The sequence below is a fragment of the Hakea prostrata genome, chromosome 3, assembly GCF_041222555.1.
Source record: "Hakea prostrata isolate BN-2017 chromosome 3, UWA_Hpros_2, whole genome shotgun sequence".
NCBI classification, from domain to species: Eukaryota; Viridiplantae; Streptophyta; class Magnoliopsida; order Proteales; family Proteaceae; genus Hakea; species Hakea prostrata.
Genome location: NC_142602.1, coordinates 70,892,388 through 71,036,566, shown reverse-complemented (window position 1 = coordinate 71,036,566; position 144,179 = coordinate 70,892,388). Strand labels below are relative to the sequence as shown.

Genomic DNA, 144,179 nt, shown 5'->3' with positions numbered 1-144,179 from the left:
TGTGAGAGAGCGGTGACCGATCCCCTTACCATGGTTTTTGATGACTTTGCCGATCTTCCCGGGCATTCCCAAGATATGGAAATGGGAGAGTGACCGACGACCCAAAGAAGTACGGTGCTATGACTTAAAGCATGTCTACCTTAGAGACCAGCATTCATAGAGTTAGGCTCATATCTGCATCATATGTTCCATATCACATTGCATTATTATATGTTCCGAATGTGTATGATTTCTAATTATGGAATAACTTCCTTCTTTGAGTTCTTCGAACTCATTCCTTTTGTGCAAATGTTTTAGATTACATTCAGTGCCGAAGATTACGATGGCACCTCCTATGAGGCGGACTATGATTCCACATACTACCCTCCGGGTAGTGGCGTCGGTGAGGATCGGTATATTGGAGCCGAGGAGGATTACTATCCGCACCGGGGTTAGCCCCACGGTTGTGCGGGAGCGGCAGTTGGGTTTACTTCATCCGTCTTTGTTGAGGAGACTACCATTAGTATAGAAGAAACCCTAGCATAGTGCCCCATTCCCCTGGTGTATTTGTGGAACCTTGGATATTGTAATTAACTTGTTTTTGAATTATTCTGGTGATATTCGGATATGTAACTAACTTGATTTACTTCTTTTCCGCTGCTCTGAGAGGGTGACTACCACACCTTCTCACCCTTTATGATTTTAATCACACTTTATTATTATCTATATTCCGTACTTTGATTTAGTTACTCTTATCTTATTCATGATACTTGGTATTAGCTGTTTTTACCATTGATTATTACTGTTCATGATTGTGTTACCGTGTATGTGGGAGGCATGGACCTCAGATCATTGATCCTTGGACTGTGGATCACATCCCGGGTATTCCAAATGGGGTACAGGCTGGGTGGATGTGACAAGTAGTACCTGCAGGAAAGTCTAACAAAAGATGTTGCAAAAAGGAGTGAGTTCAAAAGAAATCAACAAGTATTCAATCACAATAAATATCTTCACACACATTACAAGGCAAACATAAATGCAAATACATTAAACAATATGTGCAAGCATTCTTCTAACTCTATGTATGTTGGTTTCTATTGGCAGACATGCTTTAAGTCATAGCACCATACTCCCATGGGTAGGGTCCAAAATAGTCTCCCTCAACCATCTTGGTATCTTGGGTTCTCCGGTTGGCAATGGATAATGAAACCTTCTCAGACAACCTTGGCTGGGGTTTAGGTCAACACTCTCTCACATCACTGTTTGGTCTAGGTACTGACGAATGTTAGGGTTAAGCCTAGCCAAATGCAAGTCTTCTACTTAGTCATATCAAATTATATCCAGATACTTCCATTCCTCCCATCCTATAATCCTTTCCGGTATCCTTCTCCCTAGAGTCAGCGTATCTTTATGATAGCCATTAAGTCGGACTACGGACTCATCAACCCTATTGGTCAATTACATCAAGCTAACATGTAGTTCTCGTTTCCTCTCACAGATCAATTCACTGGTCTTGATTTCAGGGGCCCACGTTCCACTTCTACAACCGTACCAATGAATGGCCTCTCACTGATATTACGCACCGATATTGATTGTCCACAATGTGATTTATGTCCTCCTCACGGATATTACAGTCCACTATTAAGTATCCACAAATCACCATTGCAACCACGGGTTGCTCGGACTCAATTCCCTTCCGGTCGGGTCTGATATAACAGGGACATCATAGCCAAACACTTCTAGACATGCTCTAAGTATGTCAACCAATAATCAAGGAAAGCGCCAAGGGGCACCATAGGAAAATGTCCCATACCACCTCCACTGGTGCCCAAAGGCAGGAACCCCACAAGGGCATTCCCCATTCCCCAATCACAACCTATGCATTCACATCACATCACAATCGTGATTCCATACATGTCACATCATAGTAATCACATTCAACATCATTCATAATTCATTCCAATATGTAAATCACAATATGAATAACCTATTGTAATTACAGAGGTAACATAATATAAAGAAGGTAAATCAGCAGTAGCTAAATCATGCATTCGAATCATATCATAAGAAGGTATGTAAATATGCATATTGTGAGTGGAATACTCACATCGTATTCGACTTCGTAAACTTCGAGAAATAGATCAATGGGTAAGTCCAAGATCACCAAAATAACCCTAAACAAACACGTATTGAACATAAGAAACAAACCCTAATGATCGGAGACGAAATGGAAGCAAAACAGAGCAAAACTGAGGCTGTAACAACCCCGTTTTTCTAACCCGGAATCCGTATTGCAGGTCCGAGAACCCGAATGTCTAGTTGGATTATTTTTTTTGAGTGTCTAGATAGAAGTCCATGATCCATATCCAAAACCCATGGATCTGGATTTTCTTGTTGAAGAATCTGCCTTACTAGGAAATTGGATCTCTGGTAGAAGGCATGCGGTGTTTGGAGATGTCCGGAATGAAGGTAAGACATCCCCCATGTGTTGTTTAGGGCTAGGTTGTCACATCACGCCCTAAATCCACGAAGGGGATACCCTATCTGGATTACCCGAGGAGTGAATTACAGTCCCGCCGAACAAGTTTAGGAACGATCATAGTCACTTAGCACAATAATATAATCAAAAGCAAGAACAATTCCTTGTATCCAAATAATTTAATAATAAAAGTCGAGAAAGTACCTCGGAAGGATTCACAAATAACATCAGAGTGCGGAAAGGATTTCATTAGTATAAACAATCAAGTGTGAAAAGGAGGGAGGAAACCCATCCTATAATATTAGCTGAAGATGAAACGACTAAAAGTAAAGGTTACAACCGATTCACCAAATAACAAGTGAAACAACTAAGCTATAGTCCCGACAATTCAAATAAAAGGTTAAAAAGGGAATGAGGCGACATCCCATCCCTAACACACAAATATAAGACTGAACTGCTACAAACAAGTCCCGATCTCGGTCTACTCGTCTTTATCAACTGGTTCATCACCACCAATATGATACAAGTCTTCAACTCGGCCTCCAGAGGGTTGACTGCCACGATCCAACGGTGGTAGTACCTGTAGAAAAGTCTAACAAAAATTGTTGCAAAAAGGAGTGAGTTCAAAAGAACTCAGCAAGGTAGTCATTCCATAAAAATATAAACCATATGATACAAGCCATAATATGATGCAATATGATATGGAACACATGATGCAAGTATGGTTCTAACTCTATGAATGCTGGTCTCTAAGGTAGACATGCTTTAAGTCATAGCACCGTACTTCTCTGGGTCGTCAGTCACTCTCCCATTTCCATATCTTGGGAATGCCCGGGGAAGATCTGTAAAGTCATCAAAAAAGCCGTGGTAAGGGGATCGGTCACCGCTCTCTCACATCACCATTTGGTCAAATGCTGGCGCATGTCACAGTAAAGCCTAGCCCAATGCAAGTCATCTACTCAGTCGGTCAAGTTAGATTCAGATACGTCCATTCCTCGCCCCCGGCGATCCTTTCCGGTATCCTTCACACTAGAGTCAGCGAGATCCCGGATTTCAGACTCATCAACCCTATTGGTCATCCACATATAGTAAACGGGAAGCTCTCACGTCCTCTCACGGATTGGTTACCGGTCTTGAGCGCCCGTGAGCCCAAGTCTATCCATATGCAACTCTACCAATAAATGGCCCCTTTCAGGTATTCGTAGCATGGTTTATGTCCCCTACCGGATTGGCTACCGGCCTAGAGCGCCCATCCAACCATACACTACCACGGGTTGTTCGGTCTCAATGCCCTTCCGATTTGGGTCTGACACGACAAGGATGAACCTAGCCACACAACTAGACAATCCTATGTATGTCATCCAATAACTCGGAAGAGTGTCGATAGGCACCATCGGAGAACATCCCATACTATTCCCTCCGATTATATAAGGATAGAAGTGTCAGTAGGACACCCTCCAATCCCAAGTCATACGTAAGCAATCACATATCAAATCTCATCATTTCTCATGCATCCAATGCATATTCATAATAGTAATCAAATCATGATATTGAAACGAATCATTATAAACATAAGCAAATCAAAATGATAAAGTAACACAACAAGAGTATAAAGATTTAAATGTTACTGTTCTAACACATATGTAACAGTCTCATAATGATGAAAGAAAATCAAGAGATTTCATTCTTTAAATAAAACACAATTCAATATTTGATGACTTATATGTTTATGGAGATAACCATCCTTACCTTAGGTTGAGTTGATGATGAATTGAGAATACCAAGAATTAGTCCAAAAGAATTGTTAAGACCCTAAACAAACATCAATAATAAGTTAGAGAAGAAGTCGGGAAGATCGGATGCTAATTGGATCAAAACTAGCCAAGGTTGCTGTCAGCTACTGTCAGCAACAAGTTTGGTCGATGGTCTTGGTCGATGGTATCGACCAAAAGGATCGACCAAAATTGTCTCGGGACCAGAATAGTGGATTTTGGGAATTTTGGTCCGAAATGGGTCTTCCAGGGTTTGGATCGATCCGAAACTTGGAGGGATGATTAATAACAATGTAAGAACACTACCTAGCAAGTATTATCACAATCCAATGGTCCAAATGAAAACCCCCAAATTGAGGTCCTATGTTCTAAAGACAGGAATCCTAGCATTCATGAGAAATTGATGAAATTGAAAGGGAAGCTAGAGAATTAGTTGGGGAATAGGTTAGGAACATGATTACAATCATTTGCAAGCCAGAGATTAGACTAATCATACTCCACATCTCAGTTTAGTATAAGAAATCAAGTTGTTAAGCAAGGAATCATGGTAATGTATATGTAAGGATCAAGATGCAAGTGAGGCATAGCAAGAATGAAGGAAAAGCAAGTATAAATGGGAAGAGACGTTAATGGCAAGGTGTTTGCAAGGTTGCAGCACATTGGCCATGGTCTCATCAGTAAAAGAAGAAGGGAAGTGAGTAGAATAGAGAGCAAGAGAGAGAATCATACCTTGGAAGATGATAGTTGGAGAAAAAAGACAATGATTATTGTAGAAGATCATCACCCAAGCCAAAGAGGAGCCTAAGAGGAGCCTTCCCACGTTCTCAGGTGTTGAAATGAGTAAAATATCGTTCTAGGTTCGAGGTTTCACTTAAATAGATGAAGGAATATCCAAAAGCATCTTTTTCTCGATTCGGGTAACTTTGGTCGTTGGTTTTGGTTGATGGCATCGACCAAAAGGATCGACCAAAATGTAACCGTGTTTCAAAGAAAATCCAGAAATAGTTCAGCAACTTCGAACAGGGATTCGGAGGGCTATACAAGGTCAAATTGAGTGAGGTTTTCTCCTACAAGTCAATCAAGAAGTCTAGTTTCCATAAATACTTTTGGATCAAGCATGGGAGGTCATTAGGTTCACCAACTAAGCTCACCTTCTTCGATGCGCAAGCAGGATTTGCCAGACATAGTTCAGCAACTTCGGACAGGGATTTGGAGGGCTATATGGGGTCAAATTGAGTAGGGTTTTCTCCTACAAGTCCATCAAGAAGTCTAGTTTTGGGAAATATAATCGGGGGCACAGGAGTTCATTTGGTATTTCAAATAATTCACCCCTCTTCGGTGCGCAGATTCAAAACTAACACTGACAATGCTCTCAAGTGAGGGGCATCATCGTCAATGTCCAAGGGCTTGGGCTCTGACCCCAAATCAACAATCAAAAGGGTCCACAAGTCTAATTTCCCCCCACTTTGGGTTTTCGGACCTACAAACATAATAGGTCCCAGGCCGGGCCAAGGTAGGATAAGGCCAAACATTACAGATCTACCCTAAGGGAAAGGTCTGACATGGCTTCCTAAGGTTTTCAAAGATAATAATATTGAAATTAAAGTCCAACTTTTAAGGTCTAACATTGAACAAGTCTTTCTTTATCCCAAAATAAATAGGGTGTTCGGGCTAGGTTTGGGCTGGATGTTACATAGGTTGTGTTTGGGTTTCAACCCCCTGAGCAAAGCACCCTTGTATAGCAATATACTTGGGGGCGGTTGCTAGTGGCGGTTGATTAAATCAAGCGACCGCCCGATTCTGCTTGCAGGAAAATGCCCTATTTTGCCCCCTGTTCGTTATAAATAGCATCCCTCGCCCTATTAATGCATTATTATGTTCGGGATTGCTATTTTGGGCGATTAGGCGGCAGTGGGAACGTGCTGGAAGGTGGGCGAAGTACTGTTAATGATATGGAACATTTTCTCTTCTATTCTTGGTGATTCTGATTAAGGTAATGAATCTCCATCTGCTATTCTCTTCTTTTTAACCTCTGATTGATATGAACCCATCCCCATTTTGTTAGTGGTTACCTAATTGATTAGTTGTATCTCCCTTTTCAATGTTCTTGATGAGATCCTGTCCAGAAACGAATCCCCGCATTTGTTTAATGGATAGATCCCATCAAGGGGAATGATTTGGGAAATAAATCTTTGTTAATTTTAGGGTTTCTTGTTACCCCTTTGTTCTAGACATATTAAGCTTGAAATTCGAACTAAGATCATCCCAAAACGGATTGAAATCGGATGATCAAAAGTCTGAATTTTGGAGTTGGAAACTGTCTGAAACATGAGCGGTCGCTTGTGGAGGTCGCTCAACTTAAGCGATTGGCACAAGCAACCGGCTGGTTTCCAGTGACTGTGTAGGTTTGATTTTTGAACTCTTCACTCTTGACATTTATACATTCTTGTAACCCTATGCCTAGGTGTTCTCTGTTTCAAATAAAAGTCTTATAATAGTTTTTGGATTGCAAGTTAGAGGAATTCTACTAAATTACAGGTAAGGACATGCATTCTTATTTATATGCAATTACATGTACATGATGATTCAGTTGTTCTATTTACTATTCTTTGATCATCTAACTTGCTATAATTGTATAAAGCATGTGAATCTTATTGTACACTTGCTGTTTGTGGTGTTCCTTAATGTACTTCATCTTTTATGATATTGCACAATTGTTCATGGTATGATAAAGAGTGATGTAGTGTAGTTGTGATGGAAGAGGTATTCCATTGGGATATCTTGGCTGGAGATATTGGTATGGGACACATGCTCACTGATGCCTCTAGCACTATCATGATTACTTCATGACATACCTAAGAAAATATAGAATTGCATGACTAGGTACCTAACATGCTATTACCCTTTCGGCAGGGGAATTGAAGTCGGGTGACCCGTGACAATGGTGACGTGACTATGTTTCATCCTACAACGGTAACCAGTCCGTGCGGAGATTCAGTGGTCCACTGTTGGTCATGCAATGGTAGGGTTGCATATGTTAGGGTTGAGCTCTTGGACGTCCAAGGAACGGACCTGGTGTCATGAGGAGTCATGAGAGCATCCGCCCCAATAATATGTGGATGACCATAGGGTTAAGGAGTGGAGTCCAATAGCGATAGCCAGTTCGTGAGGATTTTCATTCCTAGGTTGCGAAGGATACTGAACAGAGTTGGTTGGTGCCATAGGGGAAGTATCTAGACTTCATATAGTATGTTACCATTATGACTTGCATTGGATTAGATCCCCGACATGCGCTAGTACTCATTGCCAATGGTCGTGGTGAGAGAGTGTTGACTTATCCCCAGCCATGGTTTGAGAGCCAGTGTGGACTTACCCATTTGCCCAGGGTCCCTACAGAGGTAACCAGTCCTTGCCGGATCATAGTGATTAGACCTACCTAGAGGAGGGCTAGAGTATATCTTAAAGAATGTCAACTGTTAGAGACTTGCATAGTTAGATCTTAGTAGCATCCATATTTCTGCATATCATCCATATCATTTCATATGTGCATTCGTGGATTGTATTGACATATATAAGAGAATTGATGTTCCTTACTGAGTTCGTTAGAACTCACTCCTTTCATTGTATATATTATATGAGTTGTACAGATGGTGGCTCAACGTCGGAAGTTGGAGATGATTCATATGAAAGAGCCTTCTCGTATGAAGCTGATGTGAGACAGATAGTGGTACATGGACTTGCAGAGCATAAAGCCTCCTGAAGATGCTTGTGTGCACTTTTAGCACCCATTGATGGACGAAGGAGGCAGATTGCCAGGATATTTGAGGAGTGTATAGATGAAGACTGGAGGATCCCCCTTTCCTTATTATTCATGAGGAAAATTATTTAGTTTATTTATTTTGCTTCCGTTGAACTCGATATTACATTTGATTCTTGATTCTTTCCTTTGACTATTTCTAGGATATTTATTGGAGTATTTGGACTCCTGTAACCTTTTTATTAATTATTGCACTATTCTTGCTCTTGATTACATGTATTTGTATTTATTATTATTGATAGACTAAAACCGTGGATCCTGTGACGGATTGCACCCACGGGTTGTCAGGTGGGGTGTGACAGAGGCTACTAGCTTGGTTGGTTGATTGGTTGGTCTACTAGCCCAATCAACCAACCGGCCAACTAGCCCAATCAACCAACCGGTCGACCAATGGAACAGCACGGGGCTGCAAACCCTAATTTGGTCATAACTTTTTCGTTTGAAGTCCGATTGGTCCGAAATTCGAAGGGGAGCTTCCTATAACATATTAAGACTATTAAGGAGGTCAAAGCATCAAGTCATGATCAAAAGATAGGATCTTGATTGAATCATAAGAATTAGGATTTCATCACATATAGTCCAAGGCTCTAATGGAGAGCCTAGGGAGAATAAAGATTCATCCTAGGGGAATAAAGAATAAGAAATCATAATTAAGAAAGGCTTTGGGGATGATTCAATAATTAATAAAAGATTAGGGTTCTCAATTGAATATCATCTCATGAAGGTTCTCCTAGATTGGTTCTCAAAATAACCCAAGGTAGGTTCACAACGGGTAAAGGAAACATATGTTTAGTAATTCAAAATCAAGAATGGCATTGGGGAGGATTAGGAATATTAGGGTTCCACATGCACAAGGTAGCTCACAAAAGAATAAAGGGAAAGATAGGGATCTACCCCATAATCATGGGAACACAAGGGAAGGTCATGGTAATGGTATGAGACATTCCCTACAATCACCAACTTTGGTAGGAAAAACAATAACAAGGGAATAATCAAGAATTCTGGTAAAATCAAGAAATAAGAACATCAATAAATAGGAACGTCACCATATGGTTTCAAGAACTCCAAGAACATAGTGTGAATTGGGGAATTCATTATAAGAAAGAAAAATTAGTATTTTAAAATCAAGAAAGGTATTGGGTAGAGCAATGAGAGAAGATAAGGTTTTACATAAAAGTGAAAGGAAACAAATTCTAATCATAAAATTAGGGTTTTACTAACAAGAATCCGTGTATCCCACGAAAAGACTAGGGAGAATAAAGATTCACCATAGGGAAAACAATAGTAGAAATATATAATCTAAAAAGGTGTTGGGGAGGATCCAATGATTCAAATAAAACTAGGGTTACCCAAATTGGATATTCTCTAATGAGGGTTATCCAAGGGTTCCCTCCCAAAATCAACCACTTTGGTTTCACATGATAAAAAGGAAAACCGAGGATTAACTCAACAATCATGGGGATAGAAGGAAAGATTGTAACACTATTGTGAGACCTTTCCCACAATCACCAAGATCATTAGAATAATAATGAGGGAGTAATCAAGGTTTTAGGTAAAGTCAATTTCAAGAATCATCGCCATATGGCTTCAAGAACATAGAGTGAATTGGGGAATTCACTCTAGGGCTAATAGAATTAGAGAAGATGCTATTACAGTAGTGTAATACCTTTCTCATAGTCAGAAGATCAAAAGTATAGAAGAAAGAATAAATTAAAGAATTGATGAAGAAACTCGAACGGATGCTTGAGGATCATCATTGGCTTTTGAGGAGAGGTTCTAGGGTTCTTCCCACGCTTTCTAGAGGCTAAGAATGGATTGTGAGTGAAAAACATGGAGTTCCACCCTTTAAATAGCATAAAAAGTCCAAAAAATATAAGGATTTCCAAAATTGACCATTATAACCTTGTTGGTCGATTGGTTGGTCAACTGGCCATGTCAGTAAGCCCAAAACAGGGATTTAATGGGCCTAACTTTAATATCTTTGGATGGGCTTCTTTTAACACATCATACTTCTTACCTAGCATTGAGGGAAGCCTTCAACCCATGTCCAAAAAGACTCCAACAACCAGGCTCTCCTTCACAAATGAGTAGTCCAACTCCAAATCAAGTAACGTTTCAATAAGGAAGCATCATCATCAATATCCATGGGTTTCAGGCCAAACACCATGTCTTCTACTGAGATGGACCACAAAGACTTCTTCCTTCATTTTGGGTATTTGGATATACACTGAGGGAGAGGTCTGACTTGACTTCCTAGGACCTTCCAAGGATAACAACACAGTACTTAAGGTCCAACTTCAAGGTCAAACATTAAACAAGCCCTTCTTCTCCCATAACATATAGGGTGTCTAGGTTAAGTTTGGGTTGGATTTCACATTCTCCCCCCTTAAAATAATTTCGTCCTCGAAATTGGGAGAGTACTTGGCTTCTAAAGAGATGGAGATACTTCGCTTTTATTTTGACTTCTTTCTCCCAAAATTTACGGGGAACAAATAATGATAAGTCTTTTGAAAGAAGAAAAACAAATGAGTAAATCTGACATGCTTTAAAATCATAAACAATTAGAAGGGTTAACAAATCATGAAGATCATACTTGAATTCCCTTAAAAAACATCATGTGAAGAATTCACAAGGTTATAGAGTGTATGGAGATCCATTATAGAACAGCAGGGATAGAAGGATCAGTCATGGGAATGACTTAATATCACCTTCCTATTAAAGGGAATAGAATACACTAGAAGAAATAGTAGAGAGAATAGATTAGCTTCGGGGGTAAACTTCTACCAAATGAAACTAGACAACTCATACGATAGAATAATTCAAACAATGCATATGGTATGTATGCATTTGGTACAACAACAAAGTTAGGGTTAGGTGAGATTTCACAATAAATCTAAGGGTTATTTTGGAGTTTTTGAAAAAACTACAAAGATGTCATGTCAATACATCATTAGTTAACTAATCGAGATTAATGGCGTACAACAACAAAGTTAGGGTTAGGTGAGATTTCACAATAAATCTAAGGGTTATTTTGGAGTTTTTGAAAAAACTACAAAGATGTCATGTCAATACATCATTAGTTAACTAATCGAGCTTAATGGCAAGGGACCTCAATAATTATGGGTAAAGTACAAATTTAGATTAAGAATTTTAAATAGTACGGGAGATAAGATAGTAATTAAGTTACAATACAATGGGACATTAGTAATGCTCTCTTATTATGTTATGAATGTTCCATATAGCTAACTCTGTTAGTTTTAAATAGAAATATATAGATTAACATTGCTAAATACATCACAAAAAAAAATCTTCTTATAAGTGAGAAAAGAAAATGAAAAAAAAAAAAATAAAAAATCAGTTATATTGCTCTTCACTATGGATATTATTTGCGCCTTCGCGGAACGTAATAATATGACATATGTTCAACAAAATAAACAACGATTGAGATTTATTCATTTAGTTATTATATTTAACAAGTTTTGAATATTCCAATTTCCTACTCAAGGAATACTACTTTCTTCAAAGGCAACCACTTCCCTCCATCACAGTCTAACATGCTTTTTTGAGTGTCTTGCAGATATCCAACCAACATAATTGGGAACAACAACTATAGAAGACTTCCCCATTGCCAGGCTTCCTCCTCCAACATTAACTAATATAAGATCTTCACTGCAACATTTGACAACAAATCTAGGAAGGCAAGAAGGGGGTGTACAATATAGGACCCAAATGATGCATTTGTGGCCACATAAGCTTTTCAGTTGCTGCTTTTGATCTCGAAGCCATCAAAGAATTCTCACCTCATAAACGAATTGTTTATGCTAGTGGGAGGCTGAGAGCATGGGAAAGGAGAATAACTTGAAATTTGGGTAGATTCTTGCACGTGAGGGGGTGCTGAAGCGCGATTTGTGAGGGAAATCGCATGTGAAGGTAGTAAGACCTTGAAACCATTAATTCCAACTACTTTTTATAGTAATTATGATGATAGTTGTAGAAGTTGGGTTGAGTTGAATGTTCATTATTGTTTGCTATTGTGTTTTCCAACGTTTTTGAGTGATGATTGGTTTCATTTCAACCATTTGAGACCGAACGACACTCTTTAAGATGCCCCAAAGAGATAAATACTAATTTTAGATTTTGTTTTTCTATTTATTTTCACACTTATAGGAAGATTTTTTGATGAAGGACTTATAAGAAAATTTAGTAAGGTTAATATGTAATTTAGGAAGGTTATATGTAGTTTAGTAAGGTTAATATGTCTATTTATGGTGTTAGCTATAGGAAACATTCATAATACAATAAGAGATAATTACTAATGTCCCCTTGTATTGTAGCTTAATTACTATCTTATCTCCCGCACTATTTGAAATTTCAAATCTAACATTAGTATATTGATGCCCTTTGCCGTTTATTTGCATTAGTTAGATGACAATGTATTGACATGACATCTATGTATTTTTTTGAAAACTCCCAAATAACCCTTAGATTTTATATTATTTATTTATCTCATCAAGACTTGGCTATTTGAAATCCAAAATGACAAGAGTATAAGGGTAAAAAATGAGGATGATAGCATCTTTTGGCTTCTTAATCATCACAAACGGCAAAATGGACACCGTACATTGAACCATAACACTCAACAGTTCCTTAGCACTAGTAATTTCATTAGGAATTGGGTTCAAGTAATCAAAGCTATAGTAATTGGGCAGCAATTATTATCCCTATAAATAAATTATAATAGTTGTAAACATAATAGTTTGTAAATCGGGAACCCTTCCACCGAAAAGCCATACAGCATATTGTTATATTGTTCGATTTTTCATTTGCTCATGCGTTATTTTTCTTACGACCATGCAAGCATGTTGGAAATTCCTTCCATTGAGGATCGATGTATGCTCATGTAGTTCGAATACAATAATGGATGACGATGTTTATAAGTAAACTTACATATGAGATTGCGATTATGCCATGTGTCCCTCCCCTTGCCAAGTGTCTTCTAGAAAAATAATATGACGATGTATAATAAACTTACATGGATGCGTATGTGAAGATATCTTTTTCTTTTGACATTCAAGTATTTAATATTTGAAAAGTTTACAAAATAAAACCCCTACTGTATTCGATCCTAAACCACCCTAACTCAAAAAACCCTTAATAAAATTAAATAAAAAGATCAAATTGCATTGGCACCCCAGAATGGAGACTTTAATCCATTTTATGTTTGAAAAATATAAACACCCCAAAATTAGATTTCCAGTGATAAATTTAATTAATGTGTTCAATAAAAAATTAATTTTAAAGAATTATATTTTTTAAATATAAAGTAGGGTATTGTATTTTCGAGTGCCAAATGCCAATGCAATTTGCCCTAATTAAAAATGCCATCTCCTTCCATTCATTTCCTGCCTGTTATTCTTTTTATTTTTTTGTTCTCTCTCTTTTTATTTTATTTTATTTATTTATTTATTTCGGTTCCGGCATCTAGATCCACCCAACTTGCAGGAGGTCACGTTTCTTCACTAGAAACGCATAAATTCAAATATAAACAGTTTCATGCTTGAACTCTTCCTTCTCTTTCTCTTCGCTGAGTATACTTCTCACTTTGTTGTTATATTTTTCATCTTCTGCGGAAAAACCCAAATCATCAGATGTGAAAGGCATTTTTGCAATCTGCAACTCCCGGCCTGCATTAATCAAAATTGACTCCTTCCACACCTCATTTGCTTCAGTGCCTGCATTGAGAGGGGTGGCGAAACTAACACGAACTCCAGAGAATGAGTGATCTAGTACCAGTCACCGACCCTCCTGCAGCGGAACTGAAGAGTGGTTTTAATGCTGCTCGAATTGCAGAAGTTAAAGCTTGGCTCGCTTCTCAATTTGGTGCAGTAGGCAAAGAAGTGCCTGACTTCGAATACACGCCTCAAAGTGTTGCTCATTTGCATAACATCGCCACTACCTCGCAGGCCAAGAGCCAGGCTGCTAGTATTGTAGCTTCTGATCTGCGCCAGAAAGCTTCAGAGTACCGTTCCCAAGGTTAGTTAGGTTTTCCTTTATTTCTACGAACAAATGAAGGGAAACAACTTTGATATTTTTCTTTTCCCGTTTAAATCTACAATGAATTCTGTTAAAAATTTATAAATTGCAGCTGCAAGAATCAGAGAGATACTGGAGCATGCAGGTTTGGCACAAGAAGGCTTACCCGCTAACGTCATTTCATCAGCACAGGTTCTTGCAAACGTGGCCAATCTGTTGAATATAAGAGATACTGAGATGAGTAGGTGTGTGTCTCTCTCTCTTTTATTCCCCCTCCCCTGCCTCCCAAATTCCCATTTTTATGATGTGACGAACTTATCTCAAAAATAATTTTAGTTTTCTAGTTGCAATGGGGGATATCTCTTTGAGGAAAACTGGAGTGGAGGAGAAGAGAGCTAAAGTGCAGAAGGAGTTCGGAGTGCTTCTTGACTATACCCGCAAGGCAATTGCAAGGCATGCATACTTGAAAAGGTAGTTTTATTCGTAGATGATAGAACAACTTCTTGTTTGCCCTTTTTTTCTTTACTTTTTTGGTCTGGGAGTGGGATGTGGGATGGGGGAGGGGTGGTGGATGGGATTCTGTGCAGGTACAGTTCTGTAAATTAATATCTTATCTTGAGGGTTATTTGAAGTAACAGCTAAGTATTAAGGAATTTTTGTTCTCTTTTTGCTTGTAGGATCCTTGGTGAGTTGGAAGATGAGGTACAAGCTCGTAAGGGTCAAATGCATCAATGGGAGACAAATTTGAACCTTATGATAAAAAAAGAACAACAATATCTTCAGCAATATTCTAATTATAAGGTACCATTGTAGTGATCTTCTGTTTGTTGTTCATTGTGTTATTTTTCTCCATGGTGATATAGAGTTTGGGAAACAGAGTTTCAATATATTCAAGCTGTAACAACTTTTGGCATTAATGTTAAGGTTGATTGAAAAGGGCTTGCCATTACTCGATCAAACTCATTCCTGTAGATGAGTATATTTATTTATACGAGGAATAGCAGTTCTTTTTTCCGTTTATCTTGATAAATTGGCAATGGTCACTTACCAGACCTCATTGAAATGTGAACTGCATTACGAATCAAGTGGTCACTTAACCAGTTCTTTACGTAATGTTTGCAACATTTCATGATACACATTTATGAATGGTGATTCTTCATTGATGGTAGCCTTGAAAATGGAGAGAGGAGGAGAGACTGGCTGCTTTAAGTATGGAAAAAAGGTAAAGCACCATTTGAAGCTGCAGACTGGCCTGGAGAGATTTAAACTTTCTGCATGAGACATTGGCATTGTGGGAGTACATTGTTGAATGAGATCAAGACTGGTGTAGGAAAAAATGGGAAGGATAAAAGTGCTACATGTAGAATTGTGGAAGTAATTCATCTTTTGAAGAGGATTGCTCCATGTACGCAAGGAAGGGAGCAGCAGCATGAGGGAGCTTATCACAACCCACCATTGACCACCTTTAGAATTCATTTTGAGCCCTTTTGGTGATACCTCTGAGAGACCCAAATAACCATTTCAAAATTACCTGCTACTACTGGAAACAACAGAGGTAAAAGGCACCACAGGTATACCTTTGATCTAGGGAAATATAGAACAATCAATGCTGATAAGGTAGCTGATGGTTGGAATGGAAGTGGTGATGTTTATAGTAATCTGCTAACAACAATTTTGTTATAATAGTCTATTGCAGTAAATGAACTGTTATCCTTGGTCTACCCATACTTAAATTTTGTGTTTTGAAGTTATTAGGAAAACCCAACTGTGTATGAGAGAGGGAAATTGGACAAAGAGAGTTCAACAACAACAACAACAGGAACAAGCCTTGTGCCAACAAGCAATGCCTTTTGCAAAGAGAGTTCTGCCCCCCCAAAAAAAAAAAAAAAAAAAAAGGTAAAAAAAAAGAAAGAAAGAAAAAAAAAGAGTGCTGGGAGACATGTGTTCAAGGATTCCCATCCATTAATGTCATAGAAAGCAGGAGAGGAGGGGACAATAATCTCTTTTTTATCTGTTTATAGTCACAGAGGATCCACGGGAACACCGCTGGGGGGAAGGGTTGGTAGTTTGCATTTGAAACTGTGTGCCTTTGTTCATTTGAGTCCTGCAGGGATGACTAATAGGCTTCATGAGAAAGGGAGGAAAAGTGAGGAGAGTACACATGACACGATGCCACTGGAAATGATTCTCAATCGGCAACCTCTGGTGGACTATTATTTGTGATATATACTTCCTTAGCTGACCTATAACGGTGTATAATGCCTCCTTAGACCCAGCTTTTGAAGGCCATTTTGTACGAACAGGGGAGGCTTTATATGGCCTGCAAAAATATTATCCTCTTATGACGTTCCAGTTGACACAAGGCAATAATACTTATAAGGACCTCTGAAGATGGAAATGGCTTTTCTTAAAATTAATCAAGCATGTCCCAGAGAATTTATTTTATTTTATTGGAATTTTTATGGGGGTGAAGGCGGGTGTTTGGGCTGGTGCATCTTGGAAACTTTCTTATTTTCTATTACTAGGTTTACTATACCTGGCAGTGGCATAACATTCATGGGATTGCATCTGCACGGGAGCACAGACAACAAACATGGTAATAATAATAATAATACAGAAGTGATAAATAACAATGATTGTTTTTCAATGTTGGGTATTAAGTGTTGCAGCCACTGAACCATACCTGGCATTTTTGTTACTCTTTGTTCAGTATATATATGTGTTATATCGTTAATTCCTGATTTGGGTTACACTTCTTCTGTTTGTAAGAAGTTTTTTGATGTTTGGTCGTTGTGGTTTGAGAATCTTTCATGTTCTTTGGGTGAAAAAAACTCAAGTTGATGAATCTTGTTACAGCCATTCTAAGCAATGTTTTTCTAATCCTTTATAATGGTTTAAATAGGCAATTTTGAATCGTGTGGGCTACAGTCCAGATATTAGCCATGGTGTTCTGGTTGAGATGGCTGAACACAGGAAAGAGTTGGAGAAGAAAACTAAGCCAATCCTGGATACATTGAGAAGCTACCAAGATTTGCCTCCTGTACTTCCTGAACTCAATCAAGTTGAAGTCTTGTTGGATATGATACATTGTACGACTTTCAGAATATTAAAGCCTTATTATTTTTGCAGGATAAAGCTCTGGCTGCTCTAGCTATTGAGGAAAAAAGAAGGCAGTTTGATGAGGCAGAGAAGTATCTTGAGGAAATATTGCGATCAGCTATCGCCACTACAGAATAATGTCCTAGTCCATGTAAGTTTCATCTAAGAATGTTTTGATACCTCGGTTCCATCTATGCTGCTATTTATTTGGGTCCCTTAATTTTCTTTAATGAAAGGGAAAACTATGTCTATGCCCATGGGTTTGCAGACAACTAGATATGGTACCCCTGGATTCTAACAATTACATCGGTACCCTAAGGAACTAACAGTTTTCGTTATGAAAGTAAATTACAACTTTACCCCACTTACGCCGTCTTATATCTTATAACAAAATGGTACAAAGGTTTCAAGGCTTGTAACAATTGCAGCACAGCTGCAGATCCTCTGGCGAAGTCTGGTGGTCACCTACTTCCTTGACAATCCCCACTTTTCCATTATTGTGCTTCTTCTGCTCTTTTTCATGTTTTTTTTCTTATTTTCTTTCTTCTCCTCTCTTATTCTCTCTTTTCACCTGTGTGTTTTTCCCTGACTTCTTTTTCTTATCCCTTGCTTCCCCCCCCTCCAATTTTTTTCTTGCCTCCCTAACTTCCTCTATTTATTTTCCATTTATTTTTTCTCCCCTCCCCTATTACCGGGGAGCTCACATGGCTCACATGTGTTGACATCAAGGAAAAATTTTCGATCGATATGGTAATTTCGACCTTGAAAAAGGTCGAAATTTCGACCAAACCTGGATACTTTTCATCTGACTCTTGAAAAGTCAATTTCGAGCCTCAAATGCACTCAAATTGATTTAGATTTTTTCATACTACCTATTTCAAGCATAATAAACTCTATAGAACTACTAGTTTACTAAAAAACTACTAAAAATGTAACATCCAAGTATCCAACATTCCAAGTATATAGTACATGAATTAGAGAAGAAGCGGGATTGTTATTACTTACAAGTTAGTGAGTTACAAATCTATTCTATTCAAGCCTCAAGGTCTCCCTCTTCCGTCTGCACCCCATACAAATGACAGTACAACTCCCATGATGTATGCCCCATATAGTTTTGGACATAGTCAACAACTGCATCTCTGTACGTGGCCTTATCCACATGCATAAGATTTCCTGACGGTGGGAAGTTGTGAATCTCCAAAGGAACTGGTGGTGGTGGGCCTTGTGGCTGTGGAATAGTGTGGAAGATTTGCTCAACAAATGAAAGAGCACCCTGACTCTTAGGACTAGGAGAAGGATAAGGATACTAATAAGGTCCCAGTGGCTGACTCCGATAATCGACAGTGGGAGGGACAACATAAATAGTAGGAAGAATAAAAAAATAATTTTGACACTACAAATTCATAGATCAACACTCTAAAGTAAACATACATAAGTTTGAAAGCAATCTAACATGATTTAAGGCACAAATGAAACAAAAATAAAAAAATGAGGAAGTTGGTTACTCACCTTGCAAGATTTGAGAAAATGCACAAATGGAGGAGCAAATCAAGTGTTTGAAGGAAATAGAATACTAGAAATTAAGTGTAGAAGGGGATGAAAGCAAGAGAAATTAGCAAAAATTTCCAAAGGAGGTCGAAATGCAGAGGGCGATATCGCTCGATAGGTCGAAATAGCGTCAATAGGTCGAAAAGTGGCTCGGTTTGGACACTTTATAAGCTGCACAGGAAACATTTCGGCCCGATACCATATCGGGCCGATATTTCGACTCGTAATATCGGTCGATACAAAACGATATGGATACTTTCTGTTCCTACTGCTACATTTTGTTTCGAATTCAAAAAATGCAGACATATCGATCGATATTTTGACCATATCAATCGATTTTTGTTCCATGGTTGACATCAACCTCAGCCATGGCTCTGCTTGACAACCTTCTTAACAAGACAGAAAATGAAAGCAAAAGGCCAATTGTAGAAAACAAGGGAAGCATACTGGGAACTTGGTGTGGGAGAGGGGCTCAACTCAAATGCACAGCACTGAGCTGCATATGGCCACGATCGAACCAAGTTGTCAAGGTCGGAATCTCGACCACTCATTTTGCATATATATATATATGGTATAGGTAGGACATATATATATATATATATATATATATATATATATATATATATATATATATATATATATATATATATTGGTTACAGGTAGGTATGGTTGAAAAAGTTGAAAAAGTTAAAAAAAAAAAGAAAAAAAAGAAAAAAAAAAGAAACAAGTGGTCGAGATTTCGAACTCAACCACTCATTCCATCCTCACCGTATGCAGCTCAGTGCTGCACAGCACTGTTCTATCCGTGGGAGAGAGTTATACTTGATGGGTTTTTAAGCTTTCATGAAAAAGTACTATAAACTGTGACATAAGACAACAACCTTTTTTTTTTTATTTTTATTTTTATTTTTTTTTCACTCGCCTTTGTCTTACTATACGAGCTAGCTGAACACTAGCAATTTGTTGTTACTTAGGATAGCTTGCCTAGCCGCCCTTAGTTGGCTGACGCTCAAGAACTCTAAATCACATAATAACTTGTGATTCTGTAACCAACGATGATGTTGAAGAGAATAAAATTCCAAAACAGAGGAGGGGATCTTAGTTTTCTAGACAACAACAATAGGAACAAATTGGCACTGAAGTCTAGAGGTAATGATGTAGTTCAAATGAATGAGGGCGAGTTCATCCAAGATCTTTTAAGGGTCTGTTATGTTGTGTGAATCCAACGATTTGAAATGAAATGAGATTTCAAATCTATGGATTTCAAATCTATGGAATAATGGTTCAAAAAATTAACCGTTTGGTTACTTGAATTTGTGGAATGAAATCTATGGATTCATTCTGAAAAACTGTTTGGTTATCCTGAATCTGTGGATTTGAAACCTTCAGATTCATCTTGAAAAACTGTTTGGTTATTTGAATCCATAGATTTCAAAAATTGACTAATTTGGTATATTTTATATATAAAAATAAAACATGAAACAAGCCTTATAGTCTCTTGGTAAATCATTGATCCAATTCATGCAAACATCCCTTTGTATTATTGGTTCTTTTACAAGGAGGGTCTTGTCTCAGGCCCCTGCACCAACTATATGCCATTCCGCAATCAAGTTCATGGCAATTGTTTCAAATAGGGAAATTGTTGTTCGAGATAAGCATTGGTTCCACCATTTTAGACATGGTTCATGTTCCTGTCGGGATTACTGGTACCGACTTGATTTGTTCAATAAGTTTCAGTGCTAATTGGATGAAGTTGCATTGAGGTATTAACCGTATTATGCTATATAGTGAACAAGTTAGCCTCAGCTCCTAGTGTTAGAATCAAGGTGACACTGCAACACTAATATGGAGTGCTATTCTACCACTTCAAATTTTCGTATCATGTGGCAAAGATTTTTCTTCTCATGTCCGTGCTTCCTGTTAATATAAGGCAATCAGATTGATTTCCTTTTTATTTCTTTTGATGGGTTTCTGAGATGAGTTCTTGTTTATGAATATCTAATGGAAAGAGGGGACTTGCATACATCATATGAATTGTCATTGCTCAATAAAAATATGGTTCAGCTTTGTTTTATCAATTTAAAGTTCGATCTTCAATACATATGAGATTGCAAAGATCTGATTGAAGCAGTAATACATATGGGATTGCAAATAAGGGTTCATGCAACAAAGAAGATAAGCAGTTCTTATGAAATGTGAACAGATAGAAGCCAAAAGAAAAATATGTGGACAAAAGAAAACAAATACATCAGAAAGCAGCAATATAAAACTTAAACAAAATAGCTTATCCAAACAAGTTTCTAGGTAGATTTGATCCAGTGGCAAAGGGAACACGCTCATCCAGCATTATCAACTTCTCTTCATCATCATAGTCCAAGAAAAGTTGGGCTTCAGCTTTGTTGTTGATGAAGTAAGTGTTGGCTGCCATTCTTCGATGAACATCCAGGCTAGGAATTGCTTTAAGTGCTTCTGTGAGCCTTTTTGACATGGTTGGGAGATAATCCGATTCCACAAACATGTAAAATGCATTAGCCAGCTGCTTGAAGGGACTTACTATCTTATCAACCGCAGTCTTGGCCTTCTTCTTCTTACTCGAAGAGCCCTCAACAGCATCTGATGCTGGCCTACCTCGAGGTGTGGACCTTTGACCACTCGGAGTTGGTTGAGCACTTCCCTCTCCATCAGTCTCTAATGTCATGTCAGCCAGGTCCACATCACCAAAGCCTATGTTAGTTGGGTGAGCTGAATCCTAACCTTTGGCAATTTCATTGCCAAACCATGAAAGCACCTCATAGTGGATAAGTAGGACTATGGTGTCCTTCCAAACCTTTCTTCAGTTTTGTACAAAAATATAATACAAACATGTTGATATGTAAATGTATTTCAATAAACAAGTGTTTCCAATGAAACATATTGACTAAAGATCATAAGGTTCATACCTGAAAGGAAGCCCACATGTGATCAGGTCCATCGAACCTTGATTCTTCGCTGTTCCATCCAAGGACGCTGCATTTTATGAGACCCATTTGGGCTTTTGATTCTTACCCTCCACACCCGATAATGGTTCTTAATTTGATTTGCCTCATATGAACTTTGGAGTGCTGCATTAATAGTGTTTGCAATTTCTGCAAACTGTGCTGGCCTAATACCATTATCCCCTCCTTTCCCACACTTATGGTGGGTGACCAACGTCTGCAAGAAGAAGTGGGAGTGTGGCTTGGAGCCTTGGACCACTTGGCTGTATCTTTTTTTTTTCCGGTTGTGTTGATTGGGATTGTGATTTTGCCATCTAATAAACAAAAAAAGAAGCACCATTATGGTAGATTAATAGATCAGTTGTAAAAAACAAATCCAAAATTTACAAGTGCTTTTGGAAGAAACTAGTAGGTAGCTGTATGTTCTTGAAACCATAGAGGAACTGATGCTAACTCTAGACTAAAATCTGGAGAAATGTTAGGGGCAGCAGATTATGTAACTTTGATCCAATGAAATATTGATGGCAATATATGTTAGCAAATTATACACATTACAGGAGAATCGCATCAAGTTCCAGCCTTTTCAAGTTATAGAAATGTGCAAAGCAATCATTTCCTCATCAACTCTGACAATGAGATTGGTCAAGACACCAAATAAATTGTACCTAAATCACAAGATGTATGAAGATGATTAGTTTGCTTACTAATCATTAACTAATTGGTATTTGATTTACATTTACTCCCACTTATCATTCTGAGATTTTACTGCCTGGGTGGGTCATACAATGTTGAGGGCCACAGCAGGTTGATTTTCAATCCTCAAGTCAGGCTGGTTTCAAGAGTTAGACAACCTGTTGTCCCGCTCTTGAAAAAATCCAGTGTTGTATGCCCAGGCCAGGGAAGAGATTTTAACATGCTCACTATTCATGAACCGGAAATTCTGAAAGTACTAAGTATTCATTGGTTTTCGAGTATCCACTACAATTATGCCTTTAGCCAAAGGATACATTTTTTTCCTTTACAAATTTGACAGGACCCATCCCAACAACCTGTTGTGTATACATAACACTGTTCATGTCATTTGAGGGATGAGATCCCAGGCTTAAACTTCCTGAGGTTTCCATTTTTTAAAACCCCTTGCTCCAACTTTGTCACTTTCCTAATTGAGTTTCTCCAGACCAACTCTTGCGCACCCAATCTGAACTGTGCATTTCCCAGCCTACCACATTTCTTAATTTTCCATTGCAGTTCATGAAGTTGCATATTTTGCTGGTGTCTTATCTACTTAACCATCCGTGCTAATTGGGTTGAAAAGAAACTTTTGATAGGTAACAGGATTCTCGTGGATTTGCTAATGATAGTAATTGGTGATTTATCACCACGAATTCACTTTGAATTAGGGATTTATATGAGGATCTGCTCTGACAAACATAACCTGTTCTTCTATTATGGACAACAAAAGAGACAGCAAGTCTTACTAGACCCACTCACACCCATTTTTCAACCACTTTCACCATATGAAACTAAAATATGATGGAATTCAACTTGACATGCTGTAACTGAAATTTACCTCTCTGCTGCTGGGTCTTGCAACATTGCTGTTGTCTTACTATTTAACCTATCTATACTTTTTTTTTTTGGTTGCCAACCCCGGTTCCAAGGCTTTGCCCTGACTAATCCGGTGTTCGACCCGGGTCACACACCTGGCTGTGGTGGGTGAGTCTCCCAGCGGGGATTTTTTGCATCCACAAGGTTTCGATACCGGAACCTTGCTTAAGCGGACCAAGTTGCTTAACCTATCTATACTTACTTATCCATTCGAAAGAGTTGGAATCTATTTCCATATGCTAAAGCCTCAAGTGATTCCATCAGATGTTGAAGCCTTCTATTTTAGTCTGATCAATCCAGTAATGCTTTTTTTTTTTTCTTTTCCTGATGTTGAGGTTTATGAGCCATGTTTAGTTGTCGGTGTTTGTTAATAACAATCTGCACAGATATACATATTGACCCGGATAACATAGGTCATTGTAATCCTGGCTAAGATTGCAAACAGAGTTTAAAAAATCATGTGAATTAGTTATCCAAAATAACTGAACTTAACCTAAAAACTAAATAGGACACTAAAATTGGCCCAATACCTATCATGCTTAATACGAATAACTCTGGCCTCTGGTTGAAAACAAAGAAATGGATACTACATTAGCCCAACTCATGTGGCTAACTTAGCACACCAATCATTGCCATTCAACCCATTTGATCCCATTTCTTTAACTTGTATACTGCATACTGGCCAAGCACCTGAGTGGTTGAGGATGCAACAGCAAGAACAACGTAGGCCTCTGACATTATCTAGTACTCTAGTAACTTAAGAAACTCTTCAATGTAAGTAGATTTGCAGCACTGATACCATTTCTAGGTCTTCTAAGAAGCAATGGAGCTGCATCTCTGAAATTATGATATTGTCAGGACCAAATCAGTTCTTCAAATCTAGTCATTTTAACCGTGTGTAGAAATAAAATATGATCGATTAAGTCTCAGAACCTGATTACTGCTATAATCACAAGAATATGGAACATACGAAGACAAGGGCAACATATCATACAATATATACAACATCATAAAGTTAAAGGCAAGCTTTCTAATCTGCAGGACAAGCATACATTATCACAAATTCAAGAATGCTGCTTCAACTAAATTAACATGTACCAGTCACCTGATATAGGATCCCTTGAGGAATGTGGAGCTCAATGACTGATCCTCCCTCTCCTTCTCAACAACTAACAGCTTTAGTTGATTCTGCTGCTAGCTTCTGGATTACTAAAGGCTAAAATCAGGACTAGCTTGTGATCAGCAAGGCAATATGTTGCTCTGTTTTGGGAAGGATGCAGTTCACAAGAAAAAAAACACAATGTAGAGTGCATGCAATCGGAGTAAAGAAATACTTAGGGCAAACAACAACTTTCTTTCTTTGTGAAGTTACAATCCAAAATGTGCCAACAAAGATAGAGGGGAGGGGATACAAAAGGATGACAAAAAAAAAGCAAATTGATTACTTATCAAAATAGTCCAAGATACTCCATAAGTAGTAATTCAAAACATGATACATCATTTAAGAAAGTTCATTCAAATCAACTCCTTCATTCCAAACATCCCACATTGTTTGAGCAATGTGATCATGAAAATGTTCTGGATCAAAGGCAATGTCATCGTGAACTTGATGATTGGTAATGGGAGGGTCTTCATCAGATTCTTCATCGGTTTCTAGATCCTCACTCGAACTTGATTCTTCATTCTCCTCATCAGATAAGTCTTCATCCTCTTCTTCAAAAGTGTTTTGGGTAAGTATAAAATTATGTAGAAGAATGCAAGATAAAACAATCTTCACTTGTGCTCTGAAAGGATATTCCGCTTGAACCCTCAATATCTTGAAACGCCTTTTCAACAAACCAAAGGTTTGTTCAATGACATTTCACACAGAAGAATGTCTCAAGTTAAACAGTTCTTTCAAAATTTTGGGTGATTCACGACAGTTCCTTCACTCTTTCAAATGGTATCGAGTACATCGATACGGTCTTAAGAAGGCCTTTCGAGTAGGGAAGCCAACATCTACGAGAAAGAACTAACCTTCATGTACCGTTTGTTGACCTGCTCCTTGTCTATGTAGGGCGTCGTCCAAAACTCTCGAGTCTGAGGTTGAACCTTCCCAACTAGATAGGATATAGGTGAACTTGTGATTATGATCGCATGCAGCCAAGATATTTTGAGTAATATTTCCCTTCCTCTCCTGATACCTTTTTTTGCTCGTCCACCGCTACCATTGCAGGGACAAGGGATCCATCTATGGCACCAATGCAATCCTTGAAAAAAGGAAAATATTTAGCTCTATATTCCCTCGTTTATGGAGGGTTCAATAGTTCCGGATGCAATTTTGTTATTGCATTCAAAACAAAATTGAAGTGTCGACTCACAGTTTCTCCAAAATGACTAAATTGATGAGCAATGTCACGATTTGAATGGTTGAGGCCAACTACTCTAAAAAACAGCACCATTTGTTCCTCCAAACTGAGAAACCTACTATCGAACATGAGACCTTTACCCCTCACCAATTGACACAAGTTGAATAATGCCTTTCTACTAAGCCTAATTTGCTCTTGGCAAGTACGATCAGACACCCCAGTGATTCTTTGTGTCTTTTGTTGGCCACGAAGAGTCTCACCCCGATATGGAGCTTTACTTAGAAACAGTCTCTTAATCTTTTCCACTGCTAGGGCAACACCCATAATGACAAATATCATGGCTTTCCTCCACCTCTGTCTCCGCAATTCTTCACTCTGTCTCCTAAGGTGCTCGTCATCCATGTTAATAGAGGTCTACAATTAATTTCAATAAATTAGAATTATATAGTATTCATATCACAATACCTTTCTAATCATATAGTGATAGCAAGAGATCACAGGAAAATGTTTCGTTGCAACCATAGTTATTACATATAACATAAGAGATCAAAGAAAAATGTTTCATTACAATCATAGTAGATTACATAGTCTAAATGCCATGGTTTCAATACAATATTAGGCATAACTACAATCATTAATCCAAATATGTACTATGATGTCCTAAAATTACCATCACACTCCTAACATTTGAAGAAACAGTACTACCAGAGTTAGAGTCAGAACATTTTGGATCAATCCTAGTTTTTTCTCCACTTCTTTCACTATTTTCTTCAAAGCTCTCATCTCCACCTTCGCTACATCTTCTTCTTGCCTTGTATCCATAACAATTTCAGGATTGGATATGCTAACTTGTTCTGTGGTTCACACCACTTAAAGAAGCTATATCCGTTAGGAAAGGGTGAACAACATTGATAAGTCTGTTGGGATTTCGTGACGACTCAGCAATCCTAACTGGGGCTTGCTTCCCACATTTGCATTTTGTATTGGTATACTTCAAACACGATCTTGAAGGATCGTTAACGCTAGAAGTTGACATCTTGTAAATGCACAAACAAGCAGATATATTGATACCTAAAATCTTTGTAAAAGAACAGATGCTATAGTGGTGCAGTGTAGCAAATATTATGACCTAACTTAGTCACCTAAAATAACACATACAACACTGCTAATCTAGAGTAGCCAACCTGCTTTCAGGCAACTATATCCAAGTAATATTAGCATTATGATATATGTGCTAGCAAAGATGTTCCTAAATGTCCCAGCAAAGATGCTAGTAAAGCTAATACAGGCAAAGGATAAATGTGCAGAATCATAGCAGTAGCAGTAAAAAAAAGAGAAAAGATACAAACTTTAAAAAACCATAGTTGCAGGAATTGTTGAAGGAGATTGATTCAAAGAGTTTACAAGCGGATGCTCGGATTGAATTTCTAAAGAAGCAGCAGGGAGAGGCCTTGCCTAAAGAAGAGAGTCTTTAGGCATCTATGGCCTTCCCCATCTAAAGACTACAAAATACGGATCCCACCTCCCTCGGGTGATAAACAATTAGTGGTGTCAGCTACTAGCCTAGCCTATCTCCTTGTGTGAAATGCATTTGTGGTCTTTCAGTTGTGCTGCTTTTTTGTTTCATTATTTATCCTCTGTTTTACATGCATTGTTCTTTTTGGTGTATTCATATTAGTTTCACTGTTTTAGATGTTAACTGGAATTCCACTCCACGAGTTTGCACTGCTATATGAAGATTGGTGTTAATGATTAATGGTGTCAGCCAGCCTGTCTCCTTAAGTAAAATCAATTTGTGGTCTTCTAGTTGATACAGAGGAGCACACCAATTTACTGTCAATGAAACTGCAGGCAAAATCTCAGGATTAATGTTGTAGTTCGGCAAATCCTCAGACTCAGATGCACCAAAAACAGAGACCAGTTCTTCTAGTGTAATCATCTTTCAACTAGAGAAAAATCAAATCACCAGCTGACAAAGTGGCAGTTCCAAAATGACAAAGAAGGTAGATGATGCATCATCCGCTAATGCGCTGGACTGGATTCTTCTGCTGCAGATTTCATACAATGGATAACATCTTATGAAACTACAACTATAATTTTTGTTTTCAAGTTTCCCCTTTTATGGTTCAATCAATTGGGGTTTAGGCATCATGAAGGTTTCCACGTCCTATCCCAATTGTGGAAAACTTTAAGAGGGATATCAGTTGGATTGAACCAGATAACCAGATAACTAAATGATCAAGAAATCATTAAGGAAACAACAAAATCATATAATTAAGCATTCTCAAACAAGATAACAACCACCGGGAATAATATTGATTGGATTAGTAAATTAAGGAAAATTTTATTAATCCTGGCTAAGATTGCAAACAGAGTTTCAAATCTAGACATTTTAACCATGTGTATAAATAAAATATGATCAATGAAGTCGCAGAACCTGATTACTGCTATAATCACAAGAATATGGAATATATGAAGACAAGGGCAACATATCATACAATTTATTCAACATCATAAAGTTAAAGGCAAGCTTTCTAATATGCAGGACAAGCATACATTATCACAAATTCAAGAATGCTGCTTCAACTAATGAATTATTCTCCAATGTTGAAAACCTTAGGGATGAGAGATCAAATCTGGTATATTAATTCAGAGAGATACAAAAACAATGAAATTGCAGATCCAAGCAAACTAATCGATCCTCTCTGACATAAATCGAAACAAAATAATCTATCTCCCTCTGGTAGAACAATTTCCTAAGATCTCAAAATCAAACTTTTGTGGAAACTAATTAGAATAAAATGAATAGAAGACAAAATCTGAAAAATAGAAGATGAAGACCAACAGCTAAGCTCACCTTCAAGCCTTAGAGTGACCAACACCTTCGGCAAGAAAATGTCGCTCCAAACCCTACTGCAGAAAAAGCATCAGAGAAATAGAATAAAAAAAAAAAACAAATAGAAGACTTGAAAAACATCAGCTTTAAACCTCTCTTTCAAGCTTCAGAGAACGAAGCACCTTCGACCAACACCTTCTTCTTCGGTCTTCTGAAACTATACCGTGAGAAAAAAAAAAAAACTCAGAGAAACTAAAAGAAAAGTTGAACAAGAACATCAAGAACAACAAACTTCAACTCACCTTTAAGAGTCGAAGATTGTTTGCATGCTGTCGAGAGAGAAGATAGAGAAGACTGTTTGAGAGAAATGTTGCTGTTCGATTGTCATTTTGTCAAACGTGAATCCGCTCATTCAACCCCTTTTATACGTAGGGTTCATTCCACTCATTCACTCAAAACCCAAGACTCAACTCATTCACGTTTTTACCCTATATTTTGAAATGGCTGGATTCATGAACTGCCCCATGTTTTCCAACCAAACAAGGTCAAAAAACCGATTCATGAATCCAGGGATTTGAAATCCTTGGATTCACACAACCAAACAGGCCCTAAGAGAATCAATTCAAATGGGATCAAGAAAGGGTTTCTTGAAATTTTGGTTATGGGCTATTGGGGGGGGGGGTGGTGGTGGTTTGTGATATGGGCAATGATGAGATGATTTTTATGAATACCTATGGTCAATGTAGAATGACTTAGTAATCACATACATAATGGTTAGGTTCTATGGGAAAAGTGTTAAGTTTCAATGGTTATCAAGTTGTAGGTATAGTGTATTTGTCTCAATCTGTCACTCACTTATCGCACTGTATTCAGGATAGAGATTAAACAATATATTATGGTGTACAAGCCTCCTGCTTTTGCAAGGGATATATCATACTATCAGACTATCATAGTACTCTTATAAAAGCACGAACTCAATAGCCATGGCTGGATTTTTACTTCCTAAAATGCCCTCAGTCATTAACTAAATAGATATTTATAATTAATTATGTCTAAAATCGTAAATTCCCAATTTATAATTTAAATAATACCTTTTATCATAAATAGTATTTACTAAGCTGATCAACTTTCCCATTAGTAACTTAATACTTTATCTCCTAATTTAAGGAGTCCCAAAATAATTAATTAATAACATTCTATTAGGAAAATGACTAATGTAACTTGAAAGTAAAATCTCTTCACTTTCCTTGTCCTTTTGTTTACTGTCCCAGACTCCCATTAGTAATTGAATATTTTAATATTATACTATGATATAATTTGTAAGATTGTAAGATATTGTGCTCCATTCAATTTGTATTTGTATCATTGGAAAACAATTATTAAATTATATAAAAAAAAGATTAAAACTTTAATATGCTCTTTGTATTTTTTCTGGATTTTCAGTTAAACCACTTTTCATATTCTAAAAGAGTTGTTACCATCCTACATCCAACTCCTACTGAAAAAAGGCCCCTCATTTCTCTAATCAATCTCTAATAAATGCATCTCTTTATATACTAAAAGAATATCTATTACTTGCTTTTTTTTCTCCCTAGAAAAAATGGTTCTCCCTCTCTTCATTGAATTATTAATGGATAAAGCTCTTTATATTCCTTTTCTACAAACAAAAAATATACAAAAACTAATTGTCTTCTAAAAGAAGCCTATGTAGAGTATCCTTAGGCTGAGACCGGACTCTATAAGGCAGTGATGTTAGACTTCTGCTGAGCATATTCCTTTCATCAATCATTCTATGAAACAGATCAATTGAAAGTGTTCTGTACCCCTGGCAGGCATAGCCAATTAGCATAATATTCCAAGATAAAACACCGTTGTCTTTATAGTTGTCAAACTGGGTCCTTGCATATGCCATCCTTCCACACCTCATATGTATGTCTAAGAGTGCATTTGGCAGGAAACCCTCAAATCCAACTCCTCTCCTTGACGCATGAGGATGAATCTCCTTTCCACACATCAAGGCTCCAATCCTAGAAAATATGGAAAAAGCAGCAATCAGTGTAACTGAATTAGGTTTTACACTGAATCTCATTTGCCGAAAGAAGTTCAAGGCCTTCAAGCTCCGGTTGTTTATTGGAAATCCAAAGATGATTGATGTCCAAGATATCACATTCTTCTCAGGCATCCGTTTGAAGACCTCCAAAGTCCAAAGCCTTATCGATGCAACCACATTTGGAATACATATCAATAAGGGTTTATTTCTCTGATTCCTTTTGTAAATTTATGGCTTCCAATGGAATTCTTCATCAATCCTCCTGTGTTGATACTCCTCAACAAAATGAGGTTGTAAAAAATAAAAATAGACACTTATTGGAGGTCGCCTGTTCTCTTTTATGTGAAATGAAGGTTCCTAAATCCTTTTGGGCCTTCTTTGTGAGGAATTGACCTTACGTTTCAGACATGATGCATGCCAAGTTTGATATGGTTGCTCCTAGTTTAGCCCCTTCTTCACCTTTAAGGTCTCCGAGTAGGCCAGTTTACTATGTATAGAGCCCTTCAGGGGATTCTCATGATGGGGACAAGTCCTCGTCGATGTAGGCAACTCCTATGTATGATCTCAACCCAATGGAGTTGTCCTCCCTATCAATCGTATGGGCGTCACTCTAGGGCTTTTTCTGTGGGTCAATTTTATGGGGCATTGGGTTTTCTTCGGGACTAAAGGGTAAGTAAAAGAGAAATGATCAGGGTTGGCTTTAGTGCAATATGATTCAAGAAGAGGGGCCTTATAATTCTGCAGAAGGGGGGTGGGGGTGGGGGAGGGATAGGGAGAGCGAGAGGGAGCAAGAGCGAGAGAAGGAGTTATTTTGAGAACGACAAAGTGAGTCCAACTTGTTTTGCAAGCCGCCTCCTCAAGCAAGAAAATCAAATTTGCTTGTTTCCTGAGGATGAAAAAACGACCCAAATTGCAAAATGCATTTGGTCTTTCTTTCGTTCTCTGAAAACAATATTACACCCAAAACAGTTCCTTGGCCTGTTACCAAAATGTGTCCTAACTGATTAGACTGACTTTGACACTAAAAGATGAAATAAATCATAAAACTATTCTGCCCCTATAATTTAAGTTGGGCAGAATTTACATAATTGGACCAATTATACTTGTTGGGAATGGCGACAGCATTGGTGCAGTTTCTATTTTGGAGAAGAAGCCTTGGTGCACAAGTTGCATACATTTCTATTTTGGAGAAGTTTCTATTATGGAGATGCTGCCATGGTGCATGAGTTTTGGAGCTGCAGCCTGGAGCTTCCTTTTTGGATACTTTCTATTTTGGTTACTTTATATTTTTCTTATTGCTTGGTTGACAAGTAATCTCTCTAGGCTTGTTTCTTTTTAAGTAGATTTGGCAGATTCAATGTAATGTGTAATTTTCTTTTTTCCTATAACTCAGTTTAGGAAATTTTCCTAGACTAAGACTTGATTTTACATTATAAATAAAGTACCAGGGGAGAGCCAACATATACATAAAAGCTCTCTCCCTCTTCTCTTCTTCTCCTTCTTCTCCTTCTTCATTCTTCATCTATTCTTCTTTTCATTCTGAGTTTCCTTTCAGTCCCTAGGCTGACTATAGGTGCTGAAATTCTAACATGGTATCAGAGCGGGTTTAATCAGCATAGAGACTGCTTCTTCTTTCTTAATCTTGATCAATTTTCTCTGTTTTTCCTCTCTACTTGGTGCATGGCCACCCCTTACTGCATTAATGATATATTATATCTTTCTTCACAGTTCATGAAATCATCTATGTACCCGCTATTACCAATACTGCAGAATCCAGAGACCAGTTAAGCTTTTTTTATACACAGGAGGACCTGTTGAACTTGCTATAGCCCTGCGCCAGCCTAAACAACATCTATTTTTCTATCCATTGACTCCACTTTGGTTCTCTGGATTAATCTATTGCTTAGTTTTAAATTTTTTTTTTATGTGAATTTTCTTCAACTGCTATTACTCTTTAATTGGTAACCTCAAGCCATACCCCCATTGGTGTTATTGTTGCTACTAGACTGCTTCTATATGGTTTCCTACAAGGTGTTATCTTTGTTGCTCTATGTTTGCTACTAACCTATCTATCAAAACCAACTCCAATCTATTATTCTTCTGGTGTATATGATGTGATCTTGATATTGCCATTGTTTTGCTGCCTTCATACTCTAGTGTGATACTAGGCACTACTTATATTGCTGCCCTTGTTTTATTGAATTGTTCGCTTTGGAAAATTCTGTTGATGCCATATGAATTCTGCTATCAGCCACACTACTACTGCCCAGTTCTGTTCAATTTTTCTGCTCTGAAAAATTTCTGTTGGTACCGTATTGCTTCTTCATTGCTACCATTGATTATTTCGGGTGATACAACACTTGAAAATTTTTGTTTACATGGTAATGTTGTCTTTCTTACTTGAATCGACTGCAGCCCCGTTTTCTCCCTGGTTCTCTATCTAGTAGAATAGACTTCAATGGTGTATTCTTTTGGTGGATGGAATATTATATTAATGATCACTAGTTCTGCAATAATTTCCTCTGAGTTAATTTGCTACATTTTGGATCTTTGGGACATACTATTGGTTATGGTTCTTGCCCTGATATTGTTGGTGCTTCCTTTACTGCTAAGTGGTTTACTATTTTTGCTACTGTCCCGTTTGAGTTGATGTTGGTGTTCATAATTTTCTACTGTAATGATTGGAAGTTCTTGTACTTGGATTCTCCATTTGAGTTGATGTTAGTGGTTCATAATTTTCTATTGTAATGATTGGAAGTTTCATTAACACGGTTCCTTCAAGTACCCAAGTGGTTCCTCAGTTCAGATTTTGAGATATTGGTAATTTGCGGTTGTCCACGTGTAATGCTACACATGAGGGGGAGATTGGAGCCTTGGTCTATGGCTCCTCAGGTCTTTTGAAGAGTATTATTTGTGAAAATCTTTATCATCCTAAGATGGTATTCTACAGTAACACCCATCTACTTGGTTGCTTTTTATCTATCTACTTGAAGATGATATTATATACCTTTTACCTATCTAGTTTGCAGTAACCCATAATGTCTTTTATTTACCTACTTAGTCCATAGCATGGAGAAACATTTCGGCGAATTTTGCCCAAAACATGGCGAAATTCGCCCAGTTTGACAGAGGGCGAAAGAAAAATTGAAGCGAAACAATTTTTTCCAAAATTCGCCGGAATATCGCTGGAGCGAATTGGCAAAATACTAGAGAATATTGCCAGAAATTCCGAAGCTCCATTGATCCATGCTCTTTTACCTCCATTATTACTTGTTATTTGCCATCACAGACAGAATATGAAAACAAAACCCAATAAAATTCAAACAAAGAGGGAAAATGAAACGTTTTAGTCAATATTTCCCAAGAAGAAGAAATCGATGTTGGAGCAAGGAGGACAGAAGGATTAGCAGATCCACCACATAAGTAGCAAGAGAAATAACAAACAGAGAGTTGAACAAATAAAATGTTGAAATTATTGAGAAGAAGAGACCCACGACCAAACTCCTTGATCACAAATAAAATGTTGAAAAAGTGAAATGATTTTTTCCTCTATCGTAGAATCGTGGACAAGGGAAGGAGAAGAAGCCCTAAAAAGCCTTGACCTTGATCTACAACGAAGGATTCACGAAACCACCAAATCCTTCAAATAATACCATGTTAGGTTTTGTGATTAAATTTATTGATTTTGATTCCCCCAACGTGGTTTCATGATTAAATTTATTGATTTTGATTTCCCCACTTGACACACATGTCGATTAAAAAGCATTCCCCTCCCATGATTTGGTGTCACGTCAATGGCTTTTTAAATTTTTTTTACTTCACTTGGATTACCGATTTTGTCCTTCATCTTTTGCATGGCTGCACAAATGTGCTCTGAACCATCGCTGTAAATGATAAATCTCGGCAAAGTTTGCTGGTTTGCCATCCAGCAAACCGGTAAACTTAGCCAAAACTTCACACCTTGGTCCATAGTAACTTATACTACCTTTTAACTACCTACCTAGTCCGTAGTAACCTATAGGTCCTATACTACCTTTATCTACCTACTTGGTCTGTAGTAACCCATACTACCTTACCTACTTGATCCAAAGTAACCTATACTACCTTTTACCGACCTACTTGGTCCACATTATCCAATACTACCTTTTACCTACCCATTCTTTTACCTATTACTTTGCCTTTTTACAAAAGGTTATGTGTGAATATTGGAGCTGCAAATTTTATTTGTTAGTGTGGAAATTCTCCTCTACAATCGGCATTATTTGGATGGTGCCTTTAATATTTTTATACTTATGGATTGCTGTGTTCTCATTATTGGATGGATCGTTCGATATTAAGAATTAAAGTTTAAAGTTTTGGGTTTTTTTGTTTTTTTTTTTAATTTTTAATTTTTAATTTTTAATTTTTAAGTTGATTGGTTATCTCCTGGGTGAAGTTCTCTCAGTGTTTATTGGTGTCTGCTGTTGTTACACGATTGAAGATTGGTATTGCCTTTCAAGTTTATTCTTATTGTCCAAGCTGAAGTTTTTTTTATGTATACTCTAGTTTGAGGGGGAGTTGAGAATTGTGACAACATTGGTGCACAAGTTTCTATTTTGAAGTAGTTTCTATTCTAGAGAAGCCTTGGTGCACTAGTTGCGCAAGTTTCTATTTTGGTGAAGTTTCTATTATGGAGATGCTGCCTTAGTGCACAAGTTTTGGAGTTATAGCCTGGGGTTTCCTTTTTGGGTACTTTCTATTTTAGCTACTTTTTATTTTGGTTACTTTCTATTTTTCTTATTGCTTGGTTGACAAGTAATCTACCTAGGCCAGTTTCCTTTTTAGTAGTTTTGACAGATTCTATGCAATATGTAATTTTCTTTTTGTTGTAACCCAGCTTAGGAAAATTTCCTAATCTAAGACTTGATTTTATATTATAAATAAAGTACCAGGGGAGAGCCAACATATACATACAAGCTCTCTCCCTCTTCTCATCTTCTCCTTCTTCTTCATACTTCTGCTGTTTTTCTTTTCTTTCTGAATTTCTTTTCAGTCCCTAGGCTGATTACGGGTACTGAAATTCTAACAGAACTAATTAATTAACCCATTTTCATACGTGGCCCAGATTATCAACTCTTAGGCCCAACACCTGCATCTATCAACCCTAGGTTAATTTTAGAGGAAAATAGCCCAATCAGTGAGAGTTGGATTGCATCAGGTCAACGGCAAAATGTAGAGAATCAAAGGACCAAAGTCCAAATTATAAAAAAAAGAAAAAAAGGAAAAAAGAAAAGAAAAGAAAAAGTAGTGAGAGAGAGAGAAGAAACACTCAACAGCTTAATGCTTCAATCATAAGCCATACAAAACCATTGAGTTTGAACAACTCGTAAAACTTGTTGCTGGAACACATGAATCTCCAGAGAACCTTTAACCTAGGAATTAGGAAATCTTTTGGATAGGATATGTGTATTAAGAAGGTGGCTAAAGATGTTCTAGGTGAATCAAAAGGAAAGACTCATTCTTATAGAGAGACGTGGTGGTGGGATAGTGAGGTTCAAGTTGCCATTAGGAATAAAAAAGCTAGTTTTAAGGCATGGCAAAGAACTAAAGATGTTGAGGATCTTCATAGGTATAGGTTGGATAGAAATGAAGCTAAGAAAATTGCAGGAAAAGCAAGGGAAAGGAAATATGAAGAGTTGTATAATAAATTGGGCACAAAGGAAGGGGAAAAATCTATTTATAAGATAGCTAAGATGAGGGATAGGAAGAGTAGAGATCTTGACCATGTTAGATGTATTAAAAATGGAGATGGTAAAGTATTAGTTTGTGAGGAGGATATTAAGAAAAGATGGGAAACCTATTTCTCTAGTTTACTAAATGAGCATTCTTCAAGCACTTATGTTTCGGACGATTACACTTTTCACCAAGGCACCAAGGTCCGAACTTATATACGTAGAATTTCGATGTCCGAAGTAAAAGAAGCTTTAAGGAGGATGAAACTCGGCAAGACACAAGGTCCGATGAAATCCCAATTGAAGTATGGAAGAGCTTAGGAACCCATGGACTAGTTTGGTTGACTAAGTTGTTTAATAAGATTATGAGCACAGGGAAAATGCCAGATGATTGGAGGAGAAGTGTTGTGGTTCCAATTTACAAAAATAAAGGAGATATTCAAAGTTGTAATAACTATAGGGGCATTAAATTGATGAGCCATACGATGAAATTATGGGAGAGAATAATTGAAACCCGTTGAGACACTTAACTACGATTACGGAGAACCAATTTGGGTTTATGCGGAAGATCTACAACGGAGGCTATTTACTTAATTAGGAGACTTATGGAAAGGTATAGAGAATGTAGGAAAGATCTTCATATGGTATTTATTGACCTAGAAAAAGCTTATGATAGAGTCCTTAGAGCGTTAATTTGGCAAGTACTAGAGAAAAGAAGTGTTGCAAGTAAATATATAGATATAGTTAAGGATATGTATGATGGTTCGGTGACTAGTGTTAGAACAGTGGGGGACAAAGTAATGAATTCCCGATAACAGTTGGGCTACATCAAGGGTCAACTTTAAGCCCATATCTATTTGCACGGTAATGGATGAATTAACCAAAGACATTCAAGATGAGGTCCCCCGGTGTATGCTTTTGCGGATGATATTGTGTTGATTGATGAGACCCAAGTGGGGATTAATACCAAATTAGAATCATGGAGATTAACTTTGGAATCAAAAGGCTTTAAACTTAGTAGATTGAAGACAGAATATTTAGTTTGTAACTTTAGTCATGATCGGCCGGATGATGAGGTGGTGATACTTGACGATAAAGAGATTTCTCGAGTGATTGTTTTAGGTACCTAGGTTCAATCATAAGTAAAAGAGGTGATTTGGAAGATGAGGTTTCCCAAAGAATTAAAATAGGGTGGATGAAGTGGAGAGGTGCGTCCGGGGTCTTATGTGATCGGCGTATTCCATTAAAGCTTAAAGGAAAATTTTATAGGACCGTTGTTCGACCAGCTATGATGTACGGTGCGAGTGTTGGGCTGTTAAAAGAATCATATAGATAAACCGGAGCAGAAATGAGGATGCTAAGATGGATGAGTGGCAAAACTAGGATGGATAAGATAAGAAACGATCATATTAGAGTTGGCGGGAGTTGCTCTCATAAGGATAAGCAGAGAAAGTCGCTGAGGTGGCACGGCCACGCTCAACGGAGACCTATAAATGCTCCTACGGAGAAGTGATATAATCCATATTGAAGGAACTAGAAGAGCTAGGGGTAGACCTAAGATAACCTTAGGAGAAGTGGTGAGAAAGGATATGTATAGCTTAGGCCTTGGATCTAGCATGGCCTCGAATAGAACTGATTGGAGGGCAAGAATCCATGTAGCCGACCCCATTTAGTTGGGACAAGGCTTATTGTTGTTGTTGTTGTTGTTTTGGATAGGAAAACTGGGTCAACTCTGTGGGCTGGAGAGAAGTATTATGCTGGGTTCTTATGGATTGGATGCATTGTGTGGCAGTAAGAAGGCACAATAATGAGGTAAGATCTGGCTGGAAGATCTGCATTTCCTGCACTGTATCTCTGTTGCTCCTGCAGGCATTGGATGCACTGTGTGGCCATAAGTAGGCACAATAATGAGGTAAGATCTGGCTGGAAGATCTGCATTTCCTGCACTGTATCTCTGTTGCCCCTGCAGGCATTATCATATCCATCGCTTGGAGAGAGGTTGGGGGGGTGGGTAACGTATGTGGATACTGCACCTTGCACCTTGCACCTTGGGGGACTTAGAATTGGCCTTTAAGTACTGGGATGAAATGGTTAATAGAGGAATAATGCCAACTGTCTCCATGTTTATGGGAGGCAGGGAAGCCGAAGCAGATGGTTTGATCAAGTTAGAATAACCAGGAAAGTGTCCCTGCAGTAGTATCTTTGCTGGTGATCCTGAAATTCAGAATTATATGCTTGAGATAGTATTTAGTCTTCAGTCAAAATCTCTGAGTCCTCACAATAATTCACGAGTTAGACACTTCTGATTCGATTTTTCAGTCACTTCGAAATAAAAAGGGGGGGGGGGGAAGAAAAGATGCGGGGAGCGAAATGCATTTGTTGTTTGTTTAAGAAACAATTAATTTGGTCTGTGTTTCGGTAAGGCTGCTTCATATCTCATACGTCGGCACAAAACTCAGAACCAGATTGAAGATCCATCTCCACCTTCTCTCTTTCAAAACTAACACTGTTAGACAGAGGCGGCTTTGCTTTGAGATGAGAAGGAAGTTAGAAGGAAATGGAAATAAAGGTGGTGATGGAGAAGCAACATGCGTAATGGAGGATATTTTGGCAGTGGTGTGGGTTATAACTATGAGGTTTATTGTTCATCTTTTTATTTACAGTATAATGGGGGTTATGAAAGCATTTGAGTGATGAGATCATCACTTGAGAGCTTTAATGGTCATGGAAGGAATGTGGTTGTAATTGTCTTTCACTATGTAGGGGGATGTTTTGAAATTTCACAAAAAAGGGGTACTAGATGTAATTGCTTTCAAAACCAGTGGGTTTAGATGTAATTTTCCCTAAATTTAAATTGACCTTTGTTAGAGAGGAAATGTAAATCCTCAACAAAGGCCTTTATTAGACTGGATAAGACGAACTCTGTACACAAAAAGGGAAACAGGAAACTATTAGAGTTACCTATACCATCTGAACCTTGTCTAGTAGTTTCCCCTGCTACTGAACTTTAGATAGTCAGAAACTCGGAAGAACTTTATAGTGGCTGCTACTCTGTTGTCTAATCCAGAGAAGAATGTTTTACTGGCATAAACACATAATGGAGATGGAATCTTCCAGCACATCAATTGGTAAGAGACATCTCTTGTCCTAGCCTACGTTTTTTTTTTTTTTGGTAATATGTCCTAGCCTACTTGTTTGACAAATGTGCAAGTGCACGGAATCAAACCGAGTGATACAAAATGAGTAGAGATCGTTCCTCAGAGACCAATTCGAAACCCAAATTACGTACCAATATTCACTTCTCTTATAATTATTTAGCCAATCAATACTAATTAATCGATGAGTTGTAAATTAAACTATTTTTATTTGAAGCAATGTAATTAGCAAATCAAGTGGCAGAAATATCAGAGTTTTGATTTAACCAATTATTTCCAAGGATAACAATCTAATTCAATAACACAATTCAATCAATCCCTTTTCCTGTCGGCAGAATTCCCTTAAGTAGACACTTACACCTATTACAGTAATAAAGTCCCTAGTTTGCTCAAAACCATCTTATTAGTGATGAATCAGATGTAATTTGGCAAACAACATGAAATTTTATGGAAAACCTGGCAAAGCCGAATAGGCCACCTAGAACTATGACGCACTAGGTGTAACAACTCACCATTCAATTCCCCTTGAGAACATGCAAATTCTTCACAATTAAGTACATAAAAACACATTAAAGATTGATAAAGTGGTGATCAGTGACCCCAAAGCATTAAAACGAGAAAGAGAGCACAAGAATTGAAACTTATGAATTGTATAAAAAAATAAATCAGTCATCCATGAAAAAAAGGGATCCATCTACAACTTTGAGTGAAGAAATTTAGAACACGGCTATTGAAAATGTGTTTTCTTGTTTTCTTGTTTTGTTTTGTTTTGTTTTTTTGTTTTTTTTTGTTTTTTTTTGTTTTTTTGTTTTTTGTTTTTTTTTAGAAAATAAGGTTTTCAAAAGAAATTGAGAATGAAAACTTCACAAATGAAGATCCTGCGATTCACTTCAAGGCCATGGTCCAAGCTTTCCTTTTCTTCTTCCTCTTTCTCCTCCCCTGCTACAGTGGTGGGTATCTGTTGAATGTAAAGAACTGGCCGTCAAAGTATATTGTTCACAAGACCCCAATAGGGTATTTATAGTTATAACCTAGTTAAGTCCTATACCAAGTAGGAAAAGGAAATATAAAACAAATAGAAATAAAACTCTAGACTTATTAGGAAACATAATCCTATTCTAATTAGAAAACCTCAGTCCATGTTTTCAACACTCCCCCTCAAGTTTGAGCATAGATATTTATCATGCCTAACTTGTTCATAATGTAATTGAATACCTTCGTGCTTAAGCTCTTTGTAAGCACATCAACCCGTTGCTCGTTTGAAGTAACAAAGGTGATATGGATCAACCCAGCTTCAACCTTCTCTTTGATGAAATGTTTGTTAATCTCCACATGCTTAGTCCTATCATGTTGTACTGGTTATGAGCTATGCTAATTGCTGACTTACTATCTGAGTATAACTGTATAGGAACCTCCAAATCTGTCCCAACCTCTTGAAGCAACCCTTTAAGCTATAGTACCTCACAAATGCCTTGAGCAATCGCCCTAAACTCGGCCTTGGACCGCGCAACCACAACCTGTTTCTTGCTTCTCCAAGTGACAAGGTTACCTCCCACATACGCACAATACCCTGAGGTAGACCTCCTATCATCTGGACATCCTGCCTAGTCTGCATCTGTATATGCCTCAATCTTCAAATGTCCATGAGCTGAAATTAAAATTCCTTTTCCTGGAGTAGTCTTTAAGTATCTCAAGATCCGATATACTGCATCCAAGTGTGAGGAGTAGGGATCATGCATATACTGGCTAACAAGACCAACTACAAATGTGATGTTAGGTCTAGTGTGAGATAGATAGATCAACTTTTCCACTAATTTTTGATACCTTATCTTGTCAACTGGTTCTCCTTCCTTTGCCTTTAAGGGTAGGTTAGGCTCAATAGGAGTCTCAGCAGGCTTACATCCTAGCATCCCAGTTTCCTTAAGAAGATCCAATGTATACTTCCTCTGGGATAGAGATACACCGCTAGTAGAATGTGCCAACTCTAAACCTAGGAAATATCTAAGTTTTCCCATGTCTTTGATCTCAAATTCAGTTCCCAAAAAAGTCTTCAATGCTGAAATCTCATCTTCACTACTGCTTGTGATCACAATATCATCCACATATACTAAAAGTATAGTAGTGTGGGAACCATCTCTTTTAATAAACAAAGTGTGGTTTGCATTGCTCTGCTTATAGCCATTAGATATCATTGCCTTATAGAACCTTCTAAACCACGTTCTTGGGGATTGCTTCAACCCATATAAAGCCCTCTTTAACTTGCACATTTTCCTATAAGTCTCTGTAGTAGAATACCTAGGTGGTATATCCATATATACTTCTTTTTGGAGTTCTCCATGCAAAAAAGCATTCTTCACATCTAATTGTTGTAAATTCCATTCTTTATTAATTGCACATGAAATAATAGTACGAACTGTGTTCATCTTGGCAACAGGGGCAAATGTCTCCTGGTAATCAACGCCATAAGTCTGAGTGAAGCCTTTGGCCACCAATCTTGCCTTGTACCTTTCAACAGTCCCATCTACCTTGTGCTTGATCACAAACACCCATTTGCACCTAACAATCTGCTTTCCTATGGGCAAAGTCATTAAGTCCCACATTTTGTTTTTTTCTTCTTCCAGAGCTTGCATTTCCTCATCCATAGCTTCTTTTCAGTTTGAGTGAGATAATACCTCCGCCCAGAACCAAAACTTTTAACCGGCTTGGTTCCAGAAGGGGTTTCGTTGCTTTCTTTGATAGGTCTTTAGAGGTCTAGTCTCCCCCTGTATATCATCCACCAGCTGTTCCTGTCCGGTCATTCCATCTTCTGAAGGAGGATCATCTGCAGGAATCTCAGGAGAAATATTGAAAGGAGGAATCAACACTGAAACCTCTTCACTAAAACTCTCCCCCTAAAGAGGTGTAGGGGGAAAATAAGAAATTTGTTCCTGGAACACAACATCCATAGAGACAAAAAAACGACGAGAACTAGGATGATAACACTTATACCCCTTTTGTGTAGGAGGATAACCCAAGAAAATGCACTTTAACCACGAGGATTTAACTTTCCATGAACATGGTGGTTCTGAACAAAGGCAACACATCCAAAAACTTTAGGTGACACTGTAAAGGCTGCTGTCCCTAAAAGAACCTTAAGGGGACAACATTGGTCTAAGACTCGGGAAGGCATTTGATTAATTAGATATGCCGCAGTAAGAAAGGCATCACCCCAAAACTGAAGAGGCACATGCATAGTAAACATGAGGGAACGTGCTACCTCAAGTAGATGTCTATTCTTGCGTTCGACAACCCCATTTTGAGGCAGAGTGTCGACGCAACTAGTTTGGTGTATGCTGTCATGGTTTGCTAAGTAGGTAGGGAATGCACCACCCACGTACTCAGTTCCTTTATCCGTACGAAGGATTTTGACCGTCGCCCCAAATTGAGTCCTAGTCATATTATGAAAATTTTGAAAGCACGAGAAAACGTCACTTTTTTGATGAAGTAAACCCATGTTGTCTTAATACAACAGTCAATAAAGGTAACAAACCATCCATTTATGACCAGATACAGACACGGTCCGAGAAGGACCCCACACATTAGAGTGAATGACTGAAAAAGGGATTTTATTACGATTATTTGAAATAGGATAAACATGCCTGGTCTGTTTGGCCAAAATACATGCCTCACAATAAAAATCATTCAAATTACACCTTTTAATCAGATTAGGAAATAACTTGGGCAAAATAGGTAAAGAAATGTGGCCAAGACGATTATGCCACTGCAATAAGGTAAAAAAGTACAGGAGAGGTGGAACTAGAGACCGTAGAAAGAGCTGATGGGGACCCATCCATTAAGTAGAGCCCCCCTTTCTGTTTACCAATCGTAAGCCCTGTTTCTAGGTCTTGAAACACAATGAGAAGGAAAGAAAGTTATTTTGCAGTTCATATCACAAGTAAGGCTACTAATAGATAAAAGATTAGCCGAAAACTTAGGAATATGCAAGACATTAAATAAGGTAAGAGAAGACGAACATATAATAGATCCTTACCCAGAGATAGGGGAGAGAGACCCATCAGCCGTTCAAACATCCTGAGCAATAGGGACAGATGAATAAGTATGAAACAAAGTAGATGAGCCTGTCATGGTCGGTTGCCCCAGAATCGATTACCCAGGAGGGATAAGTCAAATTGATATTGTGACAACCAAAAATACCTGTGGGGAATTGTGGATCAACAAAGGGAACAATGACAAAGGCTATACTCGCACTGGAAGTTGGTACTGGAGAAGATGAGTCAAGTCTGGACATCAATTGGCGAAGGTGCTGGAGCTCATTTGAGGAAAGAGGTGTTGGAGTACTCAGGGTGTCACAATTGGCTTGATTTGCAAATGCTTGATTGCTGCCCTTGATTCCATTCCTACCTCCTCCACAGGAATCTATTGGACATCCTTGCAACTTCCAACACTTGTCCTTTGTATGACGCTCTTTTCCACAATACTCACACTTTCCTTGGAGGGCAAAAATCACCGAACTAGATTTATTATTGCCATAACCAACCACTAATGCATATCTATCAGATGTCTGAGTGTGTACCATAGATGTCCTTCGACTGTCCTCTGTATCTACCATGGCATAGGCTAGAGCTAGAGAAGGGAAAGGCTCTCTAGAAATGATCTGTGCACGAATTTGATCAAATTTTATATTCAATCTTGCCAAAAAATCATAAACTCTCTGTTTATCTTCCCATTGTTGACAGGCAATAGCATCTTCAACATTCTTTGGTGTAAATTTCCCATAAAAATCTAAAGTCTGATAGTATCCCCGAAGAGTGTTATAGTACTGAGAAAGAGTAAGGTTCTTCTGCTGTAATTGATTGATTTTTTGTCTAATTTCAAAGCACTGTGCATCATTGCCGACTCTGGAGTATGTATCTTTAGCAACTTTCCAAATAGTTGTCGCATCAGAAAGGAGGAGATAACTCTCTGCTATGCTAGATTCAATGGAGTGATGAGAAAATCCATGACCAAGCATTCATCTGTATACCACTTAGAAAGTTGCAGATCAGAGGTGTGGAAGGTTTTGTAGAAGTCCCATCAAGATGTCCAGTAAGACCATGAGCACCAACAGCAAGGGAAACTGAACGAGACCATCTAAGATAATTTGTCCCATTAAGTTTCACAGTGGTCATCTCAAGTGGAGAAAACTCACGATCCATCTGAATGGAAGACATGGGAAACTCTTCAGATGTACCAGATAAGGGAAGATATGGGATCAGCCATCATCGCAAGGAGAAATCATTCAAATTTACAAATAGGTCCCCTGAATTTTTTTCAAAATTATGAAAAAGCCCCTAAAAGTGTTTGAAATTGCAGAAAAGTCACTTTTTTTGAAATTACGAAAAAGTCTCTGAAATTGTTTGAAATTGCAGAAAAGTCTCTGAACTTTTTCAAAAGTACAAAACAGTCCCTGAAATTGTTTGAAATTGCAGAAAAGTCCCTGAACTATTCAATTTTGCGAGACAGCCCCAGTACTATTCGAACTTACAAAAGGCCGCCCAGGGGTGAATCGAAGGAAATTCAGAATGTTTGCTGCATGTATAAAGGTTCAGAATCTGGAGGAGAACAACAGCAGTGAACAGGAGGCTGACCTTAAACTGGAGGATAACAGCAGCAGTAGCGACAACAGCATCGACAACGACTCCTCCTCTGACTTGGTTTACGGATTGAGAAAGCCATTGTTGAATTCGAGAGTGAGTTCTTTGTCAAGAAGTTCTTCTTGACTGATTCATGGGAAGAAGATCGAGGACCCTGACAGCTTAGACCGTATTGAGAAGGCTTTGTTGGAAGAAATTCACAATCTTCTCTGCAACTCAGCTTTGTCTTTGTGGCTGCTCCGTTATTCCTCTCTTCAAATCTGCAACTCAGCTTTGTCCTTTGTGGCTGCTCCGTTAGTCCTCTCTTCAAACCAAGTCTCTTCGAGCCGGAAGAAGAAAAAAGTAAAAAAAAAGAAGGAAGCGGCAGCGGTAGCGGAAATCAAGAGAAAGTTTCTCTAGTTCTCTCTTTCTTCCCTAATCCAAATTAGGCTCTTGATACCATGTTGAATGTAAAGAACTACCCATCAAAGTATATTATTCACAAGACCCGAATAGGGTATTTATAGTTACAACCTAGTTAAATCCTATACTAAGTAGGAAAAGGAAATATAAAACAATTAGAAATAAAACTCTAGACTTATTAGGAAACATAATCCTATTCTAATTAGAAAACCTCAGTCCATGTTTTCAGCAGTATCTCAGCCGTGGTATGTGATTTTGTTTCTTTTTTTATATCTAATCATGGAAAAGGAAAGAGAGAGAGCCCATAAAGGAAAGGAGAGACATGAGTGGGTAGGTTGCTTATGTTTGGGTGGTTTTAGGATTTAAGAGAGAGAAGTGAAGGATTCGTGAGGGAAAGTAACATGGCTTCTTTTTTTTTTTTGCTTAATTAATTTATGGGAAGGTGGGGGCCTGTGCAAATTTGGATTTCCTTTCTTGAGATGAGAATCCAATTAGGAGTGTAACAGCATGACTTTCCTTGTTTGAAAATGATATGGTAATTCCAAGCCTTGGACGATTCTCAACCAAAATCTAGTCTTCCTTGCCGATGAGCCCTTGCATATTTCCAATATTACACAACTAGTTCTCAGTTCCAGAATTTTGCCGATAATTTCAGAATGAATTGCTGAACAATTCAGAGAAATCTTTGAAATTTAATTACAAGCTTTAGAAATCATCAAATCAATATGGAATCACCAAATTGGGGTTAAATAACTCAATTTTGACTAAAATAAGATAATTCCACTCTGAAATTCTGTGAAATTGATATATGGAAAATAAAACTATCACTACTATTCAGAAAGCATACGTGCTGAACAAGGAATGATGCTTTTGTACGCATTGTGGCAGTAATAATTTGTTGATCATGACCCCCTATAGCTAGAAGCAACAATAAGTTGGAGCCATGAACGTCCATGAATTCTTCAGCTTAAGACCATAAATTCCTGATTCTAGGGAAACCAAAATTACTAATATTTGTATTTAGAAGATTATTTAGTGCCCTACAAACCCAGCTGGTTTTAATTCATAACTGCACAATCTCTTAGAGAACTAAGGTCTTGATAGGTGGTAAAAGAAGTCAAAGAACTATGGTATGATCCATGAGCATGATAAACAGTGGTTTAAACCGGTCATTATGCACGAGGCGATTAATGTGTTGGAGAGGGTCCACAAGGGGGGAAAAAGAAAAAAAAAAAAAACAAACAAAAAAAAAAACCCACCAAAAAAATCCCCCTTAAAAAAAACCCCCCCCCCCCCCCAAATACCCAAAAAACCACCCCCCACCCCCCCCCCCCAACAAAGCAAAGCGGGCCCCCCGCGCAGCCCGTCCCCCCCGCCCCACGGCGCGGCCCGAAGTTTTTCCCTGAGGTACAAGGCCCAACTCAACTAAGGAGCCTGGACGCCTAGATGATGCCTTGTTATCTAGGCTTCAAACCTACGCAAGACCAGATTTCTGATTGTGCTTGGTGCCTTTGTCTTTTGATCATATTCTTGGTTCACCTTCTGCTTGATCAGTTGAGGCTACTCAGTTAGACATGACAGTTATTTTTGTTGGTGAAGTTTCCTGGTCGTCCTTTAAAGACCTTGATGTGTTTCTGTGCCTCTTTGCTGATTTTTCTTTTGTGATTTTGTACCATTGTTACTAGAAATCAGCAGTTGAAAATTCTGGAAAGCATAGGAAATCCAAGTTTTTATGATTTCTTTCCTTCATTTTGAATGACATTGCCATTTGGATGGCGTATCATGCAGGGAATGCTGTCTTGTGCTCTTTCTCAGGCGACATTTCTTTCAGCGGTTAATGCCTGAGCTACAGTGTGGCCAGTGGAGCGATGTCATGTGAGCAGGATAAGTTCCAGATTTTTTATGGATTGTATAGAAGAGTGCTGTTTGCCTTGTTGAGGGTATTATGAACGTATAAAATGAAATGGAATTTGCTTTGTGTGCTAAATCATGAGCTGTCTGGTGAAACAGAATGGTTGATGCCTGTTCTTTTGGATGTAATTTCATTATGTCAAGAATTTAAATTTCCTGTGTATAGGTTACCCCCTTCCACTATATATACAAGCTGCAGCTCCAAAAAAGAAAAACTTATAAAGCCAGGATATGACCAAACTGAATACATGATTATCTTCTGTTTTAAATTGGTTTTTATATGCCAATAGTTGAGATACCATTGTCTGAACAGAACTCATCTTGTTACCATTGTGAAGTTTTCTTCTGAATTTCCAGTGATGTCAAAGTGTTGATTGCTGGTGCCTGTGATTCTAGACTCCTGCAAATGTCAATTTGATGGCCTTGAGTCACTTCAGGGGTTCTCTAGCTGCTAGTTGAAAATTATATTGTTGAACCATGGACTGACCACAAAGCCTAAAAACTACCGTAATTTAATTGAGCCATGACTATCTTCCATAAAAGCAACATACGTATAACCATGTTGAAAAGTACCAAGGGTTTTAAGATGTGTTAATTTCAAACCATGTGAAGTCCTTCATTTTAATCACGAATTTTGTATCTAATTCACAATTGTCATTCTGTGAAGTTTTCGCAATCGTGAGTCCAGATCCTTTACCCCTAATCTGCCCATGCCTTCATCTTCTTATACTCACATGAGTGTGAGTCTCACACTGCTTGGCTTGACATGGACAGACCTGTGATTGTGGGTCCCACTATCTCGTGTGAGTGTATAAGCATAAAGGCATTGGCAGGTTTAGAGGGCATGTGATTTGAATCTCCCTTTGACTCTAAACTCTCTACGCCTTAGAGGTTTCGAAATGGATGTTATGTTATCTTGGGTTTTTAATTCATTATGTTTTTATCAATTAGACAAGAGACATGGATCGATTTCAATATTCTATCAAGGCTGCGTTTGTTTGCTGGAATAAAGGTGGGGTGAGAAAATTCTTGAAAATAGTATAGATTTCTTATTTTTCCCTTAAATCCCAAAATTGTAGATGGTTTGGTTGCTTGGGGTAGAAAAGTGAGAGACAAGCTTCCTTGAATCAAGGAAACTTGTTTGGTGAGGTGGTAGCCCAACTTTTCCACCCCAAGACTTTTTAAAACTACACAAATTTGGTCGGAATTGTGGAAAAGTTTGGAAAAGTAAAAAGTGGAATCCACCACTATCACTTTTCCACAAAATCCTTTCCTTTCATTTCTTTCTCTCTCACTCCATACAAATGGGCCCATATGTTTTTTTTTCCCATCCCAACGCAAACAACGGCAAAAACAATCAAATTAATTTCCTACGAGCTAATTCATGGATATGGGGACTCTCTCCCGGCTTTGAAAGGTCGGAGAGGCGGTGAAAGCTCTAGCGTGAGGGGAATCATACAGCAAAGCACGAAGCACAACCAATTGGCTTTTCATGTGGAAAGAGTGAGATCTGGGGCACAGCGGCCTGCACAAAGCGAATGTGAAACCTAAACCCTTGCAAACATGGATTTCAACCACGACCGCTTCCACCACCCACCCACACACCACACCCTCCCCACGGCGAATAACCCCGGGGGTGCAGTGTCCCCCCATCGGCTAGTTTGGAGGGAGTTAGGATCATTCTTCAACGGCCCGATCTATGCTACGTTGCCTCAACAACTCGGTATGGATTCTTTCTTTAAAAAAAAAAAAAAAAAAAAAAAAACAAAACAAACCACTCCTTTACTCTCCACCACCGCCTGTGAGCGATGTCTTAAAGTTTCTAAACCTCCAGCTAACTATTGGTCTTGTCCCATTATTATTTTGCATTTACAACCCACCAACCGGCACACCAACCAACGCACCTTTCTTCCATTGTACTTATCCTATGTGGGGTTGTTTTATCTCCAACCGAGAACCCACCGTAAGGTTCGATCTTCTTTTCTATCCGAGTTACCTTTGTTCCTTGACACGCCACCACCGCCTGTGAGCGACGAGCCTTACCGCCCGAGCAGATGGGGGGCGGCTCTTCCCCAGAACCACGGAAGGATCCCGAAGGCCCCACCGCGGGATGGCTTGGGGAACCCCAAACGGAGGACATGGCCCACAGCGGGCCACACGTGGACATCGAACCAAGAAAACGGGCGCGACACCCCAACGCGGACTATGGCAGCCCGGGGCCCCCCCTCACTGGAGCAGCCCTCGGAGGGAGCATCTCTGAGCTCTGGAGAGATCTGGGAGCTTTATCTATCCTCCCCTCAGGACGTGATAACATCAAAATTATTTTTGCCTCAACTGAAGCTCGCAGCAGGGTCATCGCTCTCTCCCCCTGGTGGGTGGGAGACTACCTCATTCATCTCTCCATGACCCCTTTCCCTGACAACCGAAAAAAAGCGAAGCTCCCACCTATTGCTATTTGGACTCAACTCAGAGATATTAGACCCGATTGTATGTATGGTGATCAACTCTTCAATGCTGCCTCAAAGCTAGGTTGTGTTCTGGACGCTCAACTCAACTCCTCAGAACTTGGGTTACCACCCAACTCAGCTAGGTTGAAGATTCACCTAGACATTAATTCTCCTATCAAGCTCACTGTCCCCATAAAAAATGTGAGTGGAGAGACCTTCTGCCTCAAAGTCTTACATGAAGCACTCTTTATATGTTCAAACTGTGGAAAGATATCCCATGAAGCTGACTTCTGTGCTCTCTATGAAAGTAACCCCAATACCCCCCCCTCTAAATCAGCAGGGACCTGGTCCACCTAATGGCTACTTTCAAGCTTTAATCAGTCCAATTCGGAATTTCATGACAAGTTACTCGAAAGTCTTCAACAGTGGTACCTCTTCATCAAATAACCCAACCCCAAATACCCCTGGTTTTGTGCATCCTACCACTGATGGAGGACCCACATTACTTCTTGAAGATGACATCCTCAAAAGTTTACTTAACAGCCCATTCAAAAGTTTTGACTCCTTCCAACAAGAGTTAACAGCTGGGTGTCATGCGGATAATATTCCACGAGTCATGGCTCCACCTTTTTCAACCTCAAACCATCACAATCTAAACATCTTGGAAGCCACCATAAAAGCACCAATGCCCATGATGGATAACCACGAGGAGGCCTTGGTAACCAACAGCACACCCATCCCTATTAACAATTGGCCACCGTCTAATGAGGTTGCTGCGGGACTAGAAGGATTTGAAAGGATGGATCTCTCCAAAGAAAATAGCCAACTCGGAGAAGAAAGGAACTGTGTAGAAAGAGACATGCCAGTTCTGCCAGATAAAGCATCCCTTGGTGAAAATGGAAATGGGATCGGCAATCATGCGATGAAAACTCAATCAGGGGCTCCCTTGGGTACAGCTTTAGGAACGAACTGCAACCCTATGATCTCTCTTAGAGGTGAGGTTGCATCATCTCTCAGGAACAACAATGAGAAGGTTGGGGAGGGCTCAACACCTCTGACCGAAAAACAAGACAAAGGAAAAAAAGTGGTCGAAGTAGATGACTTTTTGATTGAAATAAAAAAGAAGGAACTTGCACATAAAATTGGTGCACCTGAGGCAAGGGTAGATGAGACTCCGGCTGATGAACATCAAAAGGACAGCTCGAACCAACATCCTAATTTGGAAGGCCTGAACATCCTTAATGATCCTGTTGTCATTTCACTACTGAAACAACTGAAGGGAAAAAGCTCTGAAAATATTATGGGACAACAGATCTTCAATATCCAGTCGGTTAAAATCTTCAATGGAAGGGCTGACGCCAAAGCTTCTGATGATCGGGCCACGGAGACTCAACCTGGTAGGGGTTCGGGGACCGTCGGAGGAGAAACTGTTGCCGTTGGTGAGGAGGAAGAGCGAAGCTGGCCCAACAGGAAACGGACTCGTTTGACACCACCTGAGGATGACCAAACTACACCCCTTGAATCATTTCGTTTTGCTTTGAACTCTCTACTTCTGAAAACTTCTGAACCGATTGCACACTTTGCCATATTCTGGGAAGAGATGAAGGCACGTTACATCAGGATTTTCAGGCACCCAGTAAATGATCCTTTCTTTCCTCCTACAAGGCAGACGGAGAATGCGGCACCGGCACCGATTGCCCCCCAGGTTTTCCCCTACCACAGATATAGTGACTTTTTTGATCTTTGCATCATCTATTTTATTTCTCTTTGGGCAGTAATTTTTCTTTGGTTCAACAAGCTATCTGCTAAACCTAGGAACCGCTTTTCTGCCTAACTTTGTTATTACCTTTGTTGCCTTTTGACATGATTTGAGTTTAACTGTCATGAATTTCTTCTTCCTTTCTATATTATATGTCTAATTGTGAAAACCTTGCTGTCTCTTGCTCTCTCTCTGTGCCTTAATTTTTCCTTCCTGTTTTTCCTGAATCATCCACACCTTGTGCTGCTCCATTGTGAAAAAAAAAGAGAAGAAAGAAAAAACAAAATCATGAAACTGCTTTCTTGGAATATTAGGGGAGTGAACGGAAAGCTCTCTCTTCAATGTCTGAAGAAAACCTTAACAAAACAAAAACCTCAGGTTGTGTTCCTGTGTGACACCAAATGTACCAACCATTTAAACCTGGTAAGCAAGCACAACTCTTTGTTCAAGGATCTCTCCCTTGTTGGGTTCTCAAACAGCCTTGGAACCAAGGGACTTAAGGGAGGGCTGATGGTTCTTGCCCATAAGGACTTCCCAGTCTCCCTTGTCCTTGCGGACAACCATACCTTGATTATCACGGGACCAAGCCCTCCCCTTGGACTGCAATCTTCATCTACGCCCCACCTACTTACTCTGAAAGAGTAGCCTTCTGGAAAAACCTGGACTCTATACTCACCTCCATTGACATGCCACTCATGATTACTGGAGACTACAATGAGGTGATTTCTGCTGACAACAAAATTGGAGGCTCCTTCAAGCCCACCCCGGCTCTGTCTTCTTTCCTGGATATGGTAAACTCTCATTCCCGTTGGAGATCCACGCCCCAGGATCCTACTACACTTGGACTAACCGACGGAAGCCACCTAACCTCATCAAGGAAAAACTGGACCATCTGTTTGTGAACCCTGGTTGGATTGCACTTTTTCCTTCAACCCTTGTCCGTAGACTACCCGCGGCCTGCTCTAACCATAACCCATTGATTATTTCGACGGCGGATTCTAAACAGTTGGGGAAGAAACTCTTTCACTACCAATTAGCATGGCATCTACACCCAAATTTCCTGAGAGATGTCTCTTCGAACTGGGAGGCAAACAATGGCCAACCCTTGACAACCAAATTGGCTATCCTAGCCAGATTCCTGTCATCCTGGAATATCTCCTCTTTTGGTAAGGTGAATGAACTCTTTGATCGATTGACGATTGAAATTGATCTCTTGGAATCTAGCCCCTCTCCTGATGTAGAAATGATCAAGGAAAAAAAGGAACTTCTTTCCTGGGCACTAGATGCGGAAGAATATTTGGTTCCAAAAATCTAGATGCCAGTACATCTCTGCGGGGGATAGGAATACCAAATTCTATCACCTCAATTCCAAAATAAACAATCATGTGAGGAAGATTGAATCCATCGACCATGATGGAACCACCCTAACTTAGCCACACCTCATCGCTTCCGCCTTTGCTCACCATATGCAGAACCTGTTCTCCACATCTAATCCACTTGACACCTCTTTCATCCAAAGCCTTTTTCCACCACTGACAAACACGGAAGCCTTGGCCCCCCTAACCCAAATACCAACTCTGGAGGAGATTAAAAGGGTGGTTTTCTCTCTTGGCTCCTACAAAGCTCCGGGCTGTGATGGTTTCAATGCTTTCTTTTTCCAAAAAAACTGGAATGTTGTGTTCCAAGATGTGCAAAACTTTGTGACTTCATTCTTCACTGAAGGAATCCTACCTTGGGGAACAAACCACACACTTCTGTGCTTTATACCCAAAAAGAGAATGCTCGAACTGTTTCGGATTTCAGGCCCATCAGCCTGTGCAATGTTACATACAAAACCCTTGCTAAAACATTGGCCTTGAGATTAAAACCTCTCCTCAACCAGTTCATTTCTCCCTTACAAGGGGCTTTTGTACCAAAGAGACAAATCACTGAAAACATCTTCCTAGCCCAAGAAATCTTTCACTTTATGAAAAGAACTAGGGTAAGGCTGGTTTTGCAGCTCTGAAACTGGACATGTCCAAAGCCTATGACCGAGTGGAATGGAAAGTTATAAGTGATCTATTTTCTTTTCTAGGGTTTAACCATTCTTGGAGCGACCTTGTTTCAAAGCTTATGAATTCGGCAACTTTCTCAGGCAAATTAAATGGAAGGCCTTATCAATGGTTCTCAGGAACAAGGGGTATTAGACAAGGTTGCCCTCTTAGCCCCTATCTCTTCCTCCTTGTGATGGAAATCCTTTCCAGAATCCTTAATGAGTACAGGACTCTCAATATGTTCAAAGGAATCAAAATTGCAAAAGACGCACCGGAAATATCCCACCTCTTCCTCGCGGATGACACGTTCTTGTTCCGCAGAGCACAAAGGAGGATGTCCTTACTCTTAAGGCTGCTCTGGAGCTCTTCTCAGACATCACAGGTCAAGAGATAAACTTACAAAAGAGTGGAGCTTTCTTCAGTCGAAATGTCGACCAAGAGCACAAAACCCAAATCCTGTCAATCTTGGGAATCCCTGAAATGAAAAAGGATGCTTTATATCTAGGAACTAACCTTTTCCTTGGTAGATCCAAAGCTAAAAACCTTAGATTCATTATCACCAAGATAAAGGACCGATTTGCATCTTGGAAAGCTGCCACCCTCTCCTTTGCCGGAAGAGAAGTCCTCATTAAATCAGTCCTACAACCCTTATCCCTATACCATATGCAATGTTTCAGGTTCCCAAAAGCTATTTTCAAACAAATAGATTCCCTCTGCCAAAGCTTTTGGAAAGGAAATCCTTCAAGGAAAAAACAGCTGACCCTCATCTCGTGGGACAAATGTTGCACACCAAAGCATCTAGGGGGCCTGGGTTTCAAGAAAACTGAGGACATCAACAAAGCTTTACTTCTAAAGCAAGGGTGGAAACTCCTGAGTGAGCCATATTCTCTCTGGGCTTCTACTATTAAGGCCAAATATTTTCCCAAATCTAGCTTGTTCAACCCCAAGCTGAAATCCGGAAATGGCTCTTGGACCTGGCAAAGTATTCACAGCATCACCCCTGAGCTGAAGAATATGATCACCAAACACGTAGGAAATGGTGTGGACACCTCCTTTTGGTACGATCCGTGGCTCCCAAATGGAAAGAGTGTAAATGAAGTATACCCCAATTCTAATATTTGGGTCCACACAACCACTGTAGCCCAAATGTCATCTTACACCTCATCAAACAGGGAGTACCTCTCAAACTTTAATATTCCTCATTTCCCATTTCCATACTTAAATCTTAGTCAATCACGGGACACTTGGATATCCCGCATTTCCACCAATGGTGAATTTTCCGCCAAATTGGCAGGAAAGGCATTGATGAAAATAAAGCATGAAACAATGCCCACTGAATTCACAAATTGGTGGAAAATGTTCTGGAAACTCCCTATTCACCCTAAACTTAAAACCTTTTTGGCGTCTACTGAATGCAGGGCTACCAGTTAGAGCTACAATTTAGCAATGGACTGAAATACACGATCTTTGTGAACTGTGCGGCGATAAGACAGAGACTCTCTGGCATATTTTCATCTCATGTGAATGGACAAAGAGAATCTGGGCAGCAGGACCGCTTGGACTACGAACGGAACATCTAACCCAAAGATCCATCCTTCATCTGTGCAATGACTTCCTAACCGGTTTCCAACAAGACCTGCATAAAAAAATTTGGTTCTTCTCTGCTTTTGTGACTACATGCTACTTCATATGGAGAGAAAGAAACAAAGCAACAATGGAAAAAATAAAACCCAACCCTCTAAGGATAATGGAAAATACAAAGAAATAGCTCCTTGAAATGAAGGTTTCACCCAACAGGGAGAGCCAACTAGAAAACATAGTACACACTCACCCTACTATTTGTACAATACCATATACTAACTCTCTTATCTTGCTCTGTGCAGGGGTATATAACAAACAACTAGACATAGCAGGATGGAGTATGGGACTTATAGAACAAAGCAAAATTCTGATTGCGAAGTCGGGATACTTGAAAAAGAGCAACTCGTTGGAAGCAATAGTAAGGGCAATAAAGGAAGGCATGAAGTACACAACGGAAGTTCAAGAAGTATGGGTGAATGAGGAAGAGGCAACTCCATTATTCTACACCCCCAAAAAACAATGGCCCATCAACCTTGTGCATCATTTGGTGGACATCAAGTCCAAACTAGTTAATGCACTGTTTTGTAATTATAAGTCCCCAACCCTCCTCAACTCACTAAATATTTTGGCTAGTAGAACTCCTAGTATCAGTGGATTGAACAGTAGAAAAGAAATGTGCATCGTACAAACTGAGGAATTATGTTTTTTAATTAATCAGTAATGAAATGCTTTCTTTTTCTGATCAAAAAAAAAAAAAAAAAACTTTGCAAACAGCCTCAAGTTTCAAAGTTACGTCTTTAGGACCACCTCATACGCATCTCACCAACCAACGAAATAAAACAATGCACTTTGAAAACGGCCAAGAGCTCACTACACCTTTAGATTCTTTTATTTGTTTGGATGTTAGATTCTAATCTGACGATCAATAGCTCAAATAAAACATACAACGGATGCCTTCCAGTAACTAGTAGAGAAGGGTCTGTTGGTTGACCTTACCATTTCATCTGCTACCGTAAGATACCCAGCCACTTAGTTCAATGGTCTTGATTGGCTTAATTTGTCGAAATTTATTTTACCAAAAAAAAAACCTTGTCGAAATTTTTGGAAAAATCACATGGTTAGCTACTTTTCGGTTTTCTTTTACAAAAATAACACTAATAGTTTCAATGCCACCCCCTAAACAAGAAGGTCGATCAAATGGAAATTTTCAATGCCACCCCTTAAATTGCCTCGAAAGTTAATATTATTTCTTAAGTCATTCAATTTATCAGATAGACGTTAAAATATATTAAAATACTTTTTAATATTAGAAATTATAGTTAAGTATAAATAAATTAAATATTTTAAAATAACAAGAATAACTTTGAATATAAAATCTACACTAGAGATTTTTTTTGGTTGAAAATATGAATCATGAATAGTGTTTCTAATCTTAGGATGTTACAATAATATTGAAAATAAATAGATAAAAACTAACTGAAAGTAAGGTTTAAAATATTTTAGGACATTAGCCGATATGTATCCATAGTAGATACAAACGATACAATACATCTTGATATGTCTATCGATTGAATTGTATTAAAATATATTAGATAATACAATACAATACTGGATACAGGACGATACTTCCTTTAAAGTTACATGACTGAAATCAATATCGATACTTTAAATCTTAATTAAATGTAAGGTTTTAATATTAGGGGTCTCACTGCTAATTAAATGTAAGGTTTTAATATTAGGGGTCTGACTGCTAATTAGGTAATTCTAGAGGACACATTAACGTTATGGGTAACTCAGCGGGTGGAATTGAAAAATTGTCAGTATTTTGTGAATTACAGCAAACAATAAAAACGAGATATTCCATCCATGTCTCCTGAGGTTTCAGTATTAACGGAGCTCTGAGGAAGCCAGATTTTCCCCAATTCTCTTTCTCCGAAATGGATCTCCGTGTATTGGTTTTGATTTCGATTCTGTGTGTGCAAATCAGGGTTTGTATTTCTCACACACAATTTTTCTTCCTTTCGTGGATTATATCAAGAAACCATCCACTCCAATGCGAAAATTCACGGCATGAATTCGGATCTATTAATCATCTTGTTGATTTTGGCTGTATTTTGATACAGGCGGAAAGCAGTAGCGGTTCGGTCGTCTTCCTTGAGAGCTCTAGTCCTCGTTTTCTTCGTACTCGTTCATCGGATGCCTTGGAAGAGGTAATTTATTTGTTAATTATGTCAAGTCGGATGTTATGGAACTCGATGAGATTAGGTTTCTGCTTTTGAACGGTGCGATTATAGTTATGCCCCATTAGATGCAAAACTTAACTTAATTTATCACACATTTAAGTGTTTTTTCCTATTTTCTTTTAAATCTTTCATTTGGGGGATTCAATCTGTTTCTGCTGAAGGGGAAAAAATAAATTCGGAATTGGTTATCTCATTATTATTCTCTTTTGGAATGTAAGAAGTTGTTTATCTTAGTGCCTTGTATTAATTGCAATGGAATTCGTTTTGATCCAATATTTCCAAATGATAAACTTTGGTATTTTCACATTTTTTCTGACTTAAAATTTTTTTTTTTAAATTTTAATATGGTGAACTGATATAAGGGTTCTGTTTTTATTCGCACAGAAGGAGCCCATATTGCTTTCAGATGTCACTGCTGCAGTTTCAGTTTTACTCGGTTTTGCTCCGCCAGATTCTCTTCCTGCTGAGAGCTCAGCGAAGGTCTGATAAATGATAGACTATACAAAACATTGTTCTAAGGGTTCTTCTGTCTTTGCTATTCTCATATACGTTGCTGACCATTGACTCTATCCTGCAGTTGAATGACATTCTCTTTCCAAATCCATTTGATCGACCTCGCGCTGCTCTTGTTTTGGAAGTTCAAGGAGCAGAAGGTTATTGAATCCTATGTCTGAAATGCACTTTACATTATTTAATATAGTTTCTTAGGCATTGTGAACAGTTTCCTATAACTGTTTCTAAACTTGCAGATCAGCAGCAGCTGTTCGATCACCTTAGTAGGGCTAGTGGTGCCCGGATCAGTAGTGGCTTTAGGAGTGGCGTTCTTGGTTTGAGTAAAGCTGAAATCCAGCTTCCAGGTACTTGGGAATTTTGTGTTTTTATTTGAGACATAAAAGAACAGATTCTCAGAATGTTCTCATTGCAATTTGATAACTTTGTTGATGTTGATGGATTTTAGTCCTCGAGTGTGCGCAGATGTGGATGAAGTCTCAGTGGTCTCCTTGAATGAACCTGTGGGCTTTGATTGTGATGCAGCATGCATAGAAAAAGAAATTCATGAACTTGTTCGTCAAGTTTTCCCTATTTGATGTCATTTTAGCATTCTTCCCCTATCCTTTTTTGTCTTATGACGTTCATATCTGTAATGATGAATATGTTAACCTATTCAGGCATCCTGGTTGGGTGGGTCCTACATTACTAGTGAGCTGGAACCACTGACTGGGGAGTTGACTGTACCCTTGATCAGTGGATATCTAAAACTGCATATGTCAAAGGTCTTCCTCAGATTCTGAACCTATGTATTTTGATCAAAGCATAGCATGGCATGATAAACACCCATTATTTTCTACTTCCTGAGTCTTAATTGAATATGTTTTGTATGTTTTGTAGAATGCAGACAAGGAATTCACATTAAGTCTTGTTTCTATGATCCGTAATATCAGAAGGGCAGCTGAGATGCATGAAGAATTCTCCAGGGGTGTGCTGAGCCCAGCAGAGCTAATTACTGGTCATTTTACTGGCATTAAGGTGATGGTCCTTTTCTTTCCCTGTTTACTTTGTCTATTGTTTGGTAAGAAAATTGGAGCTTGGAACAATTCATTACTTGGGAATTTGGATGGCGCCAACAAGGCAGGGGTATGGAAGCTTGTTGGCATGAGATTGTGATGTGTAATTTTTTTCCTTCTTTTTTTAAACCTTTTTGTTAAATATATGAATTCATTAACAAAGAGAGAGAGAGAGCTACAAGAACCCAATGAGGAAAGATCAAAGGAAAGAAGGAATGAAGAACCTAGCTTTAGACAAGGGAAGCAGACAGCTGGATGGAGACAAGGAAGGCCCTGGTAGACAACTGTACGCTTGTTCCATGTGGAGTCTAAATAAGGAGTTGCTTCATGAAGCTTAGCTTTAATTTCAAAAGAAATGGAGCCCCAAGTCAGATGAGTAGGTCCATTTTCAAAATTGCGCTCACTCAGGTATGTTTAATCTGCACAAAAAACCAAATGATATAGAGAGTTGCAAAGAGTAGGATCAGAAAGGACTTGGCAATCCTGGACCATTCACCTATAAAGTGTCTGATTCTTCTGCTCCTAGGCCAGCACTTAGCTAAATCTCCTTTCCAGACTGACGTAGAGAAAGGACAAGCAAAGAAGAGATTATTAATGTCCTCAGTAGCATTCCAGTTGAGACAGTGAAGCCAAGAGAGATTGGTAGCTTATGCGCTGAAGGAAAGATTGTGTTGGAAGGCAATTGGAGTAGAAACACGAAACAGTGAATGTAGGATGTGAGGTATATGATGCTTAAGCCGAAGAAGCTTGCGCCTAGGAATAGAAGAGCTTCTAGGGAGCATAGGATCCCAAGCAGATTTAGCAGATAAAGCACTAGAGGCGTCTGAGTTCTGGGTCACACACTCTTCCCTTCATTGGGGAGCCTTCAAAGTAGTAGAGAGAGCATTTGGAGGGTCATTAAACACACTATGATCTTAAGAAGAGGAGCTCAGCCAGTGGACTTAAAGGATCAGCTACCAAATCCATTGTAGGGAGTCCATAATTTAGTCTCACTGGGATGAGGGTCAATAAACCAAGGATCCTTCATGAATGGCAAGCAAATTAGGGTTTACAAAACCCTTCTGATAGGGGATTTTGAGCTGTTTGGGGTTTTAGGGTTTGTAGGGGGGTTGTTCTAGGTTTGGTTAGGGCTTAGAGGCTTAGGGTTATTGAAACACAAATCTGAACCTTGCTGTTTTTGGTTTTTGATTCAAGTTCCAGAGGTGATAGGGTTTCAAATTCTAGGGTTTTTAGGTGGTAGTTAGGGCTGGGGTTGGAGTGGAGTGCTAGATGGAGAGGAGGGATGGTGAATCTTGAAAAGGAGGGGATTCTGTGGTGGGAGTTACGGGACATTGGATTTTAAGGTTTTGGGGTAGAAGGGTAGGGCCGAGTGGGTTGGGGAGGAAATTAGAGGGGTGCGATGGAAGGGGGTAAGAAGAAGGGAGGCTGGGGGTGCTTGCTTACCAGTTTAGGAGGTTGTGGATGAAAAATGAATGAAAGAGAAGTAACAAATCAAGCTGCCTTAGGAATTTCCTGCACTTGAAAACCCTAGTAACCCTAGTCGAACCTTGTTCTCTGCAATAATTTTATTCATCAAAACTGATTTATTACAAGCATTAGGCTGTGTATTTATAGCCTTTGTTGGAAGACTCCTATCAGGACTTCAAAACAAAATCTGAGGACTTCTATTTTAAATTGAACTTTTATTTAGAACAGGACTTCTACTTAACATTGACCGACTCAAATAACAAACCAAAAACAGAATTAGACTCCTAATAAAATTATGAATGTAACTAGACCCAGCTGGCTCGAATTGGACGTCCCAAATGACAAAAATGCCCCTTTTATCTTAAGCCTCTTTTTTGTAATCAAGCTGAAGGAAGGGTGATGCTAGCCTAGCCTATAAGTGTAAAGAAAGGGTAGTCTTTCTGATCTTTTGAGTCCTTGTTGAATTGGGGCCTATCGGATTACCTGAGCCAGCTCTTGGCTGTTGACATGCTTCAATGCTGTTTAGCAGTGCCGTGGGTTGCTGGGCAGCAACCCTAGGCCCTCTTTTGAGCCTTAGGGTCGTTCTTGTGATGGGTGTGGGGACCTACAGCAGCCCAGAATAATGAAAAATTCTAACACTCACAAGTTGAAGGAGAATACCCTAAAGATGCTAGTGATCTAATCAAAAGGGTGTTGAAGTAACATATCCAAACTAGCATAGATAGAGTCAAGGCAAGAGGCTGAATGGCAAGAATTTTTTGGAAGACCCGAGAAGCATTCAGAGAACACTGAGAGTCCAGATAAGAGTTATTCCTAAGAATAATATACTATACCTGGTCAAACCAAATGCAATCATTTTTGAAAGAATCTTCCTGATCATTTTGAATTCCATCAGAGTTCTAATGCTTAGGCCACTTTCTTTCTTTGGCAAGCATACTGAAGTGTAAAAGTTTAGAAACTCTGATTTCACAATTGTAATTTCATTGTTAAAATTGGTACATTTTGACAGCTGATCGCTTACATTCCCTTAGGTGAATTTTTCTGGTTGTTTTGATCAACTGTTAATATCTAGATGCTTTGGTTTTCAAGACATGGTGTAGGCAGCACCTGGGTACGTTGTTGGTGTTGCCTTATCTTTTCCTTAACCCTTGACCATCTTGGTTTGCCTAGCTGCCAACTATGTCTGGATGTTTCAGTGCTGTAGCTTTTTTTTTCTAAATTTTCTGTTTTCAGTAGATGATGTTTAGGTGGACACCCAAGATTTATCCTGAATGTTTTGTTATCTATTTGCTAGTTTTGAGAGGAGACTTTGACTCATAGCTTCGAAACTGGTCCTCAAGTGCTCTCTCTCTTTGCTGGATAAATATGTAATTTGAAAAATCTAGTTCAGGATTTGTTTTTCAATGTTTTTAAGAATATTAAATGCTTTTTGTGTTTTCTGTCAATTGCATATATATTCTTTCATTTCCTGTGCTCAAATTTTTTTTTTATATTCTATTCTTCATTTGTTATATGATGGCTTAATTTTTATTTTACAGGCTTTGCAAGAGCAATATGGAACTGATGGTGTTACTCAGCAAGGAAAGGAGCTGCTTCTGACTTTTCTACTGAAGCTATTTGACTCCTTACAAGCAGCATATAAAGGTTAAACTTACTCTTTGGTCTTTGGGATTTTCTCATCTTCGTTAACCACGATCCCCTGTTATTAGATCCTGTCTCAAATTAATGGCAGGCTTCAGAATCCTTCCACCAGGCTGGAACAGAGTTTGTTGAAAGAACCAGACTGGGAGATATTGAATAATTCTAAATCCATGACTCAAATAGAGTGTAATGGTAAAAATAGAGATTCAATCCCCCTAAATTAGAAGTGATGCAGTTGTTGGGTAGGCTAGACAAAGGCAGTTCAAAAATTGTTATGTGAATTTCCAGAAATGAGCAACCGCCAGGGACTGCTGATCTGATGAATTGACAGGATTGAGTTTTTGTCGATGACTGTCTGATTTCAATAGAAACAAACCTCAGTATATCTCTAAAACCAATGTCAAATCTAGTTCTGGCTTATTCTTAGTTGATACAAGTATATGACACAAAATGGGGAACCACAAGGTCTCTTTGACAGCAATGACCAGTATTAAATCTAGATTGGTTATGCTCTAACGAACAACATATGGAAGACTGTAACCAGTGCAGTAGGTTCTCACATGGGGCCTGGGCCGGATCAAACATGTGCAGCTTTACCCCTGATTTCATAGCGGCTGTTTCTGGTACTTGTACTTGTGACCAGGCATTCAGTAAGTGAGCAGTTGACCAACCCTTTGATGAAAAGCAAAGGACGCCCTCATATAATACCCTGGGGCAAATCAAACATGTGTAGCGTTACCCCTGATTCCATAGCAGCTGTTCCGGTACTTATACATATGACCAGGCATTCAGTAGTAAGCACTTGACCAATCCTTTGATGAAAAGCAAAGGATGCACTCATATAATATTCAGAACAGCATCTAATCGACTCTAAGTTGCTTGAAATTCGAAATGGAGAATAAGATATGACTCAAATTTCCCGCTTAAGCTTTGATCAATGTCTAACATTGTTCAAAATCTTGTCTCATCTTTGTGTCTTGATGAAGTCGAGACAGCCAAGATATTGAGATTTCGCCCGAATTTTGGTGAAACACGGTGCACCAATGTACCATGCTTTGGTGGTTTTTGGGTCTGTTTTTTTGTATGCATCCTAATTGGAGGCTAATAAACACAATGGCAATGCTATGTTTAACCAAAATTCTTGATTTGCACATGCTTGGCTGTATGCATACGAAATTGGATCATATATTTTCACAAATCTAAACATGGATATACAAGAGAAAATTGGAACTTGTATTAAAATGCAAGAACAAATATTAAGTAGTAGTGAAATCTGAATTACAATTTGTAAATTGCCAAAATCACAATTTACGATTACAGCCCCTTGAAATTCTTGAAAATTTCAAATTAGGAGACTTATGGAAAGGTATAGAGAATGTAGGAAAGACCTTCATATGGTATTTATTGACCTAGAAAAAGCTTATGATAGAGTCCCTAGAGCGTTAATTTGTCAAGTACTAGAGAAAAGAAGTGTTGGAAATAAATATGTAGATATAGTTAAGGATATGTATGATGGTTCGGTGACTAGCGTTAGAACAGTGGGGGGACAAAGTAATGAATTCCCGATAACAGTTGGGCTACATCAAGGGTCAACTTTAAGCCCATATCTATTTGCACTGGTGATGGATGAATTAACCAAAGACATTCAAGATGAGGTCCCCTGGTGTATGCTTTTTGTGGATGATATTGTGTTGATTGATGAGACCCAAGTGGGGATTAATACCAAATTAGAATCATGGAGAGTAGCTTTGGAATCAAAAGGCTTTAAACTTAGTAGATTGAAGACAGAATATCTAGTTTGTAACTTTAGTCATGATTGGGCAGATGATGAGGTGGTGGTACTTGACGATAAAGAGATTCCTCAGAGTGATTGTTTTAGGTACCTAGGTTCAATCATAAGTAAAATAGGTGATTTAGAGGATGAGGTTTCCCAAAGAATTAAAATAGGGTGGATGAAGTGGAGAGGTGCGTCCGGGGTCTTATGTGATCGGCGTATTCCATTAAAGCTTAAAGGAAAATTTTATAGGACCGTTGTTTGACCAGCTATGATGTACGGTGCAGAGTGTTGGGCTGTTAAAAAGAATCATATAGATAAACTCAGTGTAGCAGAAATGAGGATGCTAAGATGGATGAGTGGCAAAACTAGGATGGATAAGATAAGAAACGATCATATTAGAGTTGGTTTGGGAGTTGCTCCTATAAGTGATAAGCTTTGAGAAAATCGTTTGAGGTGGCACGACCACGTTCAACGGAGACCTATAAATGCTCCTGTACGGAGAAGTGATATAATCCATATTGAAGGAACTAGAAGAGCTAGGGGTAGACCTAAGATAACCTTAGGAGAAGTGGTGAGAAAGGATATGTATAGCTTAGGCCTTGTATCTAGCATGGCCTCGAACATAATTGATTGGAGGGCAAGCATCCATGTAGCCGACCCCATTTAATTGGGACAAGGCTTATTGTTGTTGTTGTTGTTGTTGTTGAGATTTCATCGAAACTCAGTCAACTGGTTGAATTTCATTTTGGATCATGTTTCGTCTCGGACATGTTGAGACAACCAAACCAAGATTTAGCGAAATTTTGTACCATGCTCATAAATTAATAAGATTAGAATCTAAAACTAAACTAAACTAGGAAACTTCACATGTGAAAGAAATGGAAATTTCCTAATCAAAACAAGAAGCCTTAAAACACTCCTACACAGGTATAGAAACCTGTCTTTTATTATATTGCTGAAAAAAATGAAAGAAAATGAACAACAAGAACCCTCCTGATTCAGGTGTTTCCAGAAAATAAACAGGCCATTTGTCTGACCGGAACCATTAGTTGAACCAAAAGGTTCACAATGTTTGAACCACATATGTAGGCTGTTCCACAAAATGATTGCAAACAGCAGGTGATGTTGTCCTAGATTGATAGGAGATCACTAGGAGGCTAGGAGCCACTTCTTGGATCCAACGAGAACCATTCTTGAATTCTGCAAATTTAGGTTTTGGACTTTGTGAGGTCTCTAGGGTTTATAGATGGAATATGGTACCTGGGTTTCGACTGGATTCTAGTGGGGGGAGGGGAATCCTCAACAAATAGCCAAAACTGGTGGTTAGAAAGTGGAAACTGAAAATTGGGTCTTCTAGAGAGAAACTGCTAAACTCCAGATCTAGGGCTTTGCTAGTCAGATTCCAACAGGGATGAAGATTTGATGGTTGGATTGCATTTGGACGAATGTTTTCACAAAGCACATTGCCTGTCTTAAGTTTTCAGCTCAGCAGCTTTGTTTGAACTTGAAAACTTGAATGAAATTGGATATTTGCATTGTTTGGTTTTAATGGGATTCTTGGGGCAGCAGCTAGGATCAAATGAGGGGGATGAAGTATGGACACTTTGGTAGCTTTGGATAAATATCAATGGTAAAATAGGCCTGTGGTGGTTTCCTGTGGAGGAGGATTTCTAAAATATGAAAATTGGAATGGGGAAGTAAGAGAAGATGGCCTAGATCAGATTCATTACCTAGTACAAACTTCCTAAGCTTTACCTGTATGTTAGATTTTTGTAGGCGACTATCCGACAGCCAGTATTTGGATCAAATGTTCCAAATCACTAGAACAGCAGCTTGAGTTCCCAACTCTGAGGAAAAAACCTCTCCAGACAGGAATGCAGCAACCAACAGTAGGAACTCTCTAGCATTTTTGAATTCAATAATCAATGTCTGTTTTCATTCTCCTGTTAGAATGGAACTCCTAACTACTAGCCAACCATGTAGCTGACCGAAAGAACTGTACTTCTTGGAAGGTAAGTCAACATATTAGAAGTCCTATTACAAGCTAGCTAACGAAGTTAAATAACCTACCTGCCCTACTCCAAAGTGACCCAACCAACAACAACAACCAGGACAGCCATATACTCAGGTGACTCAACTATTTCTAATTAAGTCACATGACTTCTATTAATCATATGACATCTGAAACAAAATTGAACTGATTAATTACCCTGTTTTGTATGCAACTCATGTTCCCATGTTTTAGTTCCGGTGAGTTGGTTAACTACAATGTATACCCTTGGATTGAAGGCCCTTGAGTTGCAGCTATGCCTACCCAACCAGAATATTGGTTGCTTGTATACTTTAGGAAGGTAATTTTCAAGTTGTGGTGCTGTCTCATTTAAGTTTCATTATGGCATGACCTTTTCTCTGTGATCAACTTACGTACCAGTAGTCATGTCAATGGATTTACCTCAAGTACCGCCTCTGTTGGTGGTATTGCTCTCCAAGGTTCGAAATCTCGGTCTCTAGGGTATCAAGATTTTGGAAATCTTGGTCTATACTTGTGAATTCTCCCAGGTAGTCTTGATACCAGGTTTTGGGGGTTTTAACAGGGTGTTTTGGTCTGATCTCTTTCACACTACCTATTTATAGTAGAATGAATATAGTGGCACATGTACTTCGCTAAAAAAACCAATGAAGAGTTATTGTTCAAGTGATAGTATACTTGAGAGGTTTTGACAAATACAAAGACTCGTAAAATTGAACAAATTGCATAATTACTTTACAATAGCCACAAAGTAAACTAAAATAAATAAAATTGAGATCTTCACCAAACTCCAGGTTGAGTTCCTCAGTGGATCCACCCCATAGGACACATAGTATTGGTAAGATCTAATCCACTGCTGGACAAAAGACTCCCATGTCATGATTTTGGAATATTTATTCAGGTAGTTCAATATTGTGAGTCTATAGGTGTCATTGTCAGCATAAGCTAGATGTCTGAACCTAGGGAATATATTATTAGTGGATGGACCGTAAGAGGATGATGGTTGAACTGGCCCAACTGGATGTGATGGAGTCCACAAAAATGATTCACTTGATCTCGATCCATCCCCATACCCATGTGCAGATATACTACTAACATCAGGAGATGACCCCTTTTATCCAGCGATTCCACCATATGCTCCGTAAGGACTATAGCAGTGTAGCAAACAGCAAACAAGGTGAAGGAAGACAAAAGAGTGATGATTTTTGAGTGAAAAAGAGGTTGAAAGAAGCAAAAATGGGAAGAATTGGGGGAAATCCATGAAATTTCAACCAGCGACACCTTTGAGTTCTCTGAAATTTCGCAAAACTTGACCAAAATTTGGGCCTTCTAAGCAGGGTTTCGCAGAACTTGATTGAAACCCTAATTTTGACCCATCTTGGTCGAAACCGGGGAAAAGATATTTCACCCTGGTTTCGTCTCGGCTGGGTGAAAAATTGAAAATTGGGTGGTTTCCACTGAATCGTGGACAATGCTGCTCTCATCATGTCTGATGATCTTGTTGAATAATCTTCAGTTTTGGTGACCTTCTCACCTGCTCCATCTCTTCAGCCTTGCTTGTGTGCAACTATGTTTAGAACTACTTGAAAAATATTTGAGTAGGACATGCAAATCCTACTAATTGTTTGAGTCTAATTATATTGAAGAGAAATAACTAGATAAGGAAATAACAACTGAACAACTAATCTATCTGTAACTAATAGTGTACCATAGCACCCCATGATACAAACACATCACCCAAAATTTTTTGGGAAAATTACGTGATTACTTCTAGGTTTCTTTTTACAAAAATAACTATTCAATGTTTCACTTAACAAAACTAACTAAAATTGAGTTTGCATTTACCAAACTAACCAAAATAGTGGTTTTCCATCTCTTTGAACATTTTTACCCCTAATATTGGTTATACCAATATGGGGATGAAAATGTCCAAAGGGTATGAAAAATTATTGACTTTTTTGCTTTGGACAAAACAGTAATTTTCCCTCTTTAGTTTGGTTAGTTTCAGGGTTAAAATTGTCCAAATGAATGAAAAAGTACTATTTTGGTTAGTTTTGTAAATGCCAACTCAGTTTTAGCTAGTTTTGTTAAGTGATACATTGAGTGGTTACTTTTGTAAAGGGAAACCTAAAAGTAGCTAATCACGAAATTTTTCCAAAATTTTTTCTTGTTTTGTTTTGTTTTCTTTGGGAAATGATAAATGGATTTTGAGCTGTTGAGTAGGGATTACCTAATATTGATCCATTGGACTCTTAAAAGCAGTTTTGTTGCTTTTGTGCATGTGTCTACCTGCTTGTGTGTTGCACTACCAGACCCAAAAAAATTAGCCACAAAAAAAAAAAGAAAAAAGGGGCAAAAGGCAAAAGATATGCATATTTCTCTCCTATATCAAAGCCCCTTGTTATTTTTCTGTGGGTTAGTTGGGGTTGGGGCGGGGTGGGCCTGGGGTGTGGGTGGTCTGTGTTGGGGAGGTGAACTTTAACTGAGTATTAAGCTGCTATGCTTGTGATTTGTGAATGGAATGTTTTTTTTTTCTTTGATGGTGTAGCTATAAGGATTCCTTCCATCCCATATAAAGTACTGAGGGATCTATTTTGTTTGGGCAGGTCAAATTGTTGGAGTCGTCTTCTTCAGTGGGAAATCTCATATTGAGTCTGGATCGATGTTGGATGTGAAATTTAGTACTCGGCCTTCTGCACGTTGGTTGGAGGAGCAGTCAGGATCGCTTAACTCAACCACCATTGCAGAGGTGATTCTGGTTAGACGGAGCATTGCTTGGATAACGGGGATCATTCTCCTCATAGCAACTCTTCTTGGGGTGAGTTCTACTTAAATAATGACCTGGCTGTTTGTAAATGCTTTTTTTTTCCCTTCTTGAAGTGCATTTTCGTTTACTTTAAGAAGAAATAGTGATTTTCACTTCGTAATTAAACGTATTACCAAGATCTGAATCTTTGGTGCACTTAAAATTTAGAAGCATCCCCTGTTATCGTTAAACATCTCCTGGTTTTGTGGAGACTGGAACAGCAATTAATTGTAGAAAGGAAAGTAGAGCTCCTGGTTTTTAAGTGCAAACTTCATTAAACAATCATTTGTATCTCAGGATCCATGAGAAATTTAGAACAAGATTTGCTGATTTTGTTTCATGTCTTGTCTGTTCACCTTTATAATTTATTTTTTTCTTCAGACTTCTATGTGCCTTGTTTTTTATCTGGGCTGTGGACACCATAAAGCACAGATGGATCTTCCATTTCAGATATGTGCACGGTGCACTGTACTTGGATTATTGGGTCATGGTGTAGGCATTTGTGCTGAACTTATTGTGGATCTTAAATGTATGATCATTGATGCACAGAGTGATCCATACAATAAACAATTTAAGAGGAGTGTCAGAAAAGAAAAAATCTGGGGGAATAAATTCAGGAATGGTGGTCATGATCCAAGATTTTGTATCTTGTGTATTTAGAGGTGAGGGTTCACTGAGCAAGCAGTGTAGGGAAACACAGTAGCACACCAATGAGGTACGAGTGAATGGTTTCACATAAGAAGGTATGAAGGACATTTCATTTGTGGACGCATAGACAGGCACCTTGAACTTGTTCTCCTTGTGTCCAACCCCTTCCAACACTTGGGTCACCTAGACTAGATTATAACCGTGTAGATTTTGTTCTTTTTCTCTAAATATTTTAAATTTAGCTACTTGTAATTAAACATACAAGCTTTAAGAGGACTCAAAAGTTACTTACATTGTTTGCTGCTGTCTTCTTCTTGTTTTGCAGATTCACTTTCTTCTCAATATGCCCCTCACAAGGGATACCCTTCTGTACTCTAATGTCAAGCTTGACTGAAATAAAAGCGGAGCCTGTACTGAGTTTTCCGACTGTGATAAGAAGATTGGCAGTGCTGGGGCTGCTGTTGGTCCTCTAGTTCATGAGATATTTGTACCTCAGATTATGTGCATTGATGGTCTTCCTAGAATCGAGTCAGTATTATCAAAGTTCATGTTGTTGTGATTAGTACATTTCCCTCGGTTCTTGCTGCTGAATGGCCTGCTTGGGCTGATCCTATCTTTAGAGATAGAGTTGTATGGTTTTAGATGGCAGAACGGGGGTTGAAAGAAGGATTTTTTTCTTCTTCTTCATGAAACAGTAGATGATTGGGCAGTAGAAGAACTGGTACATGAAATCTAAATTGTTTGTTTTTGGGTGGAGAAACCTCAGGTTATTATGATGTGAAATTTTTTAGTATGATTTAAGAATAAAACCTTCAGCTAAGGTCGCTGATGTGTTCAGTTCTCGAGATGCTGTTGTTCTTTACTTCTTGGGCAGAAGGAATCCCTAGAATAAACAAGTGATCTTTACCCAAATTGTGTTACTCATTGATCAATTATTTAGGGTGAAGAATCTCATGGTTTTTAGAATGCTAAAAAACATTCACTATCTTAAAGATCTGCTCTTAAGATCTTTCTTTGATTGCTAATTGCTAGTTGTATTTGGGCTGGGACTCTGTATTGATTCTCAGTCTCAATCGTCACATAAACGAGTTCCAAAAAAGATGTTCCTCTGAAATCATCACATTAAGGTTCTAGTTTTACATATAAATTTTACAACACTCACCCCTTTAGGAACAACTTGTTCCACAATGGAGACACCCAATTCTAAGTAAACCAATTTTTTTTTCTTAAAGAAGTCTCTATTGACATATGGTAGAAAGGATTTGTTCATTGTTTTTTTTTTAATTACATTTTTCTAGAGAGAGAATTTATTTAGACACTATAACACAAATATTTTACATAATAAAATTTATTTGAACCCTTTTGGGGGCTAAATTTCAGAACATTCGTCAAAATTGCTAGATAATAACATATATAGCTCTAAAAATTTATCAAAGAACAAAGGAATAATTACTATTGCCATTTTGCTCTTTATGAAATTACTATTGTCCTCCTTCCTTCCCCACTTCTAACAGTATTAAGAGACTGTTAAGGTTGAAAATATAATGTCGCTTTTTCCATTTGTTAGAATTGCTGATGTCCCTTTGTACTATTGGCTATTGCTTAAGTACTAACTTATCTCTGTACTCTTTTAAATTACTATATCCAATCTTAGATTTATCTCAAATTACTGATGTCTCCCTACTATTAATTTTCATTAACATAATGAACAATGAAAATACAAAGGATCTGGGATACCCAAAAACCAAAAAAAAGAAAAGGAAAAAGAGATTCATAGATATGAATAAAATTAAATTGCATATGCCTAATTTACCAGAAATACATCATCAACAATGAGACTTTCAATTTCATATGGTACCTTTACCTATTTTTTAGATTAGGTACCAGGAGTTACATGATTTTTTTTTTTTTGTGTGGTAAAAAATGAGTAAATTTCATTATATAAACTGTTCAAGCCGGGAAACCTGGACGATAACAAAGAGGAATTAATCATGAACATTGGTGGAGTATGCCACTAAGTTCTAGAAAGAGCCAAACACCGAGCTCCTTTGGCCAGAAAATCAGCCAAGAGATTGGAGCTCCTAGAAACATAGCAAAACAAAATAGAATTGAAAACTGAGCAAAGCCTAATAACCTCTGAGACTAAGTTATTACAATTCCAATCAAGGGAAGACTGAAAACCTCTTAAAGCTAAAACCGCTGGCAAACAATCTAAGTTAATCCTTAGATTTAAAATTACCCAAAGAGTGCCTAAAATCAAGCCATCCTTGACAGCTTCAAGTTCCAAAACCGTTGTTGATAAACCATATCCCTCTTTACATTGAGCTGCCACAAACACTCCATTTGAGTCCCATAGAATGCAGCCCATGCCGCTTTTGTTTGTCTTACCATCCCATGAACATCGATGGGCATTTGAAAACAATCCACCTCCTCTTGTAAGGTTTCCGATGCCAAGAAACTTACCGGGTTACTCCTCTCAATTGCTAGACTCGAAAAGTGATTATGAATGTTTGAGCAGAGTAAAGAGAAATTAGCCATGGTGAGGAGCACAGATGCATCTTTACCCCGAAATAAGACGACATTTCTTGTGTTCCAAATGCACCACACCACAACACTCCAAATTTGATTCACCCAGCTCATATTGTCATGAGTTTTAAATTTATATTGAATGAAATCAATCAAATCATGAAAATGCTCCCCCGAAATTCATCTTGTATCAATACACAAAGGAGAAAGTTTCTAACAATCCTTTGAATGAGAGCAATGAAATAAAGCATGACTTACAGTTTCAACACCCTCCCCCCCCACAAATCAAATATAGTGGGGCTAAAGAAGCTCTTCTTGCAAAAAGAGAGCTCCCAATTGCCACGGCAACATGGGAAGCTCGTCAAAGGAAATGTTTTATTTTTGGTAGGGTGAGAATTTTTCATATTTCCTTTCAAAATTACAGATGAAGTAGATGAAGAAGCTATGTTACTATGAGCATTAGACAAAACAAGACACTGATAGTAGGCCGATCTAACAGTGAACTTCCCATTTTTTGTTTTGCTTCAAATCCATGAATCTTGGGTATTGAGAGAAAGAATATGGATGGTAAAGATAGCATCCACTTCCATTGGGGTAAAAAGGGAGTTGAGCAATGGAATATTCCATTGAGAAATGGGCCATAGGATTAGGTCTTGTACCCAAGTGGGACTATGGCCCAAAGGTGGGATGCTAATTCCCCTAAAGGGTAGTGTTGGGATCCATGGATCTCCATATATGTGTGTATTAGCCCCATTCCCAACCTATAGACTAATCCATGGCGAATGATATCCCTACCAACAAGAATACTCCCCCAACCCCAAGAACATGTGGAGGGGGCTCTACAATCCAAAAAAGGGGTGTCCTTGACATATTTGGCATACATTACCTGAGCCCATAAGGAGTTGGGTTAGTGAGCAATCTCCAACTTTGTCTCGCTAACAAAGCCTTATTAAAACAATGAATATCCTGAACCCCAAGCCCACCATCCCTTTTACCCTTGCATAGAGTTTTCCAATTAATCCAATGTATTAATTTCCCTTGATCATTTTTCCACCAAAATTCTCGGATTTTTTTATTCATTTTGTTGCACAATTCATTTGGGATAAGGAAACAAGACATAACATAAACCGGTAGGGCAAAAGCCATAGCTTTAATCAAGACCTCTTTGCCAGCTTGGGTCAAGAGTTTTCCTTACCAGCCCAAAAGCCTAGAAACCAACCTCTCAATGAAAAAAGAGAATGTTTGCACTTCGGATTTTCCAATCAAGGAGGAAAGACCCAGGTAAGTTCCATGAGATTGGACCTCTTTGATGTCAAAAGTAGAGACAATATCTCCACAAAGACTCAAGGGTGTCGTAGTACTAAAGAGAACAACAGACTTATCAGGGTTGATATGTAATCTCGATACTAGCTCATAATCCTATAGGAGGGTATTAATGAAAGAAGCATTTTGGATTGAAGTAGGGGCCAAAAGCATGCAATCATCTGCAAAGAAAAGATGGTTAATCTCAGGGCCAGTTTGGGTTAATTTGATGCCAGGCATCCTAGGAATCCCTCTATTAGATGTAAGTCTTTGGGAGAGGGTTTCATGACGCAAAATGAAGATGTAAGGACTTAGTGGGCAGCCTTGTTGAATACCCCCATGAGGGGTGATTTTCCTAGAGAGGGCACCATTGATTTTGATTTGGTATTCCACTGTGGTAATACATTGCATTACCCATTGAACTTAACGGTCAACTCAGTTGTCTCAAAGTATGCTCAATAAAAGACCACTATAATTTGTCATAGGCCTTGCACAAGTCAAGCTTAAAAGCCATATAAGGTATTCATGAGCTAGATATATATTATCTGATATAGCTCACCAGGGACAAAGACACTTTGGGTTTGGCTAATTATAGACCTCAAGATGAGTTTTAATTGATTAGCCAGGCACTTTGCTATGACTTTGTAAGGAGTGGTATATAGACTAATGGGACGAAAATGGGAGACTTCCTGGGGGTGACCTCTTTTTGGAATGAGGAAAATGATTGTTTTATTAAAACTTTTAAGCATGAAGCCCCCGTTGAAAAAATGTTGCACATCGTGGACAAAGTCCGGTCCCATAACCTCCCAATGTTTTTAGAAAAATCGAGTTGGGAGGCCATTAACACCTGGGGCCTTGGTACCCTCCATCTAAAATAAGGTTTTCTTGATCTCTTCAAGGGAGAAAGGAGAGCATAATGCAACATTATATGAAGCTGAAATGCATGAAGGAGTGGAAGAAAGAAACTCCTGGGGAGATTGGGGGGAAGAAGAGGAGAAGAGGGAAGAGAATTGGGAGCATATTTCATTTTGGATATGGGATTCCTCAGTCAACCAGTGGCCAAAACTGTCTTTTAATTTGGTTGTTGCGTTTTCTTGCCTCCTTTGAGTGGTAGAGGCATGGAAGAATTGAGTATTCCTGTCCCCTTCCTTTAACCAAAGAATTCTAGATCTCTGACACCAGAATTTTTCCTCTTGCTAGGAGTTTACTTTCAATCTCTCTTTTCAACTCCAATTCCTCTTTAGCAGAAGATTCCGAAGGGATTCGTTGTTGACATTCCTCTAGAAGTTGTGAAAGCCTAGAGATCTCCAAAGAAGCATTCGAAAGGTGGGCCCTGCTCCAACATCTAAGGGATTCGGTACAACTTTTGATTTTTTGTTGGAGTTGGTAGGTTTGGGATCATAAACAAGGGCTAGTCTACCCATGAGACACTTGACTTAAGAGGTCAAGGTGGTCTTCCCATTTAGTTTCATAATGAAATCTCATGGCCCTTTTATTGTGTGGGTGAAGAGTAACTTCCATAGGGGTATGATCAAACCCAACCATGGCACAACGGTGTCCTTGGACACTACCATATAAGTCAAGAAACTCAGCATTTAAAAAAGCCCTATCTAGACACTCCTTCACTAGGTCCCTCCCTTGCCTCTTGTTAGACCATAAGAACTTTGGTCCAGTGCATTTTATTTCCATCAAATTGCAAATTTTTATGGCCATTCTGAAAGCATCCATTTGGGTTTGAGGTTTTCTGGATCCCCCTAATTTATCCTCATGGCATAAAGTTTCATTAAAATCACCAAGTACAAGCCAAGGGGAACTTGCAGATGAGCCCAACAGTGATAATTCAGACCAGATCCTATTGCGATGTTCCAACTGTGGATGACCAAAAACTAGTGCGAGTCTGAAATCTGCAACAGAAGAAATAACATTAATATGCAAATCCACAATATTAGAAGATGAGGAAAGGATTGTGATTGAGAGACTATCATTCCAAATTACCCCAATTCCACATGATAAACCTACTGGATCAACAGAGAAATAATTATTAAGGTGTAATTTCTTTGAAACTCTATATATTTCAGCATCCCCTTGCTTGGTCTCCATTAGCAAGACCATGCTAGGACGAGCTTTCCTGCAAACCTTCTAAAGGTACTGCTGAGTTAGGGGTGGGCCAAGCCCCTAACAATTCCAAAAAAGGAACTTCATGGTGATCGAGGAGGCTGAAAAAGGGCAGCCTGCCTCTCCCTATTAGTAGTTGGAGAAAAATCTCCTACCCACAAGAGAGCTCTATGCCCCCCTTGTAGATGGTTTTCATATTTAGTCAATTGATCCCCAAAAGAAAACCCTATTTCCTCATCTCCCAATCGAAGTTTCTTCAACATTATTGTTACAACTTTAGGAGATGCAGCTCTTTTCTTGTTGTTTTGTGAAGGAATTGCAAGTTGTTTTTTGGGCTGCTCCAAAATTTCCTCAATATGTAATCTGGGTCCCATATTGTTTGTAGTCCTAGAGGTTGTTCTGATGATTATAGGCCTAGCTTGTGTAATAGTTTGAGAGGTATCCAATCCATAAGTTTTTAAACCAACCTGCAACTCCATACTATGTTGTCCAGACAAGTTAACTACATTAGAAGCCATCATAATTCCAGAAATCTCACTAGATTCCTCTCCATGAGTAGAAGTATTATCAGGAGTATGTGAAAGATTATAAATATTAGACCGCACTTCTTGTGCAATTGGTTGTTGTCTAGACAAGTGAACTGCATTAGAAGCCATCATAATTCCAGAAATCTCATTGGATTCCTCTCCATGAGTATAAGTATTGTCAGGAGTATGAGAAAGATTAGAAATATTAGACCGTACTTGTTGTGCAATCGGTTGAGAATTAGAGGATGGGAAAAGAAAGGAAGAAGATGAAGCTGCAGTATTCACCTCTAATAAAGCCACCGAGTGAACTGAAACTACAGAATCGGTGGAAGGAGCTAAAAGGGATGAGTGGACCTGTTTTGTGTTGCATTCAATGTTGTTAAGTGGCCTGGAGTTAATGGATCTGTTGCCAAGGGATTATCATTTAATTCTAAAGATGGGCTTGCATGTAAAGAATTAAGAGCTTGGGCTTGGCCTGCTTCATAATTTGATAACAATGTTGATGGGCCAGCTTGCAGTAATTGAGCAGAATAAACCAAATTTGGATTTAAAGGTGTTTGTGCCCAGCTATGCTTAGGACCCGGTCCAACTGTATATCTTGTCTGTCGGTCCCTTGGTGTGATCCATCTTGGATGATTCAAAATCCAACCTGGATTACTCCTCGTAGCATTCTGCGTGTTTAGGAGTAAAATACCAAACTGCCCTTGAATATTTAATGTTGTTGATCCATTTGCGCCGCCAGTAATGTCTGAGCCTCTTGCTACCGGGAAGGTATATTGAAATGCAGGGTCAATAAGTTCTTGAATGAATTGAAGAAGGTTGGTCGGAAATTTCATTGAGGTGTTTCTGGTAGTAGGAGGAAGTAATAAGTTATGTTCTATTAATGTGAATTTTGCAAAGCTTTCTCACTTCTCTATCCGGTGGTCTTGGAGTCATGCTTCCTATGCAAATCCAATCACTGAGCATGGAACCACAAAGTTCGCTGCAAGCATTATCAGTGATCTCATTAAAAATTGGAATCCCTTCCCTGTCAAGCCTGATGCGAATAACACAATTCCGATTCTCATGTCCCAGCAAACCACAAAAATAACAAACTAAGGGTACTTTATTGTATTGGAGATTGACCCAGAGAACGTCATGTTGTGGCTGGAAGATTCGAATGCTTGGTTTGGAAGGTTCCCCAATTGCTTTCCAAATAGGTTCCCAGATTATTCCAAAAAAACACGGCTAGCTCAATTTTATACATTGAAGGAGGTAAGCTCAGTGCCTCAACCCAGGTCTCATAAGAATGAAAAAGCACCCTATCAACTGGTATATCTTCTTCCCATTTCTTTAGAATTATTAGATGACCCTTTATCAGCCAAGGCCCCCAGGTGAATTGCTCTATCCATTTATTCCTGTGTGATTAGTTGGATGAGAAATAGCAGGCATCCCACTTGCTTAACTTCAAGTTCCCTTGATAAACCCCAAGTCGGAGCAAGAGACAAAGAAACCGTAGACGCTGGAATTCTCTTTGATATGATCATTTTTCCAAGTAATAAATGCTCTCGATCCATTGCACCTACGTTGATAAGGGAGCTGAAAGTAGAGGGGTCATCCTCCAACAGCATAACATCCATTGAGAAAGCAGTCATATTGAAAGGAGGAGTTTGGAACAGTGATTGCTCCACTGGTGGTGTCTCCATCGAAATCCGCATAAAAAATAATAAAAAACAGAACAATATCCAAGACTAAAGAAAGGTTAGAATAAAACCAAACAATGGAAACTGACTGATTCAATAAAGAGAAAGTCAAAGTAGACAACATAATTAGAGTGAAAAAAGAACAAAAAAACACAAAAGGAGGCGAGTGTTGAAATGTTGTTGAGGAATCTGCAAATATACTTGAACGCTTGTTCTCACAATACTGTCAAATGAGCTGAAACGTACCAAAGGTACTTTCTTTAAGGTTCTACAATACGGGTTCTACAATGTCTTCACCCCAAGATCAGTTAGCCCAACCTTTAAGGTTGCACCCCAGAAAGGTTACTTCAGGTGTATTAGGTAATGTTCACTGCTAGACAGAACAACAACAGGGAGAGAGAGACAGAAAGAGGAGGAGGAAATTCAGTACTTAGAATGAACTTGGAAATGGCTTTATATAGAGCTCCAAAGGCTGTGGGTGAAAGGGTAAAGTCACCTCTCTTTGTTGAGGGTACCTTTCAGCTCAACTCCCTTCAAGAAGGTACCTATCCAGTTAACCTCCCTACTGGAGAGTGCCTCTCTAATGGCATCTCCACGTAATCACCCAGCAACAGGCTTTCCAAAATAGGGCCCATGACAAAATGGGCCTTCTGGATCAAAGCCCACGGCCCTTACTATATATAAACCATATAATCAGATCATTTCAACCCGATGTGGGACTAAATAAAACCATGGATAAAAGACACAATTAAAACAAATATTTATATAAAATAAGTTTTAAACATATTTACAACAGCGAGTAGAACCAGGCAAAAGGAGAATACACTATTTGCAAACAGTACTGTAAAGGTAGAAACTTAATGTAAATCTGGAAAAACAAAAAATGCTTTTCTAAAGTCCAAGAAATAACCCTTCTCAGGAGTGACAAAACCTCAAGGCCTCGGGTAGAGAGCGAAGAGGAAACTCAAGATTAAGAGTAGAAAACCAGAATTAATCTAGTATAATAAATCTGCAAAACAAATGTACAAAAATTTTCGGCAAAAATCCGATTAATTCTCAGGTAGAGAAAACCATAGAAACCCTCAACTAGGGTAAAAAACACCTGTTGCCCACAGGTTCTCACCGCCCACAACGTAAAGAAAGTTAGGAGTTACATGACTCATTACTTCTTCTCTCGAAAGTTTCATTCTTTTTTTCATGGGTAATATAAAACTCCTTAATCTTCCTGAGATTACAATAAGGTTAAACTAGCATATCCTTGATGTAATGTGAACTTCTCTTTTTTGGAAATTGAGGTGTTGGGAGCCGCTTATACAGTTGATTGATCCTCAAGAGGCATTTTATAAAAGGGAAAAGCCCCGACTTCAAGAGATTCGAACTCTTGAGCTTATGAGGATGATGTAATGTGATACTCAAGCCACAAATCCCTGGAGAAGTATGCGTTTTCATTTTGATTACTACTGCCTCTTGCACTATAGCTTAATTATTAAAAGGAACCCACTCTTAATGAAATTACTATTACCAAAGATGTTGATGAGTAGATTTATATCTACTAATTAATTGATTTTATTTCTATAATTTGGTTGATTTTATATATTTTCTAGTAAATTCTAATTAAGATTTATTATTTGTGCTGGCAGGAAATCAACCAAATCTGCAGGGGTTTAATTGGAAATTCTGCAAAGAATCTCAAAGAACCCAGCTGAATTTTATTCGACTAAAAAAGAAAAATCTTTTTCATCAAGTTAGAGTAGACTCTAGAGGCTTCCTCAAGTAAAAAGCACTTCAGGTTTTATTTTTTATTTGGGAGTAGATCAAAGAATGAAGAGGAAAATTCCCGTTTTTGAGTGTCTCTGTCCGGTTTCGATCAAATTCTTCATTGAATGGTTATCTGGTGTTTGATCAAACTGATTTTTGGACAAGAGTTTCATAACTTCTTGCTCTTCAAATCCAGCAAGCGGGATTGTGCATTTGAGCTCTCGAAGTCAATCCAATTTGTACGCCAAATCCTTGCTTGGTTGAATTAAATTAGGAAATTAAAATTGTACCAAATTGAGTCAAGAAAAAAAAAAAGAGATAGGAATAATACTAGCTGGAGGATGTTTGGAGAAGGGTAGAAGATGAATTTTGGAGACGTTGATTGGCTTTGGAGACTTGGAGCTTGGGAATAAGTTTTTCATTATCTTCTTTTAATGTCCTTGAACTCTTCTGTAAATTTTTTATTTCTAGAAAGAACTAATTTAATTTTTCTAGGGATCAGATGTAGCTTAACTAAGAATTTTCACTATTGAATTCATCTATATAATCTTAATGCTTTTGATTAATTGGCTGCTAATCAACTGATTCGTTAATCATGATAAACTGATAGGGAAATTATGTGTTTAGTTTGTTGGAGTAAATGCCATGAATCATATGTTAGAAGAAATATACTTACACGATTTGTGTAGTTATTGTATGGGAATCTACAAACTTTAAGGGTCTCTTAGTTGTTTTAATTCTCATAGAGATATGTGGATTAAAAATTGAGGGAATTTCTATTAGTACTTAAGAGAGACTAGTAGATAGGGAAGGGAATTTCAATTATCAATTAGAAATAAATATTTGATATTATAAAGATGGATCAAAGGGTGAGAAGGATCAGTTATGGTAAAATTTATCCCCCTACATTTTTAGCTACTAACTATCTCAATTTTAAATTTAAATTTACAATTTAGTTTAGAATAATTGTCACACCCCATCTACCGGTGTGGGTCTCCTAACAACCCACGGGTGTGATCTATAGTCACAAGATCCACGGTTTAACCATCAATAATAATTAATACACACAATACTAAATTAAGAGCAAGAATGATTTAATAATTACTATAAAGGAAACAAAGTCTCCATAATCCAGTAAAAAAGTAATGAATATAATCCAAAGAATGAATAAAAGAAATGTGTCCAAAAAAGTATTTCAGTGGAAGCAAAGAAAATTTCAAAGTCTATTCATCGATTTTGTCTATCTCAGGACTGGCACTTTTCTCTTCTAATCTCTCGATAAAAGGAGTCATAAATCCCTCTCTCATTGATTTATCCAAATGTCGAACCACTTGGATCCTCTTAGTGTCAATAGGTGTGATAAACATACTCCATGCAGTGTTGGTGCAACCTAGAGGGGGGTGATTAGGTTGCAACTAGTGGATTGTCCCAATTTTTCGGTTTGTGCGGAAATACACGGTAAATTGAAAATTCAAATGAAACTAAACAATACAAGCAACCACAACACGGGATTTATAGTGGTTCGACTATACAAGTCTACGTCCACTCCTCTCTTGGCCTCAAGAGAGTATTCCACTATTGATTCTCTTTCAATACAATGGGTAGAGATCAAACCCTTATAATAATCTTTGTTACGGGGCAAGAGAACCCTTTACAATCTTTGTTTAACAAGCAGGGCAAGAGCACCCCTTAACAATCTTTGTTTACGGGCAAGAGCACCCAAGCAATCTTTGTTCACGGGCAAGAGCACCCAATGACCAATTCTAATCTACCAACCTAGACTAGAATTAAAACAGTTACAAAGGAAGGATGTTACCTTAAGAGGTGTGACACTTTACCTCTTGTGTGAATGTGATGCAATGTGAGTTGTATGCTCAAATGGAAATGTATGCACCACCGACGCCTTTAATCACCTCAAGCTTGGCTTCCACAAGCTTGCTTAATACCTTGGAATGTTCTTCAAGGTTGGGGAGAAGGTGAAAGGCAAAGCACAAAGTTTTCTTGCAATTTGAGAGCTTAAGATCACTTGGGAAGTGGGTGATCAAGTGTGAGTATTGTTACTCTCAAATGAGGTGAATTGGGTTTATATAGAGCACCTTTGAGTGCCAAAACCCAATCCCCAACGGATAGAAAACTGACATAATTTTGTCCTATTTTTAGCCCAGACGGTTGTCCGTTTGGTCAGACGGTAGACCGTCTGAAAAAGAGCCGTAAAAAACTAGCCGTTATGGCTTAGTTAAACCAGACGGAATTCCGTCTGCCAGATGGTCATCCGTCTGGAAAAGAGCTGTTAAACTAGCCGTTGTAGGCATTTTTTAACCTAGACGGAATTCCGTCTCAGACGGTCAGCCGTCTGCCAGATGGTCATCCGTCTCAGACGGAATTCCGTCTGAGCTTCTGTGACTTAGAATCAGTCACAGCAAACCAGACGGTCGACCGTCTGAGCCATGTTTGCTGAATTAAGTTGGGGCTGGGACATGGCTTGGGTTTTTGGACATTTTGGTCAACCCTAAGCATTGTACACCTCACTAATATGCCCTAGGTCACTCTAGTAATATGAATTACATATAATTGATGCATTTATATGAATGTGTATGCGAGAGTGTCCTAAGCCCTAATTCAGCCTGAGTCTTGATCTTCGACTTGATTTTGTGCAATGGTCTTCATGTCCATCTTGGCATGGTCATCTTGACTTAGACTTCATGTTCATCTTCATGTCTATCTTGGCATGATCTTGGCTTTGACTTGAGCAGATGGCTTTGACTTGGAGTTGGTCCACTTGTTTACATCTTGAACTAAAACATCATAACTCAATATAGCCATTAGTAATTCATGCTTATTATCATCAAAACCAATAGAGGCTGATGTGGCAAATGCTGACATGGCATTTCCCAACACACCCGCATAAGGCTTCGTGTTGTGCAGATCACTTTCTATTGACGTCTCCAGAATCTCTTCATTGGGGTTCTCCTAGACATACGGAACTTCTCTTGCATCTGTATAGTTAGATGAAGAAAATAGAAATAATCCACAAAGAATGAGTTCTGACAAACTCAGTAAGACAACAATCACATATACATATCAACATCAAGAACATATCATTAATGATAGTGAAAAAAATGATATGCAACAGTATGGATGCATCTAACAGCTAAACATGCAAGTCTCTAATAAGGTAGACATGCTTTAAGTATAACATTAGCCCTCCTTTGGGTAAGTCTCGTCACTCTGATCCCTTAGGGACTGGCTACCTCTATTGGGATGTTGGGCAAGGGGGTACAATCCTCGTTAATTAACCATGGCTAGGGTTTAGGTCCACACTCTCTCACAACAACCATTAGCATTAGTACTAGCACATGTCATGTAATAACCCCCGTATTTCTAACCCGGGATCCGTATTTCAGGTCCGAGAACCCGAAGGTCTAGTCGGGTAAATTTGTGGAGTGTTCGGATAGAAGTCCATGATCTATACCCTAAACCCATTGATCTGGATTCTCTGGCTGAAGAGCTTGCCTTGATTGTTAATTGGACTTCTGGAAGGAAAGTGATGTCTGGAGATGTCCAGAATGAAGGTAAGATCTCCCCCATCTCTTCTTTAGGGCTAGGTTGTACTTGGACATCAACCCCCTGGCAAAAGCACCCTTGTATAGCAAAATACATGGGGGCGGTTGCTAGTGGAGGTCGATTTAACCAAGCGACCGCCTGGTTTTTGATTCCGGGGTTTTGCCCTATTTTGCCCCCGACTTCTAAAAATAGTTACCCTCGCCTAATTTACGAATATTTTATTTGTGGTTACCCTTTTTGGATGTTAGACGGCTGCGGAGAAGTGCCGAAAGCATATCTGAAGTGATGTTGGAGTCCCAGAAGGTTCTACTGACTTCCATAGTTGATCTGGTGGAGGTAAGTGATTCCCTGTTCACTTATGTTTCACCACATGCTATGATTAAAGTAGATTAGTATTCATCTTTGGTTGTTCTTGATCCTTCCATTGCATTGTCTATTCTTTTGATGATCTTGGTTAGATCAGATCTGAAAACGAAACCCTGCTTTCGTAAAAAGGGCTGATTTGATCAAGGGAAGGTTTCTGGATAATCCAATCATGATGATTGTTAGGTTTCCTTTCACCCATTGGCTATAGGAGTGTTAGATTTGAGATTCAGACTATGATCACTCGAAATCCAGATTGAAAACGGATGATAAAAAGCCTGAGTTTCGGATCTGAAACTTGCTGTTTTTTGGGCGGTCACTAGTGGCGGTCGCTCAACCTAAGCAACCGGCCCAAGCGACCGGCTGGTACACAGTGACCAACTGGCTTTTGGTTTTGATCCGATTTGATTCAATTGACTTATACCTTATTGTAACCTTGTGTATAGGTGTCCTCTGTTTGAAGAGAAAGTTTTATAATTGGTTACATATTTCTTTTTAAGGATGAATTACTTATATGCAGGTAAGGGCATGTAATCCTATCTTTATGATTAGACTTGAACATGCTAGTCCAGTGTCTGTTAGTATTAGCCTTTCATTTTATATGCTGCTGTAATCATGTTTCACATGTTGATCTTGTTATATTACTGCTGTTTATCTTGTTTATATATACACTTTGTTGATTATGATTGTGATATACTGATGATGGTTAGTATGTGGTTCTGATGGATGAGGTATTCCTTTGGGATATCTTAGCTTGGGATATCAGAAGGCTGTGGAATGGGACACATGCCTGCTGATGTCTCCAGCACTGTCATAACTATTGGATGACATTCTTAGATAGAGTCTAGAGTTGCATGGTTAGGTACCCCACATGCTACTACCCTTTCGGTAGGGAAATTGAAATCGAATGACCCGTGATGACAGTGATGTGACGTTGGTCCATTGTTAGTCATATAAATGGTAGGGTTGCATATGTTAGGGTTGGGCTCATGGATGTCCAAGGAACGGACCGGGTGTCGTGAGGAGTCATGAGAGCATTCCGCCCCAACAATATGTGGATGACCATAGGGTTATGGAATGAAGTCCAATAGCGATAGCCAGTCCATGAGGATTCTCATTCCTAGGTTGCGAAGGATACTCAACCGAGTTGGTTGGTGCCATAGGGGATGTATTTGGACTTCATGTAGACATGTTACCTGTATGACCTTGCATTGTATTAGAAACCTCGACATGCGCCAGTACTCATTGCCAATGGTCATGGTGAGAGAGTGTTGACTTAACCCCAGCCATGGTTTGAGAGCCAGGAGCGGACTTTCCATTTTGCCCAGGATCCCTACAGAGGTAACCAGTACTTGCCGGATCAGAGTGACTAGACTTACCCAGAGGAGGGCTGGTGTTATATCTTAAAGCATGTAAACTGTTAGAGACTTGCATAGTTAGATCTAGTAGCATTCATACTTTGCACTCATACATATCATATATGCATTTCTGATTTGTTGAACATATGGATGGGAATTGTAATTGTTCTTACTGAGTTCTCCAGAACTCACTCCTTTATTTATATATGTTTTATTAGTCTGCGCAGATGGAGGAAATGTGTCGGAAGATGGTTTGGTTTCCTATGAAGGAACCTTCCCGTATGAAGAAGATGTGGCACCGACAATGGGAAATGGAGATAGCCTGTGTGTGAGCTCCTGTGAGTGCATGGAATGCGCTTATCGCACCCATTGATGGGCAGAGAAGACAAGTTGTTAGGTAGTTCGCTCAATGTTTAGAGAAGAATTGGAGGACCCCTCATCTTGATAAACTTGAGTCTAGGTTTATAGCTTTAGAAAAAGGAAACTGGAAAGAAAATAATTTAACTCTTTTTGATTGCTTCTGCTGAACTCGTACTCATTTTGATTTATTATTCTTTCATTGATTATTTTATTGGAATAGTTGGACTCTTGTAATCCTTTAATTCATTAATTGAACTATTATTGCTCTTGATTGTCTTTATTTATATTTATTATTGTTGATAGACTAAAACCGTGGATCCTGTGACTTATCAATCCCACGGGTTGTCAAGCGGGTAACCAATACCAGCGGGTGGGGTGTGACATGTCAGGTATTTTAACCCAATGCAAGGTTTTACAGTGACATATTACATGTGGTCCAAATACCTTCTCTATGACACCAACCAACTCAATTCAGTATCCTTCTCCACCTAGGAATGAGAATCCTCACAGACTGATTATCTTTGTTAGATCCCATTCCCTAATCCTATGGTCGTTCACATATTGTTGAGGCAGATGCTCTCATGTCCTCTCACGACTCCCAAGCCACTTATTGGATGCCTATGAGCTTAACCCTACCATTACATGATCAACAGTGGACCACTGAGTCTCTGTACGGACTAACTACTGCTGTAGGATGAAACATAGTCACGTCACTGATATCATGGGTCTTTCGGCTTCAATACCCCTACGAAAGGGTAGTAGCATGTAAGGATACTTAACCATGTAGTCTAGACCTCCTAGGTATGTAATCCAACAAGCATGATAGTGCTAGGGGCATCAAAAAACAGTGTCCCATACTACAGTCCCTAATATCTTAAGCTAGGAATACCCAACAAGGATAACCCTCAATTATAGTCCCACCAAACACATCATTCCAAAACAAATAATGAATCAAATACATCTAACATCATCCACAACATGTCATCATCAAGTAATTAAATTAGACTAATGTTACATCAGACTATAAGACTACAAACATGTTCAAAGTGATAGACAATTTATTGTATCATATGTCAAATCATATATGCAATCGTAACTTTACTTGTCTTAGCAGAAAAAACTATTGAGAAATGTATTAAACCTCACAATTAACCACTCTAGTAGACTTTAGAGATCATATAGATTAGGGTTAAGAAGTTTCATTAAACTCTGAAATCCAAACGGAGCAAAAATCAATTTGACATGGTCACTGTAACCCAGCCGGTTGCTTAGGGTAGTTGGTTGGGCCAATCGACTGCCCTGATAGACCGTTGCCCTCTCTCAGGCAAAATTGCAAGTTCGAAATTCAAGACTTTTGATTACCCATTCTTTATCTGATTTTGGGGTTATTCAAACCGGATTTCATCCTTGGAATTCCAGAGAGGTCATCACACTCCAGATTGTGGAAGATGAAGATCTAGAATCCACTTCATCGTATTCGAAAAGATCACCATTTGATACGAATATAGAAATCCATCTTCGAGCGTTATCTAGTCGCGATCATTGATGGGAAGGATTCTAAACACTCAAACTCACCACTATAGAATTTTAAAGGGAGGAACAACTCTCTAACAAGAAAGAATTCAAATAAGAAGAAATTGTGCTTAACTAACCTCTAAAAGACCTGAAAGTCCAAGCAAGATCCAAACCTTTTCCGCAATTCGAAGGTTCTTCACCACCAACCACATATACACAGTTTTCCAACAATCCATAGCAGCCTCCACAAATAAAATAATGCAAAATTAAGTCGTAGGTGATTATTTATAGAGGTTCAAACATACCTATGAAGAAAAATGAAATTATAATTTATGTCTAGTATAAATTTTGGAAAGAGCAAACACTACGATTATACATATCATTGAGTCTTTGTGTCAACTTATGTTTTGTTTTGTTATCCCTAAACTAATTATGAGTACATAATCTTGATACTTAAGTCATTTATCTTATTTAAAGAAAATTTATTTTAACTTAGTAATTTTTGTGATTTCACTTGAATGGTAGAACTTGTTTGATCGTCACTTAAGGCGAAATCCTATGCGACACAATATTAAGGAGATGATTGAGGTCATCTTTGGACTGTTTGAACCTTTCTAACTACCTATATATATTGAGCATCCCTAGTATACCCCATTTGAACTGAATTTAGTTTTTTTTCCCTTTATTTTGCACCTAATTTTGATATCTTAGTATTTCTAATAATTTTTCTCATCTTTTTACCCTCATTCATAGCATATGCTTGTAGAACTATTATTATCAATTGGATGATGGAATGGTTATAATGGAAATGAAAAGATAGCAAGATGGAGCATAAAATGCAATTGTCTATTTAGAGGGAAAAAAGAAAAAAAACAAAGTGAATTAAAGAAATTTTTTGAGAAATGGAGCATAAAATGCACTTGGCCATGAAAAGAAGAAGAAGAAGAAAAAAAAATGACAAAATCAATAAGAAGTTTGGGGATGTATGGAAAAATGCTAGAAAACTCGTAAATATGTGAAGATTGAACTCAATTGTATGTGTTGTGGATGTTTTAAGCTTTAAATTTATCTATTATCATACCCTGACCTTAGCGTTACATTACAAGCTTAATAAGACTTTTTGATTTTTGAAGTTGTAATTGTTTCCATCAGTGGAGAATGACATTAAAAGAAAGCCTATGGAGTTCTTTAATGCCTTATCTAGAGATTATGGTTATTGCTTGTTTTTATAAATAGATTTGGATGACATTTGATTAAGTGTCTAAGGCTATTCACACACACATACTCAAGGGTCTGAAGTGAGATATGGTTGATACTTTGATTTACAGTATAAATTTTTGTATGTGCTTGTGATTTTGCTTGGTTTATGGTTTGATGAAAATTTCTAAGGCACATGGTTAGTATACTCACTTCTCACTGGATGTTTTATTGGTCAGCTTAATTTGAATCCTGTTTTCTTTTGCTCGGGACTAGCAAAATGTAAAGTTTGGGATATTTGATGAGTAGATTTTATATTTACTAATTAATTGATTTTATTTCTATAATTTTGGTGATTTTATATATTTGATAAAAAAATTTAATTAAGATTTATTCATTGTGCTTGCAGGAAATCAACCAAATTTGCAGGGGTATTATTGAAAATTCTGCAAGAAGAATCTCAAAGAACCAAGCTGAATTTTATTCCACTCAAAAAGAAAAGTCTTTTTCATCAAGTTAGAATAGACTTTAGAGGCTTCCTCAAGTAAAAAACCTAGATAGAAGGATTATTTACATGCTCCAGGGTTTTATTTTCTATTTGGAACTAGATCAAAGAATGAAGAGGGAAAATTCCCGTTTTTGAGTGTCTTTGTTTAGTTTCAATCAAATTCTTCATCGAATGGTCATCCAGTATTCGATCAAGTTGATTTTTAGACATGAACTTCATAATTTCTTACTCTTCAAATCCAATAAGGGGATTGTGCATCTGAGCTCTCGAAGTCAATCTAATTTGTACGCCAAATTCTTGCTTGGTGAAATCATATTAGAAAATTAGAATTGTACCAAATTGAGTCAAGTAAAAAAGAAGAAGAAGAAGAATATCAACTTGAGGACGTTTGGAGAAGGGTAAATGATTAATTTTGGAGATGTTGGTTGGCTTTGGAGAATTTGAATAGAAGATTTGGAGTTTGGGAATAAGTTTTTCATCATCTTCTTTCAATATTCTCGAACTCTTTTGTGATGTTTTTAATTTTTAGAATAAACTAATTTAATTTTTCTAAGGATTAGATGGAGCCTAACTTTGAATTTTCACTATTGGATTTATCAATGTAGTCTTAAATATTGTTTTCATTGATTGAGTTTTACTTTTGTTCTTAATGCTTTTGATAATTGGCCACTAATCAACTGATAATGACTTTTTGCGTTTAGTTCGTTGGAGAAAGTGCCATGAATTACATGTAGGATATAAATATACTTACATAGTTTGTGTAGTTGTTACATAGGAATCCATAGAATTTAAGAATCACTTAGTTGTTTTAATTCGCATAAAGATATAGTGCATTAACAATTGAGAGAACTTCTATTAATATTAGAGAGAGACTAGTCAATAGGGAAGAAAATCTCGACTATTAATTAGAAATAAATATTTGAGATTATAAAAATGGATCAACAGATGAGAATGATTAGTTATGGTCAAATTTGACCCCTAAATTTTTAGCTATTTACAGATCTCAATTAAATTTGCAATTTAGTAAGGATAGTTTTCTTTCTTATTATTTGTTCAAATAAAATTGGTATAAATAGGTTGGTACTTACTCTATAGTCCTCGAGGGAATGATTATTTCATCATTATATTGCTTGTCACGACGAATACACGTGCGTTGTTATTTTTTCCCAACAGTCGTGTCATTATTTAATTGACGACGTTTAATGGTAGGAGGCATCAGTAATAACAAGTCAAAGTTGAGGTTCTAATTATCTATTTTATTATTTTTGAATTATTAATATCTAATTATATAGTAAATAAAGTAATAATTAAGCTATATTTCAAAAGTAATTATAATAATCTCTTTTATTATTTTTTAAAAATATAGTAGATAAAATAATAATTGAGCTCTTTTTTTTTTTTTTTTTTTTTTTTGTTACAAACTGGGTCAAAAGACCCAAAAAAAACAAAACAAAACAAATCAAACTAGAGCACAACTCTTGAGACAATCCTCTCTAAGTATGTTTATCATTTCCTGGGGGATCATTGAAAAAGACCAGATCATCTCTTCCAATTAGCCGCCTCTTAGACAACCAATCAGCAGCCTTGTTATTTTGACGCCTCACATGACTAAATCTAACATGGCCTCGAGAAGCATATAGGCTTTGAATTTCAGCAACTAATTTTTCCATCGATCCTTGCTCGTTAACTTCTGGGTCCAGTAACCTTATGGCCTTCAGCGAGTCTGATTCTATTTGGAGTGGCCATGCTCCCATATCCAACTCTACAAGAGCAATAGTAATTATCTCTTTTATTATTTATTTTTTTTCTTTCTCAATACCGGTTTGATTTTTTTTTTTTTTTTTGGATCTGAATTTCATTTGGGTCAATCGCCTAATCCTCTAAAGAACTTTTTATATAATTAAATAAATAAGACTTTACACTTGGCCCATGAGAGAATACGTGACATTGGAACTTGGAAGATATTGGTGTTTTGCCATCTGAGCCTCCCTTACTATTTCATTGCCATCTCATGCTGCGATGGCTGCATCGTCCATTTAACGGTTGAGATCCCTGTTGGTGGGAGCCGGGATGGATTCCCGCCACATTAGAACACAAACGTGTGGCTCCTTATCTCTCTATCTTTTTCTTTCTACTCCCTCTCCTCTCTCTCTCTGTGTCTGCAGATTCTCCAATGGCTTCCCTTCTTCCTCTAAGGCTCCAACCTCCACCAAGGTTTCCTCTGCTACCGAGACATCACTCCCCGGCAAAGCTCAACTTTCCTGGTTTTCTACTCCACAGGACCTCACCATATCTCCTCATAGAATCTACAATTTCTGCCGCCTCTTCCTCTTCTTCAAATTCTTCCGATTGGGAGAAAGAAGAAATCCGATGGCTGAGAGAAGAACAGAGATGGCTCCGCGAAGAGAAACGGTGGATCCGCGAAGAAGCTCGTTGGAATTCAGAGCGCGAGTCACTACTACGCGAAATCGCCGATCTGAAGCTCCGGATTCAATCCTTGGAGCGCCAAGACTCTGTTGAAAGAGCCTCTGTCGCTGAAATCGTCGCCAATATGGCCTCGCTGTTACAGGTATTGAAGGACACTGATCTGAAGTCGAAATCTGGTAGAGTGAATCAGATTGCAGAGAGTGGTACAGGCACGAAACGTATGATTTTAGAGCCGGAGACCGAGGAGGTGAAGGAGACGGTGGTTGAGGAAGTTAGGATGCTGAAGAGCAATAAAGAAGAGAAACTAGAAAAAAAGATTGTGAAGAGGACGTCACTGAGAAAGGGCTCCGAAGGAGAAGACGTTCGAGCAATGCAGGTCTGCCTGCAAAACGCATTTCTTCTTGAAAATTAAATAAAGGCGAGTTTGTTTATTTCGCTCTTAATTTCAAGTTCCTTTGATGCTCATCTCTGCCAATTATGTTTTTCGAGAAACAAAGACAAAACTTTACTTAGAAAATCGATTTTACATTAACAGAACTGAGATCATGAGAAGTTTCATTTTGAAAACTATTTCAGAGTGATGTTCTTTGATAATCATATCTGTTGTCAGTCATCACCGGAGTATTGCCATTCTATTTACAAGAAAGAGTTTTTCTATTTACAATTACTTGCTCTCATGTTAATTGTCAATGTATGTTTCTAATTAAGTGATTGTTGAAGTATATATATTTTCTTGTCTTTCCTGATAATGATGGTTGCTATGGCAGGAAGCGTTGTCGAAATTGGGGTTTTATTCTGGTGAGGAAGACATAGAGTTTTCCAGCTTTTCAAGTGGGACTGAACGTGCTGTAAAAACCTGGCAAGTGAGTGGTTCTCTTTGTGTGATAATATAAACTGAAACTGGTACTGGGAAAAGTCCCCTTAATTATTGGGGAAGAGCGCTGAGATAGCATGTTTTGGAACTTACCTCACAGGCCACATTAGGTGCTGTCGAAGATGGAATTATGACTGCAGAGCTCTTGGAGAGGTTATACTCGGATCAAGCAATTATGAGTATTGGTTTCGAAGTAAACAAAAATCAGCAAGAAGTGCCTGCTGTGACACCCAATCAGGTATATCCAGTTATTTGCCTTCTTCAAAAAAAGGTTGAACACACTGTACAAGGCTTCCACGTTTGACAGGGTTTGAGGAGGGTCAATTGCCTCTAATACCTTACCTCCTATTTCTAACATCTGGACTTTGAAATGTTCATTTTTTTAGTCTGGAACCAGCTAATTCATGAAACTAGCCTAAGCATGAACGAAGGTTTCTCTCCAACATATGATCTGTGCGTCAGTGACTATAGTTCCACGGTTGTCCAACTGCAACAGTGTCAACACCTGTGGACCTACCTTAGTTGTTCCCAGAATTTCCCCGTTACGTTGTAATCCTTGGTGTTTTCTTGAAAATTCCAAGTTCTGAGTGAAATAGGTGTGGCCTTGTAGAAGGTGCATACCTATTACCTAGCACAAGGATGTCGCCATTGCAGTGTTTGTGGGGAGGTGTACTCAGCCTTACCTCTTCTTTTGCAAAGTGGCTTTTCCAGACACAAACCATTGACCACTTGATCATAAAGAAGCAACCGTACTGTCATACCAACGGCTGTCCTGTAGGTCCGGCCTCGAACTCTTCAATATATTTCCATCTTTTGATCAAACAATTGTTTGCCAGGAGCAGGAAATTTACACTGCTTATCTTTGCATACTCTAAAACAGACTACTGTTGGTCCATGTTATGAGCATAGTATAATATGGGCTATTCAAACGTTAATTGTAAGTGGGTATTTGGATTGTAATGTTTTGGAAGTCTGTTAGGGTCAAGATGGTCATAAGAATAGGGTAATAGTCCTAGTCTATGAATGTGTAAGGGTAAAGCAATTGGAAGGCAATGAATATACAGCAAACCTTCTCTTCCATCTCTTCAATTCTAGGAGGTTCACTGACCTCAAAGCAGTTTCTTTCTTTATTCCCTATTCTGTGACTAGGGATCATAACAGTCCACAGTCAGTGGTAAAATTGCAACCGGATCTTCTGAGCTGCAAAACTTGTTCGGCACAGGCAGTCCACTGATACACCTAGAGACTAGCCATTCTTAATCTGGATTTAACAATCATTTAGTTAGCAGGTACTTATAAAATACTGTCTGCACATTCCAAAGAACATCTATTGATGCGAACAGTACTAAACTACCCTTGAGGTGGGCTGCTCTAGTGCAATTGACGGCTTGGCTGGTGTTGTGGTGAAAATGTGCTTTTAGCTCCCTGGTTTGCTCTTGATCCGGATCTGGCTCCTAAGACCAAAACAATGGTGAGAATGGGCTGCCTTTGGAGACGGGAAGCCACCTCCAATGATTAAGTTAGTTCAGGTAAAGAAACCAGAATCTCCGCTTGAGGAATAGATGCTCAAGGAGATGAAGAAGAGAACGTTTTTCAAGAGTAAATGCAGGAGAGTAATGGCTGGAGTATTCAAGTCTCACCGTTGTTCAGGCATAGTGATGGGTTATATAGCTGGTCCATACCTAAAGAGATAGTGGACGCTTCACAACCCTTAGATGCTTATCTAATGAGATGGAGGGTGGAGATGATTTCTTGGAGAGGCTTGCTCAACAAGCTAGATTATGTGATGTTCACATCAGTTTGGAGACTTTATTGGTGAATCAAGAGGTCAGCGTCAGATTGATCTTGATGTGACACCAATCCACAGTTGGGGGAACAAAAGAGATGTATATATGCAATACTCGAGGCAAGCTTTGGACAAATGAGAAGCTTCCTCACAATCAATGCGCATTTAATGACTCTCAGGGCATTTAATGTTGAATTAAATGTTGTGATTGACATTTGGATAAAGACATGTTGAATCTCATCATTTGCGCTACTTTTGCCGGGAAGTCGCATGAGGACAACTGTGTCACTGCATGGTCTTCTTTGTAGTTTCTCAGCTGATATCTCTTTGGAGAAGTGCCAAGTCTGAGAAGTACTAGATGAATCATCTTGGACCAGATTTTAGCCCTTGGACTCAGTCAAAATGATCTACTCCGGCTCATTGGCTTGAACCACAATGACCGTAACATTAGCCCCCTAGTCTTCATAATAAATTTTGTTATAAAGAATATCTCGCCAATATTCAAGGCCTTAAAGGAAGGAATTTGTTGAGAAATGAAAAAGTCTTTCTGAGAAGTTGCAAACGTTTTTCAGCTGAAGTTGCAAACGCCTTTCAATGAAGTTGCCAACGTCTTTCAGCGGAGTTGCAAATGCTTTTATGAGCTTTTCGTTAAGGGAAGGGCTTAAAAAGCATTCCTTCAGTGATCCCTGAGAAGTCACTTCCGGGGTAACCCTTAGGGAAAAGACTTCCAAGGAAGTTACCCCCTAAGTACCTGGGGTAGGTTTAGTAACCAAGGCCCTTGCTTTCCAAGCTCCCTCCCAAGGCTCAAATGTTGTTCTGAACCAATGTTGGTCCCTCTTTCTGGATGGGTGAGGCTTAAAAGGACCTTTAGCCACCTTTTAACCTATTCTCCTTGTTGCATCAAGCTCTCATCTCCTCTCATCTCTGTCGTTGCGTTCTTCGACTATAAGAGTGATTCCTGTAGGTGGAGTGGTTGGTAGCTTCCGAATGAAATTGAGATAGCATGTCCTAGACTGCTTTGATCAGTCTTGCAGACTTCCACGCCTTTGGCAGTTGGGAACTTCATCATCATATGTCTGGGAGAAATTACTGCTCCCATAGCAGTCAGCGATTGGGCGACCTAGGATGATGTTATGAGCTAACAAGTTGCGCACAACCATGAACATGGTGGCCAAAGTTACTTGTTGGGGAAAGTTCCTATAATCATGCTTAACTGTGCTTCCTCCCATAGGAGTGGAACTTCTCGGGAAGTTGTACAACAAGGCTGTAGTTGGTTGGAATGCCTCCTGGTCGATCTTAAGTAAACGGAAAGCATCCAAAGACAAAATGTTTGTTGATGATCCATTATCAACTAGAACTCTATATATCATATGATTTTCCAACCTAACCTTGATCACAATGACATCTACATAAGGGGTATAGACATTAGTGAGCTCCTTCTCGGCAAAAGTAATTGGATCACTTTGAACAAAGCATGTCATTTCAGAGGGCTCAACAGTGCCTATGATATGTGTTCCTTGCTTTATTTGCCTTAATGACTCGGGAGTGGGCCTTCCGAATATTGTATTTATGATGGGAAGGTCCTCGTCCCTAGGCGCCATTGGAGCTTTCCCTCTTGACTTAGTCCTATCATGTGGAGGAGTCTTGTTGCGCCTTCTTGGTAGAGGTGAGGCTTCACCACGGTGAGTGGCCTTCATATGCTGATTTAAATGCCCTCTGGCGACCAGCTTCTCAAATTTCCACTTTGAACATGCGGCAATCATTAGTATGATGGCCTATGTTTTTGTGGTATTGGCAATTCTTTGCCATGTCAACCCTATTTTGGGGGCGTGCATGTAATCTTCCAGGGGTTTTCAATAACCCTAAGTCTTCAGAGTCTCGGATCTGCATCAGAACTTCTAATCATGACTTATTTAAGGGGGTGAAGGCTTCTTCATCCTCCTCCACCACTTGTTTGTCGTGCCATTCTTGTCTGGGCTTAGGATCCCTCTTCGGGAAGCATGGCATGGCTTGAGCCTTCAATGGCGGCTGCCTCTGACAGCCGCGGTTTGCTTCAAAACTCCATCCACCAAAGTCTTGTTGGTCTTTTCCATTATAGAGGTGACTAACTTTTCATTGGTCCAGCTTTTTTGAAAGCAGTAAAAGCTACCTTGTCCTCAAGGTTTTTTATCATAATGGAGACGTTAAAACGAGAGATGAAGTCTCGGATAGACTCTGAACGTTCTTGTTTTAAGGCAAGCAAGTTGTCATTTGTCTTGCCTCCCCCTCTTGATCCCCCCACCCGAGGCATACCTCAACTCCGTGAAGTTATGAATGGAGTGTTTGGGTAGAGGGGATAACCACGTGGTTGCTGGCCTAGTTAGAGAAGCTGGAAAGCATTTGCACTTGATAGGACATAGTCATAATAAATGTGAAATGACTGATGTGTGCATGGGACTCTTGTCTCATTTATGATGCAAGAACTTGAGCCATCTCCGGTACAAGTGGCCATCTCATACCCCAAGTCCAGCAATTCAACCAAAGTCTAGGCCCCATCATTGAGATGACGGGCCCCCAGGGAGGGATTCGCTACTTAGGCCAACCCGAGGAGAAAGAAGGAGGCTTAGGAACGGGAAAAGAAGGCACGAACTGACTCCATTGGTTCATCATTGACTGGAAGGAATCAACCATTTCAAGCATTTTTTGTTGTAGATCCACTGGTGGGACGGGATCTGGGGTGGATGTGGGAGTGACTCCTGGAGGAGGGAGCTCAATAGGCATCTCAACAATAATCTGCTGACACTCACGCTCCACAAAGGCTTGTGTATCCTTTGAGGTTCCAGCCCTTCGACTAGACCCCTTCTTCTTGACTTGGGAATTCTCTCGAGACTTAGAACCTCTATCTCCTAAGTTTCCTTTAGCCACCCTTTACGGTTAGTGAAGTATCCAAACAAAGGAAAAGCTACTGAACTTTTTGTTAGCGTTTCCCACAGACGGCACCAAATGTTGTGGTGAAAATGTGCTCTTATTAATGTTATAGTCATCATGGTTCAAGCCAATGAACTAGAGCAAATCATTTGGTTGAGTCCAAGAGCTAAAATTTGGTCCAAGATGATTCCTCTGGTACTTCTCAGACTTGGCACTTCTCGGAAGAGATACCAATTGAGAAATTGAAAAGAAGACCATGCAGTGACACACAGTTGTCCTCATGCGACTTCCCAACAAAACTAGCGCAATTGAGAGATTCAGCATATCTTTATCCAAACATCAATCATAACATTTAATTCAACATTAAATGCCCTGAGAGTCATTAAATGCTCATTGATGGTGAGGAAGCTTCTCATTTGTCCAAAGCTTGCCTCAAATATTGCATCTATCTCTTTTGTCCCTCCAACTGTGGGCTGGTGTCACATCAAGATCAATTTGACGCTGACCTCTTGATCACACAATCTAGCTTGCTGAACAAGCCTCTCCAAGAAATCATCTCCACCTTCCATCTAATCAGATAAGCATCTAAGGGCTATGAAGCGTCCACTATCTCTTTAGGTATGGACCAGCCATATAACCCATCACTATGCCTGAACAATGGTGAGACTTGAATACTCCAGCCATTACTCTCCTACATTTACTCTTGAAGAACGTTCTCTTCTTCATCTCCTTGAGCATCTATTCCTCAAGCGGAGATTCTGGTTTCCTCACCTGAACTGACTTAATCATTGAAGGTGGCATCCTATCCCCAGAGGTGGCCTACTCTCACCATTGTTTTGGCCTCAGGGAGCCAATCTGGATTAGGAGTGAACCAAGGAGCTAAGAGCACATTTTCACCACAACAGCTGGTTTGCTGATAAGCCAAAATAAATGAAAAGAGATGGGGCCTTATTGCCTTGTCATCTAGTTGCTTCTTCCCCTTGCCATTTGACTACTGGTTGGGTTTCAAAGGAAGTTTTCTCTCGACTTGCCATCAGATGGGCTGAGGACTGATATTCAAATGGTAAAACAGAAGGAATTGTGATAATTTATTTTCATGAAGCTTGTTTTCCCACTTGATATTATAGTTTTGTCTACACTTTCAAAGAGGACCTATGCAGAGATTTATCTCTGGTGGTAGGAAATATTATATTGCGGATCGAGTGCTGCCTATTGGCAGTTGCTGCAAGGTAGTTGGTTTCCAAGCTTAAAGTTTCCTGGCTCTCACATATCTGTTCCCTTTTTATTATGTTTATTGTTGTTAGCCTCATACACTTTCATCAAATCCTGCTTTGTAGTATGGGTAGTTCCACCTGCACCGTTGCTTCAATTTTGTTGTACATTTACTCTAATTAGTTGTTACCCTGTAAGTGTATGAGTAAGTTGGTCCAGTGCTTGCTTTAGGAAGGTGGAAATGGAGCTGCAGTATCTTCTGTGACAGGAATCTCTGAGATTCAGCAGACTGTTGGGGAAGAGGGTGATGCTACAGCGGTTGAAGTATCTCATCATAGAGTCTTCCTTCTTGGTGAGAACAGATGGGAAGAGCCATCTAGGCTTGCGGGGAAGGGCAAAAAGGTTGGAGGAAGCAGAGTCAGTGCCGTCTTAACAAAATGCACTGCTTGTCGTGGAGAAGGACGCCTATTGTGCATGGGTAGGTGAACTGTTTACCTGTTCAGTAAGCAAACCCTTTTTTCATTCGTAAGTTTTCATGGCTAGAACACTGTTTTTTGTGTAGTTGGCCTAGTGTTGTGCCCCGTACAATGTCCAAAGTATTTGTCTACTGCTTCCCAAAATAAAATGCACCTCTATTGAAGTAACCACATGGCATTGGTTTGTTGCAGAATGTGATGGAACAGGTGAGCCCAACATAGAACCACAGGTAAGAGGGGATTGTTCATGGCCTTGAACTATGTTCATCTTTTCTTTGTTGTGTTTTCCATTAAATGCGTTCTGGCTTCTGAAATGTTCCATGCAGTTTATGGAATGGGTGGACGAAGGAGCAGCCTGTCCATACTGTGAAGGGCATGGCTATACTACCTGTGATGCATGTGATGGGAAGGGGTGATGAAGATCTGATAGAAATTTTCTTATGTACATTTATCTATGCCCTAGTGTTTGTTAAAGCAGATAAAGAGTGCTGCATTTCTACGTAAAGTCGTTGCCCGAAGGATAATGTTGCTATTTGGCCTATGAATATATCATCGGTAAGACGTGATACCTCTAGATGTGATGCAGTAGGTGGAATGGCCGGGAATATGTTGAATGAGCTACAACAAAGATGACAATTAGAATGAATGGTTGATGATGAGATCTCCCTAAAGTTTCTTTGATGCCTTAACTTCCAAATCAAGTGATTGCTGAAGACATGCCATAAAACGAATAAATGGCAGATGCTAGCTGTGTGGTTTCCTACAAACACGAGATGGCATTTCCACTAATAAGAGAGGGCTATTACTGCCTGGCAAAAATTATCTCAGCCCCTTGACTTTGCAACAAATTAGTGGAAGAGAAATCTTATCCCATTGATAAAGACTGGCCCCTTCTACTTGGTATGAAGAGATCTAAACCTATAAAACCATTGAAACGAGGCGGACAATATTGCCAAGGGAGAGGCTAAGTTGTTTTACAAACAAAACCTTTGCATCTGACCCTAATGAGTGATGATAAATTTTTCTTCCCTTAACCAAAAAATGCTACGGCTGCTGATTTGTATTCCCAGACTTTGTATGGGAGGTTGAACACTTACCAACCCACCATCCCCAGATAGGTTGGAAAAAAAAAGAGTATGAATATGACGGCTAACACCAAAAACAATCTGCAGCTCAAATGCTAAAAACAAATTCAATGCTATTCGGCCTGACCCTGTGTAGAAAACTGATACACAAAAGTACAAAAAGATTTACTATATTATCATCCTCACTAAACCAGAGCAGGTATAACAAACTTTATTTCCCTATTTTGCAACGTATAAAATCTAGGATGAAAATAATGTCTCTCAACTGTTCCCATCATTTACGTCTGGGCTGATATTCACAGGTTTGTCTTTTGTTTGAGAGCTCCTGCAACACGCCTTGTTGCAGTCCTCATTGTCACAAATTCTTCTGCAGCAGAAGGGTGAATGCCCACCTATTCCAAAATTAGAAAACACAAATCAGATTGTGGAATGGAAATTCTACACTATAACTCAACTAGCAATGGGAAATGTCATGATGGCCAAACTCTCCAAAAAGGTGAAGGGTTTTGGTGGGCAATACAATAATTAAAAAATAATAAAAATAATAACAGAAGAATACAAAAATAAGTTGTCCATAAGAAGGGCAGTAACAACTGTTACATGTCCCTATGGATAGTCTTAATATAAAAGGAAAAACAAAATAAAATTACAATAAGATGGTAAAACCCCATACCCATCTTTCACTAGGCTGGTAACTTTTAGTGTTTCTTGTCTTTAAATTTCTCAAAATCTTCCTCACTTCCATGTTTCTGGTTCCCCTACTTAATTTAACTTCCTTATCATTTTAACTAGTTTCATGTCAACATACAAAATTTGCACCCCTTCAATCTTATCTAATAACCTCACACGGTATTCTTGTACCAAGACCTCTCTTTTGTCATCTCGAACTTTTAACAAACATATTACTCTTACATCACTGGTCCCCTACTTCTGTTAGCACTGGCCCTATGTCCATTATCCATCAGACTGTAGCCACAGTTGACTATCACTAATTCACTTCATAAGACCAAATCATTTTTTCACTGATCCTTTCTTCTTTTAGCCCCTTAAACTGCATCATATGAACCTTCCTTACTGGTGATTAATTGACCTTGTTGTACAAGGCCACCACCAGCCACTCTTTATTGTCACCTACTGATTCTACTGATCTGTCTTAACATTCTTCTCATCTGACAAGTTGCTTCTTCCCTTCAGCTCCACTGAGTACCAAAGATTAATTGTTAAGGCTATATTCATGAAATAGTGTTAAGGTCTCTTAAGTCCCCCTTCAACAAAACAGGCAACTTTGCAACAAGACTCAACAATATTAATCCACTTTTATCTCCAAATTCTGAACTCGGTTCGACTAAGTGGCAACAAACCCACCAATCATCCAAATGCATCGAAGTGCAAGGCATTTACTGGACTAGCGTAACCAAAAGTGGGTTACATGAACAACCCCCCCACCCAAAAAAAAAACCCATGGGCCCCCTTGATCCTCCAACCCTTTTTTGGGCAAAACCCTTATCCTCCAACCTAGTGCATCCTGTACAGGTAAAGATTACAGACTACTAGAGAATAATATAGCAAAGCACTCAAAGCTTTGCCATGCATTAAATTCTGAAGAGAAGATTGTCTTACTGTGCTGTCAAATTGTGCCTTTGTTGCTCCACACTTCAGTGCAATAGCAATACCCTGTGAAGATAACCCAAAATGTCAGTCAGAAATTCAACTCAAAAAGGAAGGGAAGAATTAAAAGTTGAGTTTTATAGACTTATTCAGCAAGAGTTTGAAATAGAAATCACATCAGATTTATCTTGAACATCAAAGACATCTAGCCATATGGAGGGCTAAATGCAGCCAATTACCGCTACATTCAATGCTTAAGAATACATAGTGGATATGTACACAAGCTTAGTTCGTACATCTGATTTGGGTTTACTGAAGTAATGCGCCTAATTATAAGCTCATGAATTGGGGGTAATTTTATTACAGAATTAGTACTTGAGAATATTTAGTTCTCTTACCCAAAAAAAGATAATACTTAATTCTTACTTAGTCTTTTGTTTGAGTCTAATCTTCGGAGTTGTAATCAAATATGATTTGTAAGTGAATGCTAGTTGCAAATTCTAGCTTTAGTTTGAATCCTGGATCTATTTTGAGCTTTTGGTGTGTTCAGCAGTCGTTCTATGAGTTAAATTTTGAATTTTAGGTGGTCTATGAATATTTAACAATATCCATCAATTATATGACTGAACAAAGAACAAATTTGTTTTATACGAGTTAATGGTGCTGTTAAGAATGCATATGGAATTTACATCCCAAGCCTGATTTCTTCTCTTTTCTTCTTCCCAATAATATCTTAAAACATTCAAGCTGCAGTTCGAGGTTCAAATCAGCTAATCTTTCCAACCATAATTCCTCCTTTTAAAATTTCCATTTTCTACAAACCCTAGCCACCAAACATTAGAATCCCTTTAAATTCAGCCCAATTAGCCCCTACACTCGATTCACCTTGCTGCCTATTCCCTCCATTGAAACTGCACCTCTGTCAGTCCTAACATGTAGTGAAAATACTAATTTTCTGCCCACCCAAAGCAATCATCCAATTTCTTTCAAATTTGAATCAGATCCAGCCCATAAGCCCCTCATTGCTTGGTCCGAGCCCCATCCCCAAGATTGATCCCTGTGGCCTAATTTCAGCCAAATTATCTCTTTTCTCTATACCCAATACCCTAACCATAATTTGCTGAAAACTTGAAATCAGCATTCAAAGCACTTCCACAAAACCTTAAACCTTCAGCTTCCTCATCATCTAATTGACTAAATCTAAGTCTAACCACCAAATCCTAATAAGAACCCAACCTACCTCTCAAGTAAACCGCACACTATTCTGATCTACTAGAACTTGGCCTGTTCATAGTAGGTCTTGGATATTGGCTCCTAGTCCTACCAATCTAGAAACACATCAGTCAGTTCTAATTTTTAGATGCATCTATTTTGTATGCAGTTTTAATTTTGAGATGTAATCTTAGATTAGGATTTGTAGAAAATTTCTCCCTTCATGCAAGGGCGAACATCATTTACTGTTTCAATAAAAGAGGGCGTACCACAATAGAGCCCAGTTCCAAATTTGAAGAAAATGCTCACTTCATGCTTAATTGTTGTGACATACAGTGAGGTGAGGATCTGACCAAGGTCATAGGGGAATCTTATCCTTCCTTTTTCCTTTCAATTTTCTTCCTCCCCATCTATATTCTTCTTTCTAGTTCTGAAATACAGCAGGCCTTTCTGTTACTTTCTTGATTCTAGTAATAGTAAGGCTTGTGGATGTACTGTCATGAAGCATTCTTTTTCAGTTATAAGAGTCCTCCAGCCTAACAGGTTCTGGTCTTCAGATTAGGACAAGGATTAAGCTGCTCATGGTCCAAGGAGGTAAAAATTGACCAAGAGATGGTTCTTATCAGCTCTAATAATCAAGCAATATAACAGTTTCTAGATTCAGGGATTAATAGTAAATTATTCAGTTCCTGTGATCCACCCATAAGGGACTATTATTTGCAACTCTGCCCATCTGTCCTTGGAGAGTTGCTGCCGTTTTGACTATTAACCATACCCTTACTTCAACTGTACCATGAGGCTGACCGTGCCATTGGTTCAACTGTACTATTGGGCTCATGACCTGCTGATGGTTTGTCTCCTCCAGTGCTGTTCTGAAGATTCTAAGTTTCTAACCACTAGTTTGGATTGATTCTAACATGTATTGATGTAACTAAGGATTGATGACTACTAATTTTTTTAGACTTCAGAATATTTTAGTACTACTAGTTCCCAAAGTGACATTATCTCGCAGTTAGTATAAATCCTATAAAGAAGGTGTACTCAGTGCAAAAGGCTCCCTCCACTGCAGAGTGTTGGGTTGATGAGGGCTATAAAGAACACAGCCGTACCCCTGATTTGCAAGGATACTGTTTCCCAACTCCAATCAGTGACCACTAGGTCATTATGGAACACCATACCATTGCGTCAAGGTTAGACCTCTGGTTAATCTTAGTCTTACATTGGATTAACTTTGGATGTTCAACCACCTGTTTTTATGAACCCCCTGATTCTATGTGTACTGTGTAGGATTGATTTATATATTGATGTCAAATTGAATCAACCAAAGCATTTGCTGCTTGCATGAACTTTCTCCTTAAATGTTTTCAACGAACAAGTCATTTAAAATTTCCACAGAACACATCACTAGTAACTGAAGGTCCATCAGCAAGTACTACTGCCATAGACATGTCTCAATCAGCATAAGTGGCTAGAGAACTGGAGTCTAAAACCAGTGTGGACTGGCTCAAGGATACCATCATTACCAAACATGGTGTCCTTTCTCCTCCACATGTCAGCGATTTAAGTGGATGCACCTGAGATAGGCACCACCAATTGGTAATCATGGTATCTTTGACCCAGTCCACAGTCCACACTAGCCTGGATCCGACTTGATAAGTTGGGCCTAGCATGGGGTTTCAGCACCAAAATGAGCCAAATTTTAAGCCAGAATGGACTATGAGATGTGGGTGAGTCACATGTGTCCTGGACCTAGCAGACCTGATCCTTGCTGCATGGAGACTGTCCATCAATATTATAATATAATTTCCAACCTTGTCAAAAACATCATAATCACCTATTGACCAAATTCACTTGGGTGGGAATATCCAATGTCAAGGACTCTTAGTCTTCAGATAATAACCACAGCAATATCAAACACAAGTGAAAAATACAATAAGAACCAAATTGGAGTTTGGTTGTAAAAACTTGTGTAGCGAAGCAAAGAATAGCTATTCCCTAAAATGAGATTCTCTACGATCCTTTGGTTTCTTCTTTAATGGGAAATAAGAAAATAGTCATTCAAAATTATAGTTTAAGCCTCCCTGCAGCAATTGCAATATTGAATTCATATGGTGGTAAAACAAATGTTCAGGATAGGACCAATACCTGGATAATCTCAGGAGCATCTGGTCCACACATGGAAGCTCCCAGAACTTTATCTGTCTCAGCATCAACAACCAACTTCATCGCTGTTTTTTCTTGCCTTCTGAAAGCATTAGAGCATGAAAAAAAAGTCATACACAGCATAGACACACCTAGAAGGCATTACATGCTACACAGTATGTAAGATTTGCATATATTAATAGATCCTCGGCAAAGCAATATATCTAGAAAACAAACATCCAAAAATCTAAGAACCTTGAAGAACTCAATTTTTTTGTAGCCACCAACTGATAAAGAGCACAAGAAGGCATGTACTACAGTATAACATAACCACAGAAGCTCATGGGATTACTCACTGAATGGACAAAATATGTCCAAGACCATGGCAGGACTGTTCATGATAACATGGTTAACCCATGAAGGAATGTCATGCTGCATTGTCCTGTTTCTGTTCTCCCTCCAGGCCTCATTAGCACCCTCTTTTTTTATCAAAGTCGATTGCTTTGTCTTATGAATGTACTTGAAACAGAGAAGGTTCCAATTTTCTAGAACCTTTTAGGCGTACTCTTAATTCTCGATTGTCTAAGACCACCTTCCATTAAGTGGTCACAAAATATAGAAGGCTATTGCAACAAAAGGAGCATCTCCAGTTCAACTAAGAGCATTTCTTACCTGATGCAATTTTGTAACACATCTTTCCCATACACAGATCCTTTGGTACCATGGTTTCTATATTAACCAGTTATCTGCATTGATGCATATTTTGCAAAATATTGAAAAATGTGCTTGAACTGACACCAAAAAGACTGGTGGGCGGTTTCTGTTGGATAAGGACTCCTTGATTGTTCAGTCCCAGTCAATAAGAAGCTTAACTTTTCCAGATCTTTTATCTCCAAAATTGTTACTTCTTTTAGATAGAAAGATAGATAGATATTAAAACACAATACTGCATTTGATCTCATAAAATTTCATTACTTCACCAAATTAATTTTGAAACACAGAGAGAAGAGAAAAAAGTAACCATATTTAAAGTAATATATTGCGAATTCTCTGACACCATATGAGGAAACCTACAATTTATTATCTTCAAAGCAAGAAATAACACTTTCAAACAACCATACGCACCCAGAGATAGTATTTTTCATTGGATTGAATGTAGAAGTGAAAACCAGAATATCACCCTTCGCTTGTTCCACAGCCTCCAGTTCGCTAAGGCCCACCACCGATAGTGGAGGTATGCTGCCAAGCAGAAAGACAAGAACATTCACTACTAAAAACAAATTTCCAGCATCACTAGAACACAGGAATCATTCAGAACAGTAAAGTTTTTAAACTACAAAAACAGATACAGTATTGAAAATGATATTACATTCAACTGAAGTTTTGGGTGATCTGTCCCTAATTAAATAGTTATTCAAACTTAACTGTCATTAAACTATATACACATACACGCACACACACATCATACTAGCCACAGCTGTTCAAAAATTTAGCTGTATCAGAAGCTATGACTTCACTTATATTGATTTGGGTAAAGCTGTTGGTAATGGAAAATTGGCTGGTCTTCTACATGCTAGGAGAGTCGGACACAACTTTAGCTAATTTAATAACATCTTAAAATCTAGTTCAAACTCTTTTGGTTTGGCAAAGCTGTTGGTAATGGAAACTTGGCTGGTCTGCTACATGCTAGGAGAGTCTGACACAAATTTTCAAGTGATTTAGTAACACTGGGTTCTGAAAAAAACTTCAATTTTGACACATTTCAACATTTGTTTAGAGTACAAAATGTTAAATGTTACAGAAACTGTACTGGGAGGGTACAGTTTGGAGTATGCCACAATAGACAGAGTTTCCCTATCGTAGCTGATTATCTCAGTATTTCTGTTGGTCTATTTAGTTCTAGTTAGATTTGTTTCGTATTCTAGTTAGATATCTTAAATTGTAATTAATCAAGGAGCCTCTTGCTTACTTGCTAGGATCATAACTGTTTTGATAATCATAAAAGGTAGCTTCCGAGGAGGGGCTGTAATTCCTCCTAGTTCTGCTTTCATTCTAGAAGAGTTTTCTCCTCCTCCAATCAATCTCTCCCTCTTCCTCTCCTCTTTTTTCCCCCTTCGTCTTTTGTATAATTATGGATTATAAGGCCAAATACTGTCTCAAAAATTTAATTAATGTATGTGTGTCATTCTTCTTATAAGTTGATTACTCTCACATTACATAGTTCTTGACTTCATGTAGCCTTATACCACTGTACTACACAAAATCCTTTCAAGAACAAGGATAAGACCAATTGGATTACTTTAACAATCTGTCAAATTTATAACATTTTGTCTGCATCAAAAGTTCCATAAATTTAGTTACAATAAAATTTATGAAGATAAATTATAACCAGTTTTCTGTTAACATTGGATGCCATACATTTTTTACATCACTTGTATCTTAGTGTAGACATTCTTTTTGTGGTAATTTGTCTCCACACGACTGCAACCCGCTCCCCTTAAAATAATATTAATAATATAAAATAGGGATAATTACTATTGCCCCCTTATACTTTGGTTTTATTACTAATCAAACCCCCTTCTTTGTGAAATTACTATTGCCCCCCTCACTTCTAATGGTGTTAAGTGGCTGCTAACATCAAATTTGAAATGTCTATTTTGCCCTTAAAATTAAGAGGTAAAAATATGGCATTACCCTCATTTATAGAAACTATATTACATGTCAATTTATATTCTTAAAATCTTATATTTTAGAATTAGTTTTGGATTTGGTGGGACCACATACTTATGATTGTTGAAACTTTCACATTCCACTTAAATTTTTCATAATCACCATGATGGAAGTTTTACAAACAAATTAGCATATAAGATCTAATTGATAGAAAATTTGGTAACATACATAATGGTCAGCATATATTAGGTGATTTTCAACTTTCAGCTTTGAATTAAATTTGATATTTCTTAATATTTTAGTTTCTATATAATTGCATCTTTCCTTTATTTGGTAATTTATTTTTAGAGAAAAAAATCACATCTTTCCTTTATTTGGTTGTTTCTTTTTAAAAAAGAAAAGTGAAATTAAAGTTAATTTTTTCGTATTAAGGTTAGTATTATAACTTAAAAAAAGAGCAAATAAGTAAAAAGATAATTGCAGGGTTATTTTTGGGATTTTGAAAAAATATATAGATGCCACATCATCAGTAAACTGACTGAGCTTAACGGTAGGGGGGCATTAGTAATTGTAGACAAAGTTAAAAGTTGGAATAGTAATTTAAAAAAGTACAGGGGATAAAGTAATAATAACATCAAAGTACAAGGGGGCAACAGTAATTATCCCAATAAAATAAAACAAAAAGAAAGAAGCCTGCTCAGTTCATGTGTGGTGAAACAAAAAGGGCGTCTTCAGTGTATGTGGCTCCCACCACTGTGGGGTCTGGGGAGGTTCTTCATGTATGCAACCTTATGATCATTGGAGAAAAACATACTTTGGAAGAATTTTGGGGCCTAATAAGAGAAACATGTTACCTGAATACAGCACAAGGTACATCACGGTAGTCAGGCTTACTAGGTTGACCACCAAAAACAGTTTTCTGCAGGCAATGCATGAGGGACAGGACTTCAGTTCAATTTGAAATAATAACAATAATAATAAATAAATAAATAAAATCCTTTCTCTCATCGAAAGAAATAATGAGAAAGTTCAGGTTGAACTACTGAGCTCTGACTACCAACACTGGTACGTACCGCAAAGCAGGTTCCCTCCATTAAGGCAACTGGAGTAAGATTTATCCGGTTTGTAACGTCACCAATAGCCCATATGCTAGGGATGTTTGTGCAGGAGTACTCATCTACCTGGAAAATCATAAAAATAAACAATTGATTTTATTCCAATAGAGTCCATAATCAAAACATAAACTTCTGGTTTTTGCATCTTCTCACAAACTCATTGTATGCAAACCATAATACAACAACATCACCGCAACATAATCAGCAAAATTCACAAAACTTTGGGTATGATAATTTATGAGAAGATTCAGAACAAAATCATTGTAAATGCAAGTAAGTAACCTTCACAGCTCCTATTGCATCAAGTTGTACCCCTACAGCTTCTAAGTTCAATCTCTTTGAGTGAGGAATCCGTCCTGAAACAAAGAATAAATTATCCATATTTGCTCATTCCAAAATTAGTAGTAAATTTTATAGGACAAGAGAGCCATAATAAACTGTGATTGCTGATAAGATAAGACTAGTAAGTTTGTAGCAAATGCAGAAATCCTAAATGATAAAACTATTACTTCCAGGTTAAAGAAAACTATGCACAAGTCTGAATTATATCTAGAGGAAGCAACGTTGATGCAAACTGCAGCTGGAAATGAAATTTGAATACATTTCACTGAATGTCTTCCACAAACCCTGTGTTGTAAGAGAAGAAACCCAGCAGAATGGAAGTTTCCCGGGGGGCTGGGGTGGTGGGGTGGGGGAAGCCATAATATTTAGAAGCAATTCAGCATTTAAAGGTGATTGCTGTCATACTTCCCTTCCACATTGCTCAATATGAGGTCTGTGGAATAGGCTCGTTTATTATCTCAGGTTGTCAGGATAAGTCTAAAGCCAAGGCAAAGCAATTATGAGTAGACAAGTGCAAATGGCCATCATCAATTTAATTAATGTTGAAACATCACACTTTCAAAGTTCAAGCCTTGTTGACCAAGATAATGAAATACACGAAACGAAACCTCAGTTAACACTTGCATGTAGATCAACATACCTATTGGTTTTGACACTTTCCAAGGTGAAAATTAAGGTTGATGTTGGATTGTAGCGGGTTTTGAGGATTCCAAGAGTTTTGACTTTCAACCAGCCCATGAATTTTCTAACGCTTGCCCACAAAAATACTAGGTTTCAACTTTCAACCAAGTTTTGGTCAAAACCTTGGAAACATGGTTTCAGCCGGGGTTGAAAGGCTTGAAACAAGATTTAAAACTCTCATCAAATATCACAAGTTCCCGCAATGAAAATCAGTGGAAAAAAAATCTCTTTCATAATCATTTTAGGAGCTCAAGTCAACTATGAAAAAGGAACGCCCTGCAGTTCAAATCTCTTCACAAATGAATTAGCCAAAACACCATAACATGGCATAGAATGTTCAGAAATTACCAGTGGCAAACAGTACAACATCTGCCATCAATTCCTCCCCATGATCTGTAAGAACTTTAATGCCATTGTCTGTTTTAATTAACTGACACAAAGAAAGCAACACATTACGTAATAGCTTGAAATTTTCAGCAAACAAATGACTTTGAAAAAATGGTAGAAAATCCATGGTTAATAGCCAAAAAGAAAATTAAGAACAAAATAGAATAAAAAAGGTGATATATATCAGCCTCAAATAATTATCTGTACCTCTTTCAAATTTGTTCCTGGGTGCAGGTTTATTCCCCTACCCTCCAGATTTCTTGTAACCATAGTCCTCATTTCATCATCAAAACCTCTGAGAAGAATTTATGATCAAATAATAAATCAGGCTAAGCTGACTAGTAGGAACAAATAGAAAAGCAATGACTGGGCTCTAACCAACTGAAGCCAACAAAACAGAGAGATGAAAATGTTCAGGAGTCAAATAATGAGTTTTATAAGACTGCCTCGATTCCATCTGATTTCTAACTATACTGTGGTACAATTTTAATGTAGCATGAGGAACAACCTTTTTCCAGATAACAAAGAACAAGTTCATTCAGTCAAAAAAACAATCTAGTGCATAAAAATTGCTACTGGTGGGTCTGGAGGGGAAAATATATGCAGTTACCCCCATGATTGGCCAGAGAGGCTGTTTCCAAGTATTGAAATTTGAACCCACAATCAACAGGCTAGCAACCTAACCATTATGCCAAGGCCGGACAACAGGGCAAGGAGGTCATTATTTAAAAATGTAGCCAGCACACAAGGCTTCTGTCAATCGGGGTTTGGGGAGGATGTCTAGTTCATTATATAAACTAGATTTTTGCAGAGACGAAGATGAACTAAAGATTCATTGTCAAGAAAACACAAACAAAAAAGAAAAGGGAAATACATACTAATTTTTCTCAAAACAAAATAAGCAAAAGGCTATGACAGCTGTATCTTTTCAGTACCATAAACATGAAAAGTATTATTTCTTCCTTTCTAGAAAGATGACATTTTTTAGCAATATATCCCATGCTCCATTCACCTAAACTTTACTACACAGCTAGGATTCGAGTAAATCCAGTTCTGCAAAGCTAGGATGTGAGTAAATCCAATAAACACCCCCCCCAAAAAAAAAAAAAAAAAAAAAAAAAAGGTGGAAGTGCTAGACAGTGTCCAAGGAGTGGTTCACTTAAACAAGAGACAACTTAGGCTGGCAAAGCAGGGGGCGTGCGTGAGACGGAAGAGGAGAGTATGTATGGTGCACCTTCTCATTCAGTGTGAAATAACTGTAGTTTCAAGTTGTTAAAGAAATTCAATTTGAATTGAGTATGCCAATCAAAAACATCAGAACCCTATCGTCCAAATGGTTAGTCCCAACCTTCACTTGCTCATCCGAATTACTGTAAAAGCATTAGGCATATGTTATGATGAGCCTGCTACACCAGCAGAGATAAAAAAAAATATCTTCCTATCTCTCACTTTTTAAAGAAGTTAGATCCAGTACATCTTTACTTGATCCCTTAAACCAATGTATCAGCCATCATTTGCATGAACTTTCAAAATTTATTCAAGTCATCCCATTCCCTCCGTGGAAGATTGACAAAGAGGGATGAACATCAAAGTTTCCTATCTCAAAAGTAAAATAAAGGGATGAACATCAAGTATCTAATCCCAAAAGTAAACTATCAGTTATCTTAATTGAAGGAAAAAGAATCCACTTGGTCGGTAAATCAGGAGAATTCAGTGATTTTTACTTCTTAACTGGAGGTCCAAGATGTCCTAAACAGCTTAGTTCTATCAGACCATTTCAAGCATTGAATCATGACCCCAGGGCCCCAATTATTTTAGCAATTTTAAATACAATTTCTGGTTCTTATCCTTCACATAGCAAAAGATATTATAAGGAAAATGTTTCAGATGAAAGATTTCAGGAACCATTTTCACATGCATTTTTTTATAATTTCACATATAAAAAGGCTAGAAGTTTTCATGAGTCAAGATTATCATGGGAGCTTGACAAAAAGAAACCATGACAATTTTTTGCATTACAACCTTAATGGCAGTTCCTTTCTGAAAAATAGGTCCACTGTGGCACCCATCCCACGCCATATTGAAGCAAATTCAACAGCAATGTACCTAGATACAAGTCAAGTGCAATTGTAAGCATTTCAAACAGGTAGAGGAATATCCACAAAAGAAAAGTTGAATAGATAGTGACATACCCCCCACCCAATATCACAGCTCTTTTAGGCAACTCATCCAAGCTTAAAGCCTCGTCAGAGGTGATACCCAATTCCTAGAATTCAAATAACCACATTAGATGGTAAGAAGTCAAGTACGAAAGAGGAAGATAGCCAAAGAAATGCTCTACAAGGATTAGTGCATCCAAGCTTGTATTGTGCTGCTGTGTTAATTTTTTCCAAATGAATTTTGCAGGTATAAATGACTTTGAACTTGTTGGGACCATTATTCCTAGAAGCCCACCTGGAAAAACGGGGAGATACTACAAGGCCAGATAAAGGGTGGCATCTGTATTTTCTGATATGATCTTAACCACAGGGAATAGAAACAAGAAAGAAAACAGAAGAATAACCTGCTTTGTAATCTAAAGCTCAATCTGATGGAAATCCAAACAAATAGAACTGAAAAAAGAGAACAGAAAAAGAACTAAGAAGTACAATTTTTTACTACCTAAGAAGGCCCCAAATTTAGGGTTAGAATTTGCTTGAGCAATCATTTGTTTTTAATGGGGCTCACTTATGATCTATGTCTTTACGTTCTCAAAAGTTCTGAACAACTAATCAACTTTTACAAATTGATATCTCGAAACGAGAGAGTTGTGTGATCGACAGACTCCTTTTATAGCTTAGACAAAAACTTTATAGGACAATCATTCAATCAGCTATGATGTATTTTGCAGTTGTGCAGAATGTTGGCAGCTAAAAGGTGTCATGTGAATCTGAGGCAAAACCAGGACTCGGAGTATCCTGATCCAATAAGCTATGAGAATGTTGTTTGAGATGGCATGGCCACATCCAAAAAAGGCCTTGGGATGCAGCAGTTCGAAGGAGTTGATATCTTTCATATTGAATGCATTAAAAGAGCTAGGGTCAGGCCTCAAATGACCCTAAGAGAAGTAGTGAGGATTGAGGAAAGGCATGCATAGTTTAGATATTCTTTCAAGTATAATCTCTAATCAAGCCAACCAGAGGGCAAGGATCCAAGTAGTATAGATGAAATAAGGCTGCTGCTTTTGTTAATTAATCCACTAGGGAAACATGAGGAATCAGAATTATAAGCATTTTTGTGCTAAGCAAAACCAGAAAAACAGTTACTGCAGGGTACAAGAGAAGATAAAAAGAATATTAAAGCATGGTAGAAGATCTCGCCATCTCAAGTTCTCAACCATCTCGACAAAACCTTGGTTGAGATATGCGATTTTTTTGCATCAATTCGGTAGCCCATCTCGGTGGGTTTTAGGGTCCGAATTGGGCTAAAACTTGGTACTTAACCTATTTAAGGCCTTTTGAACACATTAGTGGGCTTAGATTTGTCAAAAAACAACCCTAAGTATGATTTATAAGTCTACCCATAGTGTGAAATCAAAATATTGTAAGATTAGGGAATGCAAGGTTATACAACATGTTATATAGAACCTTTAATGCATATAAATGAAAAGCAAATGTATAAAATGCATCAAATAACCTAAATGTCATCAAAATTCCATCCATATGAGTATCACAATCTCAATTTTCAAGAATATAATAAACAAATTATACAACCATTTAAAGTTTTATATAAGTCATTAAATCTTAAGTTCATAAGACAAGCAGAGAATGATTGATCTTCCTTCAATGTTGTAGATGTGCTAAGAGTAGTTGCAAGTGAAAATCCATCTGAAATCCGCAAAAAAAAGGCAAAAATTGAGAGTTTTAGGGAGATATAGCGAGATCCAGGGCGAGATATAGGGAGATATGGTGAAATATAGCGAGATATGATGAGATATGGCGAAATCTCCAGCGAGATATCCCAACTCTCTGCTCTCAATCTCCATCTTGTCTCGCTTCTTTAAAAAAGCAAGATATCTCGCTAGATCTCGCAAGATCTTCCACCATGTATTAATGATTCTATACGGATTAATCAAGCAGAACAAAGTATATTCATAAGGATATTAAACACAATTGTAAACCTCATACTATGCCATATAACACAATTATGTTTACTTTATCAGACAAGGTCTGAGGAAATACCTGTCCAGGAATAGGTGGACGTTGAGCCCTACTTCCAGTTGCTAACAAGATATGCTTTGCTGAAAAGCTCAGTTTAGTACCATCTATTTGCATGACCTCAACTTCATGAGGACCAGCAATCCTTCCCTCACCTTCAAATGACTTGACTCCAGAATTTGTCAACATCCTTTTGTATATTTCATTTAATCTGACAATTTCTTTTGTCTGCGTATCAATAGAAGATAAATTTAGAATATTTCTTATGCCAATACTAATATGATGCTACCCCTCCCCCAAAAATGGGAAGAAAAAGGAAGAAAAAAAGCACAAACACAAACACCTTGGGTAAATAAACTTGATGTTGATAAAAATGGGGCAAGCAAATATTCACCAAAGCCCATGTCTACAGCCTTTCTTTAGTACCATTTCATACAGACATGCAATGAAGTGGAATTCCAGTAGAACTTAATAAGAAAAAAATTTATTTGTTAAGTTTTTAGTTCCAAGGTTGAGTTCATGGCTACCTTAAAAGCAATTCGACCCAAAAGCCTGATTTCTACAGGCATTCAACATTATGCTAGAACGAAATGATCGGTTAACTATTATTTACATAGTTACAATATCCATCATTTTCCAAGCTCTCTTGTTCTGAAGTTTCCTAACTGCCCTTGCTTTAGGCTTCACAAAAGGACTTCAAGTTGAAATCAAGACACCAAAAGAATTTTCTAAAAAGATTATCACTATTTTCATTTGTTTCCTGAACACTTCGTGTACACTGGGAATACAAATTTCAAAATTCAAATACTAAGATACGGCTGCAAAGAAGAAGAATATTAATGCCCTTCTGTATACACAACACCCCTTTTTGAAACCCATTTAATTCCATTTCTACTCACTTTTGGACAAAATGCTGTGCCCAAAGTTTTGTATATTGTCAACCCAATCCTCAGATATGTACACCAAATACCATATCTAGACCCATGTAAAGTAACCATGCTGACATCTAACCAGGAGATATGTACGATGAGATGCATACTGGAGGAGCATCTTTGGAAATAACAAGGAATTTAATATGGTTTTATATCATAATATTTTATCCTAAATGAATAAGTTGCAACATGAGCTTGATACTTTGGTACTGAATACTGCACATGATACTGCCTTTAAGACAATATGTGTCCTATTTAGGTTTTTATAGAGTGTGATATTTCATGTTATGGATTTTTGGCTATATTTTTAGAAAGTACAACTACTTCTGGTTTAAATCTTCAAAAGTACATTTTCACAAAGACAATAGACCACGAAAGTCCACTCAATGTAGGGCCTATTGGAAATAGGATACTTCTGTTTTAAATATTATTGTCTGCTTGGTGTAGTAAATGTTCTTCCACACTCTCTTCTCAGTTGTAAATCTGCTAAAAATCTGAATACGAAGGATAAATAGAAAAAAGATGTTCTTGGCAAGTTCAAGAGGTTTTCAAAAAATATTAACACTGACCTTGTTCTGCAACAGTTTTTTCCAGTTGAAGTCAATCTTCTCGTTCAGTTCCCAACCAAAATTTCTCGCATCCTACAAAATTGAACATGAAACCACACATGAGCATTTGGAGAAGCATCTAAGAACCAAATAAATTCTACCCAATCATTCAATGAGGACCATAGTTGTCAAGGTGACTGTCCAGGTGCTTTGGTGCTTCCTAGGCATCCAGGTATTGCCTTGTTGCGTAGGCAACGCTTTCTCACCTTATTTGGGGTTCCATCGCTTCCCCCCAACCCCTCTTTGGACATGTAGGTTGCCTAGACACTGACAACTATGATGAGGACTACACAGGATAGAAAGGACCAAAAAGAAAATCTGTCCAATTATACAGTTTTTTGGACCTCTGATGTCCAAATATGCTTCATGAAGACAATTTTGATTTAATAATAGCATGGAAAACTGTAAGAATAGATCAATATGAAGCTACCAACCTTCCAATTTACTGACTCTCAGTGAAGCTCTTATCTTGAATAAAGCATGAGTGGACATAATCCATACTATTCACTTCTTAAATGGATGAAATTCTAATCATAATCCCACCATTCTGCTTAGACCAAACAATTGGAACATAGGTTGCATTAAAAGATTTGGGATGGGGCTTCATAGGATAGGTTGAGCCAGTGCATGGGAGAGTTCCAGGGGTGTGAACTACTCTACAATAGGATTGTTAATAGTTACAGCAGGTCACCAATAATAGAGGCACACCTAAGTTAGAAGGTAAACGCATAAAGCATGTAACCTAGATTCTAGCGAGGAGTTTGGTGTAAACTTGGGTAAAATAAAGCAGGGACTGTTAGGTCTTGGGCTTTGAATTTCAGCCAACTCAAATGGCTAATGACAAAGTTATGATGGGAATCCCAAAATAGAAGGTCAGGGGAAAACTTTGCAAGCAGAGAGTATCTGCACCTTGAATCAAGAATTGAATGGACCTCCTGTTGACCGGAATCAGTCCTCATAATCTCTATTGGATGGTTGGACCGATATTCTTATTGCTGAGATATCAGCAAACAAAGTTGCAAGAGAAAATCAAGGCTGAGTCATATCCACAGGGAGGTCCGTTTTTGATTGATTGCAGAAGCAACAGTCTTCGGCTTAATTGGTGGATCTGTTCTGATCTTCAAGAGGGTCTCAATACAGCAGCTAGTACAAAGCAACAGTTACGTAGCTGCAAAAACTTTGATTGCAAGGAAAAGATGAAAAGAGAAGGTGGGTAGGGGAATGAGTATCTCAGTCTAGATATTTCATGTCTTACCTATAACTATCTCAGCTGCTGAAACAAGGAGGATCTTGCATAATTAATGCCAAGCACAACCAAAATCCTATTCTTCAATAATCTGTTTGTATTCCAAATATTATTATTTTTTTTTCTTTCAGTTAGGTGGTGGGAGAAGGGGGCTATGAATGGCTGGCCTAAGCTTTAGAACAAATGGAGTTTATTGAGGAATAGATCTTCTGAATAACAACATAGGAACTATAAATAGAAACAATTAAATTTAGAAGCCAAACAGAATCTAGAAAACCAGGTTTTTAAATCAGCCAACAATGCAAATTAGAAGCTAAAAATTATGGAATTGACAAAGGCTGCAAGCAGGGATTAATAACAAGTTGGGTTATGGAGATTAACTTAGGAATCAAAAGGTGTTAAGCAATAGGACAAAGATGGAATATCAGGTGTGTAACTCCGGTTGACAAGGAGATTTTGCTAAGCAATTCATTTTGGTTATCTTGTTCCACTCATAAATAAAAAAGGTTATACAAAGGAAGATGTCTCCCAGAGAATTAAAATTAGATGGATAAAGTGGAGAGGTCCATCGGGGTTTTCTAGGATCTATATAGTCCTTTAAAACTTAGAAGAATTTTTTTTCAGGATGGTCATATGACCAGCTTCGATGTATGGGGCTGTGTTGTACTGTTAGGAAACATCATATAAATAAATTCAGTGTAGCAAAAATTAAGATGTTGAGTGGAGAGAATCTAGGAAGATGATGTTGGTCACTAGACCTATCCCAAGAAGAGTCCCAAGGCCCGAACGAAGTCCTAGGCCTGCTGCCCAGCAGCAGAAGAAGCATAATTGAAACCAGGGGTAGTTTGGTCATTTTAACAGTCACGCTTCAGCCCAGTTGTAATTGTAAGTAGGAGTTCGTTAGGAGTCCAAGTCTATTTTAAAGTTATTACTTGAGTCAGTCTAGGTTGAGATAAGAGTATTACTTAAGATAGAAGTCATATTTAAATTCTGTTTTTCATGTAAAGTCCTGTTAGAGTCAACAATAAAGGCCATTTATAGACAGCCTACACTAGTAACAAAGACAGTTTTGATGAATAAAATTATTGAAGAAAACTGTTGCAGCAGAGATCAAGGATCGAGTGAGCTCCTAGGGTTTTAAGTAGAAGGAATTCTCCTTCGGCAGCACTGTTTGTCTACCTACACTTCACCATCCCAATCATAGGCTTCTAGACTTGGTAAGTAACAAGACTAGACTAATTTGCCCCTCTTCTTCCCACCCTAACCTACTGTTTCTTCTTCCCCTACTGTTCAGCCTTCCTTTTTTCTTTCCCCTAAACCCTAATTTCCATATCTCCCAAACCCCACATCAGAATACCCCTCCTTCTAGATCCATATTCCCCCCCCCACCCTCACCACTCGATCCTAACCCAAGCCCTCCTTTCTCCCTGCAAACCCTAAAAACCTTGATCTCCTAGAAACATCAAACTCTACCCCCAAATATAAAATCTGAAAATAAGAACAAAACCATTCAGATTTCTTAAACCCTAGACCTAAACCCTAAATCAGACCTGAGACTCCATCCAAGAAGGCCAATAACCCCTAACAGCCTTAGCTGAAGGTCTAGTAAACCCAAATTTGACTGCTGTTCATCTATTTGATCTTGGTTTCCTGGCCCTGACACTATTGAGGCTACATCAGAAGAATAAAGTAAATAATGATCATATTAAAGCCAACTTTGTAGTAGCTTTGGTACATAATAAGCTATGAGAAAGTCGTTTGAGGTGGCACAGCTGTGCTCCATAGAGGCTCTAAATGCTCCAGTATGGAGGAGTGACTTAATTGAAACTGAAGGAACTAAAAGAGCTAGGGATAGACCTAAAACAACCTTAGGAGAAGTGGTGAGAAAAGGCATGCATGCTTAAGCCTTTATCCAGTATGACCGTGAATAGAGCTGATTGAAAGGCAGCGGTCCATGCAGCAGATGCCATTTAGCAGGGATAAGGCTGGGTTGTTGTAGTTGCTTTGTTGTACAAAGGCTCCAAAACCTAGTGACTACACTATAGTCTAACTTTGCATGTGGGAGTGCAGACCTTGTAGGTGATCTGCATGGGTGGGCACACAGAGACTAGCTAGACGAATGAGAAGAAAGGAAGTAGGAAATCTCATAAGGTTCAAGTAATTTTCTATTTTCTCTTTTTTTTTTTTTTTTTTTTTTGGGGGGGGGGGGGGAGGTGGAGAGAAAGAAGAGTCCAAGCTAGCACCCATCTGCATCAGTGGACCCACCAAAATCATCAATGAATTTTCCCACCAAAGCAAATAATAGGATATGACAAAATTCACATGAACAGTGCTTTGTTTTACTTTTCTTCAGGTTCCGTCCTGCATCAGTATGGCAGCACTCTAGCTTAACCAGGCCAGATGGCCAGCCATATATCAATTCATTTTAATCTTATACCTTTCTTGCCATCCCTTAAACATAGTTACCATAGAATAAACAATACAGTTCTTTCAGAAATCTTAGTAGGTAGGTTCATTCTTACACTAAAATGCTAATACGAGCAATCAGAAGGCATTAATATAATAGTTGTCAAGGTGTCACCTAGAAAACTGCCGTAGCAGTTAGGTGCCTTGACAACTAGTGACACCTCGGTTGCATATGACAGTACAATGGCCGCCTGTCTGGTGTTATGTTGCATCCAGGGCCCCTAACACATAAGGTAACCTACATGCCTTGTTACTATGATCGATGTAGGGAATGCAGTGGGCTTAGCCTGAGAACATGTGAATCCTAGGCACACCACAGCTATTAGCAGAAGCAGCTCTGCAACACCCTTCTTTAAAGAATAGGCCTAGGGTTCAAGCCTGCCTTCAACTGTATATACAAAACTGACTAAAACAAGCTTTCCTAAAGAGGGGAAAGAGATGGCATTTGAAACCACAAAATGTTCTTAACAGTCCTGAGAAGAAAAAGTAGAATTGATACATGTGCCTTAGACATTAACCCAATGGTGTCAGGGAACACGATCTTTTTCCTGAAGTTCAGCACCAAAGAACATTTAACTTGGGAACAGCAACAGAAAAATATACCTAAAAATGAAACATTCACTTAAATTTTATTAAACTATTCTAAGTTTTCAATATTGACCAAGATCTCACCTCCAATTCACCCCCGTATGTTGCTCCATACACCAATATCTTCTTGGGCACACAACCACGGATAACACACCTATAACACCAAATGACATACAACACGCAATATTTATGTAAGAATTTGCTCAGCAAGTACCATGCAATAGAATTAGCTATAGGGAAATCTTGTTGTAACTTGTAACCTAGGTTATTTCCAAAAAGATTGTAACCTTACTTTTCGCTTCCTTGACTTATTCTCATTTTAGTCAAGAGTCGAAATGAATTTTCAGAATACACTGAAAATGATTGTCCTTGCCATTTTCAAAAGCTATCATTGTCCATATGAATGGAAGTACCCCAACATTAAAAAACTTTTGCAAGGCAAGGGACAAAAAAGGTACGGTCAATTCTTTGTTAACCCACTAAGCAATAATAAGATCTACCCATCAAGTACATTACCAAATTGATCCATATCATATGTGAAAAACGGTCCTGTTAGTCAACAAACTGCAAGACCCTTTAAGGTGGGGCTGTAGTTATGCCCCAATTAGAATTGAACACATGAAATTTTATTTGTGAGGTCTTGGGCCTTGTCAACTGAACCACTCCCTTGGTGTTAAGGTGTCAGCAACTCAGCAAAGAAACATAGTAAAACACACAAAACAGTTTAGGCATACATGCACAAGACACAGATTTATGTGGTTCACCCAAAGTCTGGGTCCACTGCCAAACTATGTGATGGTTTCACTATGAAGGAAGATGGAGCACATTGAGGTCTAAAAGAAACTTTCAGACCCTATCAAATAGATGAGAAATCTATTTATAGCAAACTAGAAAGAAAACCCTAAACCTAGAAAATTACTGAAACATCCTTGGCAAAAATGCTTTGACCACCTATTAAAATTTGGGGTCCTTTTGGCCAAAAAAAAAAAACAATTGGGGTCCCATGATATATTGCAAAGATCTGTACGCAACTCAGCAATCAGCATACAGATGATGTTTGCCTTGTTTTTGTAATCTAAATGCATTTAGACCCCAATCAGGCCCTGGAACATTCTGGTATAGCAAAATTGGGCTTCACCAATAACATAAGGCAAGTTCTCCTGGCTAACTACAACAAAATAAACTAACTTGACATATACCAGAGAATAAAAACTTATAGGGGCCAAACCAAAGCACAACGAGTGTCCCACAACCAACCTTCCTGACATATGTTAAATATGCCAAGAAAGGATGACTGGTGTTTTAGTTCACTTTATACAATCCCTGGGTCTTTCCATTAGAGGGAAGGGGGAATGGAAGGGGAGAAGATTGCTTGTGTATGATAGTAATGGCCAATGGTGAAGAGTTGGTTAACAAACTTACGTTCCTCCAAAACCTCCAAGAAGTTCAGAGCTGATGGGATGAAATGGTAGCTCACAGATTGCAACCTTGCAAAAAAATTTCCACAATGGTTAGTCTGGAATTGAAACACAAATAGTCACTCATCAAAAGAGTATTAATGCAAAAAACAGACATTGAAGTTACCAATCCTTCCCACCCCACCCCTAAAAGAAAAAAGAAAGAAATACAATAGTATAGACAATGAAGTATTGTTGAATGGAAAATCAACTTCTAGAACACGATTATTTCATGCATCAGTGCCTTCGATGAACGGACACAGGAAATGACATAATAAATCAGTTATAAAATCCAAGTTCATCAATGAATCAGTCTTTGATAACATAAACTGGTATACTTTCCAACTCAATGAAACACCACCATGAATTCAAAGAATTACCATGGGGACAATATAATCAAGGTTCAAGAACAATGAGAAAACCCAAGTCATTTATTGTTACGATGAAGTAAAACATGCTTATGGGGGCAGAAAATTCACGACCCTACAAAGGAAAACCAAAGTCCAGTACTTATTCTCTAATTTATTTCCATCCGACTCCTTTGGCCTGCTTGAGTAGCTTTTCCATTTTATTCATTTTGATTCGATAAGTGTTTTGTACTTACCTTAGCTCCTAATCCCGCTGAAAATCTGGAAGCACGAACACCACCACTGCCGCCCCCAATAACAAACAGATCAAAATCGTACTGCACCCCAGCATCATTAGAGCTGCTGAGCTCGCCATCAATAAGCATCTTCCTCGACATGATTACAAACTTATTGAGCTGATACGGAACCACACAAAACAAAAAGGAATTTCATTTTCGTAAACAAATGGATGATCTGTACGTACTAAGGTACAAAATTAAACAGAAGGTAAATATAACAATTGTCAGTACTCGAACTACAAGATCATCTGTTTTGCCAACCAATTGCTAAACTAATTTTGCAAATGTTAACCACAGAAGGACGAAATTCGAAAGAAACTCATACTCAAATGATCGAATTTCTGAAAAAAGCCATATAACAAAGCTTTGCGATTACGGATCTCACCTAAAGAACTCGAATTCTGAGAAGAAAAAAACTTGCAGACTCTGATCTAAAGACTAGGTCTCTACGCGCTGAGAACAATTGATGAAGAAACTACCACGACAGCTTTTATTCCTCCTGAACTGAGGCGAGACAACAATACTTATACATGGCCTTGAAGCATTTATGGTTGACAAAAACGAATAGAAGGCGCAGACAAGGAAGGAAAAAGGAAGAAAAAGCGAACCTCTCTTCTGGTCCTCTCGTTGATTGCACAGCGTTCACACCAATCACTCGACCTTCTTCCCTATATTTTAATGGCACATTGACGAAAGTTCGTTTAGTGAAATCTCAGATTGATCAGACCACCATACTCTCTCTTTCTGATTCAAATGTTATGAAGACTAAATTCTTTATTTCAGAAACTTTTACTGCCGATGGTAGCATGGTCAGCACGGCTCGACCTGAAATTTCTTATACATTTTTTTCTTTTTTGGGTAATCAATTTCATATGCCTTCTTGCGCCACACATACAGTAATGTCGACGTGTCAATTTACGCCGGAAAGTTTCCGGTGCACCTAAACACCGTAGAGGAGCTGAATCCGGGATTCGAAGTCAACCGTTGGGATTCAACATGAACCTAGTTAAATTTTAACGGTTGACATTGTACCGGTTCAGCCAGAGAGTTAGACCAGCAAGAGAATGAGTCAGGCGGTAGGTTTTTTTTTTCCTTGGGTAATCAAGTCAAGGCACCCACGTTGATCGGAGAATATTCAACGTTCGAATTGGCGGACCGCAGGAGCACCTTTTTCTCTTTTTGTTGCAAGGGGTTGTTTGGGGAAATTGGAATTGGCATGCGAAATTTTGGATTTCAGCCAAGATTTCAATCTCAACTGTTGATATCAATGACCGAGATCAAAATTTCTGTCGAAATTTCAATCTAACGGTCAAAAATGTTTCACTTGATATTCATACGTAATAAATATGTAGGAGGTCAGAATTCGAATCCCCTCGGAATCATGGTAAAGCCCCGCCTATATTAATTATATAAAAAGTGCCTTGAGGATATAGTCTTTGATGCGCGCAAGCTGGTCGAGATGAACCTCATTTTCAAAAAATATATATATATATTTATTATCAGCCGTAATATTTATGCAATTAAAAAAAAAGTCCATCGTTTGGTGGGTTGCCGGTCAAATCATGGAAATGCGTTGGTCGTTTTCGTCGCTTGGAACATTTCTTTCAATTTTCTTTTATTTGTTTATCTTTTAATTGAAAAATAATAACTGAAGACCATCATCAACACCTGTCCAAGTTTGTCTCACTATCAAAATGATGAGAATAGTGTGGACTAAAATATCTTTTCAAAGTGGCTTTCCCCCTCTTGCTTTATTTTATTTTTGTTTAAATGAGCAAAATTTCTCTGTCCCCTGCACTTAGTCTCTATTTGAATTCAAGGGGTTTACCTGTGTTTCTAAACAAATGTTTTCATGAGAAAGGAAAAATATTACTTAATAGCAATGCAGACCATGTGTAAGTGTGTGGGTGTGCATGTTTTTTTTTTGGGTAATGATACGAGGAAAATTGCACCGAATCCATTAAATCGGGTTTGCAGCCTTCGACTTGGTTAGACCACGATCGGGACCCATTTTAACCTAATCTAAACAATCGTGAGGACGCACTGCACTTTTGCTACCAGTCACGAACGACCTCCCGAATCTTGCGGTAGGCGAAGTTAACTTGTAGAAAGTAACTATCGTCAAGGCGAAGAGGGAATCGTCCTAAGATCGATAACTACCTACACTCTCGAATATCTAGGGCAAAACCCTATGATCGGACAGTCATTTGAAGAGATCGAAGAATTCACTTAGTGGTTGAGAATCAGAGGTAAAGTCTATATAAACAGGTGATCTACTCACTCTAGATCTATCAAAATCGTTTTCCAATTATTCATATTCATTTTTAGACTCTGCATCCAGTAAGAGCATTGCAATCAGTTCAGCGACTGACTTAAGCTTAGAAGGTGGCCTCTTGACCCCAGCAGTCGGGCCACATCTAACCCTGTTTTGCTGATCATCTTCATAAATTCGGAGGCTTAACAATTTATGGCACATCAGGTAAACATGTTTTAAGTTCAAATTACTAAAGCTATGTTAACGAGGCTCCTTTAGAGTCTATAGCTATTCCAGCCAAACCATTGTAAAAACAAGAGGCCATGCATTTGGAGTGTGTGGAATTTTGGAATAATTATATTATGGTTAATATTCTCTTTGTTTTTCCCAAATTTAATTGATGTGGAAGTAAAACTAATGTCCATGAATGCTCGTTTCAAGTTGCCTCTCACTTGCGGGTATGCCTCAGTGAAGACAAAGGAAGACGTTTTCACAAGAACTAGGATGACTAGGTAGATGGATTAATTCTCCATGGCTAGCAATTAGCGATTTCAACGAAATCCTTAACAACAATGAGAAGTGGGGAAGGAAATGGAAAGATCTCGGAAGGCGATGGACCATTGTCAACTCATGGATCTTTTCTTTAGTGGATTATTATTCTTCTAGTCTAATAAATGGAGAGGTTCAGCACTAGTGAAAGAAAGTATCAATCAAACATCGTGTAATTTTGGCTTCAAACAACTATTTAATGAAGTTTGTATTTGTCACCATGCGATGGTAGGGTTAGACGATACGTCCATATCAGTGCATCTCTTTGACACCAGGAAACGGAAACATTCCTGGTTTGAATTGAAATCCATGGGGCATGAAGATCTGCCAAGGGAAGTGAAAAAAGAATTGGGATCGGCAGGTTAGGGGCTATCCAATATACATATTTCACCAAAGAAACCCAGCAATGCAAATAAAGGTTAAAAATCTGGAGCAAGAAGGTCTTCTCAAATTTTGCTAAGGACATAGAGAAAATCAAGAACCAATTGGAGAGTGTACAATCTGATAATTCAGCAGAGGAGGTCTCAAAAAAGGAAGAGCTTCAAGCTCAATTGGACTACCACATGAAATTGAAGGAATACTATTAATGTGTCCAAAGTCTGGTCAACCCCTAGATATTTGAGTAATAACCTGCAAAACAATGTTAGACGTGGCTCAACCATGGGGTCAGGAGGCCACCTTTGAAGGTTAAGTCAGTAATGGAACTAATCACAAGGCTCTGACGAATTGCAGAGCGAATTGAATATAATAATTAAGGGAAACAATTCAAATACCTCTATTGCATAGTGGTGCACTGTTTTTATAGATTTTGCCTCTCAATCTCGACCGTTGGATTCATCTGCATCCTGTCTTGACCATCGTTGGATCTTTAGGGTTTTACCCTTTTTATTTGGAACTGTGGGTAGTTACCAATCTTGGCACAATCCCCACTCTGTATCAGTGGAAGTTACCTATTATGACTCGATTACGTATCCCGCAATCTTCGGGATCATGTTTATATCTTGTAATCATAGTCTTCACCTTTATGCAACTGGTGGGTTTTAATCCCAAATCAGTCTCGATCATGCCAAAGTTGCTACTAGCCGATCATGGTTCAACCGGGTTCGGTACTATTTTGTCCATATCATGAGCCCCCCAAGCCAAGTGGTCGGGAGAAGCCCCCAGACCGAACACTTGGTTCGCTTCTTAGTCTCGATCATACGAAATGTCTTTTCATTCTTGAAATTTAGCATTTATTGCTATTGTGCCTCTGCTCAGCAGTGTGCCGTCGAGCAACCTGGACTCCTCGTTATTTGTGCATCGTACGTCACATAGTCATTGGGAAGCATTGCCATCATTATCTTCAGGTTCAAACTGTCAGCTATCATTAGCTATTGATGGTTTTGAATCTGGTTCGTTGATTTATCCCACTCGAATAGTCACACAATCTTGTTCGTTGCCTTATCCTTAAGTCTATAAAAGGCTTCTCATTTCTCTTTTTCATTTTCATTTTCTACTTCTCTGGCTTTGCGAACCGCTCCTGCTTTGAAGATTTTCAGCTTCCGTTTTTGCAATCCAAGTTCTTCGTTTTCTCAAGCATCAACTTCCTTCCAAAGCACAAGTAAGTTTCTTCATCTTTTCTTTGTTGTTCCAACTCCTTTCTTTTCTTTTCGGGTGGCTAGTTCATTCTTCATCTCCCCTTTTACTTTCTGCTTATAACCCCTAGTTCAGTCTTTAGCTATTTCTTATTTCTCCCCATGGGTAGTGATAGGACTTCCAATGAAGACTCCATTGATTGCTTGATTGACGAAGAGGATTCTGCTGACCAAGCAAGTCCATCAGCCTCCATCGAGTTGTTTGGCGATTGGGATGAAAGGATCATTGATCGCTGGTTGTCCTCTGCTCCAGTGAACCCTAGGGAATCTTCAGGAAATGTGGCTAGGGTTCGAAAGATTACCTCCAAGAAAAGGAAAGCCCATAAACAAATAGTAGCTGGGAGCTCCCGATTGTCAAAAAGGCCCTCCACTGGTCCTTCCTTTTATGTTTCTCATGTTCATCCTATTAAGGTTGGAGAAATAACCTCTGATTTTTCTCTTCCCTTTTATTATATTCTTCAGGTCCCAAACCCTGGTGAGAGAGTTGATTCCAATCCTCTTGAAGAATTTTCTATTTACATTGACAGATTCAGGAGTGGGGTTCGGTTACCTTTTTATTCTCCACTTTTTGCCAAAGTCCTCAACCATTAGGAAATCTGCCCTGGTATGCTCCTCCCGAATAGTTGGAGGCATATCATTGGCATCATTAGGCTCTATCTTGATCTCAAGATAACCCCTTCTCTTGCTTTGTTTTCTCGGTTTATTTTCTTGAGTAAGTCCAGCCCTCTTGGCTAGGTGTTTCTTTCCAATCGCTCCAAGGGTGAGTTAGGATGGCTAGGTGAAATTCTTGCCAAAGGCACTTGTCCCTTGAACCATAAGAGATGGCATCATTGGTACCTATTCTGTCGTGCACCCCCATCCAAGCTTAACTTCCCGATCACTTGGAGTCGCCTGAACTCCTACACTCAGCTTAATCGTCCTCTTCTCCTTTCTACTACTGAAGAAGAGGCTATTCGGGCTATCAAAGCCATTCAACCACATCAAGAAATCCATGGGCATGCCGTGGAATATGAGGCGGTTCTTCGTTTGGGGGGTCTAGCCCATGGTGAGCGCCTGAACATTGTTACTTTTCTCTTATTTCCTTGTAATGATTCTGATTTTTTTTTGTTTTGTAGTGCCTCCCCGATACAATCCTTCTGTATTAAAGGCATTGGCCAAGCAAAGATTCGAAGTTGTTGAGGAGCAGGTACCCCGAACCAAGGGGAAGGATAAAATGCCCGAAGGTTCTCCTGCCCCGAAAGTTGGTCCTCCTTCTACCCCTAAGGGGCTTCTAAGGACCAGGCAGGATCCTGTTGCCAAGGGAAAAGAGATGGTGGACGTCGCCAAATCCACCCAAGATGACACGTCTCTTGTTAAGAGGAAGCGAGAGTTGGCCTATTATGCTGCTTCGAAGAAAAGCAGGGTCAAACAGGGAGGAGTTTACCTTCCCCCCTGGAAGTTAAAGACTCGGGATCTTGTCTCCCAAAATACAGACTTGGCCGTTGGTTGGGCCATTAATGCCCGGATGCCAGCTGATCGGGAGGTCTTGGACTCCATGCCTGATGATGAACTGGTGAACTCTTCTGTTAGGTTTGTTTTGTTCCTGGTACTTTGTCTTCTTTCTTCTTTTTTCTTTCTTTCTTCTTCTTCTTCTTTTTTTTTTTTTTTTTTTTTTTTTTTTTAATTTATTATTATTTTTTTACTTCAGCTTTTACTGATCAATTCCTGAACGCTTCCTGCCTGCAGGTCTTTACTGAGAATTTCCATCGTCACATGGAAGTTCTCATGAGGGTGGGTCGTCTCAGTGCTCGGGTCAAGCGCAGTGATGATCTAGCGGAGACCAAGCAACAAGAGGTCTTCAAGTTGAAAGAAGAGAACTCCTAACTTCGTAGGGCTACTGGGGAGTTGATGGTGGCAAAAGCCAAAATTGAGGAGATGGAGAAGGAGATGGGTTAGATGAAGACTGCCATTTCTTCTGTTGATTCCAAGATTGAGGGTCTTACTTGGGAGAAGGAGGAGCTGGAAGACAAGCTGATATCCGTTGCTCCTTCGAGTCCCGAAGACTTGGCTCCCGAAGTCAGGAAGGCTTGTGTTGCCAAGTACTTGAACAGAAAGCCTTTCGATCTGTTGCTGGCCCACTATAATTCGATGGCTTATTGAGATGGTCTTCAACAATGTCTGGAAGTCCATTCTAAGGAAGGATCCCGCGTTCCCAATCGAACTGCATGAAGATCTCATCAACATGGAGATCTTTTATGATCTGAACATGGATGTCCGTAATGGGTTCTTGTGAAGGATGATCGTCCACTGGTAAATCCGAACATAGAGGGATACCTTAGCGACAAACCCCCAATGACCCGCAAACATGAGACTGTAGAAGAAAATGCTGCCCCTAAGGAAAATGTTGAACCGACCCCCATAGACCCAAACTATAATCCTCCTGCAGAACAATGAACATTATCTTTTGTACCTTTCTTTTCTTTTTTTTGTGTAAGGGTTGGCCCCCCTCTTGGGCCTATGCATCAATGAATACTTTTCCTTTATCTCCATTTGTATTGCTTGTGTACTTTTAACACCGAACATAATATGAGTAGCAACTTTAGGTCTTATTTGGATATAAAAACCGAAGCCTTAGTGAATTTCTGAGAATTCCTAGGCTTTTTAGAGGTCTCATTCGGGTTTTTAAACCAATGCCTCATACTTAGTGAATTCCTAAGAATTCCTAAGCTTTCAGAGGTTTCATTCGGGTTTTAAACTGATGCCTCATACTTAGTGAATTCCTAAGAATTCCTAAGCTTTCAGAGGTCTCATTCGGGTTTTAAACCGAAGCCTCATACTTAGTGAATTCCTGAGAATTGCTAAGCTTTCAGAGGTCTCATTCAGGTTTTAAACCGATGCCTCATATTTTGTGAATTCCTGAGAATTCCTAAGCTTTCAAAGGTCTTATTCAGATTTTAAACCAAAGCCTCATACTTAGTGAATTCCTGAGAATTCCTAGGCTTTCAGATGTCTCATTCGGGTTTTAAACCGAAGCCTCATACTTAGTGAATTCCTGAGAATTCCTAGGCTTTCAGAGGTCTCATTCGGGTTTTAAATCGAAGCCTCATACTTAGTGAATTCCTGAGAATTCCTAAGCTTTCAGAGGTCTCATTCAAGTTTTAAACTGAAGCCTCATACTTAGTGAATTCCTGAGAATTCCTAAGCTTTCAGAGATCTCACCGAGTTTTAAACCGATGCCTCGTTAGGTTGTAACCGAAACCTTTTGAATTAGAACTCCTTTAGAACGGCCAATCCTGTATGCCCCTCATTCAAAAGAAATTTTGGTGAAAATATGAATCATATTGTGAATCCAAAAAATTGATGTATATTACATTTGAAAATTTGAAATAACTTCTAAGGATAAAACTTTTTAAGATGCCTTGCATTCCATGATCAATCTAGCTCTCGATTAGTCACTGGATTCTTCAAGTTATAAGCTCCCGAACCAACTGGTTTCATGATCATGTATGGTCCTTCCCAGGAAGGATCCATTTTCTTTGATGATGTGGATCAGAAGCTATAGTGCTTCTAAGGACTAGTTCTCTAGATCAGTACTGTCAATGCTTCACTCGGGCATTGTAGTGTGAGGTTATGCTTCTTTGGTAGTGTTGGATTCGTGCGATGGCTCTCGTTCGGACTTCGTCTAGTAGATCCAAACTGTCTAATTGCCCTTGCTCGTTTGCTTTTTCTTCAAATTCTTGATCTTTGAGAGTCCCTGCCATCACTTCCACTGGGGCCAAGGCTTCTGACTAGTAAGCCAACTCGAATGGTGTTTCTCTCGTGGGTGTTCGAATTGTAGGTCGGTAAGCCCAAAGCTCATTCGGGAGTTCCTCGACCCATAAAGCTTTATTTGATTCAAGTCTCTTCTTCATTCCTTCTTGCAGAGTTTGGTTGGTTATCTCTACTTGGCCGTTGCTCTGAGGGTATGCTACCAAGGACATTCGATGCTTGATCATGTAGGTTTTGCAGAAAAGTCCAAATTGAGGATTGTCGAATTGCGTTCCATGACAAAAATCTTTGGAATCCCGAATCTATGAATAATTGATTCCAACACGAATTTTTTTGCTTTCTTCTCAGTGATCGTTGCCAGTGGAACTACCTCGACCATTTGGTGAAGTAATCGATTGCCATGATCAAGTACTCCCGACCGCCAGATGCTTTGGTGAATTTTCCCATGATGTCAATTCCCCACATTGTGAATGGGATCAGTTCAAGAATTGACGTTAGGGTTGTTGTAGGCTTCTTCGAGAGGGTCGAATGAATTTGGCAATTTTTGCAATGACGTATGTATTCTATAGCATCTTGTTGAATCTTCAGCTAATATAACCCAAGCCTTAGGATTTTATGTGCTAATGCCCGGCCGCCCATATGTGCTCCACAAATTCCTTCATGCACTTCTGCCAAAGCATTTTTTGATCCTTTTGTTCCCAAACATCTGAGCAGCGTCCCCGCATAAGACCTGCAGTACAATCTCCCATTCTGCATCGTGAACCTTGCCGCTCGAACTCGAATGGTTCTCGCTTCCTTTGGATCTTCAGGCAATTTATCATCTCTAATGAATTCAATGATTGGGTCCAGCCAGTATCGTTCGTCCTGAATATAGGATATTTCTTCCTCCTTATTGCTCGGGTTACTCAATTCTTCGATATATACTGAAGGTTCAAGAGTCTTTTCTTTCGCATTAGCCAGTCTTGAGAGTTCATCTGCCATTGTATTCTCCTTTCTTGGGATCTGACAGATCTTGACATCTTTGAATTCCTTTCTCAGCTTTTGTACCATCTCCTAGTATTTTTGCAATCTAGGCTCTTTTGTCCCAAATTCTCCCTGTATTTGACTTACAATAAGCTGAGAATCATTGTAAACAGCCATCTCAGATATCGCTAAAGCTTTTTCCAACCAAAGGCCAGCTAAGAAAGCTTCATATTCGACCTCATTGTTACTTGCTTCAAACCCGAACCTTAAGGCATATCGTATGATAAAGCCCCCTGGACTTCTTAACAAGACTCCTGCTCCAACCCCCTGTTTGTTGCTCGAACCATCTACATATACATCCCAAACGGTCAGGATGTAGGGTTCGGCGATTTCTTTCATTTGAATTGTAAATTCCACCAAAAAGTCTGCCAAGGCCTAAGCCTTTATGGCTATTCTTGGTTTGAAATCTATGTGGAATTCTCCGAGTTCTACCGTCCATGCCACCATCCTTCTTGATAAGTCAGGTTTGTAAAGAACTTTTTTCAAGGGAAAATAAGTCAATACCTCGATCAGTGTGCTTGAAAATATGGCCTTAGCTTTCAAGCTGCAATCATTAGGGCTAACGCTTACTTCTCGATCTTCGAATACCTGGTTTTGGCATCCAAGAGTACGTGGCTAACATTGTAGATCGGCCACTGCTTTTTCTCCTTTTCCTGAACAAGAACTGCACTAACAGCTGAAAGGGAAGTTGCTAAATAAATTTGTAAAATCTCACCTTTTTCTGGTCGAGGTGGCTTCCTCAGCATGATTTTTAGATTCTTGAAAGCTTTCTGGCATTCGCCCATCCACCGTGCCTCTTTGCTTCCTTTCAGGTCCTTCAAGGCTTTGAAGAATGGTGAACACTTTTCTCCCGATTGTGCTATGAATCGGTTCAAGGCTACGACTCTTCCTGTTAAACACTGTACATCCCAGACAGTCTTCAAAGACTCCATGTCAATCAAAGCCTATATTTTAATTGGATTAGCCTCTATTCCTCTTTGAGAAACCATGAATCCTAGGAACTTCCTTGAGGATACCCCGAACTTACATTTCTTTGGATTTAACTTCATCTGATATTTTCTTAAGAGTGAAAATACTTCTGTCAAATCCGCTATATGTCCCGAACGTTGAAGGCTCTTTACCAGCATCCACATATGCTTCCATGTTCCTCCCGATCAAGTCTTCAAAAATTTTGTTCACAGCCCTTTGATAAGTTGCTCCCACATTCTTCAACCTGAATGGCACTACTTCATAGTAGAAACTTTCACGATCAGTCATGAAAGCTATGAACTTTTCATTATCCTTGTTCATCAGGATCTGGTTATAACCCGAATAGGCATCCGTGAAACTCAGAGCTTCATATCCGGCAGTTGCGTCGATGAGAAGATCTATTCGAGGCAATGGATAGCAATCATTTGGGCATGCTTTGTTGAGGTTTGTGTAGTCGGTACACATCCTCCATTTCCCATTTGATTTCTTGACCATCACAACCTTAGCCAACTAGGTTGGACATTCAATCGGTTCGATGAAACCAGAACTCTTCAGTTTCTCGATCTCTCCCCTGATAGCTTCATGCTTCTCGATCGAAAATTTTCTTCTCCTCTGATTACAGGCTTGGCTTTCGGATCTATCCAGAGTTTATGCTCTGTGACTAATCGGTCAATGCCAGGCATGTCATCGGCTGACCATGCAAACACGTCAATGTTTTCTTGAAGAAAAATCTTCAACTCCTCTTTGAATTCTCCTACTTGTTCGGACCCGATGAAAGTTATCCTTTGTTCATCCTTAGAATCCAATTGGATTCGTTCCAGCTTCTCTACAGGCTCAGGCCTCTACATTTCATCTTCGTCCCAATCCATCATGAACTTCTATGGATAGAGTTATTGCCTTTCTGGGACTTGCCTTATCCTTTAGATATGAAACATAGCACTGTCTGGAGATTTTTTTGATTAGAAGTTACCTCTCCAATCCCTTGATCGGTTGGGAACTTGATCTTCATGTGCTTGGTCAACACTACTAGTCCTAGCTTTGTTAGGGAAGGTCTCCCGAGTATGAAATTATATGTTGGCAACTCCTAAACGGTCAAAAATTTTACCCAAATAGTGAAGTCCTTCGAGAATCCCACTGTTAGGTCCAGTTGCACCAATCCTTTTGCAATTGAAGATGATCTAGCAAACCCCTATAAATGAGTTGAAGATGGTTTTAGCAAATCTTCCTCCATCCTCAGCCTCTGGTATATGACAAGAGATCTGCTGATGACCCCGTGTCCACCAATACTCTGTGTACCTCCTGTCAACCGATTTCAACCTTGATCACAATCACATCGTCATGAGGTGTACACACACCTTTTTCATCTTCTTTACTAAAAGTGATGCTTTCCTCCACATTCAGTCTTTTTTGCTTCTGCGTCTCCCCCGATCCCACAAACTTGAGTTTGACTTTTAGTTTTCTGAGGGATTCGGGCTTTGGGCCCCCAAATATGGTGACAATGGCAAATCAGGCAACCTCCTTTCCTTTTTTTGACTAGGGAGCTTCAGCTCAACAATCCTTGCTCTCTGAATGCTCCCTTCTCTTTTCAGCAGCTACTCTTTTTTCCCGATCATCACCTCAACCTTTAACAAAGTTTGACAGATGCCCCTGAGATATTAGTCTTTCAATGTTTGCCTTCAGATGTCGGCATTTGTTTGTATAATGCCCATAATGTCACACCCCACCTAGCCAAATACCCGAATATCCGTGGGGGTGATACACCGCAAGACCTAGGTTCAGTGACAATTCCATGCAATATATGATATAGTAAAATCAAACGGACAAGAATAAATCAAGTTTCAAATATAAAATATCAATTCTGAAATAATGATAACAATCATCCATTACTTCAAAACAAAAGCTAAACATCAAAGTTCTAAAAAAGAAAGAAAGTCTAAAGTTTGCAGCGGAAAAATAGTTTAAGGAATCTCTAAGGGAAGGTGACTCCATAAGAGCAATCCGGGCATGAACATGAAGCGTCGTGTGCTTCCACTTCTTCTCTGACTACGCCCTTCTGGCAGCCATTCATCAAAGGATCCTCAACATAGGAGGGGTCCTCATAACCTGTAGAGCAGTCTAAAGAACAAACAAAAATAAAGGAATGAGTTCATAGAACTCATTGAGGTAACTAACATTCACATCATATATTCATCCATATTCCATGTTATAATTCATAAGACAATCATGTAATTAATAATATAAACAAACAAATGCATGGTGATGATATGAGGTTTCTAACTCTATAATGCAGTCTCTAAAGTAGATACGCTTTAAGTCATACACCAATCTTCTTTGGGCGGTCTCATCACTCTTCCCTCACGGAACTAAAGCACGTCTGTTGGGTTCTCCGCGGTTGTTGGATCAAGTCACATCAATCCGTGGCTAGGGTATAAGTCACCACTCTCTCACATCATCGTTTGGCATGAGAACTGGCGTGTGTCAAGGATTACTTTAAGCCCAATGCAAAGTCATACGGTTTTGTACTACATATGGTTCGGATACTTCCCCTATGGCACCAACCAACTCGGTTCAATATCTTTTCCCACCTAGAGTCGACATATCCTATGGCACCAACCAACTCGGACTATGTTGACCCATAACCCTATGGTCATCCACATATAATGGACAGGATGCTCTCCATGTCCTATCACGAGTTGGTTACCGGTCTTAAGCGCCCATGAGGCCTTATATTTTATATGCAACCCTACCATCTCATGATAGTAGTGGGCCTGCTTGTTGCTCACAGGACACAACCGCTGTCATCAAGGGTTAACCGGTTTCAATACCCCTACCAGAAGGGTATTAGTATTCATGAGGTCACCTAGCCAAACATTTCTAGACATGCCCTAAGTATGTCAACTGGTAATCAGGAAAAGCACCAAGGGCACCATAGGAATGCATCCCATACCGCCTCCTCTGGGTGTCCTATAACGAAATGCCAAAAGGGCATTTCCCATTCCCCAATTACATCTTAAGCAATCACATAAGGTCACTAGAGCAATGGGTGAACCCATAACCCTAGTAGAAAATACAAGGTAGAGTGTAACTGTCACATCCCACAAAATCCACCCAGGGGGTACCCTATCTGGATTACTCGGGAGAGTGATCCACAGCCCAAAAGATCAAGTTAAGGGACGATCAATCCACTTAGCACAATAACTTAATCAAAAGCAAGAACAAATTATAGTTTTCAAGTAATTTAATAATAAAAGTCAAGGAAAGAATCTCAGAAGAATCACAAAAAACATCAGAGTGCGGAAAAGATACCAATAAAATAAATACTCAAAATGTGGAATGTGGAATGTGGAATGAGGCGGAAACCCATTCTACAATAGCAACGGAAGGTAGATCGAATAAAAGTAAAGATTACAACCGGTTCTCAAAAGAAGGGAAAGAAAAAGATAAGCAACTAAGTTACAGTTTCTTCTAACTTATACAGTGTTTCCTCAATAACATAATCATATGAAACTAGACAAGGCCGAATCTGCTCCTGACATATATCAGTCTCGTACTGATAGTCTTCACCAACGTAGTCACCCTGATCAGTATTGAATAAGTCATCAATTTGGTCTTCATAGTGTTGACCATCATAGTCAACAGTAGTAGTACCTACAGATAAGTCTAACAAAAGATGTTGCAAAAAGGAGTGAGTTCAAAAGAACTCAGTAAGGCAGTTGTTCCGTAATAACACAGATGCATGATACAAAGCATAGCATGATGCAAGATGATATGAAACAAACAATGCAAGTCATATGAAACTAACTCTATATATGCTAGTCTCTATGGTAGACATGCTTTAAGTCATAGCACCATACTTCTTTGGGTGGGTCTCAAATCACTCTTCCCTCAACCATCTTGGTATCTTGGGTTCTCCGATGGGAATTGGGTCCTGCATCCCTCAAGACAATCCATGGCTGGGGTTTGAGTCACCGCTCTATAAGTATTGGCGCATGTCACGGTAAAGCCTAGCCCAATGCAAGTCATCTACTTAGTCATATCATGTCAGATCCAGATACGTCCATTCCTTGCCCCGAGCGATCCTTTCCAGTATCCTTCACACTAGAGTCATGGATATTACTCACCGGACTCACCAACCCTATTGGTCATCCACAAATAGTAGACGGGAAGCTCTCACGTCCTCTCACGGATATAACTCACCGGTCTCGAGCACCCGTGAGCCCAAGTCTAGCTATTTGCAACCCTACCAATGAATGGCCCCTTTCGGGTATCCACAATGTGATTTATGTCCTCTCACGGATATAACTCACCGGTCTCGAGCGTCCATCAAATCACACTACTACCACGGGTCGTTCGGTCTCAATGCCCTTCCAATTCGGGTCTGATACAACAAGGACATCCTAGCCAACACATTTAGACAAGTCCTATGTATGTCATCCAATAATCCGGGAAAACGTCGATGGGCATCTTTGGAGAACATCCCATACTAATCCCTCCGATGTCCAAGGACAAAAATGTCAAAAGGACATTCCCCAATCTCAAATTATACCTATTCAATCACATTCCCGATTCCATCACATCATATACGAATGATATTTCATCATATAGAAGATATTCAATAAAACATGATTAATCGCATATGTAATTAACAAGAATGAACATTCATGATAACAAAAGAATAGATAAACATAGCACTATTGTACTTGAAGTACTTACAGCAGTCATATATTGTAAGAAATACGATAAAGAATGTGAATATACTAAGTTTCCAATCATAAAAGTAATATTCACATAATCTATGTAATTATGGTAATAATCGTCCTTACCTTAATCCCAATATCAAGGAGGATGGTCCCAAGGTTAGTACTTGAACCCTAGACAACATAAGTGCAATATCAGAAGAAAAATCAAGCAAATCGGAGGTCGAATGGATCAAAACGGACAAAGCGTCAAAAATCATATTCAGCCGGTTGACTGACTGGTAGACTGACTTAGTCGACCAGATGAACAAGAACGGGGCAGATTTTGGATTTTGATCTGAAACCTAACTTACGGAGCTCGGATCGATCTAAAACTTGGGGGAATTTTTTATAACATTATAAGAACACTACATAACAAGAATTAGCATGATCTAATGGTCCAATTAGGAATACCCAAATTGAAACCCTATGTTCTATATGCTAGAATCATAGTCTTCAATGAAATCAAATGTAAATGTGAGGAACATTAGGGAATTCAAGTAATGAAATGATGGACAATAGATTAGGATCAATTACTAACCTAAAATCAGACCTAGCATACAATCAAAATCAGCTTAGGTGATAAAATCAAGATGCTATGAAGAAAATCATGGTAATGTATAGACAAGAATTGAAATGGGGAGCATAGCATCAATGGTTGAGAGGGGTTTAAGCAAATGAAAGGGGGAAACACATGAAGTGGTGTTTGCAAGGTTGCAACACCATCTTCATGGTCTCAACAGAAAGAAAGAGAAGAGGTGAGAGTAGATTAGAGGGTGAGTGAGAGAATCCATACCTTGGGGAAGAGATTTGAGAAGAGAGACTATGATTCTTGAAGGAGATCTTCACCAAAGCCAAGGAAGAGCCTAAGAGGAGCCTTCCCACGTCTCAAGAGAGTCCCAACAGAAGAATGGGGTTAAAGCCCTGAAGTCCCCTTTAAATAGAACCCAAAAACCCCAAAATTCTCGAGCTTATAATCCTTTGGTCGACTGACTAGTTAACTGACTGGTAGACTGGCCAGTCGACCAGACAAGAACAACAACTTGGGGGAGGGAATTGGAGGTCGATATCAACTCGAATTGAGGTGGGTTTTCTCATACAAGTCAATCAACAAGTCTTGATCAGGGAATTATCTTTGGAACATGTCCGGGAGTGCATTAGGTCCACCAACTAAGCTCTCCTTCTTCAAGCTGCAGATTCTTAACTAACACTGACAATGCATCCAAGTATGGAGCACCATCAACCATATCCAAGGGTTTCGGGTCAAACACCATGCCTTCTATGGAGAGGACCCATAGAGACCTCTTCCTTCACTTCGGTACATGGATCTACCCTACGAGAAAGGTCTGACATGACTTCCTAAGGCTTTTAAAGATAGTAACATTGAAAACAAGGTCCAACATCAAGGTCTAGCATTAAACAAGTCTTTCTTCACCCAAAACAAATAGGGTGTCCTAGCTAGATTTGGGCCAGATTTCACATTCTCCCCCCCCCCCTTAAAATAATTTCATCCTCGAAATTGGGAGAGTACTTGGCTTTCAAAAGAGATGGAGATACATCGCTTTTACCTTGACTTTCTTCTCCCAAAATCCAACATGCTTTGAAAATAGAAACAATTAGAAGGGATAACAAATTATGAAGATCACACTTGATTTCTCTTCGAAATCATCGTGTGGAGAAATCACAAGGTTATTGTATGGAGGTCTACTCTAGAACAGCAAGGATAGAAGAATCAATCATGAGAATGACTTAAGATCACCCTCCTATCAAAGGGAATAGAAGGTACAGGAAGAAATAGAAGGGAGAAAAGATCAGCTTCAAGGTAAACTTCTACCAAGTGAAACTAGGCAACTCATACGACAAAGAATAAATTGAACAATGCATATGGTAGGTATGCATTTGGCACAGCAGCAAGGTTGGGATTAGGTGGGATTTCACAGTAACAACCCCCGTATTTCTAACCCGGGATCCGTATTGCAAGTCTGAGAACCCGAAGGTCTAGCCTGGTAAATTTGTGGAGTGTCCGAATAGAAGTCCATGATCCATACCCTGAACCCATGGATCTGGATTATCTTGTTGAAGAGCTTGCCTTGCTTTGTAGCTGGATCTTTGGAAGGCAAGTTGTGAAATCCAGCCCAAACCTAGCCCAGGGGCACCCTATTTGTTTTGGGTGAAGAAAGACTTGTTTGATGTTTGACCCTGAAGTTGGACCTTGATTTCAGTGTTATTACCTTGAGAGCCTTAGGAAATCATGTCCGATCTTTCCCTTAGTGTAGATCCATGTCCCAAATTGATGGAAGTTGTCCTTGTGGGCCCTCTTTATGGAAGACATGGTGTTTGACCCAAAACCCATGGATATGGTTGATGGTGCTCCATACTTGGATGCATTGTCAGTGTTAGTTTTGAATCTGCAGCCTGAAGAAGGTGATCTTAGTTGGTGGACCTAATGAACTCTTGTGCTCAATCTGAAGATATTTCTGAAAACTACACTTCTTGATTGACTTGTAGGAGAAAACCTCACTCGATTTGACCCTGTTTAGCTCTCTGAATCCTTATCCGAAGTTGCTGAACTATGTCTAGCCAATTCTGCTTGCGCATTGAAGAAGATTGAATTAGTTGAAGTACCTAATGAACTCCCGTGCTCAATCCGAAAGTATTTCTGGAAACTAGACTTCTTGATTGACTTATAGGAGAAAACCCCACTCAATTTGACCCAGTATAGCCCTCCGAATCCCTGTCTAAAGTTTCTGTTCATGTCTTAGTCGACTGCTTGGTCGACTGACAGTCAACCAGCCAGTCGACCAACAGTAATGGAATTCAAATCTTCACTAAATCACTTCCCATTTTGCCCCTACATTTTTGGAACACGTGAATGAGGACCTAAACTAATCATTGGCACTCCAGAGCTCGAGGTTGGACACTCTCTTGGGCTTTTTCTTGATGTTTGGGAAGATCTTTGACTCAAATCATTAGTGTTATACATTAATCATCAACTCAAGGTATGATTCCTTCTATTCATCTTATAATCTATTCATTTTCTATCAATCTATGATCTTGAGACCATGGTTGAAGTGCTGCAACCTTGCAAACACTTAACCATGAGTTCCCCCCTTTCAATCCCTTGATCCTCCCCCACTCATGCTATGTTATGATTCCATTGAGATTACTTGCACTTCATTACTTTGATTCTTTTCGATTTAACCTATTCTTGATTCAAAACTGATATGTAGATGCATGTTAAGCTTAGAGTATTATGAAATTAATATTCTAACTTGATTCTTAACATTCACTTGATTGATTCCCATCATCCTTTACAATTTCAATCAATTCCAATTTGATTCTTGATAATTAACATATAGAACTTAAGATTTCGAATTGGGCATTTCTGATTGGACCGTTGGATCATCATGAAAATTAGTGTGTAGTATCCTCTTGTTGTTATAAACATGCCCTCCAAATTTCGTGTCGATCGGAGCACCGGAAGGTCAGTTTCGGACCAAGTTTCAATTCTGCCCTGAGGATAACAAGTCTTGGTCGACTGCTTGGTCGACTGACAGTCGACCAGCCAGTCAACCAAGATATGAGATCACCCCTGTACTCAGCCGAATTGATTTGTTTGACCTCCGATTCGACTGTTTTCTTCTCTAATGTTACTTGTATGTTGTCTAGGGTACCAGCACTGATTTTTGGACCATTCTTGGTGATCATTGAATTTATTTACAACTCGATTAAGGTAAGGATGGTTATCGCCATAAATACATAGGCTATGTGCTTAAGCCTTGATTTTTATATCTTAGTGAACATGGTCTCTTTATTACTTTTGAATATCATAGGACTGTTATACATGCTTTAGAATAGTAGTATTGTGATTTCATATACTCTTGTTATAATGATTGATTATTATTGTCACTTATACTTATGATGAATCATTTCAATATTATGACTAAACTTCTATTATGATGATGTATCAAATGTATGTGAGATGTTGGACTTGAGTATGTGGTTGCTTAGGTATAACTTGGGATTGGGGAGTGTTCTATTGACACTTCTGTCCTTGGGCATCGGAGAGAATAATATGGGATGTTCTCCGAAGGTGCCCATCGACACTTTCCCGGGTTATTGGATGACATACATAGGATTGTCTAGTTGTTTGGCTAGGATGTTCCTGTCGTATCAAACCCAAATTGGAAGGGCATTGAGACTGAACGACCCGTGGTAGGGTATGGTTTGATGGGCGCTCAAGACCGGTAACCACCCCGTGAGAGGACATAAACCATACTGCGGATACCTGAAAGGGGCCATTTATTGGTAGGGTTGCAAATAGCTAGACTTGGGCTCACGGGCGCTCAAGACCGGTAACCAACCCGTGAGAGGACATGAGAGCTTCCCGTTTACTATTTGTGGATGACCAATAGGGTTGATGAGTCCGTAGTCCGAGTTGGTCGGTGCCATAGGATACGCTGACTCTAGTGTGAAGGATACGAAACCGAGTGGGTCGGTGCCATAGGGAAAGTATCCGGATCTGACATGATACAACTAAGTAGATGACTTGCATTGGGCTAGGCTTTACCTTGACATGCGCCAATACTTAGACCAAATGGTGATGTGAGAGAGCAGTGACCGAAACCCTAGCCAAGATTGTCCGGAAGGTTTCAGGACCCAATTCCCACCGGTTTGAGTGATTGAGACCTACCCAAAGAAGTATGGTGCTATGACTTAAAGCATGTCTACCATAGAGACCAGCATTCATAGAGTTAGAACCATACTTGCATCATGTGTTTCATATCATATTGCATCATGTTATGGCTTGTATCATATGACTTATGTTTTATGGAATGACTACTTTGCTGAGTTCTTTTGAACTCACTCCTTTTTTTGCAACATATTTTGTTAGACTTTTCTGCAGGTACTACTACTGTTGACTGTGACAGTCAACACTCGGAAGACCCAGTTGGTGACTAGTACCATACTGGTGGCGGTGAACACATTGATAAAGATTAGCAGTCCGAGACTGATTTTTGTCAGGAGCAGATGCGGCCTAGCTTAGTTTCTTAAAATTTTGTTATTTAGGAAATATTGTATAAGGTAGAAGAAACTGTAATTTAGTTGTTTACCTTTCCTTTCCCTTCTTTTAGAACTGGTTGTAACCTGCACCTTATCTCGATCTACCTTCCGTTGTTATTGTAGAATGGGGTTTCCGCCTCATTTCAATTTTGATTAATTATTTATTAGTATCTTTCTGCACTCTGATGCTCTTTGTGATTCTTTTGAGATTCTTCCTTGACTTTTATTAGTAAGTTAATTGAAATTTTGATTTGTTCCTGCTTTTGATTAAATTATTGTGCTAAATGGATATGATCGTTCCTAAACTTGATCTTTTGGGCTGTGGATCACTCCACCGGGTAATCCAGATAGGGTACCCTTAGGGTGGATGTGACACAAGTGGTGTCTGGAGATGTCTGGATTGAAGGTAAGACCTCCCCCATGTGTTGATTAGGGTTAGGTTGTACTTGGACTTCAACCCCTTGAACAAAGCACCCTTGTATAGCAATATACTAGGGGGCGGTTGCTAGTGGCGGTTCAAGCCTGGTTGCGGGGTTTTGCCCTATTTTGCCCCTAGACTTCTATAAATAGCAACCACCACCTCTTTTAGGAATATTGTATTCGGGATTGTTGTTTTGGTGGTTAGGCGGTAATAGAGACGTGTTGGAAGGTGAGCGAAGTACTGCTGGTGATCTGGAAGCTTCTCCTTTCTTTTCTAGCTGATCTGGTTGAGGTAAGTGACTCCCTGTTCACTCATTCTCTACCCTCGGCTATGATTAAAGTAGATTTGTTTCCCTCTTTGGTTGTTCATGATCCTCTCATTACAATACCTACCTTTTTAATACTCTTGCTGAGATCAGGTCCGAAAACGAAACCCTACTTTCGTGAAAAGGATTGATCTAATCAAGGGGAGGATTTTGGGTAACCAAATTGGTGTTAATTGTTAGGTTTTGTGTCCCCTTGGTTACGGGTGTGTTAGGTTCGAAATTCGGATTGAGATCATCCCAAAATCGGATTGAAAACTGATGATCAAAAGCCTGAGTTTCGGATTTGAACTCATTGTTTTTGGGGCGGTTGCTCAAGGCGGTCGCTCAACCTAAGCGACCGGCTGGTTTCCAGAGAGCAAGTAACTTCTAGCTTTTGTCCAATTTGATTCATTTGACTTACATATTATTGTAACATTGTTTATAGGTGTCCTCTGGTTCCAATAAAAGTCTTATAATTGTTTCTGGTTTGCAATCTAGGGGATTTCTACTTATTTACAAGTAAGGACATACAACCTCATCTTTATGAAATGACTTGAACATGCTAGTCCAGTGTCTTTCAATACTATTCTTTCATTTTATATACTGGTGTAACCATGAATAGCATGCTGATCTTATTATATGCTTGTTGTTTGTATTGCCTTTACATATGCTTTATCAATTATGAATGAGGTATGATGATGATGATGGTTTGTGGTTTTGATGGAAAGGGTATTCCAATGGGATATCTTGGCTTGAGATATCAGAGGGCTATGGTATGGGACACATGCTCGCTGATGTCTCTAGCAGTATCATAACTACTGGATGACATACCTAAGTAGAGTCTAGAGTTGCATGGCTAGGTTCCCCCACATACTACTACCCTTTCGGTAGGAGAATTGAGCCGGATGACCCATGACGATAGTGATGTGACTTTGTTTCATCCTATAGTGGTAACCAGTCCCGTGCGGAAACTCAGTGGTCCACTGTTGTTCATGTAATGGTAGGGTTGCATATGTTAGGGTTGGGCTCATGGACGTCCAAGGAGTGGACAAGGTATCATGAGGAGTCATGAGAGCTTTCCACCCCAAACAATATGTGGATGACCATAGGGTTATGGAATGGAGTCCAATAGCGGTAGCCAATCTATGAGGATTCTCATTCCTAGGTTGCGAAGGATACTAAACCGAGTTTGTTGGTACCATAGGGGATGTATCTGGACTTCATGTAGTATGTCACCATTATGACTTGCATTGGATTACAAACCCCGACATATGCCAGTACTCATGCCAATGGTCATGGTGAGAGAGTGTTGACTTAACCCCAGCCATGGTTTGAGAGCCAGGTGTGGACTTACCCCTACCCAGAGGAGGGTTGGTGTATATCTTAAAGCATGTCAATTGTTAGAGACTTGCATAGTTAGATCTTAGTAGCATTCATACTTTTGCAATTCATACATATCATATATGCATTTCTGATGCTTTGACATACGGATGAGAATTATTGTTGTTCTTACTGAGTTCGTCAGAACTCATTCCTTTATTTTTCTATGTTATATTCAGCCTGTACAGATGGAGGATATGCGCCGGAAGATGGATTGGTTTCCCATGAAGGAGCCTTCTCGTATGAAGAGGATGTGGCACCGGCAATGGGAAATGGAGATAGCCTATGCAGGAGCTCCTGTGAGTGCATGGAGTGCGCTTATAGCACCCATTGATGGACGGAGGAGACAGGTTGCCAGGTAGTTTGCCCATCGTATGGAGAAGAATTGGAGAACCCATTTTCTTGATAAACATGAGAAACATTTTCTAGCTTTAGAGAAAGAAACTGGAAAGAAAATTATTTAATTCTTTTTTATTGTTTCCCCTGAACTTATATTCTTTCCTTGATTATTTTATTCTAGTATTTGGACTCATGTAATCCTTTTATTTAATTGTTGAACTTATTTTTGCTCATGATTATCCTTACTTACATTTATTATTATTGATGGGTAAGATTGTGGATGCTGTGATGGATCACTCTCACGAGTTGTCAGGCGAGTAACCAAGACCGGCGGGTGGGGTGTGACAGAGAATATAATAATATTTTTCCCCTCCCTTCACATACATTTCCATTCCACCCTCATAACAATAGTAATAGATTTAAAGGCAAAGAGCATGATGCGGATCAATTATGCTTCTGGATCCGACTGAGCCTCCTCTCGTATCCGGGATGATGAGTCCTGCAAGAAAGGTTAGATGCGGGCCGGCTTGTGTGTCGGGCAGCCGCCTCCGATGGCAAAGTCAGATAAT

The 144,179-nt window shown here is 38.8% G+C and overlaps 5 protein-coding genes across 8 annotated transcripts; 3 read left to right on the top strand and 2 right to left on the bottom strand.

The window, feature by feature from the left end:
* The first annotated feature begins 13,513 nt into the window (after positions 1 to 13,513).
* On the top strand, positions 13,514 to 47,901 carry AUG1 (HAUS augmin-like complex subunit). 2 transcript variants are annotated; one of them, XM_089150829.1, is made up of 7 exons: positions 13,514 to 14,080; positions 14,193 to 14,325; positions 14,417 to 14,551; positions 14,758 to 14,881; positions 16,983 to 17,120; positions 17,210 to 17,330; positions 47,234 to 47,901. In XM_089150829.1, exons 1-6 carry the CDS (start codon positions 13,822 to 13,824, stop codon positions 17,315 to 17,317), a joined length of 897 nt encoding a protein of 298 aa, XP_089006955.1. In that variant the 5' UTR covers positions 13,514 to 13,821; the 3' UTR covers positions 17,318 to 17,330; positions 47,234 to 47,901. The 2 variants fall into 2 exon arrangements, with proteins under 2 accessions (XP_089006955.1, XP_089006956.1); XM_089150830.1 differs by lacking the exon at positions 47,234 to 47,901 and adding an exon at positions 27,510 to 29,580.
* Positions 47,902 to 57,027: 9,126 nt separating this feature from the next.
* Positions 57,028 to 69,843, top strand: PMP (putative type 1 membrane protein). Of its 2 annotated transcripts, none has more exons than XM_089150828.1 (11): positions 57,028 to 57,164; positions 57,300 to 57,386; positions 57,807 to 57,899; positions 57,997 to 58,072; positions 58,169 to 58,276; positions 58,395 to 58,483; positions 58,589 to 58,693; positions 58,809 to 58,946; positions 61,990 to 62,095; positions 68,505 to 68,716; positions 69,678 to 69,843. In XM_089150828.1, the coding sequence occupies exons 1-11, from the start codon at positions 57,114 to 57,116 to the stop codon at positions 69,744 to 69,746; spliced, it is 1,134 nt and encodes a 377-aa protein (XP_089006954.1). In that variant the 5' UTR covers positions 57,028 to 57,113; the 3' UTR covers positions 69,747 to 69,843. The 2 variants fall into 2 exon arrangements, with proteins under 2 accessions (XP_089006954.1, XP_089006953.1); XM_089150827.1 differs by having other exon boundaries at positions 57,804 to 57,899.
* A 20,388-nt stretch (positions 69,844 to 90,231) lies between these two features.
* PTAC5 (plastid transcriptionally active 5) lies at positions 90,232 to 98,880 on the top strand. The gene is made up of 6 exons (XM_089150825.1): positions 90,232 to 90,930; positions 91,322 to 91,417; positions 91,529 to 91,666; positions 97,565 to 97,811; positions 98,002 to 98,039; positions 98,136 to 98,880. Exons 1-6 carry the CDS (start codon positions 90,301 to 90,303, stop codon positions 98,223 to 98,225), a joined length of 1,239 nt encoding a protein of 412 aa, XP_089006951.1. The 5' UTR covers positions 90,232 to 90,300; the 3' UTR covers positions 98,226 to 98,880.
* A 102-nt stretch (positions 98,881 to 98,982) lies between these two features.
* On the bottom strand, positions 98,983 to 122,017 carry LOC149022942 (glutathione-disulfide reductase). Of its 2 annotated transcripts, none has more exons than XM_089150823.1 (18): positions 121,799 to 122,017; positions 121,576 to 121,694; positions 121,149 to 121,307; positions 120,510 to 120,574; positions 119,172 to 119,241; positions 114,749 to 114,820; positions 113,272 to 113,475; positions 111,244 to 111,317; positions 111,074 to 111,157; positions 109,259 to 109,346; positions 109,013 to 109,094; positions 107,924 to 107,997; positions 107,600 to 107,707; positions 107,381 to 107,445; positions 104,982 to 105,095; positions 103,860 to 103,959; positions 100,515 to 100,568; positions 98,983 to 99,286 (listed from the first exon to the last, which is right to left on the bottom strand). In XM_089150823.1, the coding sequence occupies exons 3-18, from the start codon at positions 121,287 to 121,289 to the stop codon at positions 99,191 to 99,193; spliced, it is 1,491 nt and encodes a 496-aa protein (XP_089006949.1). In that variant the 5' UTR covers positions 121,290 to 121,307; positions 121,576 to 121,694; positions 121,799 to 122,017; the 3' UTR covers positions 98,983 to 99,190. The 2 variants fall into 2 exon arrangements, with proteins under 2 accessions (XP_089006949.1, XP_089006950.1); XM_089150824.1 differs by having other exon boundaries at positions 121,576 to 121,689.
* A 7,945-nt stretch (positions 122,018 to 129,962) lies between these two features.
* On the bottom strand, positions 129,963 to 130,424 carry LOC149022941 (uncharacterized). Its single transcript, XM_089147734.1, has one exon. The coding sequence runs from the start codon at positions 130,422 to 130,424 to the stop codon at positions 129,963 to 129,965; it is 462 nt and encodes a 153-aa protein (XP_089003860.1).
* Positions 130,425 to 144,179: the final 13,755 nt, after the last annotated feature.

What these genes read in the sequence shown, in the direction of transcription:
- PTAC5 (XM_089150825.1), top strand. Translation starts at nt 90,301, where the DNA reads ATGGCTTCCCTTCTTCCTCTAAGGCTCCAACCTCCACCAAGGTTTCCT. An exon ending in GTGCTGTAAAAACCTGGCAA is followed by an intron (nt 91,418 to 91,528) that starts GTGAGTGGTTCT and finishes CTTACCTCACAG; the next exon opens with GCCACATTAGGTGCTGTCGA. An exon ending in AGCCCAACATAGAACCACAG is followed by an intron (nt 98,040 to 98,135) that starts GTAAGAGGGGAT and finishes TGTTCCATGCAG; the next exon opens with TTTATGGAATGGGTGGACGA.
- PMP (XM_089150827.1), top strand. Translation starts at nt 57,114, where the DNA reads ATGGATCTCCGTGTATTGGTTTTGATTTCGATTCTGTGTGTGCAAATC. An exon ending in GGAAGTTCAAGGAGCAGAAG is followed by an intron (nt 58,073 to 58,168) that starts GTTATTGAATCC and finishes CTAAACTTGCAG; the next exon opens with ATCAGCAGCAGCTGTTCGAT. An exon ending in AGCTGAAATCCAGCTTCCAG is followed by an intron (nt 58,277 to 58,394) that starts GTACTTGGGAAT and finishes GAGTGTGCGCAG; the next exon opens with ATGTGGATGAAGTCTCAGTG.
- LOC149022942 (XM_089150823.1), bottom strand. Translation starts at nt 121,289, where the DNA reads ATGTCGAGGAAGATGCTTATTGATGGCGAGCTCAGCAGCTCTAATGAT. An exon ending in GTCCACCTATTCCTGGACAG is followed by an intron (nt 111,318 to 113,271) that starts GTATTTCCTCAG and finishes TTTGAATTCTAG; the next exon opens with GAATTGGGTATCACCTCTGA. An exon ending in TGTTGTACTGTTTGCCACTG is followed by an intron (nt 107,998 to 109,012) that starts GTAATTTCTGAA and finishes TCTTTGTTTCAG; the next exon opens with GACGGATTCCTCACTCAAAG.
- LOC149022941 (XM_089147734.1), bottom strand. Translation starts at nt 130,424, where the DNA reads ATGGTACAAAAGCTGAGAAAGGAATTCAAAGATGTCAAGATCTGTCAG.
- AUG1 (XM_089150829.1), top strand. Translation starts at nt 13,822, where the DNA reads ATGAGTGATCTAGTACCAGTCACCGACCCTCCTGCAGCGGAACTGAAG. An exon ending in AGAGATACTGAGATGAGTAG is followed by an intron (nt 14,326 to 14,416) that starts GTGTGTGTCTCT and finishes AAATAATTTTAG; the next exon opens with TTTTCTAGTTGCAATGGGGG. An exon ending in GCTACCAAGATTTGCCTCCT is followed by an intron (nt 17,121 to 17,209) that starts GTACTTCCTGAA and finishes TTATTTTTGCAG; the next exon opens with GATAAAGCTCTGGCTGCTCT.